General features: G+C 34.4%; 6 protein-coding genes and 6 pseudogenes across 10 annotated transcripts; 8 read left to right on the top strand and 4 right to left on the bottom strand.

The window, feature by feature from the left end:
• Positions 1-267: 267 nt before the first annotated feature.
• On the top strand, positions 268-4,112 carry LOC120131890 (shikimate O-hydroxycinnamoyltransferase-like). Its single transcript, XM_039148762.1, has 3 exons — positions 268-356; positions 918-1,374; positions 2,838-4,112. Exons 2-3 carry the CDS (start codon positions 967-969, stop codon positions 3,723-3,725), a joined length of 1,296 nt encoding a protein of 431 aa, XP_039004693.1. The 5' UTR covers positions 268-356; positions 918-966; the 3' UTR covers positions 3,726-4,112.
• Positions 4,113-11,464: 7,352 nt separating this feature from the next.
• LOC120131657 lies at positions 11,465-12,975 on the top strand (annotated as a pseudogene).
• Positions 12,976-27,533: 14,558 nt separating this feature from the next.
• LOC120131580 lies at positions 27,534-31,775 on the bottom strand (annotated as a pseudogene).
• Positions 31,776-35,165: 3,390 nt separating this feature from the next.
• LOC120131391 lies at positions 35,166-37,256 on the bottom strand (annotated as a pseudogene).
• An 11,419-nt stretch (positions 37,257-48,675) lies between these two features.
• On the top strand, positions 48,676-52,020 carry LOC120131830 (annotated as a pseudogene).
• A 3,240-nt stretch (positions 52,021-55,260) lies between these two features.
• LOC120131316 (histone acetyltransferase HAC1-like) lies at positions 55,261-67,275 on the top strand. Of its 2 annotated transcripts, XM_039148329.1 has the most exons (17): positions 55,261-55,512; positions 55,848-56,215; positions 57,359-57,473; positions 57,891-58,185; positions 58,267-58,743; positions 58,877-60,660; positions 60,848-61,144; positions 61,250-61,528; positions 62,108-62,236; positions 62,374-62,574; positions 62,709-62,851; positions 62,962-63,271; positions 63,452-63,591; positions 65,295-65,373; positions 65,492-65,884; positions 66,344-66,561; positions 66,691-66,805. In XM_039148329.1, exons 2-17 carry the CDS (start codon positions 56,001-56,003, stop codon positions 66,803-66,805), a joined length of 5,190 nt encoding a protein of 1,729 aa, XP_039004260.1. In that variant the 5' UTR covers positions 55,261-55,512; positions 55,848-56,000. The 2 variants fall into 2 exon arrangements, with proteins under 2 accessions (XP_039004260.1, XP_039004259.1); XM_039148328.1 differs by lacking the exon at positions 55,261-55,512 and having other exon boundaries at positions 56,001-56,215; positions 66,691-67,275.
• Positions 67,276-67,867: 592 nt separating this feature from the next.
• On the top strand, positions 67,868-89,652 carry LOC120131318 (annotated as a pseudogene).
• On the top strand, positions 88,306-89,550 carry LOC120131317 (annotated as a pseudogene).
• Positions 89,653-90,152: 500 nt separating the features above from the next.
• LOC120131394 lies at positions 90,153-90,870 on the bottom strand. The gene is made up of 2 exons (XM_039148396.1): positions 90,577-90,870; positions 90,153-90,463 (listed from the first exon to the last, which is right to left on the bottom strand). The coding sequence occupies exons 1-2, from the start codon at positions 90,823-90,825 to the stop codon at positions 90,308-90,310; spliced, it is 405 nt and encodes a 134-aa protein (XP_039004327.1). The 5' UTR covers positions 90,826-90,870; the 3' UTR covers positions 90,153-90,307.
• A 12,162-nt stretch (positions 90,871-103,032) lies between these two features.
• Positions 103,033-107,021, top strand: LOC120131632 (coniferyl alcohol acyltransferase-like). The gene is made up of 2 exons (XM_039148584.1): positions 103,033-103,502; positions 105,955-107,021. The coding sequence occupies exons 1-2, from the start codon at positions 103,092-103,094 to the stop codon at positions 106,909-106,911; spliced, it is 1,368 nt and encodes a 455-aa protein (XP_039004515.1). The 5' UTR covers positions 103,033-103,091; the 3' UTR covers positions 106,912-107,021.
• A 2,113-nt stretch (positions 107,022-109,134) lies between these two features.
• LOC120131437 (coniferyl alcohol acyltransferase-like) lies at positions 109,135-117,405 on the top strand. 2 transcript variants are annotated; one of them, XM_039148427.1, is made up of 2 exons: positions 109,135-109,603; positions 116,348-117,405. In XM_039148427.1, the coding sequence occupies exons 1-2, from the start codon at positions 109,194-109,196 to the stop codon at positions 117,321-117,323; spliced, it is 1,386 nt and encodes a 461-aa protein (XP_039004358.1). In that variant the 5' UTR covers positions 109,135-109,193; the 3' UTR covers positions 117,324-117,405. The 2 variants fall into 2 exon arrangements, with proteins under 2 accessions (XP_039004358.1, XP_039004357.1); XM_039148426.1 differs by having other exon boundaries at positions 109,135-109,610; positions 116,355-117,385.
• A 246-nt stretch (positions 117,406-117,651) lies between these two features.
• Positions 117,652-124,348, bottom strand: LOC120131455. 3 transcript variants are annotated; one of them, XM_039148446.1, is made up of 13 exons: positions 124,134-124,348; positions 123,457-123,599; positions 123,287-123,344; positions 122,707-122,796; positions 122,244-122,357; positions 121,665-121,814; positions 120,825-120,962; positions 119,779-120,287; positions 119,395-119,494; positions 119,210-119,269; positions 118,692-118,784; positions 118,488-118,607; positions 117,652-118,383 (listed from the first exon to the last, which is right to left on the bottom strand). In XM_039148446.1, exons 2-13 carry the CDS (start codon positions 123,492-123,494, stop codon positions 118,063-118,065), a joined length of 1,791 nt encoding a protein of 596 aa, XP_039004377.1. In that variant the 5' UTR covers positions 123,495-123,599; positions 124,134-124,348; the 3' UTR covers positions 117,652-118,062. The 3 variants fall into 3 exon arrangements, with proteins under 3 accessions (XP_039004377.1, XP_039004379.1, XP_039004378.1); XM_039148448.1 differs by having other exon boundaries at positions 123,522-123,599; XM_039148447.1 differs by lacking the exon at positions 124,134-124,348 and having other exon boundaries at positions 123,522-123,799.
• Positions 124,349-144,179: the final 19,831 nt, after the last annotated feature.

The following is a 144,179-nucleotide window of genomic DNA, read 5'->3' as shown; positions in this document are numbered from 1 at the left end:
TATAATTTCAGATATTATTCCGATTGTTTATACAAAATTATTATGCCACTATTACGATGAGTAGCAGTCATATTTATATTTATGACTCAGTTGAAAAATAATTGTCCGATAAGCCCTGATCAGGAAAAAGAAAAGAAAAGTCCGACAAGTCAAAGTCTAAAGAGGGAAGTTGAGGTGGCGAAGGGTCAGCGGTCAAAGTCAGGAGGCGGGAGTAGGTGAGTGACAATGGAAATGCCGCATTTGTTTGCTTATATTATTTCAACCCCTCGCCTTATTGCGCTCACCACCCTTCCACCAACCCCTCACCCATTTCCCTTTTCGTCTTCTTTCTCCTCTGTTTTCGCTTCGATTTGAAGGTTTGTTTATGCCCATTCCCTTGAGTAACCATCTTTTTTGTTAATTTGTTTTCCTTTCTGGGGTTTCCATTGTTTTCTCATATACATCATATATCTTTGAATCGCCATGGTTTTTGAGTTGCAATTCAGAATGCACTGGAATTTTCCTTCTTCTTTTTTCCTTGTTCTGTTTTTGTTTCTGGAATTTTTAAACAACCCAGAGACCAGTTAAATCATTACGTCCTACCGACGAGAGCCGATTGTTCTCTGTTGATTTCAATTTCAATTTTCATGATATCCGTTTGACTTATATGTAACTAAGTATACTACTTAATTGCGTCCTACTCTGGTTTTTATTCAAAACCAGGTATTCAGGAGTTAATGATTTTTGTTGAATGCGAAATTATCTGTTCTCTCATAGATTATGAATTACTACTATCAATCATGGTGGATAACAAATTGAAATGAGTTTGATTGATTCATTTGGCCATTCTAATGGATTTGAGATGGGAACAAGTTTCTTTATGGAGTACTAAACAAAATAATATTTCTTACCTGTATAATCGGCTTGTTTGTTGGCAGGAGCAGACGAATCCTCTTTCCTCCTTTGGACCTCACCAGCACTTCAACCATGATTGTAAACGTGAAAGAATCGACAATGGTACAACCGGCGGGGGAGACTCCACGGCGGACCCTGTGGAACGCCAACGTGGACTTGGTGGTACCCAGGTTCCACACCCCGAGCGTTTACTTCTACAGGCCGACGGGAGGGGCCAATTTCTTTGACCCGCAGGTGATGAAAGAGGCACTGAGCAAAGTTCTAGTCCCGTTTTACCCCATGGCGGGGCGGCTGAAGAGGGACGAGGATGGAAGGATCGAGATCGATTGCAACGCCGAAGGAGTGCTCTTTGTTGATGCTGAAACTACCTCTGTTATCGACGATTTCGGTGATTTTGCACCCACCTTGGAGCTCAGGCAGCTCATCCCAACCGTTGATTATTCCGGTGGCATCTCCGCTTATCCACTCTTGGTTTTGCAGGTAATAATTTTTCACCTTTTATATTTGTTTGTTATTAAAGACTGTTTTTTACGAAGACGAAGGGAAAAAAGTAATTTTATATAAAAGATTAAGAGAATTAGGTAAATATTTAGATCTTTAAAGATATTTTCTTTTTCAGCTCTCTGAAATTAGATAAGTTAGATTTGATATATACAAACAATGATAAAAATGAATAAAATAAAATTTTAATTATAAAATTGAAGCATGTAGTTTTTTATATATAAATATATTAATTATCATTATTATTTTTAAGAATTGAATTTAATTGAAAATATTTAATTATATTAAATTTAACGGAATTTTAAAATAAAAACAATTATTTAAATACTTCATTGTTTATATAGTTAATTTTAAATTAGAGAATAAGATAATTTATTTCAACTATAAATAAATTTATATATTCACAATCTGTTAAAAACAAACCTATTTGTCTACCTGAAAGAAAGCAGGAATTTGAGCCTCTTAAATGGAATCTTCAAATGTCAGAACTCACCAAAACTATTATTTCGGTTTGGTGGATGCTTTTGTCAAGTTTTTTTTTTAATTAATGTATAGAAAGGATTAAAGCAAAAGGCAAATACCATAAGCAACGATTCTCCATTCCCAAATGAAATGATAAACCAGTGTCATATCAAAAGGGGGTGGGGTATTGCAACCAGTGAGTGTTTTTCTTCTTCTTCTCAAATCCAATAAAGTAATGCATTTAATTAAAAAAAAGAATTTTCTAAAATGGTAATTAAAAGAAATTTTTAGCCAGAATACACATCTGTTGCAATGCATGACGTTGCATGCCAACACCAGTTAGTTAAATTAAAAACAAAAACAAAGGTTCTTACACTTGTCTGAACATATATGCCAGTAGTCGTAGAATTCATAATATAAGTTACTGTTTTGGAGGTTACCAAGTAAGGCGGGTAGCCCCAACTCCCCAATTAAGCCAAAATAGGAAAGAGTTTTGTGGGATAAAAGTCATGTTAAGAGAAAGGAAAGCAGTCTATTGCGGTAGTTGTGAAACAGCAGCCTGCCATCCCACTCTATTGATGCATTTTTGTAGTTTCAACATTTACAATTATTTGATTTGACTCACAACTCTACTTGAGTTGAGCCATTATATTTAAGTTGTTTGCTGGCTGCCTTGCATAAGCATCCGATATTTTTTTGGTTCATCCTAATTTTGCGTCTGCTGGTTACCAGCCTACCACCTAATCTATATTTAATTAATATCCACCTACTTAGATTGCTTGTTATTCTTTGAACTTAAGCTATGTATGGCCTATGCCATACTTTTAGATATTATCTTGGAGAAAATATCCTCTAAATTTTTAATCAGTAATAATTTTGAGGTATATGTCACCCGTAGGGTCAAATCTAATTGTATATCTTCTACGCCCTTGATCCTGAGAGTTGTTTTAAACAGGGGTTTGGTTTTTGTTTCTGTTCAGGTCACATATTTCAAATGTGGTGGAGCATCATTAGGTGTTGGCATGCAACACCATGCGGCAGATGGATTTTCTGGTCTCCACTTCATCAATACATGGTCTGATATGGCTCGTGGTCTTGACCTCACGATTCCGCCATTCATTGACCGGACCCTTCTCCGTGCTCGGGATCCTCCAAAACCCGCGTTCCACCACATTGAGTATCAACCTCCTCCAGAATTGAACACTCCACCCCCGTCCACGGGTCTTGACAGCACGGCAGTCTCCATTTTCAAATTGACCCGGGAACAACTCAGTGCACTCAAAGCCAAGTGCAAGGAAGATGGGAACAGTGTCAGCTACAGTTCATACGAGATGTTGTCAGGTCACGTGTGGAGATCGGTCTGCAAGGCTCGTGGACTTACTGATGATCAAGGGACCAAATTGTACATTGCTACCGACGGAAGGTCTAGGTTGCGACCCCCACTTCCACCTGGTTACTTTGGAAATGTGATCTTCACTGCTACCCCAATTGCAGTGGCTGGCGATCTGATGTCGAAGCCAACATGGTATGCTGCGAGTCATATTCATGATGCATTAGTTCGGATGGACGACGACTATCTAAAGTCAGCACTTGATTACCTAGAACTTCAGCCAGATTTATCCGCCCTTGTTCGAGGTGCGCATACTTTCAAGTGTCCAAACCTTGGGATTACTAGCTGGGTTAGGCTACCAATCCATGATGCAGATTTCGGCTGGGGCCGTCCCATATTTATGGGTCCCGGCGGGATTCCTTACGAGGGGTTATCTTTCGTGTTACCAAGCCCCAACAATGATGGGAGCTTATCAGTTGCCATATCCCTGCAAACCGAACACATGAAATTGTTCGAGAAGCTCTTTTATGACATTTAAGCCAAAAAAAAATCCAACAGAAACTATATATTCTGAACGTGGTCCATCCCTTTCCCAATGTTTTCATACATGTTCATGTTTTGCAGCCTCACATTTCTCTTGAAATGTACCTCATATTCAAGCTTTACTGGTTTCAAGCCATATTTTAATGCATAGGGGAAAAAAACTTTGGACATAAGTTGTATTACTGAATACTGATTTTGGTTCAATATCGGTGCTGAATATTATTACAATGTTAGCTCACAAGAAAGAAAGAGGAAAAGGTGGAAATAATTTAACATTTCCTATATTTTGGATCCTTTACACCTGAACTTGTGGATTATTATTTGGTTCTATAAATAAATGTATGACAAGTTAGTTGAATAGGATACAAGGTTTAGTTGTAAAGGTGCATTGCAGACGGGGCTTTTTTAGGTGTATCCTATATACATTAAGAGGACTATAAGTCCTAAAGCTAGATACATGGGACATAATTGAAGGGAACCCATTGATGACTCCAAGAAATTATAGCCCAGGCTGTCATTTTTAGGGTTCTGCTCCTTAGAATTAGCCCCCCCCCCCCCGGTTTTGAAGAGGTAACTAACTACGTACTTGATTTCTTTTTCTTTTTGCCCTGGCATGAAATGATTCTAATTTGAGTAGCTTTGTTTAAATTAAACAAACTTAAATCCTTTCTGCCTCTAAGTCTTGAAACAATGACTGAAGTTCAAACTCCTATGTTTTTTTGGTGGTTGTCTTCGATGTCCTCTTTTAAGTGACTTATCTACAAATCATCTTCCCAATTCTGAATATTTCTTCAGGGAAGGTTCAGATAAATGTTCTAAAATTAAATTTAAAATGGAACTTGAGATTAAATTGTCAGTCTGATTTAAACACATTCGGCCTAACCGATTGAACAATCTGCAACAAAATACAGAGGAAATGAACTGAGTCTGAGTTCTAATAACCATTTCTTGCTAGAATGACTTAAAATCTTTCATAAAAAAAACTAAAAAAAAGACTTAAAATCAACATACTCAATCCTCAACTTGATCGGCAGACGCCGATCTGTTTTAGCTTCACCCAAACAAGAATGAAAAAAAACACCCAGAAACTGGGACAAAGTAGGATCTGTCTGTTGTCCTGTTTCTTTTGTTTTTGTTTGTGGGGATGTATGCGGGTGATCGTTAGAAGGTGTGGAGAATTAAAGCTGGAAATGACAGGATAAGGGTGGCGATTACATATAACGAAACAGTTAACAGAAAGCAAGGTGGGTTGAGGGTTGAGGGAGCTGCGTTTTTTCTGCTGGGATGATGGGGGACATTTGCACCACCGGTCGCACCTTTTCCACCCTTTGATTTCTTCGACTGAAAAAACTTGTGATATTCGTCTTTGTCGTCAACTTTTTCTGAGCTAACCGTCCAGTTGAGATCTGCATGTTTCAACCCTGAAATTCTGGCTGGTTTCAGTGAAAATGATTTCAACAGACAAGAACAAGACAACGAACTAAAACAATTAAATTCTTATTTTTTACCATGGATGTGGTAGTGTTGAACAACGGATCCTGAGAGACTGAAAGCTCGAGATTTCAGTAAAGGAAAGCCTCCAACCCTCCTGCATGAAACGGCAGTTGTACATAACAAAACCATAACCCATTCAAAAAACTTCAACATGATTCCTTCTGGTAATAGTTTTTTTTTGGGAGGGGGGGAATAATCGCTTTTTTGTTTCCCTTATAATTAAAGAGAAGAAGGCAATTTGGTGAAGAAGTGGAAGAGAAGTGTATTTATGCAGGGAATAGTAAGATGTGAAGGTGCTGTTAGAAAAAGAAAGGAGCATCTTGGCAGATAAAAGTAAAAGGCAGACCAATCTGATTTGATCAGTTTAGATGCAGTGTGTGTTCATGTCATTTGTTTTGCTGTAATGCCATTGTCTACTTAAGGTATTTTAGGTAGTATCTCTGAGTTTATGTATTCTTAAATCTGAAAGGGGAAGTCGAAATGAAAAGTTCAGAGATGTGTGGCTCGTTATGAATTGTATGGTTGAAAGAATATATATTGAAGGTTGACTTCATATCATAAGTTCCTTTCACGTAGATGTCAGTTGGTGTTAGCAAGATAAAGAAGAGGTCAGTTTTGTTCTGTTTCCTTTTTCGAACGTGTACAATGTTATTCTTATAATCAAAAATTGGAATCACGACACAGTGGAAGACAACAAGAAGATTCTTGTGAAAAATTTGACCAGCTCTTTTTTAATAATTATTATTAATGGTAGTATTATCTTTTGGATTATTTTACCTAAAAAGAGTATGTAAATATATAAATAAAATATATTTACAATAATATGAAATGTTATTTAAAAATAATTTTTTTAACTGAATTGATCTATTAGAAATTTAATTATTTACATGTGCATCGTAATTTATGTGATCATTTTATTTAAATACAAACGCAATAAGAATAATTACACGCATACAAAGTTTTAAGTATGAAAACATTCAATACTGATCATGTTATTGTTCCATATTGCATTTAAAATTCTGGTTGGTCAAGAATAATTAGGTTCATTTAAGTATAGGGATGGTTAACAATGGTAAAGTAGTTTAGTGGTAGTTATGCAAAGGTAGCAATCGAATCATACGTCCCACCATGAGCCAAAAAGTTGCAGCTTTATCATGCGTTTATGCTACTTGAATCTCGATTCTCCTATACGGTTAAATTATTTTCTTGTAAATTTTAAAAATAATAATAATAAGTTTATTAAATAAAATTGAATTACGATTAAAATTTTGTACTAATACAAATAAATAAACAGCCGACAGTGGTAGGTAATATGCGGAAAGAAATACACCCTCAATATTTGTTGAATACTATTCTTCCTTTCCAATGGAGAACTTTTATTTAATTTCAATAATATCATGTTACCTGTTGTTACTTTAATTTAAACCATAAACTCTATAATGTGAAATTAAAATGAAAAAATATAAATACAATTGATTGAACTGAATAGTTATAAATAATTTAAACTTCTGAAAAAATCAAAGTTACTAATAGATAAAAATAATTTAGAAAATATAAATTAAATTCACTAAAATAATAGGATTTTATTGAAAATTATAATAATGTTGATTTTATTTTAATAAGAAAATAAAAAATTAAACGAAAATAATGAGATACAGAAAATGATAAACTCTCTTAATCTGTTAATATATCATCAATACATATGTTATAACCAACAGGGTTGGTTCAAGCGGTAATTAGCAGCTTGTTATCGCTTAAGCAAGGTATCGAGTTCGAGTTCTTATGTATGGATGTAGAAAATCTCTGTTGGGAGACTCACCTATCAAAACCATGTGTGCGATGTGAATCGATCTGGATTAGTCAAGATAAAACTTTAGAACCGAGAGGGCAACAACAAAAATACACATGTTATAATATGAATAATATAATATATAGGTAGAGAGATTCTAGTAATAGTGTAAAGATATTGTGAAAGTCAACTCGTTCATACATTGTATCACAGTTAAACCGCAAAACGCTAGGGCAGCGGTGAAAGCAGCTTGGGCTTTCATTTACTAGCCGTCGTATAAACTTGTTAGTTCTCTCATGGACTCTTCTCACCGTACCAGTAATTGGATGTTAGCTATATTTCTATATTATAAATAAATTAACTTGTAGTTCCAGATTAATCTTAAGGAAACATTAAGGAAGAAGACGCGCGTATAATTGAATCGAAGATCTAAAAAAATTTAGCCATTTAATATAAATATTGGAGTTGCAGACTACAACAAATAAAAAAAGGGCTGGGAACATCAACAACGCACCAAATACAAGAAAAAATGACTTAAAATCCAGAGGATATGGACTGAGTTCTATCAACCATTTCTTGCAGGAAAAAAAAGGTCGGGGAACATCAAAATCTCTTTTATCATCGACCGTTTGATTCTTGCACATACATAAAAGTTTCAGTATAAAATCATACAATATTGATCATGTTAACGTTTCATATTGCATTTAAAATTCTGGTTGGTGAAGAGTAATTAGGTTCATTTTCCTAAAAGCGTATCTGGATGGTTAACAAAGGTAAAGTAGTTTAGTGGTAGTTATGCAAAAATAACAACGAAGTATTTTAAAATAGTATGAACTAAGCGACCTCAATAGTAGAAAGAATTGTTGTTATTTTTTGAGATCATGGGTTCGAGCACCAGAAATGTCAGAGATGTGAACGTTTAACGTCAAATGGTTAAGAATTACATTTAAACAGATATTGTCAGCTTCTCGGAATCTGTCTGACTTTCACATTGGTAAATAAAATTAGAAGTATTCTATTTGTCACTTGTAACCAGTAATTTAAATTTTTAATTACCGTTGAGTTGGCGTCTATGTAGAGGAAGATATAGGCATAGGACAAGAGGAAACAGCCGAAACTGGTAGGTTAATATGCGGAAAGAAATACACTCTCAATATTTGTTGAATACGTGAGCACTGAGCTGAGAGGATGGACTATTCTTTCTCTCATAAAGTCAACTAAACAATATGATTGTTTTTTTTCCACGGATATAATTGAGTATGTGAGAAATTGAAGACTATTCTTCCTTTCAAACTAACACAAAATTTATTTCAACGGAGAAAATTTTAAGGTCGTGAGATGAGTGCTGTGGTTTTTCAACACGTATCTATTCTACGACCATGTCTTCTCCCCTTGCCCAACATGCATGCAGTTTCATTTATCTATAAGTACCCCATACCATATATCACTCATCTGCAACTCACTCCATTGCTAATCTTAATGCTTTTCCAGCATTCTTCCAAAATGAAGTCTTCTCATGCTCACTACTTTCTTCTTTTTTTGCTTTCTATCCTACTGCTTTCTGCCACTGAATCTCAAGCAAGAGCTTTTCCCGGTAAATTAATATACAAGGAATTTATTCCTTCTATAATTTTTATATGCATCTCATAATGTTTATATATCTTACTGTTTCGGTGCTATATATACAGATATGTCCTTTAACGATGAACTGATGGTTGTGAATGTGGATGAAAGAATTTCAAGCCTACCACCTCCGCCATCACCACAAGTACCATCAATCTTTGAAATGATGTTTGATATTATTAGATGGATTATGAGTAGTGGTGCTCCAGCTCTAAAGACAACATCATCAACTCAACTACAACAGGTGATAGATCACATAAATTGTCACCACAATGGAACTGCAAATTCAGTACAACAAATGTCATCATCACCGTCGTTACAAAGATCTCCCCCATCATACCACCTACACCACATGATGAAGTGCTCCTCTTCCAATAAATTATGACATTAACATCAAAGATGAAAGAACGAATGATCGGATTAATAATATATAACAAGTCCTCAAAGTGATTTTTTTAAGTTTCTTTATCACCCACCTCTATCTTCACCTTCAAGTTAGTTAATAGTGATTCAGATGTCAAATTTTCTATAATTTTGTTGTTTTATTTTTTTCTTTTCTTTTTTTGTTGTGATTTAAATATGTTTATGAAACTTAGTCTCTAACAACGTGGACCAAAAATAAATATCCATATATGTTTTTAGAAAATTTTGGATCTAAATCAAGGGAACTGAAAAATCTTACTAACCATGAACACAATCGTGATGGTCAAGTATCACTCATATTTGTTTGTTGAGTGGGTTTCAAAATTCAAACTGGAACATATTAACTCTTGCATGCATTGAATCCGTAAACACAGCGAATGGTTTTATGTTAAACGATAAATTTATAAAATTTTAGGGAAAACATATTATCTTTTTACATATAATGAGAAAGAACGGGACTATTTCGTACTAAAAATATATTTATAAAAGTTTATTTAATGAAAAATCATACATGGTGTAATAAAATATTTAAATAAAATTATTTTTTTTATTAAGGTAAGGTGATTACAAAATAATATATCTTATAAATACTCTCAATCATTTAACAATGGACGTTCGATCACCTTCCTGCAGTTATTGGTGTTCGAACCCGTGATATTAAGAAACAACAACAATTCCTTTTACATTTGAAGAATGATTTATAATTATTTTACTTAAGAGTATATAAAAAATAAATAAAATATATTTACAATAATATGAAATGTTATTTAAAATAATTTTTTAACTGAATTGATCTAATTATTTATATGTGTATCGTAATTTATGCGATCGTTTTATATAAATATAAACACAATAAAAATAATTACATGCATAAAAAGTTGTAAGTATGAAAACATTTAATATTAATCATGTTATTGTTCCGTATTGCATTTAAAATTCTGGTTGATACTATAGATGTCAGGAATATAAACGTTTAATGTTAAAAGATTGTTAATTATATTTAAACAGATAATACATTGTATTTACCTTAAAAAAAAATTCAGGTATATTAATGGTTAACAAAGGTAAGGTAGTTTTGTGGTACTTATGCAAAAGTAGCAATCGAATCAGACGCCCCACCATGAGCCATGAGCCAAAAAGGTACAGAATTATCTTGTCTTTATGCTACTTAACTTTTCTCCATTCTCATATAGGTTCTGTTTTGAAAATCGGATCGGATCGATCGGTTTAATCGGGAATCGTTATTTAGTTCGGTTTAATCAAAATTGGTTGAACCGTTATTAGTGAATCGGCCAGAACCGCTGAATCGTTCGAACCGGACCGGCTGAAAACCAGAAAAAATCGGGAAAAACCGGGATTTTTGTTTTTGTTTTTTTTTTTAAATTAAACCAAACAACGTCGTTTGTTAAACGAGCCAAGTCGAACTCGAGTATTGCTGAGCTCGACTCGAACTTGAAAACTTTAAAAGTAAGCTCAACTCAACTCAAACTCACAAGCTAAAAATTATAAAGTTCAACTCAAACTCGAAATATAATATTGAAACTTGAACTCAAAAAAAAAAATAGAAGCTCGATTGAAGCCTAAAATTCGAGCTTGATTGAAGTGAAAGAATAATTCACTCGATGCTCACCAAAAGGCTCCATGATTTTGAATGCCAAATTACCTCTATTATTTATAGAAGTTAGTTGTGATGCGCTTCTATGTTTCTTAGCAATGTGAGATTGTTTTGTTTTCATATTTTTACTCTTTAGACTTTTGGGATGCTCTTCTATATTTCTTAGCCACGTGAGATTGTCTTTTAAAAAGAAATTAAACCAAACAATATCATTTTGTTATGATTTTTTTAACCCTAAATTTATTTTTTAATTATAGTTATATAATTATATTTAATATTTAATATGGTTTACCTTAAATATTATGTTGTAGTTAATTTGAATCATTTTGTTTCACTTGATTTTATGGTTTTTAACTTATATATGTTATGACTTGCTTTAAATATGACTTATGATATAAAAAATTATTTTTTATTAAATATTTTTGGTATTTTTATTTAATTTTTTAAATAATTATGACGTCGTCCGGTTCTTTCGACCGTCGTCCGGTTCTTCCGACCGGTCGGACCGGTTCGACCGGTTGAACCAGTGAACCGGTAGCATGACCGACTCGCTAACCGGTCCGGTTCTGAAAACCATGGTGATTATCCAGAAAATTTTAAATTATTATATATTTTAGATTTTTTCTCTAATTTTTATTGATAATATGTTTACATTCCTAAAATTTTATAAATTTGTCGCTCAAAATTTTAGAGCCTTACATAAAATTTTACATCAATTTCTGCCAGTATGTACCATTTTTTTCTCTTGCATATCAACTATTTGCGAATACTTGGTTTTGCTTCATTTTTTACATCGTTTATGCTTTGATCTTTCTTGATGCAAAATTATGTTAGATTAAGGGTAGGCATTATTATATATAGTTTTACCCCTTAATTTTGGATGTTTAGGGAAGGAGAAAGGTGCAACTATATTGGAAATGAAGCACCGAGATTATTGTTATGGAGGAAGGGACAGAGACTGGAACAAGTTGCTTCAAAGACGCTTGATTTTGGATGAGCTGAGAGTTCAGTCATTGCAAGCCCGAATCAAAAACAAGGCATCTGCCAAAGAACAAGATGTTTCTGATGCTCGAATCCCTTAACTTCTGGTATCGGACTTGGGATATTAAACTACATTTTTACGGTTGAAATTGGTGATCGGAAAATGACAGTAATTATCGATACCGAAAGTGATTTGACTTGGGTTCAATGCCAGCCTTGCAGATCATGTTATGACAAAAAAGAACCTCTTTTCAACCCTTTAGCATCTCCTTCTTACAGAACAGTCTCTTGTAATTCATTTGAGTGTCAGCCGCTTGAATTTGCAACTGGGAACACAGGAACCTGTGGGGAAAACCCGCTGATCTGTAATTATGTAGTTAGCTACGGCGACGGGTCCTACACTAACGGTGATCTAGCTCATGATCACCTCAATCTAGGGAAAACTCCGATGGAAAAATTCGGGTGGAGCTTCTGGTCTGTTGGGACTGGGGAGGAGTACTATATCTCTGGTTTCTCAAACTTCTGCAATTTTTAGCGGGGTTTTCTCCTATTGTCTGCCATCAACAGAAACCGGGGCCTCTGGTTCATTAGTTTTGAGGGGCAATTCATCAGTTTACAATACTTCAAGCCCCTTTTCTTACACTAGAATGATCCCAAATCCAAAGCTATCAACTTTCTATTTCCTCAACCTTACTGGAATCAGTGTTGGTGGGGTGGCAGTGCAAGATTCAAGCTTTGGGAAGACCGCAATGCTTATTGATTCCGGGACTGTTATCACAAGGCTTCCACCAGCAATTTACAAGGTCTTCAAAGAAGAGTTTCAGAAACAGTTCTCCAGCTTCCCAACTGCACCGGCTTTCTCGATCTTGGATACTTACTTTAACCTTAGTGCATACCAAGAAGTGGATGTTCCTACACTAAAATTGCAGTTTGAGGGTAATGCAGAGATGAATGTAGATACTACTGGGGTCTTTTACTTTGTAAAGACAGATGCATCTCAGGTGTGTTTGGCTTTTGCAAGCTTCTCATTCGAAGACGAAATCGGTATCATTGGAAAATATCAGCAAAGAAACCAAAGGGTTATATGTGATACAAAAGAATTGGAAAATATCAGCAAAGAAACCAAAGGGTTATATGTGATACAAAAGAGTCAAAGTTGGGATTTGCCCAGGAAAGTTGCAGTTTCACATAAGCACAAACTGCAATGGTTGGCAGCTTTGGATATATATATATATATATATATATATATATATATATATATATATATATCAGTAGTAATTACCATCCCCTACCATCTTTTTTTTAATTCATATTATATACATATTGCTCCTCAGGGAAAATTGAAGGTATAGAAATATCATAGCCGCTCAAGACTTCCCGAGTGTGTTCAGTGAATGGTACAAAATTGGGGTTTCTTTTTTTTGGGGGGGGGGGGGGGTGTTGTTTTTTTGGGGCGCTACAGCCTGAAAAAACACTACCTACACAGTAGATGCAAGAACTTAATTTCATGTAAAATTAAATATCACTGTACTATTTATTTATATGAAGAAATATTCTAAGTGTGTAAAATCAGTTGAGATGTTTCTGACAAAGCATTGACCGGGTAGTTCTGCGGTGCGGCGCTTAAAAAACGGTTAATATACGGTGTGACCGGTTAAATAAGTGACCGGTTAAAATTTAGACCGGTTATGTTATATTATTTAACCGGAAATATTATAAAGTACAATAACATACTAGGTAGCGCTTATATAATGTAATAGGTAGCACTTATATTTACCTATTTTATAAGTAAACCGGTATATTTATACCGATAGCATTGCAAATTTACCTATTACATTATATTATATTGAAAGTGTCCATACTTTTTATAAAAAGGATCGATACTTTAACAGTGTTTCATGTTTTCCACCTACAATATTAATTTAATAATTTCATTTGAAAAAAAATTATTTGATTGTTTTGATATTTTATAAAATAATATTTAGAATTTTTAATTTAATAATAATATATATCGTAACGTAAAAAATAAATCATTAGACGCCTATAATTACTAAATTAATATCTTAAAACTCACTCAAAAGATAACCTTAAATTAATGTTTTCCACAGTGAAAAAAGTATGGACACTTTTATAAAAGGATAGACACTTTACAATATAACCACTACCTATTACATTATATAAACGATACCTATTACATTATATAAGGGCTACCTATTACATCATATGTTTACCTATTATATTGAAAGTGTCCATACTTTTTATAAAAATGATCGATACTTTTTTTAAAAGTTATGTAATTTATGTTTCAATTTTTTTAACAGTGTTTCATGTTTTCCACCTACAATATTAATTTAATAATTTCATTTGCACAAAAAATTATTTGATTGTTTTGATATTTTATAAAATAATATTTAGAATTTTTAATTTAATAATAATATATATCGTAACGTAAAAAATAAATCATTAGACGCCTATAATTACTAAATTAATATCTTAAAACTCACTCAAAAGATAACCTTAAATTAATGTTTTCCACAGTGAAAAAAGTATGGACACTTTTATAAAAAGGATAGACACTTTACAATATAACCACTACCTATTACATTATATAAACGATACCTATTACATTATATAAGGGCTACCTATTACATCATATGTTTACCTATTATATTGAAAGTGTCCATACTTTTTATAAAAAGGATCGATACTTTTTTTAAAAGTTATGTAATTTATGTTTCAATTTTTTTAACAGTGTTTCATATTTTTCACCTACAATATTGATTTAATAATTTCATTTGCACAAAAAATTAGTTGATTGTTTTGATATTTTATAAAATATTATTTAGAATTTTTAATTTAATAATAATATATACCGTAACGTAAAAAATAAATCATTAGACGCCTATAATTACTAAATTAATATCTTAAAACTCACTCAAAAGATGTATATACCTAAATATGTAGTTAACAAACATACCTAAATATGTAGTTATTGTACATACCTAAATTTAATGATAATATACTTGTAGTTATTGTACATACCTAAATATGTACTGCGAATTTAATGTTGTACCCACCCTTTAACTACCACTACCAATGCCACATCCTATTGAAAGCAGCACGACAGAAACATGTTCAAAATGAACCTTTGTTTACATATCCATCAACTCCTGGAGCACTGAACTTGCACAACAAAATTTTTGCCATGGATAATACTGATGTAGACAATGTTAAGCCAACTGAGGAATGCCATGAAGTACATAATGTTGATGAATCTGACAGATTGGTTGGTCAGCTCTTCTGTTCACGTGATCAAGCTTGGCACTTTTACAAGGGATTCGTACGGGAACATGGGTTTAGTGCACGTAAGGGAACAACACGGCTTGACGTGGAAGGGAATGTGAAGACACAAGAATTTTGTTGTTCCAAAGAAGGGTTTCGAGTATCAAAAGTCAATACTGTTGATCGTCAACGTGCTCATACGCCAGTCACAAGAACAGGATGTAAGGCTAGAGTCATAGTTACAGCAACAAATACAAACGATCAGTGGGTTATAAGTAAGTCTGATCAGAAACATAATCATGCATTGTGCACATCTGCTATGACACCATTTATGCGTTCTAATAGAGCTGTAAGTAAGGCTGATATCGATGAGGCAACAACATTGAAAGAGGTCGGTGTTGGCACGTCACAAGTAATGAACTATTTAACGCAGCAGGCAGGGGGCTATCATAATGTTGGATTTACACATAAAGACCTCTAAAATGCACTTCAAAGAGGTAAAGCAAAGGAAATCGTCGATGGGGATGTGAATGCGCTTATTGCCTACTTTGATTATAAGAAACATGATGATCCCGGGTTTTTTATGACATACTCGGTAGACGAATCGGGGGCATTGTATAATCTTATTTGGTCGGATTCTACATCGAGATCGGATTACACATGCTTCGGTGATGTAATTGCGTTCGACACAACGTACAAAGATAATTTGTATGGTCGACCAATTATGCCTATTGTTGGTGTCAATCATCACCATAACACAATTGTGTTTGCCACTGCCATAATCGCTGACGAAACGTCTCAATCTTTCGAGTGGGTGCTACAGAATTTTTTAGAAGCCATGATGAATAAATCACCTATTTCTGTTGTAACCGATGGGGATAGGGCAATGCAGAGGGCTATCAAATCTGTTATCCCTTATGCTAAGCACAGATTATGTTCTTGGCATCTTTCTCGCAATGCACAAGCTAACATTGGTGACCCAAAGTTTACAGCAGCATTCTCAAAATGCATGGCTTCCTGGTGGACAACCAAGGAATTTGATATTCAATGGCGTTCGATTGTTTCAGAATTCAACGTCCAAAAGCATCCATGGGTGATTGAGAAGGGAAATACACGACACTTATGGGCACAAGCATATCTAACCGGTCATTTTTTTGCCAATATTCGCTCAACACAAAGGTGCGAGTCTATGAATGCTTCACTAGCTATTGCACTGAAACACAAGAAGACATATTTAGATGTTGTTCGTGCAATTGAAGATGGAATTAGTAGAATGCGTATGAACGAGTTGAAAGCGGATTACTTAAGTTCCCATACGAAGCCCTTCCAGATCACAAAACTGGTCGACCTTGAAAGCCATGCCGCTGCGATTTTTACCCGCGAATCTTTTCGTGTGTTTTAAGATGAACTTATACGGGAGACATTGTACCGGATTGAGGCAGAGATTAAGTCCTTATCAGATGAATGTCAACATTATATTTTGTCAAAGTACGCAGAAAAAATAGGAAATTTGAAATTAGTTTTGATTCTCGTACGAAAACTCTAATTTGCTCCTGCAAAAAATTCGAGACCGTTGGACTTCCGTGTCGCCATCAACTTCACATTTTGAAGCAATTGGACTACACATATTTGCCCGGGACTTTGATTCAAAGTAGGTGGACTAATGATGCGAAGGCTTCTGCACCCAGCTATGTTGATTTGAATGTGTCTCCAGAAGTGATGCAAATGGCAAGGTTCGCTGCTCTACGTTCAACGTCAAGTAGGTTATGCTACATTGCATCAAAGACAGACGAGTCTTTCAAAACCGCAAGAGATGAGATGAAAAAACTAATAGAAGAATTAGAAAACTCGTTTGGTTTGAATCATTCAGTCAACCAGAGCATTGTAGTAAACAATGTTCGTGACCCTCAACGAAAACAACGCAAGCGAAAAGAAGTGCCGAAGAACAAGGTTGAGAAGAAAATTAGGCGATGTGGGTACTGCAACGGTGAGGGGCATAACAAACTAACATGTCCTCAAGTCAAGCTTAGTTTGAGTACAAGCACACAGCCTACATCAACTGATTTTTTCGAAGACGGAATGGAATGACAACGATCTCCATATAATATATCGTAAGTATCAACATGACTCCTATTGTATGTACATATAAATATTTTGAATGAAGGAAGAAAAACCGCGTTACTTCAAATTACCGACACTTTTGTAAATGGTATCGACACATTTTTATTCCAATCTGGACATAAAGTACCGACACAATATTATAAAGTGTCGATATAGGTTGTAGACCTATTCGCTCATAAAACCGGTATATTTATACCGGTTATATTACAAAATTATCTATTACATTATAATTATGGGTTCCGATGTGCAAAATGTCGACACTTTTTTAAATCGTATCGACACATTTTTCTTCCAATATGGACATAAAGTACCGACACAATATTAAAAAGTGTCGATATAGGTTGTAGACCTATTCGCGCATAAGACCGGTATATTTATACCGGTTATATTGCAAATTTACCTATTTTATTATAATATGTTGAAAGTGTCCATACTTTTTATAAAAAGGATCGATACTTTTTTTAAAGATATGTAATTTATGTTTCAATATTTTTTAAGTATGTTTCATGTTTTCCACCTACAATATTAATTTAATAATTTCATTTGCACAAAAAATTAGTTGATTGTTTTGATATTTTATAAAATAATATTAAGAATTTTTAATTTTAATAATATATACCGTAACGTAAAAAATTAATCATTAGACGCATATAATTACTAAATTAATATCTTAAAACTCACTCAAAAGATAACCTTAAATTAATGTTTTCCACAGTGAAAAAAGTATAGACGCTTTTATAAAAAGGATAGATACTTTACAATATATTAAAAAAGTATAGACACTCAAATGTATATGTACACATAGAAGCAAATATGGAATAATTAATGAAAATATACACACAATATAATCACACCAAAATATAAATACACAAGAATGTTCAAATAATGTATCGACAAACAAAATTAATCCGATGAAAAAGGGTTGTTTCTAACGAAGTCCGGAACATTAGAGGCCTTCAACAATTTTTCCAAATACTCTCGTATGTTTCCGCCTTTTTCTGAGGACATACATAAATAATTTCAATTATCAAACTAATGAGGTGCAATTTTACTAACAATAAATTAAATTCGCATAAGCATGAATAAATTTGTGTCATACCTAGAGCTTTGTCGTTCGAATGGGAAGCAGCGTCAAAGGTATGTGGACATATGTAATTGTATTTCTATATAAACACATAAGTTGTTAAAATAATCAATGTCTGAACACCTGTTCAACTGGAAAAACATATTGCATAAATGCAACTTACCGGATTATAAATCATTTTTTCCGCTGAATCATCGACCAAAAGTGTATTTAGCTCGTTAAAATCTGGACACGCGTTCCAAACATCATTGAGATCTTTACAGTAGGTAACAGAATCGTATGTTTTGCATTTTTTTTGATCCTGTTCACAAACAGTCGAACATAAATATGTAGGAATCATAGACAACGAAAAGTCAGCAAACTGTAATGACATTCATCTTACCCACACGAATAGAAAATGCTCGGAAAATACAGGTAGTTTCTCAAGTACACGGTCGACGTTATGCCTGAGATTGTAATCAAGTTTGAATGTTAACATTCAAATGTATATTAACGATTTTGACTACAGTAATTCAATTGCCTCAAACATGTTCTAACCTCATCTTTGAAGACCAAAGGGCAACAACAAAATTGTCGACACAAAATTGCATAAATTCAAATAATCCTCTTCTGAGGACAACATCTACAACGTGAAGAAAATGAGATTAAAGTTCTACGCTTATATGTTAAAATAATGGATACAAAAGAATAGAATTAAAACCTGCCGGCAGTCTTGGGATGTAGGCAAGGACACCATTGAGATCAAAAATTAAAAGTTTTCTTGAAGGCGGCGTTGCAGACACGATATACTTGTTTGGATCATCATCTTCATCATCATCGTCATCATCTTCATCGCCAGCTTCATCGTCATCATCATCATCATCGTCATCTTCATCGTCAGCTTCATCTTCTGCGACCGCTTGGTTGTCCACATCTGTTAAAAGAAAATAAAATAAAGTTCAGAACGTGTAAATGTTAAGAAACATAGATAATGAATTACCTAACTCGTTTGATGTCGTTGACGTAATTCGTTACGCAACATGGAGACTTCACGTTGCAATGATGAAATATCGGATCGCATTCCACTCACAAGGGAATCAATATGCTCCCGAAAATTGACCATGTATTCCATCACGGTCTTAATTGTGACATCCTCTGCAACTGGAGCTTCTTCCATCATTGCGTCTCCACTTGGTTGCTCTTCTTCATGGCCAACGGGGTCCATTTCCTCCCTCTCTTGATCTAATCCGACCTCCTTGACACGCTTCCAACCGAGTTTTTCAACAAAATCATATCCCGCTTTTTTAATAAATACCATGTCAATCTTGCGGGTTAATCGAACAGGGGCGTCATGCGAAAAATCAACTTCCTTCTTCTTCAACAGATGGGTGATGACACATCCATATGGTAGTGTAGTTGAAATTGTTGCTCCCTTTGTGACCATATATACAATTGTATTAAATATGAGTTTTGCAATGTTTGGAGCCGTTTTGGATTTATACTTTGCTATCCACCAATAATCGATGTCTCGAAGCGTTGAATGTTTTCCCCCACTAGGCCGGATATACCATGTGAGCATTTTGTGAAACACTCTCAACTCTACATCGAGGTGAATTGGGCTATTTCTAGTAACCCGTTTAATTGTAGACCAATCTACACCATTTTCATCTGAATCCCCTGTATTCGCTACACCTAAACCCTCCGCAATAGTTTCTGGAGATATATATATATCCTTCCCCATGACATGTGTATTAATTCCTATTATATTAGTCTTATTAGGCTCGTGCTGTAAGGAAGCATTGTTGTAGAAGACTCTAACTAGGTTGGGATAATATCTTGGTTCTACACCAAGGAATTCAAGCCAACCCCAAGATGTAAATGTGGATTTAAAACTAAATGCATATTTATCATCAAACAAGAAACCCAGGTCAATGACACGTTCGGGACGAATCTTCCTTACTTTAAAACTCGTCTGCCATCTTTGTTTCTCCATGTCGGATCTAAAGTTCAGAGTTTCGAAGGACCTGATTTCCTCAGAAGAATCGTTTGTTACAGAAGGAGGTGGTTGAGAAGAACTGGGTTGAGAAGAGCTTTGAGAAAGACCTCGCTTCTGACGCTGACGTTTTGGAGCCATTTTGGTTGGATGCTACCCCTATTACAATGGAACACAAACACATTCAGGATAAAAACTCCAATATAGAAATCAATCAAACCCATAAAATATCGATAAATTTACCTGAATATCTGATCGTCACTTATGATAACGGTAGAAGAAAGAGGAAGATCTGCCTGCTTGCATTTATGTTTAGGGTTTCTCGATTAAGAGTACTATATATCGTAAACGGTTTCTTGATATTTAAATTAGTATCGACACAAACTATATTAGTGTCGACACATTATTTAGACATATTCTCTCATAAAACCGGTATAATTGTACCGGTTAGATTGAAAAATTACATATTACATTATACTTTTGGGTTCGATGATTTTGGGATCGACACTTTTATATATGGATCGACACTTTATGGGTGCACCTTGTTTTTAATTCATTCTGGAAAAAAAATATCGACACAAACTATATTAGTGTCGACACATTATTTAGACATATTCTCTCATAAAACCGGTATAATTGTACCGGTTAGATTGAAAAATTACTTATTACATTATACTTTTGGGTTCGATGATTTTGGGATCGACACTTTTTATATATGGATCGACACTTTATGGGTGCACCTTGTTTTTAATTCATTCTGGAAAAAAAATATCGACACAAACTATATTAGTGTCGACACATTATTTAGACATATTCTCTCAAAACCGGTATAATTGTACCGGTTAGATTGAAAAATTACTTATTACATTATACTTTTGGGTTCGATGATTTTGGGATCGACACTTTTTATATATGGATCGACACTTTATGGGTGCACCTTGTTTTTAATTCATTCTGGAAAAAAAATATCGACACAAACTATATTAGTGTCGACACATTATTTAGACATATTCTCTTATAAAACCGGTATAATTGTACGGTTAGATTGAAAAATTACTTATTACATTATACTTTTGGGTTCGATGATTTTGGGATCGACACTTTTTATATATGGATCGACACTTTATGGGTGCACCTTGTTTTTAATTCATTCTGGAAAAAAAATATCGACACAAACTATATTAGTGTCGACACATTATTTAGACATATTCTCTCATAAAACCAGTATAATTGTACCGGTTAGATTGAAAAATTACATATTACATTATACTTTTGGGTTCGATGATTTTGGGATCGACACTTTTTATATATAGATCGACACTTTATGGGTGCACCTTGTTTTTAATTCATTCTGGAAAAAAAATATCGACACAAACTATATTAGTGTCGACACATTATTTAGACATATTCTCTCATAAAACCTGTATAATTGTACCGGTTAGATTGAAAAATTACTTATTACATTATACTTTTGGGTTCGATGATTTTGGGATCGACACTTTTTATATATGGATCGACACTTTATGGGTGCACCTTGTTTTTAATTCATTCTGGAAAAAAAATATCGACACAAACTATATTAGTGTCGACACATTATTTAGACATATTCTCTCATAAAACGGTATAATTGTACCGGTTAGATTGAAAAATTACATATTACATTATACTTTTGGGTTCGATGATTTTGGGATCGACACTTTTTATATATGGATCGACACTTTATGGGTGCACCTTGTTTTTAATTCATTCTGGAAAAAAAATATCGACACAAACTATATTAGTGTCGACACATTATTTAGACATATTCTCTCATAAAACCGGTATAATTGTACCGGTTAGATTGAAAAATTACTTATTACATTATACTTTTGGGTTCGATGATTTTGGGATCGACACTTTTTATATATGGATCGACACTTTATGGGTGCACCTTGTTTTTAATTCATTCTGGAAAAAAAATATCGACACAAACTATATTAGTGTCGACACATTATTTAGACAAAATATTGACACTTTTTTATATATGGATCGACACTTTATGGGTGCACCCTGTTGGCCATATTGTAAATTTGCCTTTTACTTCCAAGTATCGACATGACCCTTAATGTGTATAAGAAACATGTACAACAACATACTGCTAACTTTTCTCATCTCATTCATAATTATATTCACATACAAAAATATAAATCGTATACAAAATTATAAATCTTATACAAAATTAACTCGACATTTACATCATTGCATCCTTTTGTTATTCTTATGTAATATTGCAGCTTTTGTTATCTCCTGTCTTCGTTCATTTTGATTGTGGCTTACGAGATCGTTTAATACTCGCGATCGATCCCAGTCTCCAACAACCTATATTCAAATTGTCAGAACGTTAAGTATTGTCAACTACAGCATTCAATCTACGACTTTTAACAATTTTACCACAAACAATTTTTTCTATCCACTTACAAAATCACCAGTTGCCCCTGTAGAACCGATCGATTCCATCCACATCATCACATACATGCCGCAATCATATCTGTTACAAAATTTGAAAACCACACATGTCAATTATGATGAATACTGCATAAATTAAGATTTCTATTTGTGATAACATCTCATACCCATTCAATTGCTTATTCTTCTTATGCTCCACAAATTTGAAATTTTTCAAGGGATACTTTCCTAGAGATCCACATGACTCAACCCAAATGCGTTTCTTATTATAAGAATCTAATATTTTAATCTGCATTAAAATAGAAGAAGTTATGCACCAAAAAAATTATGCATTATAATTTACATAATGTCCTTTCATACATACATACATACCAATCTCTTAGCATCCTTCACTCTCTGTTTAGCTGCTTCAGTTGTAAACATACTATCATATATTGTTACAACATGATCTACCATATCCAACACCAACAGATACCAATGTGAATTATGGTAGTTTATTGTGATCATTATCTGCAACAAATTTCACACCCAATTTGACAAAATTCAACATTCTATATCCGAAAACATCATTTGCAATTGGTATGGTGTCTTACCTTCTCACAGTCGGTGAATTTCACATAGTTATCCAATATGACACCCCAGAAGGTAGAAATATTCTCAACACTTTCTTTGTTGTTGGCTTCCAACGCCTGTTGCTGTAATTACGCAACAACATTATTAATTTACCGTCTATAACACTACTTTTCAATATTTATTAATTTAACTCACCACTAAGAGGTATGGAAGGTAGCCAATCCTCCGGTGTGACTTTTGAGAATCGTAGCATATGGTCCAGGCGAGCAAATCGATAACCTAACAAAATTAATTACACAATCAGAACATATTCAATAAGTTTTATTTATTTTCTACTTTCTACTTACCACACCGCCAACCCATTCCGTAGGCTTCAACGTTGCAACGTCGTATACAGTAGCGAATTGATTTCCCATTGATATTACAGAATATCTGTATGAATCATTAGGATTAATATCTTGTCATGAAATATTTAAATATCACTCACAAAACAATATATTTCACTTACCCCGATTCTAACTCGCTATTCCATAAATAATCACAAATTGCAGCTTCGATGTCATCAATTCCGGTTGGAATATCCGCTTTTTCAACCTACAATTTTGCATACAAATTTTTGTCACAACAACATAGTAAAAATCAAATTAAGTATTCTTTTATTAAACTTACCTTCTGCTTCTTCTTCTGGGGTGCAGGATATTCCGAATCCAAAACTGCTGCTATAACACTCTCCGGTGTATAAATGACATCGACTTCCTTCCTCCTCATTTCTTCCATCTCTTCTTCTTCCTCCCTCTTTTCTTCTTCATATTTTTTCAGTTCATCGTACTTTTTTCTACATAGCTCTTCATATCTTTTATTTCACCCTTCAATTGAGCTCCTTCATCCGAGTATTATCAACCACCCCCTTCACCCCCGTAAGTTCACTCCTCAAATCAACAACCTCCTTCACCACTCCCTCAAATTTTTCTCCCGTCACCATCTTAATATCACCCCTTAACACCCCAACTTCTTTCACCACTTCACCCCTCAACACCTCTACTTCTTTCACCACTCCATCTATTTTTCCTTCCACTACCCCCTTATGCCTCTCGAGTGTATCTTCGACTCTCTCGAGTTTCTCTACGACTTGATCAAGTTCTCTTCGACTCTTGATTGTCTTTGCATGATTTCAAATTGGATTTTTTTGATATCAGCCAATTCAGACATCAAAATGTCGAAGTTACTCTGTTTTGCTTCACCGTCGTCCCACTCACCTTCATCCCCCAATACAACCATCCCTCCTTTCTTCTCCTCTGCCTCCTCTACATCCTTGCCAATAACCTTCAAAAAATTAAATTACAATATTAAGACATTGATTATATTCTTAATATTATTTAATTACATTTATTACCATTTCTTGCTTCTTCCCTCTATCCAACTTCAACTTCACCATCACTCTAACCACCTCTTCCTTCCCCCATGCACGGATGCGTGCCACTCCGGTTCTTTCATAAGCCGGCACTGCCTCACAGCCCGACCAAAAATCGAACAGTGCAACCTGCATTTATAATAAAATTTATATTTTATATAAAAACACAAAAAAGTGATTCAACTCATTTACCTCTAAGATTGCTATGCACCCTTTGAGGTATCTCTGGCTGCCCTTTTTAAAGGTGATTATTGATTCAATCAATCTCGAATGGATATATTCAGCCCAATTGAATTCACCCTTCAAGCCTTCATCGCAAATGAGCTTCATATATTCCATGTTCGTTGACGTATCACCCGTTGGACAAAGAAATATCCCGACAAGGTACAATAGAACTCGGGCCTTCAGCTCATCCCCCAAGTAAGATCCACTTTTGATATCCTCTTCAACTTCAGTATATGTCACCTTATGATTCAAACCATATTTGGAGGCAAGTGCTTTCCAGTTCTTACTCCTACAGACTTCTATAACACTTTTGCCTTTGTTTTGTACCCCCAATACGGCTGCAGCAGTCGATACCCCCAGAGGGAATGAATAATCACCATACTTAGCCATACATTGACTGACGTCAAATTGTGCCATCAAGGATCGACACAATTCCCTCCGAATAGGTCGATCCCTTACTCCGATCAACGATCCAAAACCTATTTCTCCCAGCACATTCAACTGACCCTTCTCCTTAAGGTGTTTAATTAATAAATTCACCCTTTTAATGCTGCATCTTGTCGACACTTCCTACATTTTTTAACAATATATAATGTTATAGTTCTTATATATTTTGTATCAACGTATTTACAAGTTTAATGAATACCTTATTTTCGGGGGCTTTCCTCCGTTCTTTGTATTCTTTACTATCATTCCTTGACTGTGTGATGTAAGGTTCCTTTTCAGCATCACTCATTGAATTCCATTTGGACCTCACATCTTTTTTCACCTAATATTAAACATAAACGTTTCTTAATCAATACATTAACACTAAATACTAATACTACTCAATGTCAATTTCATTTTACATACCGAACCGCTCTGTGTGCCATCTCCCTTCATCCTTTTGCATTCGGCCATACTGTTAACATTTAAAATTTGTAATCAATTTAAAGTTTATCGATACTTTAATCCAATTACCATTTCAACAATAATAACAAAAGACATTGATACTTACTAGAAGTACATATATCCACCCTTTGGTTGCTTTCGAGTCTCGGCCTCAATTTCAAAGTCATCTGCTCCACCAACAATTTTCCAACCCATTGACTCCATTTTTCCTTCATATATCAGTTTACGCAAATCAAATTATTTTGTTACATACACTTTTCAATATACAAATATAGATAACTACTCTTGTGGTAAAACGGTTTTCTTCAAAAGAATTTGAATGGCCACACCAAAATGTGTCGGCACATTTATACAACCTATAATATCATTTTCTACCTATAATATTTAATAAAAGTATCGACATTATATTTTTCCTTGAATATCTATTTCTACCTGCAATCGGTCCCAAATGCTTCCTTACTCCAAAACCCCAAACAACACATAAAAAACCCTATCGCGATTACTGTAATAATAAAAAATTAGGGTTTCGACAACATACTTTTCGATTCGACTGCAGCAACAAACAAACAAACTTCGCTTTAGAAACGCCTTCTGAAATGCAGCAACAATTACTCTTCGATTTCAAAAACTCGTCCGTTCTATCTTTTTCAGAGGATATTTAGCTATGGCCTTTATATTTCATCGGATATGTTATTTATATTTAATCGATACAAATACAAAAGTGTCGATACTTTTATGTCAGGTGTCGATACTTTCGAAAGGATAATTACCTATTCTTTGAAAGTGTCGATAATTTATTACACGTACTTACGAAAGTATCGACACTTTCAATATATCCGGTATCATTTTACCGGTTTTATCATTTGTTACCGGTTTTATCATATTTTTACCTGTTATATCGTTGTGGATCGATATATTTTTTTAAAGTATCGACACATTATAGGCGCTATAACTGCTTCTCTTTTAAATTCACAAAGTGTCGATCCTTATATAACGTATCGACACTTTTAAATTTACCGGTTTTATCATTTTGTTACCGGTTTTATCATATTTTTACATGGTATATCGTTTTGGATCGATATATTTTTAAAAGTATCGACACTTTTTAGGATTTAAAACTGCTTTTAAAGTTATGTAATTTATGTTTCAATTTATTTAATAGTGTTTCATGTTTTCCACCTACAATATTAATTTAATAATTTAATTTACACAAAATTTTATTTGATTGTTTTGATATTTTATAAAATATTATTTAGAATTTAAATTTAACAATATTAACCAAATAATTTAATAAATATGTTTTCAACAGTGAAATAAGTATGGACACTTTTATAAAAATGATATATACTTTTTTGAAAGTTATGTAATTTATGTTTCAATTTTTTAATAGTGTTTCATGTTTTCCACCTACAATATTAATTTAATAATTTAATTTACACAAAAAATTATTTGATTGTTTTGATATTTTATAAAATATTATTTAGATTTTAAATTTAACAATATTAACTAAAGATAATAATAAATATATTTTCACAGTGAAATAAGTATGGACACTTTTATAAAAAGGATAGATAATTTACAATATAACAGGTAAAAATATGACAAAACCAGATTCATTATGACAAAACCGGTAAAATTTACTTGATATGTTAAACGTATGGACACTTTTATAAAAAGGATAGATACTTACCGATAACCAAAGTTTACCGGTTACCAAATTTTTTAATAGTTTTTCATATTTTCTACCTAAAACATTATTAGTTGTCAACATAATAGGTACCGCTAAACCGAATTTATTAAATACATTTTAATGTATCCGGTAATGCTGTATATTAACCGTATATTAACCCGCCTTTCCTGAGACAATCCCAGCATTGACTATGTAAATAATTTCATCTCTTTTAGCCTAAAAGCATATACGATACAACAAGCGCGTAACTAAGTAGAGAATAAGATATAGAGAAAAAGAACATGTTATCTTGAAACTGTCTCAGTGAAATGGATTGTCTTGTATGAAAATCTGTCCGAACGCTGAATTTTCAATACTTTCTCAGTATTAAATGCTTCGGGCAAAGAGGCATTTGAGAAAAGCAAGAAGTTCCTAACAATTTGAAGCCTGAATTTTTGTCATTGAGCATAGGTTTAGATTCTTCAGCAAATGATTCTAAGGCATCTATACCTCACGAAGCACAGTGGTTAGGAACAAAAAAGAGTGTCCTTGAATATCTAAGACATTGTAAATGATAATTGCTACAACATTCCAACACGAAAATAGGATATCTAGTTTTGGAGAGGTCCAACAAGATAATATGATCGCCATTTTCATTATCACTTGTTCTCCTGAAGTTGTCTTAAATACCAGCCCAGGGTCTAGTCAGATGCTAAGATAAGGGTAGCCATTTCAATATTTTCTGGTTCAAGTACGTCATTTACCCGTTTTGTCCTCAACATCTCAGACGGAAGGATGGACAGGTTGGGATCACTTCTAGGTATCAAAAATAGGAACCCAATTGGGATAAGTCTTAACATGCTCCGGATGATAATGGTTATCCAAAGGTTGTCAAATTGTGTTCGTGTAACATTCAGCATATGGAGCACTAGGCCTCCTGACCAGGCTGATGAAAGTAGCCCTATATGATCGATTGACATGATTAGAGCGAAGAAAGTGCCTTCTATACCAGATGGGCTAAGCTTGGAGCTGAGTACAAGAAAAGGCATCCATTTAATATGCCCAATCATACGAGATACAGCTTCATCAATCACCACAAAGAAATAATCTGGCATACCAAGTTTCAAATTTATACGCAACGCCAATACCAAATGAGCAATCCAGATATAACATACAACAGCTGGGCCCAAAACAGTATATCACGAAAAGGATGATTTTTCAAAAAGTTCTAGTATAGAAGCACCCCAAAAAGAGAGCCCACAACACCTACAGAGAATATAGATCCAACAATTTCCTGCAAAAAGCATACAACTAAAAGATTTATCCTAGATAATAAGGGGGAAAGTCAAAATGCTCATACCACACTCTATTAAGTTTTCATGTTGACTATTTGAGGTTATTCCAGTGTTTAGACTACATGAATAACAAAAGTTGAAAACATCACGAACACAGTTTAGCGACTTAAAAATGGAAGAAAACACATGTAGAAAGGTGCAAATAAACACTAATAAACATTATATGTATGACTGTATCGATAAATGTGCCTAGAGAGGTTGCACAAGTAGATCCATCTCCATTAATTAGAATGAATTGGCCAATCAACCCAACCCAAATAACTTTAAAAGTGAAAAATTGACTACTTGAATTTGAATTAGCCTAAAAGCAACCTGAAATCAAAATGACTAAACCAAGACCAACACCTACTAGTATAGGTGGCAAAGAATGACCTGACTTCACCCACAATGAAAGTGAATCATCTTTAAAAGTCAAAATGAAAATGATTTGAACCTAAAATAACATAAAATCCGGCTACCCAATGGCCAAACAACTGAAAGCAGGAGCAACACACATCCACTTGGAACCGGCTCACTGATCCAATTGCCAACCCCAAAGATACAATTTATTACTGAATCAAATGTAATATAAAACATGGAACAAAACATTCTCCTCCTTGTGAGGAAGAAAAAAATGGTTCTACCTGTGAGAAAGATGGGCCGTCTTTTGCATATGTGTACCAGTAGAACATCCCTTCATGGATATGCAAACCTAGTGCAAGAGACAAGTACATGTATAAACACGGTCTCCAAACATCCTAGCATTTCAGAGTTGTCCACATAACCTTGCTAGCTTCTAGAAACTTCTCCTTTACCTAATTTCAATTCAATATTTCAATATATGCAGCGAAGAACCAAGAGATTAATGCAGAGCTTGCAAAGAAATATTATTTACTCTTCCATAAGCAAAGTTGCGCACACGAGATTCTCTCAACAAGATTCCAACCAAAACAACAAGGCTAGCAGGGACAATAAGCAACCCAAATACGCCCTGCAAGAAAAGTAACACCTTCAATTACTCGTGCAACAAAGATGAAACTTAGTGGCCTAATGATGGGAACACTGAGTACATGTAAACCTTGAAATCAAACAAGTGAAAGCATATCCTACGTCCTAATATGATTGATTGAAATTTGTAACTCCATTGGTTACCAAAGGGGGAAAAATGCTTGTATCAAAATTTATATTGTGTAAGATCTTCTATTATGGATATATTGGCAACCAACATGTAATATTTACAAGAGATTCTGCATTCTTGTGTCTAAAGAGACACATAACAACACAGAAAGACAGGTTCTAAATTCTTATCAGGTGAGGAAAATATAGATTTCAATTAGGCTGTGAGATTGTATGCCTTGACTAAAGTAGCTGTCAAATCAGATCAAATAAGCCATGTTAAGGCAGATAGCTGTTGCTTTATACCTGTACAAAGTTTCGAAAATCAAAATTTTACCGATTTATTATTGGATCCATCACAGACCATAACACCACTTAACATTATTCAGAATACCATTCTACAATGCTCTGTTATTTTCTATTATATCAACTAGTATTAAATTTTATAAACGATTTTAGTACTGTAAAGATTAAGATAAATGGAATTCAATGGCAGAAAGAGCTTGGTTTCTTTTTACCAAAGAATTTAATTAAATTTACTTCTTAAATGCTAGGAATGAACCATAGTATTTACTACTTAGAACTAATATTCAATTGAAATTGTTCAATCAAATGATGAGTCGGTTTGAGTTAGCCATACTGAATTTCCAAAAATATCAGAATATCGCAATCGATAGCTACTAAAATACTGGGAGGAAATAGACCTTAGCTCCAGCTAGGTGAGCAAAAAAGCCACTAAGCGAGAATCCTAACAATGCTCCAATAGAAGAGCTCAGCCCACACAAGCTCTGCATATCACCAGCAAGGGAAGGACTTATAGTATGCTGTGTGACACAGGCATCGATAGCCACATCTGCAATTGCAATACCAGCACTTCCTGCCACCAGAGATAACAAGGCGAATCCAAGATGCAGATTCTGGTGTAGTGACAGAATTAGCATGGAGATTACACCAAGAAACCCTGAAATAATTAAAAATAAACATGTCAAAAAATTGCACTGATCATATAAGTAGTGAGCTGTCTATCTTCAGTCATCTTCTTACTTATTACTATTCCTATAATCCTATCTTGTTTTCATATCCAACTTTTCCTCTATCCCGTTCCTTTCCACCACTTTCCCTCCAATCACCGACACATATAATGAAATTATAAACAAACCAGAGAACCAAAGGGAATTCTTTCCTCTCCGTTCTCACAATTGAAACATAGTAAAAAGAAATTTCATTAAAATCTGATATTTCTTGATTGTAATCATCTATAATATCAATTTTTTTTTGCCGAAAACAATGAAGAAAGTAACAAAGACACTCGAACAGACTTAAAAATCATTGACATCCTAAAAGTACTCTTTTTTTTTTGGCAAATAGGGAAAAATCACCAATCAGAATCTAAAATTCAGGTAAAACAAAAAAATGACAATAATATTAAAAACCTCAATAATAAATAACCCAACACACACACACAATGTGTTGGGTAATTAATAATTTACCAGCAAAAACGAAATAAGGGCATCTCCGATAACCAAGAATGGGTACAACATCAGTAAGCAGACTCCAAAGAGGCTTAACAATCCAAGGAAAATGGATTACCCCGATCAAGACCTGTGCTTGAGAGGGTTGCCTTCTGCTCATCTTTCATGTAATACTGTGTGCTAACTCTACTCAATCCCACACCAAAACCCTGACTGATCCCATACACTATCACCACTCCCAACAAAGCTCCAATGCAACTCTTCACTCGACATTTTCAACCATTTTATCGGTTTTAACATCGTTTCCAGAAAACCCTTTTTGGGGTTATTCCTTCTCACATGGCTATCTGATGTATCCTGATGAAGTGGTTTTGTCTCTGTTTTTCTTCTTCTTCTTCCATCATTGCTAAAAAAGGTGATTTTTTTGATCTGGGTATTTGACTAGAGAGTTCAAAACACGGAAATTTTGGGACCCTGGAGTTGGAGATTAAGGGAAGATCCAAAGAGACCCCAGAATTTCGGAAGGTGTGATAAATAGGAATCGAGGATATGTAATGAGAAATTTTAACGGGGAAATTTTGGGACCCTGGAGTTGGAGATTATGGTAAATGGTTGTTCAGCTTTTTTTTTATTATATGAAGTAAATATAATACATTATTTAAATTTTAATACTGAACGTTAATATTTTTTAATATTTTCAGTGCTCAAATTTAAATTTCAAAAAAATTATAATTGCTCTTTTATTTCGGAAATCACTCCATTCGTAGAAGGTTGTCCAACTTTGAAATGTTTCATAACTTGAACAATAAGGCAATGTGTGTTTTCAACGTTATTCGGACGTATACATAATAATCAGCATATTTTCTCCTCATAATTTATTTATAATTTTTGTGTTGGTGAATAAATTTTCTGAAGTTAGGTTTTGTTACACTAGAGGTATATATTTACCCTTCACGACGATAATTGATCCTTTAATAAATATTAGATTTTGTACACTAATGATGTAAATAAAGAAATACTTTAATATAAAATTACATTCTATGAATAATTACAAGTAGGGAGGGCACAGACATTTATATTAGAGGGTGTACGAATTTAAGAAGTTATGTTAAAGGTTTTAAGGGGTGCGAAAATAGATATTTAATAGAAAATATCAAAAAAATTAGAATATAAGATAATTTGAAAATTCTAGAATATGCGACAGGACACTCGGTCCATCCATGATTACAAGTAGATGGATAAATAATCTATATATAGATGTACTGATATTGTATTCAATTATTAGGTTGTGATATTTAATTATTAAAAGTTTGATGTTATCATGTCATATTAATAAAATATTTCTCACCAATTAAATATCTAACAAATATACATTCAAAAAAATATCTAGCGAATGATTATTTAAAAAAATTAAAACTTTAATATTTACACTTCTAACAATTTTTTTTGAAAAAAATAAAAAAAAAATTGATAGAATTATTATTTTTTAAGAGAGGGTAGATAGCAGGATGGAGTTGTTCAATTTTGGAAAAAATGTAAGACTAATCTTTGATGGGGTTAACTGAAAATTCAGGCAAACGCCGCATAGTATGGAGCCATTATCAATAGAAAGGTGTCGTCGGGACCAGTCTCTCTCAATAAAAATGCATAATTTCTTCTGTGAAATAAAAAATTCTGATAATAATAAATTAATACCTTAACATAAAGGTGGTTTCATGTAATTGACTTTCTAAAAACATATTTTATTCATTTTCAATATTGATTGATAGAAAATAGATATACAGTATAATTTATCTTCTTAATCAATTGAATTTTTATTTTAAAATGACTTATGGTTTTATTTTCTATGAGTTATTTTACGAGTTTTTCACTTCAAATCATAATCACTCATAATATTATTATTTTATATATTTAATATTACTATATTATTTTAGTATCATTTTAATAAAAATATTAATTATTAAATTATATTTAGAGACAATTTTAATAATATAAATTTTTATTGCTCTAATTATATTATTATAATATAAAATATCATAATTTTATTTTAATAAAATAATATTATTAGTAATTTCATAAAAATAATATTATTAAATTGTTGAATATTTAAAATATATTCTTTAAAATAAATATAATACTCTAATTTTAATATTGTAATTTTTAATATTTTAAAAATGCTATTATTTTAGTAAATAATTAATATAATTTATAATAATTTTATTTTAATAAAATATAATAATCTTAATATTTTTATTAATAAAATTATAGATATAACATTTTAATAATAATATTGACATAACTAATATTAAATAAATTATTTCAATATGTTAAAAATAATAATATTATTTTGTTAATTAATAATATTATTTATTGTATTTGATGTTTATAAAGAATTTAAAAAAATTACTAACCATTGAAAAATGAATTATACAACATTATACAAATATTGTAAAATAATTTTCAAAAAATAGTTTTAAGGAAATATAATTCATTTTTTAAAATTTGTTTTCTGCGAAACAAATCAACTAAATAAGAACGCATCGATGGCAATCGATAATTTGTAAAATAATCTATATTATCTATAACATACACAAAAACAAACAAGAAAAATGTACAATTTTAATTTGGTTGATCTTGGTGATGACAAATTTGTTTGGAATTAAAGGAACTGATAGGGTAATTTAGGGTATTTAATTAATTATTTTTATGATTGAAAAGATAGAAGATATATAAACATAAATAAATAAATAAATAAATAACCAACAACTAATTGATTTAATGGGGGTGAGCTATTATATTCTTTAAGCAACGTTACAATTTTGACATTTGTGAATGAAGCAAACAGGATTAGAAAATGTGTTATTGCCTTTGGGGGAGTTCAAACGGTTAATTCGGCCACCGACCGAACCAAATTTCCATTAACTGAATTAACTAAACTTCTTTTCTTTAACTATTAATCAAACTTATTTTTTTAAATATTAACCGAATTGAACTTAACAAAGTTCGGTTATTTCGAACGGTTAACTGAATTAACCAAATTCTTTATAATTTTTTTAATTAGATTAAGTTGAATATAAAAGATGTATTTTTTATTTGGATTAAAATTTAATTATGTATTAATAATTTAATGAGTATATTGAAAAATAATTGGGTATTAATTCTTAATAGGTTTGAGATTAAAATATGTATTTAATATATATAATATATTTAATATTCAATAATTTTGGTTAATTAACCGATTTCGAATCAAATTAACTGTTAACCAAATATTGAATAAATTAACCGTTCACGACCGAACTAACCAAACTAATTCGATTTGGTTGGTTAATTGGGTTAAAACAAAAAAGTGAACACCCCTAGTACTCAACCCGGATGAGTCAATTAATAGATTATATACCAATATTTATACCAAAAATAAATAAGTAAAATAAAAAAATATTTTCATGTGATTTTGATGTGATTTTAAAACATTATAAATATGTATATATATTTTTACATTTTAATAATTCATGTTTTTGTGTATAAATATATATTTATTTTCGTATCACGTTTTAATGACTTGTTATGTAATGTCTCAATTATTTATATTTAAAAGATTATGATAAATTTAAATTAAATATATTTATTTAAGAATTAGTATAAGACATCCGTTCATATAAATATCACCATGTTCAAAATTTGATCTAATTTCCCGAAGTTATATTCTAGTATTGAATACTGAAAAGCTGTTAGAAGCAAATGAATAATTTACACGACCGATGCCAATTCATGCTCTAACCCACCAACGTTGCCAATTATTATAAAATTTTTAAAAAATATTTAATGAATGAATGCCTTTATCTACATTTAAATGAACCAATACAAATAAACAAACTCAAACCCTGCAAATTTAATCATGTATCGTCACTAAATTATTATTGAATCTGATCATCAAGCTCGCAATGAAATAACGGTATCGTCAATAGATCTAGGTCGCCAAAAAATATCATCATCCTCAATGTGGCTGCTACAGTCTTGATAATCGAAGTATGTTTGAACATCGTCCGGGAAGCTTCGACGAGGTGCATCGGGTTTGGGTGAAGTTGATGGCTGCAACAAATGCCCTAATGCTGATGAAGTTGAGCTGCCACTGTCATCGCCATTAGAGCCTTGTTGAGAATTTACAGAATCGTTTGATTTGCTTTGATGATTTGAACGTAAACAATCAGCGTAACGACTTAGGTCGAAGTTTGTAACGGCGTTGAGCCCTCTGTGTTCTATGGCAGCCATGTCATATGCCACGGCTGCTTCCTCTTGTGTGGCTGAACATATTATATCATAAAAAATCAAATATTTTATTTGAACGGAAGTATTTTAAATAATACAAGTGAATTAGTGCATATAATAAAGGAGAAGTAAACATGCATGCAGATATGGGTGGAGAGTTGGAGATTTAGTACAATTGACATTTTCAAATATAAAATAGCCGAGCAGGCGAGGCTATTGAAGTTTGGTAAACCATATCTCAACGAACTGGAATTCAATATAATTCATTCCCGTCGTTTTTCTTTTGTTATATAGCTAATTGCGTACCATTTTTTTTTTAATTTTGAAAGATTAAAGTCTCCCACTATAATCGAATTAGAAATTTAGAAGCAATTTGAGTAAACAAAATTACCATATGTTCCAAGGTAGAGATATTTGTTTCCAAATACTCTGCCAATTCGAGCTTCCCATCTTCCATTGTGGTGGTGCCTACAAAGTGAATTAAATTTACGTTTGAGACTGATTCCACGTTTACTGAAGAAGAAAACGCCAAATATAAATATTTCTCACCTGGCTACGCCTCTGTATTTCGAGACCCCCCGAGCAAATCCGCTGCTTTTCCTTTGAATTTAAGTGGACGGGAAATAAAGCAAACCATTTGTTTTCTGAGAAATCGAATTTTGATTTAGATAAGGGTACTTCTACTCGAGTATTACCTGCGCAAAGATCCGATGTATTCTTTCGATTGACCCTCCATCTCCTTGAGCTCATTTCATAAGTCGATAACTACAAACGAACATTTGAAGGTTTCTTTTATAAACAAGAATCGATAAAATGATGGGAGAAAAAAAATCCAGGCGGAATCAACATACTTGGAAATTAAGGATGGTATCACGTCCCCAGTACTTCAATGCGGCCAAGTCATATGCGTGTGCTGCCGCTTCTTCATCTGCATAAGCACCTAACCAAACAGCGGTCCATCAAAAAATAATTAATTCCATCTAGTTATGATAAAAAGAAGATGGAACTTTTATACGGCAACTATATAGTTCTTGACTATGACAGCCGTATTTACGGAGGGTAATGGGGGGAAAAAAGAGAGAGAGGTGATAAAACTCACCTAAATATACTGCATTAATTTCAATTTCCATCTCATCATCGAGTAAAGCAAAACCAACCATGAAATTTAATAGAATTAAATTTGAACTGTTAGTTTGATTGTGGGGGAAAAAGAATTGCCAAAGGAAGGGGGAAATAGTTGAGGAAGAAGGATTACTATTTTTATTACCTTGTCTTCCTTTTTTGTTCTGCGATTCATTCCAGCAATTCTTATCCCACAAATGAGCTTCAAATCTCCCTGTCCATCGGTGCCTGATTAATGGAACCAATGAATTAAGGCGTCAAACAATCAAAACAGAATTGCAACAAAAAAAAAACCTAGAACGAAATCGCCATGAAAGATCACCAGTTTCCAGAAGGGACAATATTTTGTATAAACAAACTACGAAACATGATCGTTAAATATATAAAAACGTATGTATGTACGGTTAATTCACCTTGTAACACCACGGTAACTGGAGCTACGTTGAGGAGGAGAGTGACGGGGAGCAGTTTTGCGAGTCCTTTTCATTTTGGTTGTAGGTTTTGCAGCAATGGGTGCATCACTGTTTTCATTATCGGCGTCGTTCTTGTGGTTTTGATGCGAGTTTTTCGCCATAAAAACGGCTGAGCTCAAGCGTAATGAACACACAGTCTCGCGCTTCATAAACGTTCAGAATGGAAGGAGCGAAAGAATGAGAAACGATTTCAAAGGATTGAGGAAAAGAGGGGGTTAAGGTCTTTGTTTGAGGGGAAGAGAGAGCCTTCAAGGATCTGTTGGTTTTGGCCGTCGTCGAGCGGCTTTTTCTCTACTCCGCTTTGCTTTGATTTGCTTTGGTTTATAAGTAAATGCCCTCTCCAAGATAATATTTTATCATTTCCAAAATATAAAAATAATGGGATACACACCTTTAGATTAGCTGATTAACTTTCTTTGACTATTTGATTTTTGTTGATTAACTACATAAAATATTTCTGACGTGTTAGCACATTGATTCACTATCATCATTTTTATATTAATTTTTAAAGTTATTTATAAATTTTCAAACTTTAAAATAATTAAATCCAAATATATTATATTATTAAATATAGAGTTATTATTTCATATATAAATTTTATAAAATTAATTTTATATAATCTACCTATTTTAACCAAGCATATTAGAATTTAAAATTTAATTTTAAAATTATAAATTTTAAACTCTAAACCTTAAATTATAAATCTAGATTAAAATATTTAAATCTCTTCACACATATCATTTAGATAAATGATTTTATGTAAATTTAAGTTTAAACGATTTATAGATAAAGTAATTTTTTTAAAACCTACAACTATTTTAAATAGACAACAACAACAACAACAACAAAACCCAATTCCCATATGCAATGGGGTAAGGGGGAGGTAGGGTAGTAGGCTGCCCCCAACGCCAGGTTGAGAGTAGCTTCCGTGGAAGACCTCCGACAGTCAGAAAATTAAAAATATAGATAAAATGCAATGCATGTATAAATAAATACATAAATACATAGTTGAACAATATTCATATGCAGACATTAATATCATATGCGCGTTTGTACTTGGGCAGTAATCCCTGCAAATAAATCCATACGAAAAAATCTCTGCATATAGACAGAAACGTAAGACCCGACTAAATTTAAAAGTGAAGAGAATGTTACACAAAAGTCAACGAAAGCAAGCCCAGTTCTAAGCCTTCATAAATACCAATAACAGAAACGTATAAAAAGTAGAAGTTACCCACACTACTCGACTACCCTAGTTTTGAGTCTCTATACTTTCCTATCAGAGGTCATGTCCTCGGTAAGGGCTAAATCCATCAAATCAGATCTCAAGCAGTCTTCCCACTTCCGCCTTGGTCGTCCTCGCCTTCTGGCACCGTCGACTGTAATCGACTCTACCCTCCTGACCGCATCCGACGGTAGTCGCCTAAGGACATGCCCAAACCACCGTAGTCTTCCCTCCCTCAATTTTTAGGAAACAGGCACCACCCCCAAGGACATCCTAAAAGCAGAGTTTGTTGTCATATCCCACAGAGTCCTACCGCATGTCCATCGAAGCATTCTCATTTCTGCGGCCTCTATCCTCCTTACATGATCCTTTTTGGTTTCCCAACATTCTGATCCATACAGCAGTGCTGGTCTTATTGCCATTCTATAAAATTTTCCTTTAAGTTTTAGAGACACCTTCTTGTCACACAAAACTCTAGTAGCGACCCTCCACTTTAGCCATCCCGCCTTTATACGGTGTGTAACGTCATCTTCTACACCCCCATCTTTATGTATCATAGACCCTAGGTACTTGAAACGATCCTTTGAGGGGAGAACGTGTCCTTCTATGCATACTTCTACATCTTCATCGTTTTGGTCCCCACTGAAGTTTAAACATAAATACTCTGTCTTTTCAATATTGATCCTTAGACCTTTTTCTTCCAAAGCAGTCTTCCAGGTAGCCAGTCTACTATTCAACTCAGATTTTGTTTCAGCAAATGTCGTCAGCGAAAAGCATACACCATGGTACACCGTTAGGTGTCGCACAATAGATGTCGTCCATAATCAAGGCGAAGATGTAAGGGCTAAGAGTTGACCCCTGGTGGAGTCCGATTTCCACTGGGAATGCCTCGGTGTCGCCAACTGTAGTCCTGACGTGTGTAGTAGATCTACAATACATATCACGAATCGCCCGGATATAAGCAGTTGGGATCCATATCGTTTCCAAAGTCTTCCAGATCGTATCTCGGGGAACGCTATCATAACCCTTCTCAAGGTCAATGAATGCCATGTGAAGATCTCTAGACTTTTCCCTATATTTCTCCATAAGTCGTCGAAGTAGATGAATCGCCTCCGTGGTATACATGTCTGGCATAAAGCCAAATTGGTTTTCCGAAACCCTAGTAACTTGTCTCAACCTAACCTCTATCACCCTTTCCCATAGCTTCATGGTATGACTGAGTAGTTTAATACCTCTGTAGTTACCACAACGTTGGGGATCTCCTTTATTCTTATAGATTGGTATCACCGTGGACTCTCTCCACTCCTCTGGCATCTTGGCAGTCTCTAAAATAATATTAAAGATGTTGGTCAACCACTTAACTCTCTCTTCTCCTAGGGCCAACCACACAGTGATAGGAATTTGATCAGGACCGACAACTTTGTCCCTTCCCATCTTTCTAAGAGCCATTTTGACTTCCTCAAACCCAATCCTACTTTCAGGGAAGTCATTGGCCGTAGTATGATGGTCGGCTGACCCATCAACGGTATTATATCTACAGGGATAGGCACCGTCATTAAATAAGCCAAAGAAGTAACTACCCCAAACCATCTTAATATCATGATCTTTCGCTAAAAGAACACCATTGTTGTCCTTAATAAACCTAATGCTACCTAAATCCTTTTTCTTATTCTCCCTAGATTTTGCAAGCCTAAATATGCCGTTTTGTCCATCCTTGGTGTCTAATCTCTTGTACATTTCCTCGTATGCCTTATCCTTTGCTTTAGCCACCGTTTTCTTGGCTTCCGCTTTGCCTCCTTGTATCTTTGTTTAGCTCTCGACCTTTCTTCGTCGTCATTGCATTGTAGAAACTCCTTGAAGCAAGTTTGCTTTGTCTTCACCTTAGTTTGGACTTCGTCGTTCCACCACCACGATTCTTTATGTTCCTTGGCCTTCCCTGTCGACAACCCAGGGTGTTTTTGCCCATCTCTCTGATGGAATTTGCCATATTTTTCCATAACAAATCTGCATTATTTGAGTTTGTAGTTCCAAAACCTGTATTAGACAAAACCTTACTCCTAAAGTCATCAGCTGTCGCTCCATGTAACTTCTTCCAAATGATCCTAGGTTTACCCAGTTTAGCCCTCCTATGAGTGCTCCGCCCGTGCGGTACGCGAAACACCAAAACCAATAATTTGTGTTGCGATGCGCATGCCTCTTCAGGGGACACCTTACAGTCAATGCAAGCCCATCGATCCCGATTTTAAACCAGGATGTAGTCGATTTGGGTACAATGTCCCCCGCTATGAAACGTAATCAAGTTCGCATCTCTCTTATTAAATAAGGAGTTAGTGACCACCAAATCGTGTGCAGTAGCAAATTCAAGTAACGTACGTCCCTCATCGTTCCTGCTACCATAACCGAAACCCCCATGAACACCGTCAAACCCGTCGGTTGCACTACCTATATGGCCATTGAAGTCTCCCCCTATGAAAACTCTTTGGTCCTCCGGAATGCTCCTAAGTACATCATCTAACTGATCCTAGAAGGAACATTTCTCCCCCTCCCCTAGGCCAACGTGTGGGGCGTACACTGAAAGGACATTCACCACTTCCTCTTCTATAATAACCTTAATCATCATGATCCTATCCCGATATCTACAAACTTCAACTACATTTTCCTTGAGCCTAGAGGATACCAAGATACCCACCCCATTTCTAGCTTTATCTACGCCTGAATACCACAATTTGTACCCATTACACTCTCTGGCGCGAGCCCCTTTCCACCTAGTCTCCTAAAAACATGCAAAATCTATTTTCCTTTTAGTAAGTACGTCGGTCAGCTCTAGCAGCCTAGCATTTAATGTGCCTACATTCAACGAGCAAACTCTAAGTCTAGTCTCCTTGTCACCACTATATCGAGCCCTCCCCCTATACCCCATGGCTCTAAAAGACGGGCATGACCTCAAGTAATCATCTATAGTCGAAGCTATGAGAAACTATGAAAATGAAACCAAAGAAGACAGAAGATGCACTAGAAAAATGCTAGAGAATTGAGGGGTACTAAAAAGCCTAGTTGGTTACTAAGTACGATTTTAATTTATTGCTAGTAAGTTTATTAACAATTATAAGATAAATTGTGTAATTAGGTTAATAATAATAATAAGTAAGTTTATTAACAATTATAAGGTTCAAATAAAGATCGACTGGAATATAATATACGGGGGAAACAATATTAAAAGTACCTGATTCGTGGGTGATTTGAGCTTAAAAAGAGAGAGCAAGCGAGAGAGAGAGAGAGGTCTAAGAGTTTACTTTTCAAGTATGGGTAATATCTTAAAAATCCAGATACAGTTCTCAAGAGTAATGAACGAATCAAAAACAACTGAATCACCTAATTAACACATAAATATCATTGATCCATTCAAAATATACCAAAATAAAAAGTCTTAAATCTCTACAAAACAAATTTAAACTACGAAGGCAAGCCGATCTAAAAGATTCACATACAACGGACAGATTTAGTAAGAGAAAGCGAGGAAAGAATATACTCAGACAAAAATAAAATAAAAGTAAAGAGTAAACCCCCAAAAAGAGAGATCTTTTAGCTGGAAGCTGAAGAATACAAGTAGATCAACCACTTGTTTAGCAGTGACTGGAATATGGGTGTTAAAGGGGTCGATGGTTCTCGGTCGAGCACAGGGAGATGGGGAGAGATCAGAAAAACTGTAAAAATTGCACAATAACCCAGCAAACAAGTCGAGATTATAAACAAAGAAAACGCAAACGGAAGAACCTGTTGAAGCTGGTTGTGGATCCAAGAAAAGCTGTTTCCACAAAATCAGTTATTCTCTCGATGAAAAAAAATCAAGACAAGAAAAGTTGGTAAATACTAATTAAAATATACATTTATATTAATTTTAATAAATTTGTTCAAAGGAATAATATAAGGAACGACAACCTAATTTAAGGCTAAAGAATTATAGATAATAGACGCAAACGATAATATTATAAAAAAATATAACATTTCTGATAGGGTGCAACCTAAAATGTTAATATCCTTTGTGTCACCTGCTTTCACAACTCAGTCCCATAGTTATGTTTTTTTTAGAAGAATGAACATGTTGTTGAGCATTGAGTTTGTAATACCCCAAATTTTGACTAGTGACTAAAATATAAGTTTTAAAAATTTGAAGGCTAAACTATAAACTTGTAAAAGTTTAGAGAACAATAATATAATTTTGAAAAGTTATAGATTTTAACAAGGATTTTTGTGGGAATCATATTTTCGGTACGGGATTTGTGTTAAAAGCTATAAAGCGATAAAGTCAGGTATTGAAATCGAATAATTGTATCGAATCAGAATTTATAAAAATTTGAAAGATGTTAAAAATGGTTGTAAATATTATTTCCATATATAGATTTGGCTTAGAACAATGTAATTTTTCAGATTTGGTCGAATAGTGGAATTTTAGTGACTAAAGTGCAATTTTCTAAAATTGCATGGTCAAAGTGAAAATTCAAAGTCAAGTTGATTCATCTTTGACTAAGGAATATTTTAATGGAGGAAATGGCAATGGCAATTGGTTATGTTTAAGATTCATTAATGGTATTTTTGAAATTTCTCATAATTGAATAAAAAAATCAATTACAATAATTTAAAGACAATTGTAAAGGCTAATTTAATGTTAGCATAATCAAGAAATTAGTCATTTTCAGCATGTTATTCTTCTCTTGGCCGAACCACCTAGCTTGAGGTAAGAAAAAATTTTGTTTTGATTTTTTAAGTTATACATTTGATTTTTTTATTAAACTATTAGATAGAGAATTAATATACATGAAATTCTCTATCATTTGGTACCAATATTTCATAGTGAAGATGCTTATATGTTGAGATTGAAGGTTAGAGTTTGTGTAGGTTTTTTGGAGTTTGAAGAATTAATGAAAGATTATTATATTTTTGATGTTTGAGATTAATTTTTCAAGCATGTATGATGTTTAAAATCAAGTGTAGAATGATTTAAAGCATTTGGCCTAATTAGGGTTTTGGTGATTGATTAGATTTTGGTTCAATTTGATGTTGTGTTGATTAGAATAACATGAATTTGAAGTAAGGAAGTTGAATTCATGCTTGCAATTGAATGAAAAGCTAGTCTTATGATCATAGTAAAATTGAACCATTGGGGAAAAAAATTAGGGAAAAATATTGAAAAATTTCTTATGGTCTAGATTGATATTAGAAGTGTTATATGTGACTTGGAGATCAATTTGGATCAATTTGGAGCCTTGAGTTAGTAAAAGGGTTAATATACAAGTTTTGGGAATTGTGGGATATTATTGCAAGAATATAATATTTGAAGGGTTAATGCTGATTTTCGATAGTTGAAAATGCTGGAAATTTAAGTTGGAAAGTGTAACATCCCAAACTATGGGTTAGTGACTAAATGGTAAAGTTTGAGAATTTGGTGATTAAAGTAGAAGAATGGATTAGTTCAATGATTTTTCTGGAAATAAATCCTAAAAGTTGTTAGTAATTATCAAATGAAGTAGAGGAAAAAATGGTCATTTAACTAATAAATGAATTAAAAATAAATATGATAAGGATATATATATTAGAGGGGATAAGGATGAAGAGATATTCTCTTCATCATCTTCTTCTTCTTATTCTTCTTCTTCTTCTTCATGTACGAGAGAAAGAAAGAGCCAAGCTTGCAAAGGTAAGATTCCTTGTTAGCTGATTATTTGTTAATTTTAAGAGTGGGTTTTGATCATTAGGTAATACTTAAGCTTATGGAAAGCTTAAGTTGTCTTAAAATCAAAAGATGAAGAAGTTATAAGAGATTTAATAAAACAAGCTTTTATATGAAATCATGATATAGAGTTGATAAGTTGAATTTTAAGTTGAATTTGATTTGTCATCTATGAGAATAAGAAGATAGAAGTGTTAGAATTGTATTTATAACATATTGAAATTTGAGTAAGATTCTTGAATTACATATGAAGGATAGGATTTTGAAGTCATAGAGGATTTTCATGGATATAAGTTAGTTTAAGTAATGGTAATTGGGTTTAATGACATGGTAGGGGTTTAAAATAGAAGAATTGAAGGAAAATTTGATGATTTTCGAGCTTAAAATACAATCTCTGGGTAGAGGGAGCCGATATGAATGGGAATCGATTCCCCCTCTTGAACGAAAAATTCCAGTATGTTCAGGGGGTATCGATTCCCCTGGGGGGGTATCGATTCCCCCCTAAATGAAAATATAGAATTTGATTCATTAAACCGGTTTAAGTTATTAACATCAAGTTTAAAGTTTAGGCTTCTGATAGTTGTTTTGAAATGATATATTTATGTAGATATAGAACGTGATCCCGTTCTGAATCAACTGAAGGATTAGAATCGAATCAAAGCAAAGCTAAGGTGAGTGCAATTTAATTTGTACTTATATTATGAATAAAAATTTGGCTTGCGATGAGCCAGTGATGGAGTTACTATGGTAAAAGTAACTCTAAAATGTTATTTGATTGGTGATCAATGTTATGATTTGTGTGGTTATGAGATATATAGTTATATGGAAAGTATATGAATATATGAGCTTATAATATGTGATATGAATAAGCTATAAAATGATTTATGTGAATATATGCAATTGTGATGCGTGTTATATGATATTAGATATATGTTTACACATACATATGGTATGTGACCGAAGAGAATGAACATGTGATTATAAGATCAATGATTACACGTACATTGGTACGTGACTGAAAGAAAAGATATATGTTCATAAGAGAAGGATATGAATAAGTAAAGTGAATGTTATGTGTTAATGCCCAGTTATGTGATAGAGAGCTAGTGGTATAGTTGGCATGCCAAGGGTCGAGGGTTTACCTATGTTCTTCGGACATAGGACTGTTTACCTATGTTCTTCGGGACATATGGATGTTTACCTATGTTCTTCGGGAATATGGACTGTTTACCTAGGTTCTTCGGACATATGGACTGTTTACCTAGGTTATTCGGAATCTATGGACTGGTCCTTCGGGATGAATACTGAACTAAGGTTCGGTGCCCCATGAGGGAATTGATACGAGCTGTGGTACAGCATTAGTGCACAACCTCAATGTACTCACATACCTTAAGTTCTCAATAGTGTACATGGGCTAATAAAGATCAAACAAACATTGAATGTGATATGTATACGATGGGTTTATAAATGGTTATCAAAGGTAAGTGGTTTGAAATGTTACATGAACCATATGATGTTATGTGTGTTTCTTAATGATACGATGGTATATGTTTATGTATGATTTATGTTATATGAAATATATATGTTTTATATGCCTCACTAAGTCAACGACTTAGCGTGTGATTGTTTCGCAAGTAGGTTTCGAGAAGAGTAAAGAGTAATGCGGAGCAAGACAGGTCAGTTCTCCTTACCAAATGTCAGATCAGAAAATATGTATGTATATAGAGTGTAGTTGGGATGTAGTCTAAAGATATAAATTGTATGAACTCTGATATTTTTAAACGTTTGAAAAAGTTAAATGTTATAAAAGTTTTTAAATTACTCACTATTTTATACGAATAAATGTTTGAAAAGTCAATGACACTTCAGACTCGTATCCGGGTCGGATACGGGTTGGGGGTGTTACAGAAAGATATTTGGAACCAAATTTCAAATGTGGTAAAATTTGAGCGTGGAACTCAAAAGTGTCAATATTATGGGGGCTTGATTTAATTTGGTCTTAATTTGAATCATTTCAATAAATTTAACCCTCTGTATTTAAAAATTCTATCATTTTCTGCACGAATCAACTTACCTCAGTGGTTAAAGGAATCATTGTTGTTCTAAAGGTCACGGGTTCGAGCACCAACGACTGTAGCAGTATGATTGAGCGTTTATTGTCAAATGATTAAGAATATTTAGAATATATATTACTTTGTAATCACCTTAGTTTAATAAAAAAAAATCATTTTAGTCTTTATTATTCTTTTGTTTTGTTATTCTCTCAAAAATGTTTTATTCCTTTCTTGTATAATAATATTTTAAATGTAACTTCTGTTGCTTGATGGTAGAATGTAGTTATCCAACAACCTTTTTTTATTCTATATGTTTATTTGATTTGATAATATTGTAAAAAATGAAATTGATGAAATTTTTAAATATAAAGGTTAAATTCATTAAATTATTTCAAATTATGACACAATTAATATAATTTATAAGTTTTGAGGACTAAAGATAGTATTATACCATGACATATTAGACTTTGGTTTCAATTTTAATACCGAATGATCCTTTTGTAACAATACTTCTAATTGAGTACCTGTTTGTTACAAAATCCATAACAGTATGACTTTGGTTGTGGTTTACCCATTTTGTTGTACAAAATGCGATGCATGCATTCGTGGTGAATACATTTTCATAGACAAAAAGACGCGTGGAAGCTGCCCAATAAATCATTTTTTTTTGTTGGAGGTTGAAAGTTGAAAGTGCCAACATGCATGGTTAATTAATGGTATGGACATTCTTAGTTAAGGTGGTGGCTTATATCTACTTTTCCATTAAATTAAATGCATTCAAAACTTTGATCCATTGTATTAGATATGTGTTTAAAATTTTTTATTTATATAAATTCTAGTGTATTAATATAATATAAGTTCGAGACACTCATATTTGTATTATATTATTTTTTTTAATATCATTTTATATCGCAATTTGATTATTTTCCATGGGGTCAAAATTCAATCCAGTTGGACCCAGACAACGGCTCTTTTAAATTAACATTGGTCTGAAAATTTTTAACATGTACTGATATACCTTCTACTTTCCTTTTTATGTCGAGAACTTAAAAATATATATCGACAAATTAAGGGTAAATACATTCAAATTAATCCTAAAAGAATGTATAAAAATCAAGATTAAATACAATTATATACTAAAGGTAACAAGAAAAATGGTAGAGAATAACCCAAAAAGATACATTAGCCTTGTGATTTGGTAGCTGTTACGAAGCCGTGTGTTTTCAGCGTATGGGTATGGGTTGGTTATCCGTGAGTTGGGATTTCATCAATTAATGATTTGATTGTCAGTTTTTTTTTAATTTGGACTAATATAATAAACAATAGATGAGTTTACGGTGCACGTCACACACCGATATGTACTAATATAAATATATAAATAGTTATTAAACTATGAGAAGATGTTCTTTTTGGTTATTTAACTTTTAAAAAATTATAAAATGAATATTAAATTTTAGATTTCGTTAAAAAGAAGTATCGATGTTTGACTATCGTTAAAGACTAATGTGACATATTAAATTAATAAAAAAAATCTCATTTGCTTTTAAAAAAAATTGTTTTTTTTTTCAATAATTTTAAGTAATAATTCCAAAAAAATAGAAACTTTTTTAAATATATGGATTTTCAAAGTTTACTTTTGAAATTATAAATGTATTTTTAAAATCATATTTAAAACTATTAAAAAATTAAAGAATTGAATCACTGTTTAATAAAAAATAATTTCATTTCTATAACTGAAATTATTGTATCTCAAAAATTATAAATTATAAAATTTCAAATATAATCACAATTAAATAAAAATAATTATAATTTTTTTGTGAATTAACAAATTCATTTTTTTAAAATAATTATAATTTTATGAATGAAAAGATTAATTATAAAGTTATAATTTTAAAAATAAATTGTGAATATATATATATATATATATGATTGAATTTTTAGAATTATTATTTTAAAATATTTAGAAAATATCAAAATAAAATTTAGTTTACAACTGAGAGTTGAATGAGATATTTCTTTTATTAATTTAACATGTTAAGTTATCCTTTTAGTGATAATTAAAGATGTAATATTCATTTTATAATACAATTGAGAGATTGATTGAATGAGGTATTATGTAACTTTTAAAAGTTTAATATTCAAAGGAGTAATTTAGTATAGTTTAATGACCAGTTACAAATTTTACCTTCAAGATCAGTAGTATACTTCAATACATGCATGTAGTATAATTTTCATAAACAATAAAAAAAATTACCCATTAATAATTAAGGTTATTGGTTGGGGTTGTCGGTACCTATATTTGGGCGGTTTTAAGTTGTTCGTCTTCATCTAACTTCTCGGCGACAAATTATTCTGTTATTCGAGGCGTTACTACCTGGAAATCTGGCATAGGCGTCTACATCATCAAGTCTTATGAACTAATCAAAATAAATAAATAATTATTTTTATATTAAATTAATATCATAAATTTCGAATTAAAAATAATTTTATCTAAGATATAGTCTGATTTGAAATAATAAAGTATTTATCAAGAAGATGCAGTATTTGCATTCGAGCTATGATCCTTAAATGTGAAGCATCAGCAAAGCTGGTCACTTTCTTACAAGAAGTGGTAACTTCCTTAAGCTTAGTAAAGATTGGGAATGATGACCTACTGATAAAAGAATATTGTTATTTAGCGAGGCTTTGGATTCGAGTATTTAAATATCGAAAGTGTGAACTTTAATGTCAAATTGTTTAAAGTTATTTAAACGTATATTATCTTTTATTCGTCCCATTATAAAAAAAAGGAAAAACTTGGGAATAGAAAAAGAAACTTGGATTAGAGGCTGAACTATGTACAAAACGCAGGGGTTTCTTCAATTAAATTGTGCAACAAACTTTGAATCAATCGAAGCCAAGCAATACAAAATGTTTGGTATACTGTTAATCGAATTTTATTTACAGGAGCGTGACTAAGAAGCACATATTGCGCGATGGTGCAGGGCCTCAAAAATAAGGGCTTCGAAAAGAGTATATCTATTATTTGATGTCATTAAGAAGTAAAAAATAGATATAGAGTAGTGGTTAGATCATTGGACCCATAACTTTGTTGATCTTAAGTTCGAATCATTAACAAGTAAATTTTTTTTGGGAAAACAAGTTCAAATTTATACAGGGGCCAAAATAGAGTATATCTATCAATTTTTAAGTTAATAAAATTAGTCTTTTATTATTTCAGAAAAATAAGTTCGAGATCTAAGGGTCCCTTTACAAGAATTTGCACAGGCCTCCAACAACCTAACCACGGCCTCCAATAACCTAGTCACGACTCTGTTTATTTACTCATACTTTTTTTTATAATAGTAATAATAAGTAAAGGCAAAATGGTAACTTTTATCTCGTAGTATACTAATTTATCACTTTCACCCCTATCATTTTCTCATTAATTTAACCTCCGAGTTGCTCAATCACATCATTTTATACACTACTCTTAACTTAAAACCTTAAATTATAAACTCTAACCCTAAACCCTAACCTCACTACCTCTAAACCATAATCCTAAATACTTAACATTAATTAAGGTTTATAATTTAAGGTTTAAGTTAAGAGAATGTTATAGAATGATACAATTAAAAAAATTGAGGCCAAATTGATGCAAAATAAAATAGATGTAAAAATGATAAATTGAATCTACTCTAAGAATAAATGTGATCCTTAAACTATAATTAAATATATGTTGGATGCTCGAATAAATTGGGCTGGCCTGACTTCAAAATGTCTTTGTCCGATATCAGTTTTTCTGGGCCAGACAGATAGCCCGACTGGTGTAGCTCCAACATACATGGAGTTAGGAGGCTTTTTGTTTTGTCTGGCCACAAACACTAGAACCGGGATTCTTTCTTCAAATTTCCTCCGTGATATCACATCTGGATAGAATTCACAAACCGATAAGGCCACCAAAGGATTGAGTGGCTGGTGTCGCTTACCACTCGATAAACAAAAAACACACGAAGCAACCATGACTCCAACGCCCACCACCAAACTAGCCCACCGTCATGGCCATACTCTCTAGCTCTTCTCCCCTTTGGACCCATTCGGCCAAATCCGTCTCTCCAAAACTCACTCCTTACACCGCTACACGCTTTTCTAGACCAAGCAAGCCGAGTTCCATTGTCATGGCTGCTCCTCCTCGGCTACTGCTGCAAAAGTGGCGCCGGCAGTTATTGTCGGCGGTGGGAGAGTGGGAAAGGCGTTGCAAGATATGGGAAAGGGAGATGATTTGTTGGTGAAGAGAGGTGAACTGTGCCGCTTGATTTTGAAGGTCCCATCTTGGTTTGTACTAGGAATGATGATCTCGAGGCTGTGCTCGAGGCCACTCCTAAATCTCGTTGGAACGGTACCTTTACCTGATCATACTCTCTCTTTGCTTTTGTTTAATTAAACAAAAAGGGTTGGTCTTTTATTATGTTTTTGGTTTAATTGTCTATGGATGTTTATAAATAAACCTCTTTTTATTCCTTATAAAACAGTTGAATGATTCAATTGAGTATAATTACATAGCTGAATTACATTTTGATTCCTACTTTATTGATGAATATGATGCATTATTTGGGGAAGTTCTTTTATTATTTCCTCCCTAGTTTGTGCGTCAATGCAATGTGCTTCAGTGCTTCAGTCTATATAGATTTATTATTTATCTGCAACTTTGTTGATTCAATTCAAAATGATTTGATCATCCATTGGGTGTTGATGATGTAGCAGATTTGGTTTTTTTCCAGAATGGCATGCTGGAGCCATGGCTTCAAAGCAAAGGTCTTAATGATGCAGACCAGGTGCTGGCATATTTTGCAGTTTCAAAGCTTGGAGAACCTCCAACGGATGGCAAGACTGACACAAATCCTGAAGGTCTAACTGCAGCTTATGGGAAATGGGCATCTGCCATAGCTACCAGATTGCTTGCTGGTGGCCTCTCTTGCAAGGTACAACATACATTTTTACTATTGTCTTATGTTACTTGGACATGGAGTTCCTGGTGATTTAGATTGTTCATGGTGCCTTCATTTAAGCATGTTTAATGAGTCCCGGTGGATGGTTTTAATAATTAGTCGATTGAAGTGGTATAAATTTGTAGGTTTGGTGACCACATTGGACATCTAAATTTTATCTGTAATTTTCTTCTGTTGTTTATTGAAACAAATATTGTTCTGATCAGGTTCTAGACAAAGAAGCATTTCAGAAGCAGATGTTGGAGAAACTCATATGGATTTGCGCATTCATGCTTGTTGGCGCTCGTCATCCCGGGGCAACGGTAGGCGTTGTCGAGAAGGAATACCGCTCTGAGGTGCAACTTCCTTGTCAATAGTATATGGCTTGGACCATTATTTTTGTTATGCATCTCTAAGTGGATCGTATGAACTGAAAATCCAAGTTTTCAGGTATCAGCCTCATCACAGAGCTTGCATCAGCTGCTGCTGCAGAGAAAGTTATAACGTTTGAAGAGGCTATGGAGGACAGATTATGTGCTTATGCTCGAGCCGTTGCCCATTTCCCAACAGCAGTTAAAGAGGTAAAGGATTGCAGTTTATGATATCGAAAATGCTTTGAAGATCATAATTTTCTTTCTTTCTTTCTAAGTCTGTTGTATTCATATTGATGCAGTTCAAGTGGAGGAATGGATGGTTCTACTCAATCTCGAGAAGGCAATTGCTGACGGAAAAACCGGATCCATGCCCCCTGCATACAGCATGGCTTAAAGAGCTAAAAGTTGTGTAGGATGATGAACTTTAGACTTGTAAGTGTAATCGACGACCGGGTTTATGCTTGTTCGAGTGTGATGTAATCGGAGCTTGTTTTGCTTGCCGTGAAAACTTTCATGTGTATTACATGCAAATCTATAGAATTTTCTACCAAATTTTCTTCAGTCGCTTCGACTCTTCACTATCTTCATGTTTGGTTGGTAACGTATAGATCTTACGTGACAATGACCACATGCTTATGTGATAATATGATGATGAACATAAGATTTTATGTTAGGGAAACAAACTTTTAAAATTTTAAGGAGGGCGAACCCATAAAATTATAGAGGCCGAAAACATATTATCGATAAAAAATACAAAAAAAATCTAACATATGATAATTTAAAATGTTTAAGAACAACCGTTGAATGTTCTCATGCGGTCTCCTCTCTATCCATCCTTCAACATGATTATTATCATGTTGATTCTCCTGAAAAATAAAATATTTACAAGTAGTATCAGGATGCAAAACAACTGTTAAATCAAATTTTTTTTTAAATCTACTAATAATCAGTCAATCTTCTTAAATTTAAATCTAAACGTGGAGTGTCATTCTCAATGTTAACTCCAATACCTTTTAATGTCAAATATCGTAACATACATGTCGCAACCGTCTTTCGGGTGACCCAGAATTAGGCTTCGACTTGAAAAAAATATTAGAGTCGCCACGATCATTTAAAAACAATATTTAGGTTGACCGAACACCATCTTACTGATATGCGTTTTACATAAATATGTCGGATTCGGAAGTCGGTTACAGTCAAAAAGGATTAGCATTCATGAACATCCCTTTCGGTACCATTTAATTGTCGGTTGTCTTAATTGCAAAAATTTAAATTTAAAAATTCAATTTGAATTGCTTACCTTTAATCGATTGAAATTACTAATGAAAAAGTCAAAAAAAGAATGTTAAATTGTAAAATAAAAATAAACAAATAAATATTAAATGAAAGGAGGAAAAAAGGTTTCAAAAATAAATAAATAAATAAAATTATATTAACAGTAAGCATAATTAAAAAAATAAAATAAAATAAAATAATTATTAAAATGGCTAATAAACAAATAATGAAAATGAAATAAAATAAAATTAAAAGAAAAAAATTAAAAGAAAATTCGAATTAAATGATAAATTGAAAGGAAATAAACATTAAAGGCTTAATTGACATTAATTACGGGATGCAAGAAAAAAAAAGTTAGACGGGTTCATTTGTAAAAAAGATAAATTATAAATAGGGATCAAATCGAAACAATTCCAAATTCAGGGGTAAAATTACAACATGTGATCAAAACGAATTACATATCAAAATATGAGGGATTGCAGAAATAATTTAACTATTGGCTAACTATACAGCAGTCCCTCTGTTATAAATAGCCCTAAAACAAAAAATATATCATTTTTACCCATTCACACAAAAAAAAACCTCTCAAACATTCTCAACCCAAGTCCCATCCGATCAAGTGGTCGCCCACGTCCGATGGCACCGCCATCCTATCCACCGCTCTCTCGCCACCCCAAAGCCTAAATCGAAACCCAAATCACCTAAAAAAACCTTGAACGACGTAGATCTAACTCGAAATATTCGGGTTTACCTTTCTAGACGTGTCTTCTCAGCTTCCCGACGATCTCTGCCTCGACGATGCTCCTATGTGTTTTTCGCTTTTATTTTCAATTCTTGGCTGGTGTTTTTTTGTATGTACGTATTGTATATGGCTCGGGCTTTTCTGTGTTAGTTGTGTGGCTTTATTTTTGCTGATATTCTGATGTTTTCATTGTGTTGTTTCGTGTTTTTGGTTCGATCTTCCTGTTTCTTCGTTTGGCTCTGGTGTGGTATTTATATAGCCCCCGATGGGGTTGTTTCCGGCTTTGGCGGGGGTGGTTCCCCTCGACCCCGATTTGCTTAGGTTTGTTGCACGTTTGAATAACCAAAACGGGATGGGTCAGTCCCAGACTGTTCGGCCGGTCTTCAAAACTTTGATTGGCTCACGCGACCGTCGAGCCTTTCCTATGTGGCGCCTTTGCTAATAACGTAACTCTAATTCCTTTGGAATGAATCGGGTCTGCTGGGTCATGCTACTCGGTTGGGCCCTATTTCTGGACCTGGACCAAAAATTAAAATAAAATAAGATCAATAAAATAAATAATAATAATAATATATTATATGTTTTTCAAAAATATTTCCCAAAAACATATAATATATATATTTTCAAAAATATTTTAAAACTATATATATATATATTTTTCAAAATATTTCAAAACTGTTTCAAAAATGTTTTCAAACTATATATATATATGTTTTCAAAAGTATATAATATACATTTTCAAAAATGTTTTTAAAAACTATATATTATATATATGTTTTCAAAATCTTTTCAAAACTGTAATATATATATTTTCGAAATGTTTTCAAAACTATATAATATATATATGTTTTCAAAACTATAATATATATGTATATATATATTTTCAAAAATGTTTTTCAAAACTATATATATATTTTCAAGAATCGTTTAAAAAGTAAGTATTATATGTTTTCAAAACCATTTTCTAAAAGCTATATATATTTTTTTCTTCAAAAACTCTCCTATATACTAAATAAGCCATGGATAGAAATGGGTGTCTACAATACATAATTAATTTTTTTTTTATTTTTTCAATTGAATCAAATTAAATAAAGTTGTTTTTTTAAAAAATGACAATTGAATTTCACTAATAAAATTGGAAGAACGCATAAGTATGCAAAAAACTTACCGAAATCACAAGGAAAATGTCAAAAAATAGAGAAAAACGTGTCACAAGGACAGATTCTTTATTGAAAAGTGGAAAAAACTTAAAAAAAATGCAAATACATAATAAGAAAAATAACAAGAAAAATAATGAATATCGATGGTCAACGACCAATATTAAAATTAATATCGTTGTTAGTTAAATAAAAAACAAAAAAAAGAGAAGAAGACGACACAAAAATATTAATTAAATAAAATTATTAATTAATTAAAAAAGGCATTAAAGTAAATTCCATGTTGCAGCCCCAGCTCCTAATTTTGTGGGAGTGAAAAGCTCTAGTGTCTTATTGTCAGCTCTCTTTTGAGCCGCGCCTCTCATTTATTTGCAGATATCATTATTAACCTTCGTTATCGAATTTAAAAAATTACTATTGCTATTGTAAAAAAAAAAAAAAAACAATACCATTGCTATTGCCCAAAAAGAATTAAAAAAATAGTAGCATCATCAACGTAAATAAATTATAAATACATAAACCTACTTAAATTTTATATTTACGCAGCTTGAAAGAGGGAAAAAAAGATAATTAATTCTCAATGTAAACTTTTTTTTTATAAAAAATTTCAGACCTAATCCCAGAAAAATTAAATCCACTCGCTCCGTACTTTCTCTTTTCGATCTTTTGTTAGTTTGTTGTTTTTTCTCATCGGTCACTCGCGGTATTCAACGCTGCGGGTGAATTTCTCTTCGTACGTGCGATTCAGGCGGTGTTCTGTCACCTTTTTATTTTCCGATCGACGTCATCATCCTTGCGATTCTGGTTATTGCCATCGGAATTCTCGAATCTCCGATCGCATCTGTTCTTGCTTCTGCTTTCAATTTGCACTCCTCTCAGGTTTGTTTTTTAGGGTTTGCATCTTCTACTTGATTGCTTTAGGAAATTAATGTTCTTTTTCATTTATTAACCTAGGGCCAGTTATTTCGTTGTGCTTAATTGTCTAATTAGTATCATTTTTATCTAGGAATTCCCAAATTGGGGATTTTCTTGCTTCATTGATCGATGTTTCCCTAATTTCCATTATTAGCGAATTTCAGTTTCAATGTTGTTAAACAATTGTAAATTTTTTGAATTCAGATTGAATCAGTGAAATTTGGGTTAACTTATTCTATTTTCTTTTATATTTACAGGCAGGGTACATAAGGTACTGATATGCTGTAAAACTTTTGTAGGTGAAATGATAAATAGAGAAGGGGAAAATGAAGGAAGCATGAGTGGTGGTCACTGGCGCGATTTTACAGTGAGATTGTGGAATAAGTTATGCGGTTTTTTCTAGGAGTGGTAGATACTAAGACAAGGTGAAAACGAACAAGGAATATATAGAAATGAATGTGCAGGCGCATATGTCAGGACAGGTACCTAATCAAGGGAGATTACCCCAGCAAAATGGAAGCATGCTCCAGCCGTCCCAGATGCAGAATTTAGGGGTTGCTGGAGGTGCAAGTGCTGGTGGCGTTCTTGGCACTGGGGGTCCTCCTCATAATATGACGAATATGGATCCTGATCTCATGAAAACACGTGATTATATTCGGGGAGAAATGTAAGATCTTGTATAACAATAGTTATGTTTTCTCTGTTATATTAACCGCTTGTATCTGCTAGCTGGTTCATTTTAAATTAAGGAGAAATTTCAAATAAAATATGCCTTAGGCTTTAAGCTGGTGCTGTCTGAGTGCTGTTTAGTACCGATAATTATAATATAAGTGTTTCATTGTTTTCCTTTTGTCTTTGCACATGTACATGTTTGCGGTGTGCATTTGCTGCTGGATTCTCGGTTGCTTGTTAATAATATTCTTTTATAGATGGTGGCTATTTTTGGTTAGTTCTATACCAGTGTAAATTACACTATTAGGTTGGGATATTTGTTTGAATTTGTTTTTCTAGAGCTACTACTAAATATGCATAAAAGTTAGCTTACAAAAGATGTTTTCTTTGAATAATTGTTTGAAATAATTGTCTATTTGTTTGTGTAGGATTTAGATGTCATAATTTAATGAGACTCATAGGGAGGCTTCGCGTGAAGAAAGACTGAAAAGATCTTTTCATTGAAATAGTTGTCTATTTGTTTGTGTAGGATTTAGTTGTATTTACTTAAACTCGTAGGGAGGCTTCTTGTGTGAAGAAAGTCAGAAAAGATCTTTTCTTTGAAATAGTTGTCTATTTGTTTGTGTAGGATTTTTGAGCTTGTAGATAATGTTCGATTTTTTCTAGGTTATACATTGATGTATGCAGCATTCATTTGTTGTTTCAACATACTTAAGGTGCTACTGTCTAGTTCAACACGGAATCCTTCTAGTTCGATTTGAAGTTGTAGAGCTCTCTCTCTATCTATATGCACATGCACGCGTGTAGACATGTAGGAATATGTACTCAAAGAAAATAACAGAAGTGAAAAGAAACCTTGTTTTCCATGCTTCTTAAGGCTTCAGTTAGGTGGGAGAATATGTATGTTATGATCCCATCTTTTGTAATGTACATTGATCCATGTGAATAATTAAATCTTACGCAATGGTATATTATTTTCTGTCATTAATTTAACATAATCATCATTGCTGTTTGGCTTCTATGTCTGATCAATCTATATACCAAGATAGGCTTTCCATCTTATAATTTTTTGTTATTGTATTCATTTGTAGTGCTTGTTTTGGTAAACTAATGCAATTCATAATCTCTTGTTTGCCAGCATTAAGTTTTTAAAATCACGTCAACAACATCCCATTACTGAGGCATCAATGATCAAGTTTCAGGATTTTGCAAGACGTTTGGAAGAAGGTTTATTTAAGATTGCTCGTACGAAGGTTAATGTCCCCCCTTCAAATTACTATGTTTTAAGTAAATATGTTTCTTGACTGATGTTTTTACCCATTCCACTTGTGTGCTTGATGGATTATTATTTGGTACACTGCTAGTGGAAAAAAATCCCCTTCTACAAGTAAGGTTAGAATGATGACACTTGTCACTTGAGGTATATTTAAAAATCTAAAATGTAAACAAATGGGTCACTTGTCAATGGTCTACCACTTCTTGTGGAATTTTTACTTCCTATTCATAGTGTACCTGATAATATTCCGTATATATACACATTTTTATTTCTTGGTTTCTTCCACACTGTAGAAGCACGTCACTTTGCATTCGCCTGTTCACATTTATTTCTATGTGCTACAACTTTCTTAACCCCCAACCTTGAGTTTTAACACTTGAAGCTTGTTTTCTAGGAGGACTATACAAATTTGAGTACTTTAGAGCAACGTTTACAGATTCTAATTAGGGGTAGTAGAAATGTGCACAACCAAAGACACGCACAGATTGTCAATTCAGCATCAGCATCAGTTGGTACAATGATACCAACCCCTGGTATGTCAAGCAGTAGCAATCCTAGCGTCATGGTTACATCTTCTATTGATACATCTATGAGTGCTGCCAATGCAAGCATATCTCCTACGAATGTCAATACAGGAAGTCTCTTGCCTACTGCTAGCATGAATAGTGGTTCTTTTGGTAGATCTGAAGGTACCTTTGCACCTTAGTTTGTTGTACAATTATATTTTAATAGCATTTTCTACCAAGGGTAACAGGCTGGTAATTTTGTAGGAAATATATCTAATGGGTATCAACAGTCAGCTGCAAATTTTCTTATTGCTTCTGGTGGAATGTCATCAAGTGGTGTGCAAAGAATGGCAAGTCAAATGATCCCCACTCCTGGATTTAACAGTAATAACAATGGTAACTGCAACAATAATCAGTCAAATAGTGTTGGTGGGCTATCAACTGTTGAATCAACGATGGCATCTCAGCCACAGCAGCAAAAGAAATATGGTGGTCAAAATAGTCGTATTTTGCACACCCTTGGCAGCCAAATGGGTGGTGGAATCAGGTCTGGTTTGCAGCAAAAAACTTTTGGGTTTTCAAATGGGTCCCTAAATGGTGCATTGGGGATGATGGGCAACAATATGCTAATTGTTAATGAACCAGGAACTTCTGGAGGATATCAGACTACCCCTCGTTTTACTAATTCACCCAAACCTTTGCAGCAAAACTTTGATCAACATCAGCGAACCTTGATGCAAGGTGATCTCATGAACCTTTTCTATGTCTATTTCCTTTTGATTTAGTAACAATGAATCTGAAAATGCAATTTATGTTATTATTGAAACATATGTATTCCTCAAAGAAAGCAAATCTTTTTTTTTGGTGTGGTCAGGTGATGGATATGGAATGAACAGTACTGATTCTTTTGGGTCTGGAAACTTCTATGGCTCTACAACATCTGTTGGATCTATGACAAACTCTCAGAACTCAGATCCTGTTAATTTGCAGTCTATGTCCAGAACAAATTCTTCTCTGATAAGTAATCCATCGAATTTACATGGTGTTCAATTGACTGCCCATATGAAGCCCCAGTCCATGGATCAGTTTGAAAAGATGAATTTCCAACCTTCAGTTTCTTCGAGAGACAATATCGTTCAAGCTAATCAGCTGCAACAGTTTCAGCAGCAACCCCTTCAGTTCCAACAACAGCAGTTTCAGCAACAGCAGCCCCACCATCAGCAAAATCTGCAGCATCAAAATTTGCCGAGTAATAGTGGTTGTAGTCAGTCCCAGATGGCATCTGATATAGGTAGTCAAATGAAGCATGAACCTGGAGTGGAACACCATGATGAGGTTCTACATCAACAAGCCCCTGAACAATATCAGCTACCTGAATTGCAGAGTCAATTCCAGGGGAACCATGCTGAAGAGATCTCTAGTTTGCAGAATATGCATTCATCGCTACCACAAAATTCTCAACAAATGCAACAGATGTTGCACCAACAGCAATTGGTTCCAGAATCTCAAAATGATTATAAACTTTCAGCTGGTGCACCGCCAGAATCAGCCGTGCAGACACAATTGGACCATCACTCACAAGAGCATGTTCAAATGCCAGTGAACATGTCATTTGAGCAGCATGCCCAAGAGGATTTCCAGCAGAGAATATCGGGGCAAGATGAAGCTCAATGTAACAATTTATCTGTGGATGCATCTACTAACAGTCCAGTGGTTGTTCCTAAAAGCTCATCGGATCTTTCAAGTTCAAAGGGTGCTGTCTCCAAATTTGGAAATGGGAGCCATGAAAGGCAATTCCGAAATCAAGTGAGGTGGCTTTTGTTACTTCGCCATGCTCGTAGATGTAATGCCTCTGAGGATAAGTGTGATGGCTATTGCTTTACTGTACGAAAGTTGTTGTCTCATATGGATATGTGCATATCCTCTCCATGTTCATACCCTCGTTGTCATCACTCCAAGATACTGATTCGTCATCACAAGACTTGTAGATATCCTGCATGCCCTGTTTGTGTTCCTGTTAACAATTATGTACAGGCTCAAAAGGCACGTGCCTCGCTTAACTCTACTTCCGTTTTGCCTTCTTCGGATGGTATATCTACTAAAACATATAATGCTGGGGACATTTCAAGTAGATCGACTACTATATCTGCAGCAATTAATACTTCTGTAGACATACAGCCTTCAATAAAACGCATGAAGAGAGAGCAATCTTCACAATATGTTATTACTAAAAGTGAAGGTCCTTTAGTATCAAGTTCTGTTGCTGAAACTCACATATCTCAGGATATCCACCGCCAAGATCACATACATGTTGACAGGCGAATGCCAGTTAAATCTGAGCCTATGGAAGTGAAGACTGAAGTTCCCAAAATTTCTGCTAAAGGTAATCCTGTTATTACTGAGATGAATGATGTCTTAGAAGACATTAGCAAGAAGAAGACTGACTGTGAGCCTACTACACGTGATGAATTTGGTGGTCTTCATAAGCAAGAAAATGCTAAGATTGAGAAGGAACCTGGCTCAGTTAAACAGTCTTCTGAAGGTGCAGCTGGAATTAAGTCTGGGAAACCAAATATAAAGGGGGTATCACTGACTGAACTTTTCACCCCCGAGAAAGTTCGGGAGCATATTAAAGGTCTCAGACAATGGGTTGGCCAGGTATACTTTATTGTAATGCTGTGATTTGTTTCAGACACGGTTCATAGCATTATTTAGATCATTGGTAAGCTGTAGGAACTAGGAGGTGAACACAGATTTTAGCTTACTACTTGTTAGACCAGATATGGACTTGGTGACTGAACATGGTATATTGATGATGGTCAATTGTCTTTAATTTCTTTTACAGAGTAAGGCAAAGGCTGAAAAGCATCAAGCAATGGAGCACTCAATGAGTGAGAACTCCTGTCAGTTATGTGCAGTTGAAAGACTCACTTTTGAACCACCGCCTATTTATTGTAGTCATTGTGGTGGTCGCATTAAGCGAAATGCAACATATTATACAGTGGGTGCCGGTGATACACGGCATTTCTTTTGTATTCCTTGCCATAATGATGCTCGTGGAGATAGCATTGTGGTTGATGGAACTGCCATTCCTAAGGCAAGGCTTGAGAAGAAGAAAAATGATGAAGAGACTGAAGAATGGGTATGTACATAGTAACAATCCAATACATACTTTGTGGTTATTATTACGTTTCAAGGTCATCCTTAACAATCACTCTTATATTTTGTTTTCAATAAAATTTTGCAGTGGGTTCAATGTGACAAGTGTGAGGCTTGGCAACATCAAATTTGTGCTCTATTTAATGGTAGAAGGAATGATGGCGGGCAAGCTGAATATACATGTCCCAATTGCTATATTGCTGAGGTTGAAAGAGGAGAGCGGGAGCCCTTACCTCAGAGTGCTGTTCTGGGGGCCAAAGATTTGCCAAGAACAATCCTCAGCGACCACATAGAGCAGCGATTATTTAAGCGACTGAAACAGGAAAGACAAGAGAGGGCAAAGGTTCAAGGAAAAAGTTATGATGAGGTGATTAATATTCTCACGATGACTGTTGATTCTGTGTTGTATATGCCGATCCTTTTGCTACTTTAACGTAGTTGAAAGATGTTCCGTGTTGCTGAAATTCACGTACATTAAAAAATGGGGAAAAACTAAAATACACGAGAAAGATGCCATGATCAAAAAAGATGCTTGTTCGTAATTATATGCTGAAGAAACAAAGTTGTAGAAGCAATATAAGTTGAATCATATTTTTTGTTGGTGATTGAGCTTTTGGCATGGTGTTTGTTTGTTTGTTTGTGTTCTTTTTGGCATGATTTGGTGAATTTTGAAAACTGGGTTATTGGATCTTTTCAGCTTTTGCCATCTATAGCCAGTTATAGGTCCGATAGCCACAAAGCTTTTCATCTATAGGGGAGAATTTAAACTTACTGATTCCTTCAACGTAGACCCATTAACTTTCTTCTATATATGGGATTTGTCATTTATTATTGTTATTATTGTTGATTTCATTTCTGGTGTTTAAAAGTTTCTTCCGGTGACTTCTCATATACTTTTAGTGCCTGAGGAAATAAGCTTATATCTTTTTATATTGATTGTTTACAGGTTTCTGGTGCTGAGGCACTTGTAGTTAGAGTTGTTTCATCGGTTGACAAAAAGCTGGAAGTAAAGCCACGGTTTCTTGAAATCTTTCAAGAAGAGAATTATCCACTAGAATTTCCATATAAATCAAAGGTATGGGATATTTAGATTAACTAGTTATACAACCTTTTTTTCCATTTTTTGATAGATTGTGTAATATGCTTGTATGCTGAAAATGGCTGTTCAGTTGTAATTATCAAATGCTTATAAGTTATGTTTTTCTCTTTTAGGTAGTTTTATTGTTTCAGAAGATAGAAGGGGTAGAAGTATGCTTGTTTGGCATGTATGTTCAAGAATTTGGGTCAGAATGTGCATTTCCAAATCAGCGCCGTGTTTATCTGTCATATCTAGACTCAGTGAAGTATTTCCGGCCTGAGGTTAAAGCAGTTACTGGAGAGGCTCTCCGTACATTTGTTTACCATGAAATTCTTGTAAGTCCAATTCCAAACTTTTACTGGAAGTTTACTGATAATTATTGTCACAATTTTCATTTTACACATTGTATCAATATCTATTTAGTGGAGATCATTGTCGAAAATATTGGATCTAAACCTTAATTTTTCAGATCGGATACCTTGAATATTGCAAGAAACGTGGTTTTACAAGTTGCTATATATGGGCCTGCCCTCCACTGAAGGGTGAAGATTATATCATATATTGTCATCCAGAAATTCAGAAAACACCAAAATCAGATAAACTGCGAGAATGGTGAGGCAAATAGTCGAGATATATATATTTTTAAACAATTTGCATCACATGCTATATTTATTTTATGAATTCATTATTCTAATGTGCTGGTATGTCTGATGTTGTTTCAGGTATTTAGCAATGTTAAGGAAAGCTTCCAAGGAAAACATTGTAGTTGATCTTACTAATTTATATGATCATTTCTTTGTAACTGTGGGTGAACGTAAGGCAAAGGTAACGGCAGCTAGGCTTCCATATTTTGATGGTGATTACTGGCCTGGGGCCGCTGAAGATCTTATAAATCAACTTTGTCAAGAAGATGGCAGAAAGATGAATAAAAAAGGAACAATAAAAAAGACCATAACTAAAAGGGCTTTGAAAGCATCTGGTCAGTCTGACCTCTCTTCTAACGCATCAAAGGATCTGCTACTGATGCACAAAGTACTTTCTTTTCTTTCAAATGTTTCTGCATTTATTCATTTTTTTTTTCCTATGTAAAGCACTAGGCCAGTAGATGTGGAAGTTACAATCTTGCTATCTTACTGTTGACATTTTTCATATCATGACCCAAGAGATGCTAACTGGTTATGTTACTTTTCCGCTTATTTTTCTCCACTTCAGCTTAGTGAGACCATTTCTCCAATGAAGGAGGATTTTATCATGGTTCATTTGCAGCATTGCTGCACTCATTGCTGTGTTCTTATGGTAGCCGGAAACCGCTGGGTCTGCAATCAGTGCAAGAACTTTCAGATTTGTGATAAGTATGGCTGCTACTTTATTAGCTGTGTATTATTATCTTGTATGGTTGACTTGTCTGTCTGTTTGGTGACCGTGGTATAATATTTATGTAATATTCTAGCAGGCAATGATTTTAGCAGTTAGTTTTGATGAATAGTATATAATTCTGTAGCATGAACAGAACAACTCATTTTTCAATCAGATTTATGTACGAGGAAGGAGTATACTCTCTTTTATTAACATGGTTAAACGTCTCTGTTATAGTGTTTCTATTTTTTATTTTGCAAGTTTGAATCTATGCTAGGGTTCAATCTTTTCTGTATTCTAAAAATGTGTTATATCTGATTCTGTCAGTTATAAGCCCAACTCAGTCATATGCAAATCATATATTATTACTAATTCCATTTGTATGCTAGATATATAGCTATTGGCATTATTTTGACTCAGAATTGGGCTTTACATTCTATATATAATCATTAATTACATTGCTCAGTTTATAAGCATTAGAAATCATGCAAAGCTTTCAATTCTTGGTGCCATGGTGCCACTATTTTAGTGTGGAAAGAAGTCACTGTTGGTTGCTCATGTTGTATGATGGGCTCTCTTGTTTTTTTTTGATAGAAATAGGGTTGGCCTCATTAAAACCCCCCTTCATAACCTCCATGTTACAACAGTAACATGAATGTCATTGGAAGGAGGAAAAGAGTGCCTAATAATTTATTAATATAAGAATAATACAAAGCCAGATCCTAACAAGCTTCTGTTACAACATAACACTTAAAAACCAAACAACCAACAGAAATAAAACCAACTCAGAAACATAACAACCTGAACAATACCCTAATAATCAACCAATTTCTTCTTTAGCTAATATATCCGATTCCTAATTAGCAGCTCTCAAGATATGCCTAATAATTACATCTTTACTCTCCACTAGGGCAGCAATGTCTTTCACCAATGACTGAAACATAGGTGTACTTAAAGCCGGATTTTTTATCCATTTCAGAGCAGTAAGGGAATCCGATTCAAGGATGACCCTTGGACATGAAACCAAAACTATCTCCTGTTAAGTTATTACTAGGAATTTATTGTTGAATTAACCTGGTGTAAGTCTTTAGTAACGGTGCTAGACCGGGTACTGGCCAGCCAGAGTAGAGGTCATTGTAGAGTTGTACAGGGCTGTGTGGGTGGTTATTTCGTTTTTGGTTATTTTGGGATAGTCCCTTGGATGTATCTTATATAATTTTTTATGGTTAATATAATATAAAGGCACTCTTTTCCCTCTTCCGCTGATTGAGGAGCTTCTTTACAAGCTCCTTCAATCAAGAAGGGGGGTTTTAACGAGGCCATCAATTCCTATCAAATTTTTTTTTGTTGAATTAGCCTCTGGTGGGGCTGATGATTTTGGCAGAAGAGTATTCATAACATTGACATGTAGATGTATAAAATTTTCTACCTGGTAGGTAGTTTCTATCACCTGTCTGTCTTTTTTCCCGGACGAAATGTTTTAGAGTGGGTTTATTCTCCACATTTTGAGGAAAAGAAAAATGATCCTTGTGCTCTTAGAAAACTGGTTATATTTCAAATTTCAAGACTCGAGGCCCCTAAATATTAGAAGCCTAATGATGCAATGCATTTTTCTGTTTTTATTTCATTCTGCTTCTGTCTACTATGAGAAAATGTCCTAGATAAATGGATCTGATGTTTGCTTCTTTATCCCTTACAGGTGCTATGAAACAGAGCAGAGGCGTGATGAAAGAGAGAGGCATCCCATCAACCAGAGGGAGAAACATGTTCTCCATCCAGTAAGTTTGTAAGATTATGACAGTAATTTACTTCCAGTATTCATGCCCAATGCTGCATCTGTATGCGGACTTTCTTTTCTTTCCTAATTGAATTTTGCGGAAAATTGTTCTGGTGCAGGTTGAAATTACCAGTGTACCTAAGGATACAAAGGATAAAGATGATATTCTTGAGAGTGAATTCTTTGATACTAGGCAAGCATTTTTGAGTCTTTGTCAAGGGAATCATTATCAGTATGATACCCTAAGGCGGGCTAAACATTCCTCAATGATGGTTCTTTACCATCTACACAATCCCACTGCCCCTGCATTCGTCACAACCTGTAACATATGCCATCTGGACATTGAAACTGGTCAAGGTTGGCGCTGTGAAGTTTGTCCTGATTATGATGTGTGCAACTCCTGTTATCACAAGGATGGGGGCATTAATCATCCTCATAAGTTAACAAATCATCCATCCATCGCTGAACGCGATGCACAGAATAAGGAGGCTAGGCAACTACGGGTTCTGCAGGTAATTTGTTAATAAATTTATTGAACCTTTTTATAATAAAAATATTAACTCTTTGATTAGTTTTGTTTAGAAGTAACTCTTTGATTAGTTGTGTGGATAATCGGGGAAACCCCATCACAACATATATGCATCTATGTTTCTCTGTTTTTCTTGCTGCTCAAGTGTATATATTTAGATATATAAACATCAAATCAAAAAACACCAATGGTGTTCATCTGAAAGTGGCTTTATAACATAGGAACGTTCGACTAAAGAACTCTGTCTAAGTGGATGTCCCAAAGATGCTATTGCACTTTGTGCTTGACTATTGAAATGCTTAACGTAAAGTATTTATGCTTCACAAATATATTATTTTCCTCCTGATTTAGCAACTAGATGCTTGGAAAAATGAGTTTGTGACCATAACGTGGCATATTTTAGATGCATTCTTCTAACAGGTTTGGTTCTTGAAATTTGTAGCTGAGGAAAATGCTTGACCTTTTGGTGCATGCATCACAATGTCGTTCTGCACATTGCCAATACCCGAACTGTCGGAAAGTGAAGGGGCTTTTTCGCCATGGAATACAATGTAAAAAACGTGCTTCTGGTGGCTGTGTACTTTGTAAGAAAATGTGGTATATACTGCAACTTCATTCTCGAGCATGCAAAGAATCTGAGTGCCATGTACCACGTTGCAGGTATCATGTGCCTCTTGCCCCCCTGAGCTGCCATATGTTATGTTTCTTTCTCTGTTTGTGCTAATTGATTTAATCTATAGCTAACATTTTATTTTTTTAAATTTTATTTTTTAAAAAATATTAATGCAGAGATCTTAAGGAGCATTTGAGAAGGCTTCAACAGCAGTCTGATTCACGGCGAAGAGCTGCTGTGATGGAGATGATGAGGCAGAGAGCTGCAGAGGTTGCCGGTAATTCTGGGTAAATATAAATTTGGAGGTTTTGATGGAAAATGCTCCCCCCAAGAAAGGCATGTAGAAAATAGCTTGTGTTGCTCTACTGGTTCGCTTGGCACCGATGGGGAAAACCAGTGGATTTGTTGTAGGCCAGAAGGGTATAGGCATACAAATTGATTATTGATGGCTTGTTAGGGCACAATTATTTCATTCATAGAACACGTGATCTCCTAAAATGAAGTTTTATAAGACCCGATCAGCCTGCAACAGTTGCCTTGGAGGAATGTTGGAGTACAGATGTGTGTCATTGCCCTGATTAGGTTATTGTATTAGTGTGTTTTTGTGTATTCATTGTCATCCTTTTGGTGGCTAATGTGTTAAAATTCTTCTAAATCTGTAGAAATTTCTTTTCTTACATAGGAATGTTGAAGAGAGGGAGCTTAGTTTCAATTTTATTTTTTCGGTTATTGTCTAAGTTTTCCCCTTCGAACATTGACACCCCTTTTCTGTAGAACGGCTTCTTCATGTTTCCAGATGGAAAAATAAGAACCGCATCAATTCTGTGAAATTATGTTATATTAGTTCAATGAACCTGTACTGAAATGGTTAATGCTGTTGGCTTTCCACCAAGAGATTTCGAAAACTTTGTTCAATTAGATGGAGAAATATCAATAATTTAAAGGTAAGGTATATACTCATTCTGGATAAATGAGTCGAAATTTTCAGCCCAAATTAACTTGTGATCCATCTCGTTTGACATAATTTGAAGGCTCTCCTATCCATGGATAGAAATGAGAGGAAGCAAGTGGCTCAACTTGGCGCGCTTATTTGTTCTTACATATTATTGTTATGTGGTTTTCATATATTCTCTTAGTTTTTTTTTCAAATGAATTACTGACATCTGATTTATTGATTAATTAATACAGATTATAAACTGCAGAGGAAAATACACCCTCCCGTCCCTCTCTCCTCTTTTTCATTCATTTTCGATTATAGGAAATTAAGGGAAATTTCATCTTTTCATAATTATCCACTCCGCAATAATCCATAAAATTTATAGATCAAAGCTTTTTTTAAGGTAAAACTCAGCAATGAACGCTGCAACTGCAATGAATTTTTCAACCAGTTTCAGCAACAGTCTTAACGGCTGGATCAAATGGCAATCTTCACCTTCTCAACGTACCACTTTCTTTATCCCTCGTGCTGCTGCCTCCCCCGACAATGGAAAAGGCAACAACAAGAGGAAAACCAAAGCTAAAAAGTCTTCTTCTCCAACTCTCGTTACTACAACAACTGAGTCTGTGTCACAAGAGCAACAGACACCGCAGCAGCAGCAGCAAGTTTCATTGAGTTTGGACGACGTGAATCCGGTGGGGTTGGGACGTAAATCCAGACAGATATTTGACGATGTCTGGAGGAAGTTTTCTGGGTTGGGGCAGATATCAAGGACAACTCATGCAGATGAAAGGGAAGCTTTGGATGCTTTGCTTATTAGAGAAGGACCCATGTGTGAGTTTGCAATTCCTGGTGCTCAAAACACCACTGTCATTGTTGTTGGTGTCACCAGCCGCATTGGACGCATTATTGTCCGTAAGCTCATGCTCAGAGGATATACTGTCAAGGTTCCTTTGCTTTTTACCACTTTCTGCTCTTTCCTTCCTTTGATCTCTCTTTTCTACATGTTTTATTTTCGTTTTCGAATATTAGTTTTCCAAGTAAAATGTATCAACTTCTGACTTATAACTGACGTTTGTTTCTCTGTTTGACCGTTTTGGGTAGTGCAAAAGCATTTTCAATGCCTAAAAGAGGTCGAAAACTATAATGTGATAGATTATATAGTCGGGGTTTCTTTAAATTTTGTAACTTTATTTTGATTACCGTGTTTTGTTTACTTCTGTGATTGAAGGCTTTGGTGAGGAAGGCAGACCAAGTGGTGTTGGACATGCTTCCTAGGTCAGTTGAGATAGTGATTGGGGATGTGGGTGACCCTTCCTCCCTTCAAGCTGCAGTGGAAGGTTGCAGCAAGATTATCTACTGTGCCGCTGCTCGGTTCACTATTACTGGCAATCTCCTTAGAGTTGACCATCAAGGGGTTTCAAACCTTACCAAAGCACTTTAGGTTTTCTTCCCCTCTTTTCTTGTCCATCTTTAATATTATATGCACATTTGAGTGCAAGGGATTCTTCTAAGGCTTTTTGTTTGTGCGTGACGTTTGTGGATGTTCCATTCCTGATAATGCTCAAAACTGATCATCACTACTCTAGAGACAGTAAATTACCCTTTTTTATTTTCATTAAATTTTATTTCTCTGCTGGTCCAACATTGCATTTCTCGAGTGAACTTGTTGTAACATTATCTGTCTATATGAATTACCATGTTTTATGCTAGCATTCTGTTAAAACTTTCAATTCTGGTGGATTAATTCATGGAAAATCTATGTTTATTCCTAAAATACAGCTTTGGTGAACTGACATCTAACATTATCTGCAGGACTACAATAATAAACTGGCGCAACTTCGTGCAGGGAAAAGCAGCAAAAGCAAGCTTCTGATTGCAAAGTTCAAATCTGAAGATTCATTGAATGGATGGGAAGTACGTCAAGGAACTTACTTCCAGGATGTGATTGCTTCGAAGTATGTTGGTGGAATGGATGCTAAATTTGAGTTCACTGAGACTGAACAAGCTGTTTTCTAAGGTCATTTTCAGTTTCATATCATTATGCCTACCTTGAAGCAATTAAGATTTACACCCTTCATGTGTGGCTATTACCTTTGATAAATACAGGTTATTGTATCTTTAACTCTGTGTTTCTTTATTATTACCATTCTCAACTTGTAGGCTATGTTTTCACCAGAGGTGGATATGTTGAGATCTCCAAAAAGCTTTCGCTTCCTTTAGGTAGCACTCTTGATAGGTATGTGATACTTCCATTATCTATGTACCTGCTTTCTTAGCAGAAGCTGGATGTTATTTGATATGTTATTGACAGATACATAGACTCCACCTTTAAAGTGCATCTTAGTGAAGTCTTTGGTGTGCAGGTATGAAGGTCTTGTCCTCTCTCTTGGTGGTAACGGAAGATCATATGTCGTAATTCTTGAAGCCGGTCCTTCTGCAGATACAACTCAAAGCAAATTATATTTTACCCGAATAAATACAAAAGTAGGATTTTGTCTTGTAATGATCTCCTATCCTTAGAAAGCTATGGGTTTTCTATTATTACCATTGTATGCACCAATTCTTCTAATTCTCATGAATTTTGGTGAGGCTTGTCAATTAAATTACATATTTTCCTCTTTACTTTAATTGACAGGTCAGAGTGCCATTTTCATCTTTCCGTCCTGTGAAACCAGATGATCCACCATTAGATCCTTTCCTTGTACATACATTAACCATCCGGTTTGAGCCACGAAGGCAGGTTTGTGTATTTTGAAACTTGCACCAACTCACCTAGTTTATAAACTTATTGAAGAATCAGGAATCCTTGCCTGCATTTATTCTTAAAGGTTTTTGGTTTGACTCTTTGAATGGAAAAGGATTTGTGTTTTTAGATCTTCAGGTTTTCAAGGTTGTCTTTTGTTACTATTATCAAGTGCGTTGATAGTTCATTATTGGCATATTAAACTCCACAATCTGCCTAAGAAAATGTTGTTACTTAAGGTCTTGTTGTGTGCATTCTCATTTTTTCCCTTCTGTTTTTGGCTGAGCACGAGGGTTAAAACTGTAAAAGTTATTAACTAATAGTAATAATGCTTTGTATTATGTTTTGTAAATGATTTTTGAACCAAGGAGACTCATGGCATCTTAATCATCTATCTAGCCTCGCTGTTTTTGGTTACTTCTTGAAAAATTATATGGCCATCCATTGTGAAGCCAAATGAATATTTTCAGCAGGGCTGTTTGATATAAATACAAATCTATCAAAAATGGGTTTCTTTTCCTATGTTCTTATGATTTCCCACTACTATGGAGTAAAGGTGGTGTATACTGAATGTTGCCTTTCCTGGGACAGTTATTTTCATCACCACGAAGCTTGCTTGTTCATTTATTATATTGAAACTTGTGGATGGTGATTAAGAGATTTCATCTGTTTGCATAGGAGAGTTTATCGCATATATGAGCCTTTGATGTAGGCATTTGAGTTTCTAATACACTTAAATGATGGTTTCTGCTTGCATATCACCATGTGAATGAGCTACTAGTATTTAGATAATATATCATAGACTTGAATGTCTGAACTTTGGTCACAAACGCACTCAAAAGGTGATACTCAGAAATCTGTCTTATGCATGTTACAGTTGTATGCAGAAATTCTGCTTTCTGCTACAAGGGGAAAATTCTGTAGGTTTTTGGTACATTATCATTTTTAACTATTCTTGTTTTAGCATTTGTAATACATATTTTTTTAATGATACCTTCTAGAGTCTATTCTGAATTTCATTATCTCAGGTTTTATGATCTCTAGGAAAAGTGATACATTTTTAATGACTCATGCCGTCACTTTCTTTTTGCTGATGAGACCTTAAAAGTTTTTTGCGTTAACTACAAAAATGAGTGAGAAAGGTAGAGAGAGAAATAGAGCGAGTGTGACAGGGCGTTCTTCCTCCCTTGAGGAATGGACTGTCTTTGTTGATAATCTTAGCAGGAGAGTTATTAGAAGTGAGTTACGGGAAATTTTCAATTACTATGGCAGAGTAGTCAGTCTTTATTCCAAATTTTATGGTTAAACCGAAGTATAAAGCATCCATGTTTGCCTTTGTGCAATTTACGTCGGAGGCTGGTTGTAAAAGAGCTATCCAGAGTGTTAATGGAACGTTGATCGATGGTTTGAGAGTCACAGTGGGGGTCGCGAAGTACAAGAAGGATAGGAATAGACAAGCAGGTGTTAACGTACTTCAGCTGGAAGGTAGTAAGTTAGATACAGTGGATAGAGGTAGGCAGCAGGAGAAACTGGAAACTTTGAGAAGCCTGAGGGATGGCAGAACGTATAAAGAGGTGTTGAAGATGGATAGTAGAAGGAGATCGGAGTTTGTAATAGCGGATAAGAAGGAAGGTCAGAGTAAGATTTCAAATGGATTTAGGAAAGTTTGGGATATGTACATTCCTATAGAAGATTCAAGCTGGGTGAAAAACTCCTTAACAGGGATTCTTAATTATCCCTTTAAGCCTGATATGGTGATGAAGGCTTTGGAAAAAGAAGGATTTAAGGTTAAAGTTATAAGTTGGGGTTACGTTGAGAATGCATGTATTATTATTTTCAATTCTAACGATGATTTCTTAGATGTGTGGTCGAATCTCCGAGAGAAGCTGTCTTCATGGTTTCTTTGGTTATCCCCGGTGCTGAATGAAAGGGGTGTTCCATTAGCGTATTATTTCATTGAGCTGACAGGGTTACCACTCTTTACTTGGAATGAGCCGTTTCTGGTGAAACTAGCAGGAATGTGGGGTGAGTTTGTCTGTATACTGGAGGAGACAAGAAGTAAAGAGGACCTCTCTTCAGCGAAATTATTGTTAAGGGCAGCAAGCCCTTTTGACGTACCAGAAGTTTTTACAGTGGGGTATTATGGAAGATCCTTTAAAGTTAAAACTTCTTTGGGAGGGAGCTGTTTCAATTCTTCAGTCACACTCGGTGATGAGTTGCAGAAGCGCTTTGAGGATGGTAACAATGCTGATTTTTCGGAGGAGAATGATGGATGTAATTCAGACGAGAAAGAAGACAACCTGGAATGGTCTGCGGAGGTGGTTAGGTCAAAGGTGGACACGTGGTTACAGAATAATCATTATAGTGGAAGGAATGTAGGACGTGGGGTGCAGGTTCTGAAAAAGCATTCTCACACGAACTCCAATAGTCATGGGGTGTCAGAAAACTTGGAAGTGGAAGCTGAGTCAATTCCCAATAGAGATTATGCTGGTCTTGGGCTGAGAGGGGTTGTGGAACAGTTTTCTTCAGCCCATTCAGATGAAAACTGGGATTCTTACTCCCCAGTTACGAATTTAATCCCTGCTGGGCCAACAGTCAAATTAAAGTGGGATGGGCTAGGAAAGAGTTTTGAATATCAGTCTATGTATGATTCTAAAGAGGAAGATAAATGCTTTTCAACGGATATAGTTTCTGTGGGAGTCCAGGAGGCTGAAGGAAGCAATATCGGAAAGGAGGTTGAAGGTCAAGTGTTGCAGGAGGGAATCAAGGAAGTCATTGTGAAGAGTTCTGGAAGGTGGAAATTGGGGTTTCCTGTTTCTACATGTTTATCCATCCGAAGTGCTCCTGATGGAAGAAGGGGAAGAGGTAGGTTTGCGCGTGTGTATAGAAGGACAAGAGACAGACGAATCTGGCATTGTTCAAATAGTGAAGCAAACTTAATTTGTTCAGAGGATACTTCGATTAAAGTTCACAATGTTTTAGTCTGCATGAATATTCATTAGCTTGCTTCAAGAAAATTGGGAAGTGTAAAGGAGATGGTGATCAATTGCTCTGCTATTGCTCAGAATCTTCCTAGGGCCTTTTTATTTGGCAATTTCTTCCCAGAAAGTGAGGCAGCAATTCATGTTATCGCTCCAGGAGCAGGAAGAGAGAATAGAAGGATGAGAAAGTTTCTAATCAATGAAGCTTTGGAGCTTGTTGATATTTGTACGGCTTCCTCACCTCCTTTTAAGGAATGTTTGGAGGAAGGAATGACCACTTGGAAAGTGTGCCGGATGATAGGGATTTCATTCAAGAAAGGGAAGAAGACATTTATTGAAAAAATTATTGACCTTGAGGTTGGTTCGGAGGTAGAAAGGCAAGTATGATATGCAGGTCAGCTTCTGCTGCTTGTAGGGTCTGTTTTTGGTGTTTGGGAATCAATATTTTATTATGCAAAATTTAAGTATCCTTTCGTGGAATATTAAGGTTTAGGGAGAAGAGAAAAGCGTGTTGCTGTCGCAAGGCAAGTTAAGAAGGTTAAACCAGTCATGATTTTTATTCAAGAATCTAAGCTTGAACATTGTCATGTGTCGATTATTAGGAGGATAGGAGGAAGTCATTTAAAGGGAGTGTTGGTGTCTCCAGCCCAGGGATCAAAGGGTGGGTTGATCAACATGTGAAATGAATGTGTTCAAAGTCATTAATCAGCAAGTTCACAGTAGGTTCTTGGCACTGGTGGGGAATTTCATGAACGATCAAAAGGAGTTCGTTTTTATTAATGACTATGGCCCAGCTACTGAATCGGAGAAAGAGGAGTTTTATGGGGAGTTGCTGAATTTTGTATTATCAGTGAATAGACCGGTCTGTATTGGGGGTGATTTTAATGCGTATCTTGATCCTGAAGAAAAAATAGGAAATCACAAAATTTGTACACAATTGATATTTTCATATCATTTGTCCATCGTGCTAATCTTATCGATTTGCCCTTGTTGGGAGGAGCTTTCACGTGTAGCAATAGGGAAGAGTCAACGTGGGTTCGTCTTGATCGTTTCCTTATTTGTGATAGTGTCCTCAACAATTTTCCAAATCTTTCACAATGTCTTTTACCGAATTCAATCTCAGATCACAATTCGGTGTTGTTAGAAGTTAGTAGTCTCAATTGGGGCCTCAAACCTTTTAGATTTTTCAATTATCTATGACAACTGTCGTTTTAGATGTCAAAATAAATTCCTTATTCTCAATCAATAAATAAAGAAAATACGTAGTAAAGAGAATGGTCGATTCCACAAAGACTTAGAAAATTATAAATTTTTGTCTGATTTATTTATGCAGGCGTGAAACAATAAAAATAGGGGAAATTTTGATAATAAAATATTAAAATAATAAAAGCGATTAAATAAGTAAAAGCAATTATAGTAAAAATAAGAAGATGAAGATTGTGAATAAATACGGTAAAAGTAGCCTCAAGCTTCGCTTTGACTCAATTTCCTTATGATCATCGAATAAGGTTTTCTCTTCGGGATTCACGTCGGTTACTTTGTCTACAAGGGTTATCCCCGTGACTCTATCTTGTATACCGAATACCCAAGGTAATCTTTGATTCCGCTTCAGTAATTGATTCTAACAACATCAATTGTCGTAAATCAATTACCGTTTAAGTTCATGGCGTCCGACTCGAATTGTTGCTTCGATAACCGTCAATTCCGATCTCAATTCCCTCTTGGCGAAGCTATCTCGCCAAGTGTGTTCCCAGGAAGTCGAATTGCTTTCTATAAGCCGAATCTTCCTCCCATACATTTAATCGCAACAACCTCTTGACTAAAGTCAATCTTTGATTTTGAAAACTGTTTTGATTTTGAAAAATAAGCGCAGAGATTGAGAGAGATATTCCGAAGATATTAAGGGTCTGTTTCAATTCTCCCGATGGAATTGAGTCATCGTGACAACTCTCGGCTTATGAAAAGTTTAGCTAAGCATGACAAAAGTCATACTTAGCATTTTGAAAACAAAGCTCGAAAAATAAAAGAAAAATCAAAAGAACTTGAAAAATAAAAAGAGAAAACTTTTATAAAAACTAAAGAGAAAAGAAGAATATAATCTGAATGATGAGTTTAGGCTTACCCCAAGTGGGTATTTATAGCCTCTCAAAGCCTAAAGGATAAAAAAAGAAAATAAATAAAATAATCCTAAAGATAATTGTTTTTTAATTTAAATTCAAACTTAAACTAGTCTCCTAACGCAACTCTGCTCGTCCATCTTCCAGAAGGTGTGCGGAGAAAGTTTTCTAGAAATCGTCATTGACTAAACCTTCTAGAAACTGCCACGTCAGATCACGTCGTGCCCAGAGTCGTGCCCATGTCTCCAGCCGTGACCAAATAATAAAAAAAATGTAGAATGCGCCTGTTTTGTCACTAATTCTGGAAAGTAAGGACCTGAACGAAAACAAACATAACACGACCAATTTAACAATAATAATTCCTCAAAACCGAAGAAATAACGAGAAAAGATTAACGATTCTAAACACTCATCAAATTCCCCCTCACTTATCTCATGCTTGTCCTCAAGTATGATTAATCAAACTAGTCAAAAATTTCATTTACCGTTCTTTGTCAAGTTTCACATTCAAGGAAGCAAGGTAGAGACCCCAATAACTATTCAAGTCAAGTGCAATTGTAATATCCATTCATTCATTAATTTCAATGATCATAACTCAACACCTTACCGGGATTCACTCAAATCACTCAATGTGTTTGGGGTAAAGAAACGCTCAATGTCAGAATCGACACGATATTACCATAAGCCTGCAAGTAAATCAAATCTTCACTACTAATAAGAACACGACGCATAAATCAAATGATCTTTTATTGGTTGTAACGGAGCTTAGGTAAAGGTGAGGAAAATACTAAATATATGGCTAAATATTCAAGGCAAGGAACTAACAAATGATAATCTCAACTCCATTAAAACATTAAGCACACCAAGAATAAAAGACTAATTGTCAAACAACAAAATGCATTTGATTTTTTTTCACACTTTTGTTGTTTTGTTTTTTATTTTTTTTCATGTCTTTTTTGTTTCTCTCTTTTGTTTTCGAACAACATTTTTTTCGCATTCAACATTTTTTTTCAATGGAGCATACAATGATAAAATTATTCACTTGTCCCGAAAAAGGTAGAAAAGAGGGATAAAACATAAAGGCTCGGGTTTATAAATGTGGTGAAAACAAAGAAGCGAGAATAGGCTCAAAAGTGTTTAACTAAGGGGAAAAATGCATGGGTAGGCTATTTAGTGGGAAAACGGGATGGTTAATCCTAAGGTGCCCAAATCATTTTTAAACATCATGTTCATGTGTAATCTCGACAGTATTCAACATGCAGGTTTTAGAATATCAATGTCAAATTCGACACACTCAATCAAACAAAATGCGAGTGAACATGATATGCTCGTAAAGGCTCAAATCTCACCAGATTGTTTCATGCATTGAGCTAATCACATTTCAACCAACAAAGGCATGTAATATCACAAAAGCACCAATTTGATCACAATTTATGCTATTCGCTATCAAGAACATCCTAACCTAAACAATCATGTGTTCCCAAACAAAGCATAGCATTCCAAAGAATTTCAACAAGACAAAGACAATCAATGAAATTTCCGACAAATCCAACCAACACATACTAGCATTGAAACATAAAGACAAGCAAAGGGAAATTCAATCATACACTCTACTCCCTTTCACTTAAAGCGTTTTGCCCCAAAACGAAAAAAAATTAAAGTGCAAAAGAAGGAATAGAATACTCCCCGGATTTACTGTCGACCACGGCCACGGTGGAAGGCGAAGAAGTGGGCGACTCGATTTTGATGCCGTGAGTTGAAGCATGGTCAGGTTGTGTCAACGGTGAAAAATCTGCTTTGAAATCCTCTGTAAAACCATAAACCGGATGATACATTAGTAATAGTTGAATGAAAATAGGATCAGAATTTACCTCCGGAGTATTTTCCGATGTCGCCCAATGCATCGAACAAATGGCAAAATCGACTGTTGTCGACGATAGAAAAAGGAGCAGGTGGCGGCGGAAAGGAGTCTAAATCGCTCGGGTTGGTAACAAAAGTCGGAACGTTGAGGTGGCGACGTCCACCAAGGACAACGGGCGAATGAGCTGTGGCGTTGCCCGACTGATTCCTTGTGTGCACCATCGTGGAGAGGAGTGGACGGGTTGAAGCACGTTAGCACGAACGGAATAGTTCAGGAAGGCCGACGACGATGAAGAAGAGACTATGGATGTGTGTTTTTTTTAAAGGTGATCGGTTTAGAGAAATGAAAGAAAGTTGGGGTTTAATTTGGTTCTGCTGTGCTTAGGGGGTGTTTGGGTTTGAATAGAATTTGGTTTTGATTAGAATAAAGGGGAGTTTAAAATTAAATAGTGAAGTGGTAGAGAAAGGGGTGGGGTTCACGGTCAAAGAGAAAAGAAAGGAAAGAGATAGGGCGGCAGAATGTATCACAAAAAGGGGAGAAAATTTGTTTTTGGTTTTGCTATCGTGCGCCAAGCCTCCCTTAGGTTTTGCTAACGTGCGCCGTTAATGAGACGGTGTGCACAGCTGGGCTTCTTTTTTTCTGCTTTGTTCGACTATTTACTGCTCAACATATTCCAAAATTAACATTGTTCGAATCATAATTTCGTAAATCCTCGTCGTTTAAGATTGAATAAAAATATTCAGTTTCTGCAAAATAAAAATAAAAATTAAATTAAACATGTTTGAATGAATAAAAATAAAATTAAAAAAAGTAAAAATAAAAAAATGTAACAGAATTGAAAACAATGAGTTGCCTCCCATGAAGCGCTTTTGTTTAACGTCGTTAGCTCGACGACCTGATTCAGACTACAGGTTCCGTGACAGACACTTCCACTTCCACTTCATTCGTTTTTTCCAACTAAGAAATTCCCTATGAGAAATTTGAAAATTCTCACAAAGATTTCTTCGGATATTTCCCAATTTTAAAATCTTGTCCAAAAGAATGGCTTTTAAAACATCTTTTTTTACCAAAAATTGATTTCTTCAAACGATTCCTCGATGGTTTCGACTTAATTTTTGGTGTCTGCAAAAGGGAAGATAAATCTTTAGTTTTTAAAGGAGTTAAGATCAAATTTGAATTAACAACTGAAATATTTTTCAACTTCCTTATGTCATCTTTTTTATCATCCGGTTCCTTGCATAAATCATCAACGAAGTTAGATTCATCATCAACAAGCTCAGTAATGCCAACAAAATTAATACTATGCACGTTGTCCGAATATCTCATTTTTGTTTTATAAACATCAAATTTTAAGATCTCACCGTCGAACTCCATAGTAAGAATACCGCTTCGAACGTTAATTTTTGCATTTGCCGTGCTTAGAAAGGGACAATCGAGGAGGATTTCAGAACCAATATTGCTATGATCATTTTCCATAATAATCACATAAAAATCAACAGGGAAAATTAAATCTTCTACCTCTACTAGAACATTTTCTATGAGTCATTCAGGATAAATAATTGATTTGTCGGCTAGCTGAAGTGTAACTCTTGTCTCCTTCAAAGGCTTGGTGGAAATTAAATTATAGACGGAGAAAGGCATTACATTAATAGAGGCACCTAGATCGCACATAGCTCGCTTGATTTTAACCTCACCGATTTTACAAGGTATTGAAAACATACCTTGGTCTTTATACTTCGGTGGAAGCGGTCGTTGGAAAACTGCTGAGACGTTCGCACCTAAATCCACCTTCTCGTTTCCGGAAAGTCACCTTTTATTAGTGCAGAGATCCTTCAAGAACCGGGCATATCTTGGAACTTTCCGGATAACCTCAAGGAGATGTATGTTAACTTCTACCTTCCGAAGTACGTCTAATTTTTCTTTTTCCTCAGTTTTTTTTTATCTTTTTTAACTAACCTCGACGGAAAAGGCGGTGACACGTAGGGATGGCAAACGGGTACAGTTTCGTGGATTTCGCACCGCATCCGCTCCAATTGGGGCGGGGATGGGTATAATTTTAGCGGGTAGTAGGCGGGTGTGGATTTAGAAAGTGGTACCTGTCGCAGGTGGTGGGCGGGTAATGGGTTTAAGACATTACCCTCCCCGCATCCGCCCGCCCCACATCTGCCCGCCCCACATCCTCCCACCCAGCTAAATATCCATTAAATTTTGGACCATTATGAATTTAGGTGTAATTTTAGATACTAATTTATAAATTCTAATATTGTATAAGATATAACATGTAATTTATCCAACTCTCCAACAAATAGCAAAGGATATTTTGGGCATTCCTGTCTCCACTGTCCATCAAAATCTACATTCAGTATAGGTGGAAGAGTAATTGGTCCTTATCGTAGTCGACTACTTCCGGAGACGATTGAAACATTAATGTATGCTCAAAATTGGCTTTGGGCCGATATTAAAGGTAATATTATTATTTAGTTTATATTAGTTGTCAAATTGTGCTTAATTATCTTATTAAAGTTTAGTTACTAACTTATTTTAGTTTTACTTTCTATTATATATGTAGGTAGTAGTGAATTTAAATTAGAGCGCTCTCAGTTGGAGGAAATAGAGAATGATGATTGTAATACTGGAGTATTATATGTCATAAATATTGCCTGAAATTTTAGAATGTTGTGCCAAAGAACAAAAACATTATGTGTTTGTCATTTATGTTTCTAGACTTTAATTATGTCCTTTATTATAGTGTTTTATGTATTTTAAGATCTATATTAACACTTAACTTAGATAATCCTTGGATTATTTTATTATGTTTCTTAATGGACATGTTTTTTTTATGTTTGTTGCTTATGTATAACTTAAGTTTGCTGTCAAACGGGTCTAGACGGGTACGTCGCTAGTGGGTGTGGGGATGAATTTGAGAATGTACCCGCGTGGGCGGGTGTGGATTTGAAAATTTGTACCCATCATGGGTGGTGGGCGGGTGGTTGATTGAAAAATATTAGTTGGGTATGGGGATAAGGGAGGGGGTATCCGCACCCGACCCGCCCGTTTGCCATTCCTAGTGACACGTCATAGGGAGATGGGGTTGGGTTGTCTATTTGTTCTTCGTTATTCTCCTCCTGGGATCTTAAATCATCAGTCTTCTTCTCTTTTTGGACTGTTTCATCTGATGGAACAGGTGGCGCCACTACTGTACCACTCTGAAGAGTAATGGCGCTGACGTTCTCCCTAGGGTTTACTTCAGTTTGAGATGAAAGCTTACCTTGTGATTTCAAGCGACCTACGGTTTGAGCCAGTTGGCTTATCTGCTTGTCTATCTCTTGTAGGTGGGCTTCAGTATGATTCTGGAATTTTTCCTGGGAAAGTGCTATCCTCTCGACAATTGATTCTAATGATGACTTCTGCGGTTGTTGCGGTGGGGGAGGTCTCGCTTGATAGCCTTGATTCGGTCTCGGGTTCTGAGCATAACTGAAGTTCGGATGATCTCTCCATCCTGGGTTGTATGTATTACCGTAAGGATTATAAGCTCTTTGGGGAGGTCCCAAAAAATTTCCGACTACATTGACTTGAGTTGCTGCGTCATCTTAAATCAGTGGACAACCGTCTGTCGGATGATCAAGTAATGCACATATTCCACATAATTGGTTTGGTCCTGTCTTTCCTGCAACAAGAGAGTTTACGACTTCAGTTAGCTTATCTATTTTATTTTTTAAGGAAGATGAACTTATCTCATTAACCCTTCGAGAATGTTCATTATTTATGTGAATTTGTTGGGAATTTGCAGCCATCGTCGATATTAAGTCCCTAGCCTCAGTAGGAGTCATATTCATCAAGGCTTCACCGCTGGCAGCATCGATCATCTTCATTTCCAGGGGAGATAATCCTTCATTAAAGTATTGAAGGAGTGTTTGTTCAGTTAAATCATGTTGTGGGCAACTAGAACATAACTTCTTAAACCGTTCACAGTAGTCGTAAAGTGACTCTCCATCAAGCTATTTGATTCCAAGTATTCTCCTTCGTAGTTCACTTACTTTTGCTGCAGGGAAAAACCTGTCAAGAAAAAGGCGAGCCATTCGAGCCTATGTAGTAACAAAATTAGGAGGAAGATAAAATAATCACTCCTTAGCCGAATCAATGCACATATGCCCTTGCTCAGTAGGAGCCGCAGCTAACTCCCAGATAGTAAGATCGGCCATCGGATTTATATTACCTGAATTCGATTCTTCTTCTGGATTTGTTTGTTGTCTTCTTCTTTCCCGAAGTGTCTGTGCATGGAGTCTCCTAGCTTTGGCTTCAATCTCCGGGTCGTACTCCACTAATGCTCTCGGATTAGATCTGGTCATAAATAAAAAACAAACAAAAATTAGTAACTTTGGCGAAGTCCCCGGCAACGGCGCCAATTTGACAACTGTCGTTTTGGATGTCAAAATAAATTCATTATTCTCAATCAATAAATAAAGGAAATACGTAGTAAAGAGAAGTAAGGGTCGATTCCACAGGGAGTTAGAAAATTATAAATTTCTGTCTGATTTATTTATACAGGTGTGAAACAGTAAAAATGGGGGGAATTTTGATAATAAAATATTAAAATAATAAAAGTGATTAAATAAGTAAAAGCAATTAAAGTAAAAATAAGAAGATGAAGATTGTGAATAAATACGGTAAAAGTAGCCTCAAGCTTAGCTTTGACTCAATTTCCTTATGATTATCGAATAAGGTTTTTTCTTCGGGATTCATGTCGGTTACTTTGTCTACAATGGCTATCCCCGTGATACTATCTTGTATACAGAATACCCTAGGCAATATTTGATTCCGGCTTCGGTAATTGATTCTAACAACATCAATTGTCGTAGATCAATTACCGTTTACGTTCATGGCGTCCGACTCAGATTGTTGCTTCGATAACAGTCAATTCCGATCTCAATTCCCTCTTGGCGAAGCTATCTCGCCAAGTGTGTTCCCAGGAAGTCAAATTGCTTTCTATAAGCCGAATCTTCCTCCCACACATTTAATCGCAATAACCTCTTGACCAAAGTTAATATTTGATTTTGAAAACTGTTTTGATTTGAAAAATAAGCGCAGAGATTGAGAGAGATATTCCAAAGATATGAAGGGTCTGTTTCAATTCTCCCGATAGAATTGAGTCATCGCGACAACTCTCGATTTATGAAAAGTTTAGCTAAGCATGACAAAAGTCATACATACCATTTTGAAAACAAAGCTTGAAAAATAAAAGAAAAATGAAAAGAACTTGAAAAGTAAAAAGAGAACTTTTATAAAAACTAAAGAGAAAAGAAGAATGTAATCTGAATGATGAGTTTAGGCTTACCCCGAGTGGGTATTTATAGCCTCTCAAAGACTAAAGGATAAACAAAGAAAATAAATAAAATAATCCTAAAGATAATTGTTTTTTAATTTAAATTCAAACTTAAACTAGTCTCCTAATGCAACTCTGCTCGTCCATATTCTAGAAGGCGTGCGGAGAAAGTCTTCTAGAAATCGTCGTTGACTGGACCTTCTAGAAACCGCCACGTCAGACCGCGTCGTACCCAGAGTCGTGACCATATCTCCAGCCATGACCAAATAATAAAAAAATGCAGAATGCGCCCGTTTTGTCACTAATTTTGGAAAGTAAGGATTTGCATGAAAACAAACATAACACGACCAATTTAGCAGTAATAATTCCATAAAACCGAAGAAATAACGAGCAAAGATTAACGATTCTGAACACTCATCAATCTGTTAGAGGAACAAGGTTTTGATGAGCTGGTTGAAGATTTGCTGGTAGAGGAGAAGAACAAGAAGAAGGGATGGGGCATTTTCAGGACGTTACAATCTGCAAAAAAACATATTTGAAAATGGCCTTGTAGTAGTCACTTAGGGCTGCCGGACTCCATTTCCTCGCTCGAAGAGGAGATATTTGACCTGGAAAGAAAGTCTCAAGATAGATTATTATCCAAGGGAGGAGTGGGATCAGTTGGCAGATTGCAAGCGTGAGTTATGGAGACTGCTTCGGATTGAGGAGAGCATTTGGTGTCAGAAATCCAGAACTAGATGGATAAAAGATGGTGACAAAAACACAAGGTTTTTCCACCTTAGTGCTATGAAAAGGAATAGAGTCAATTCAATCCATTCTTTGAAAGTGGATGGGGAATGTAGGTCGGATCTAAAATCGATAGAGGCAGTGTGCTAAATTTCTACAAGACTGCTTACAATACCAAATCAGCCTTGGAGGTAGAGGGCTTAATTTTTGATTTTGCTCAGTTAACAGCTACTCAAAGTGCATTTTTGGAGGTGGAATTTTCTGAACAAGAAGTGTGGCAAGCAATCTCTTCATCTGATAGTGCAAAAAGCTCCGTGCTCGGATGGTTTTACCATGAGTTTTTATAAAAAAATATTGGATTTACCTTAAGGAGCAGATTATGGAGTTTTTTTCCAGATTTTTATAAAGGAAAGTTGTGGGAGCATGGGGTCAATCATGCATTTTTAACCTTGATCCCTAAGAACGGTAATCCCCAGAGTATTGAAGATTATAGGCCTATTAGTCTTGTCGGCAACCTCTATAAAATACTTTCAAAAGTTCTTTCTAAGAGACTACTATCTTGCGGCATGGATATTATTAGTCCTACTCAGTTTGCTTTTATACCGAGAAGGCAATTGTTGGACTACTCTTGCTTAGCTAATAAAGGAATTGATTTTTGGAGGAAACAAGGGCTTAAAGGGGTGGCTTTTAAGGTAGATTTTCGTAGAGCTTATGACACAGTGGAATGGCAAATTCTTTTAAGGATTATGAAAGAGATGAATTTTGGCGGAAGTGGTATTCTTGGATCGCACAATGTATTTCCACAACTTCAATTTCGGTGCTTGTGAATGGCTCACCCATAGAAGAGTTTGGTATTGCTAAAGGCCTGAGGCAAGGTTGCAGTCTTTCTCCTTTTCTGTTTAATGTGGTGGGGGAATTACTCCATATGATGCTGTCTAAAGCAGTGGATTTGGGTATGTTTCAAGGTTTCTCTTTTGGCAAGTATCAAAATTCCTTTATCTTGTCCCATCTTCAGTTTGCAGATGATTTAATTATATTTTTTCGAGCATCAATTTCTCAGATTAAGAATGTTAGAAGAGTTCTGAGAATTTTTAGCTTAATGACGGGACTTCAAATCAATTTAGCCAAAAGCAAACTATATAGTATTAATGTGGAGAATGACATCCTTGACGATTGGGCTAGGAATATTGGTTGTTCTATTGGTTCATTTCCCACGGTATACCTAGGCCTTCCATTAGGGGCGTCAAAGAATTCAGAGAAGTTGTGGGAGTCGGTAATTGATAATTTCAACAGGAATTTGGCAGGTTGGAAAGCTTCTTCTTTATCTATGGCTGGAAGATTGGTGCTTATTAAGTCGGTGTTGTCATCCTTACCAATCTTCCACTTATCGATTTTTAAGATGTCTTCTACTATTTGTCAGCGGTTAAATTCTTTGATGTCGAATTTTTTATGGGGTGGAGGGGTTGAGAAGAAGAAAATGCATTGGGTGAGATGGGAAAAGGTATGCAAACCGTTGAGTGGTGGAGGTATGGGAGTTATTCACTTGAATATTACGAACCGCGATGTTGGGAAAGTGGGTTTGGAAATTTGCTAATGAAAAAGATTCCATTTGGAAGAAATTTTTGTGTAGCAAACATAACGTGAGTTGTCATTCAATGGATATAAGTAAGGTTCTATCCAAAAAAGATTCTTGGATGTGGAGGGGTATTGTAAATAATTTTATCAAGGAAGATGCTATTGGAGCTTGTCTTAGATCCCATGCAAAGCTACAAATTGGGAATGGTAATTCTATCTTCTTTTGGAGTGATACTTGGCTTGGGGATTTTCCTTTGAAACAAGTTTTCCCTAGGATTTTTGCATTATCTTCAAACAAATGTGGTAAGGTGGCTGACTTTGGGAGTTTTGATTTGAATGGATGGGAGTGGAATATTAAGACTAGGAGGAATCTTTGTGATTGAGAAGTGGAGCAGTTGGTAGAGCTGTTGGACAGGCTGAAAGACATCAAACTTATAGAGTCATTGGAGGATTGTCTGTTGTGGGATGGCCCGGGGGAGGGGCTGTTTTCTGTTAAAGCATGCAGAAATTCGCTTTCTCCGATTTATAATAATTCTTTTTGGTGGAATGAATGTGTTTGGTTGGGTTTAGTTCCTCCTAGAGTTGAGACTTTCCTTTGGAAATTGTCCCATCAAAAAGTACCTGTGAGAGTGGAATTGTTGAAAAGGGGGGTTCATCTAGGGGATAACATTCTTTGTCCTTTATGTAATTAAAGGGAAGAATCAATTCAGTATCTATTTATTTCCTGTAGTGTTTCATGGGAACTGTGGAATAAAATTATAGCCTATTGGGGTGTTCGGTTAGCCCTTCCATCTGATTTGCCATCCTTACTCAGTTCTTGGTCTGTTTTACAGCCTATTTCTGCTATGTGGAAGTTTATTCCGGGGGTAGTTTTCTGGTCAGTATGGAAGATTAGAAATGAAATCATTTTTGAAAAAGGAAAGCTGGACAGAGTTTCATTATGCTTCTATGTTCGTTTTAGACTAGCTAAATGGTTTTTAGCAAAGTTTCCCCTTCTATCTATTCAGATGGAATCTTTAATTGGTGATCCTTCTTTGGCGGACAAGCTTTCTACTTATAAGGAGTCGAAAAGGAAAGTGCACTGCTGGAGTCCTCCTCCAGTGGACTTTTTTAAGTTGAATGTGGATGGGGCTGTTAGTAGTGTTGGGGGAGGGCTGGTATAGGGGGCATTCTCAGATATTGGAACTGGGTTACACTCATTTCTTTTTCAGAAAATATCGGTCCTACTACTCCTATTATTGCAGAATTGAAAGCTATCAGTAAAGGTATTGACATCTTTGTTTCTTCAGAGTGGGGTTCGAAGGGCAGGCTAATCATTGAGAGTGATTCCAAGCAAGCAGTGGACTGGATTAATGATTAGGTTTTAGTTCCTGTTTTTCTCAATAATTTTGTTAAGAAATTGTGTCTATTGTTTCTGTTAAACAGTTTATTGTCAGGTGGACTCCAAGGTGTTGTAATATTGAGGTGGACAAATTAGCAAAGGAGGGGATTGGGTGATGGTGTAATCTGTTTAAGTTAGTTGGTTTGTTTTACTGTTAAGGTGATAGAGGCGTGTGTTATGTATTATGTATTTTGTAGAAGTTTTTTGAAGTCTTATGTAATCGGTTTTTTATTAATGAATTGAGGTACTCTTTTCCTCCTACTGCTAGTATGTTCTTGCCTTACGGTAAAGGACTACTAAGTGGGAGGTTTTTAATGAGCCCTCCCATTCCTATAAAAAAAAAGACCTTAAAAGTTTTTTGTTTCCTGTATTTTTCAACCACTCTTCTAAAATGGGAGCTAGCAATTGTTTCCATTTATTCCATAAGCATCTCCTAATTGAGCAAGATGTGGTGTGATAAAGTCCATAAGTTGATTAATGATACAATGTCTAAACATCTCTTAATTGATTGGGTGGTGGCTTTCGTCTTTGCGTGTGCTGTGTTTTTCTTTGTAATGTTGATATTGCAGTTTTTCTGTTGTACCAAAGATCCCTGTACATGGTTCTGTCAGGGGACCTTATGTTTCCTTGCCATCATTTGGAGCAATAAAATTCTATTTTTTTTAAAAAAAATGTATTGAACTTTTCTTGTTCTAGTCTAACATCAGCACTGCCACTGAAATTAGAATTCATACTGTTGTGACACTGATTTCCGAGGATTTACCAACTTTATGTTCCTCTTGATCAAATAATCACTATTCTGTTTTTAAAGCTTCTGAATTCTTATTGTATTGATTCTTGCTGCAGAGGCCCGTCGAAGGATCAGCAGGAATGAAGCAAGACCCCCGGAGTTTCAAGCTTATATTAGAATATATAAAAGCTTTGCCTGTTAGTGTTTTGCATATATATTCGTTCTTTCTTGGCAGAAGGACCTTCAGTGATACTTTATATTTTATACTATCACTTTATGCTATAACATAAATTTAACCTGATTGGTTATGCAAAATTTTGAAGATCAGTCGTTTTCCCCAATTCTAAATAAATTTAACCTGATATTCTGCAGGCGGAACAGGAAACAGATTTTATTTTACTCTCATGCACAGGATTGGGAGTTGAGCCAAACCGAAGAGAGCAAGTTTTGAAAGCCAAGAGGGTCAGTCTTATCTTCTTCTTTTCTTACAGGAAGAACCCGGCGGCCAACGTGCACTTATATTCGATCAAGGAAACAGGATTTCTCAGATGAGAATGAACCACTGACATAGACTGCAATAAGGGAGTACTGAGTTTGCATCTCGTCCTACAACTCTCTTCGTTCAATCAGGGAATTAGTTGTGCTGATGTGGCTGATATCTGCATGAAAGCGTTGCATAATTCAACAGCAAGAAATAAGAGCTTCGATGTGGGCAACATTGTAACACAATTTCATTTCAAGTATGGCAGCACTAACAGAAACTTGATTGATTGTGTGCAGGTCTGTCATGAATATGTTCCTGAGCAAGGGAGGGAACTTTATGACCTGGTGAGGACAATACTAAACCATAATAACTTTGAATTGATTGTTAACCGAGAATGAGTTGAAGTAGCATACACATTGTCTTTCTACAGGTCGCTCATCTGCCTGACAAAGCGAACAATTATTTAACTCCGGCATTGTCTGTATTGGAAAAGAACACATGATTATCATGCAACGCTAACATTTCATCATCACCCTCTGAGAAACATCGTTGGAACTGCATATACTGGAAGATGGGAGTCCCATGATTTGATCTCTATGGAAGTCTGCAACAAAACATTTATGTTCTCTTTTGCCCGTATCATGTTTGTCCTATAGGTTCTGCATAGTTTTTCTTTCCTGCAAATCCATATGTTGTCTGATATAGAAAATGTGTGTGTATGTATGGTGGATAGCATACAGAAAATGTTGTCAAATTTTCGAATTTATGGTTCACTGTGATGTAAAACATCATGAAATGGCAAATAATTAAAACTGAACAGCGTTGACATGTTTTGGGAATGAGATGTGCATATAATAGCCAGTGAGTTCATTCAGATGTGATGTTTCAAAGAACATGATAAGTGGATTACAATGACAAGACCTCATCAAACCAAATTGATAGAGGAAATATATTTATTTTTATTTTTCATAGGCTACTTAATGAACAAGATGCTTGAAGAATGATGCCGTTGTTTTGCCTTGAGGTCATGCTCACGTGCAATTCATGTGACCTGGTGCAAATTTTAAACTGTAATGGATGGATTGTGAGGTAATTGCGATTTCATGTGCTGATTACAGGCCAGCCACAAAAATGAAGAGGTCAACACGTGGTTAAGAAAGTGACGCAGGATAACTCTCCCAGCAAGGACCACCAAAAAAAACATGAATAGTATAGCTCAAGAGTTAAGGTAAACGTGACATCTCTTTGTTTTCTTTAACCCTGCTAAAATGAAGAAACAAAATTGATAAACAAGAGCTACATATTGTAAACCATAATGCTAGTTTATGGCCCTGCGGCAGGTTTTTGTGTCAGCAGCAACATTTCCAGCAAAAGTAGTAGCAACCTCACCAGATTCAGCCGCCGATGCATTCTTGCAAGTAGCTTCCTCGCAGCAGCCGCTGTTTTAGTCCCCGCAGCTGTGCCTGCTGAGGTACCCCAAGATTTGGAAACACTGTCCAACATACCCCAAACACTTTCAGGAGAGTGTTCATCCGCCAAAGATTGCAAGAAGCCGAGAATCGAGCGACCAAAGTCCAGGAAAGCAGAGTCATGCACTACCAACCGTCTCACCAACTTGCATTAGAGGTGCTGATGGTTCTCCTGTAGATCGTCCTTTCAACATAAGAGGGTACTTGAATTCTTTCCAATGATCCATCTCATTTTGCTTAAACTGCTTGTATTCTGGAATCGGGATTAAAAGTATTACTTTCGAGAGAATTTGATTGTCTGTTTCCTTCTCTGCAGACCTTCAGTGGTTTTTAAGGAAGGGTTTTGGAATCGAAATTACTGGTACAATTTCTTTTTTCCTCATATTGGAATTGCATATATACTATCATCAGAATCAGCGTTCAGTTTTTTCAATAAATTATACCAGTTATAAGAATGAATAGTTTGAAAATCAATGTCGATGAAAGCTTAGCAGGCGAGCTGCCTATACTCAACAACTGTTGGCAGAGTATAATTGCATCATAGTTCAATTGACCTTTGGATGTTCATTTTCTAAAAGCTCTGCTCCAATGAATTCACTCTACTTACGAAGACTATTTTTTTCATGTGCAGCTTGGTGGAGTGTTCAGATATTTGTAATTTGATTGGCGGAACAGATGATGGACCTTGAATTGTATATGAATCTTACAGCAACGTGAGAGGATTTTCCATTCATTCATTCCTTCTCGATTCGATTTTATGTTAATTGCCATTGCTGACTAAAATAATCATCGGTCAGAGGGTACATGGAACTGAATCTACATTCATGTACTGATACATGTTAGAAAACTTGAAATTGATGCAATATAAGAGGATGGTTTTGAAATTGGTTAATTCTCACTCTGCGTTATTGTATCAACAATCTGCAATCATATTAACCCAAAGACGGTTTGACACCGTTTCGAGCTTGGAGAAACCGGCCGATAAGAGGATGGGAAGGGTGAAGACTGGCTTTTTTTATCATCAAACTTTGCCTAGCCGCTATCTTTGGACCATTATTAGCTTATGCAAGAAGTGCTTATTGATTCCCAAATGATTGAGATGCTAGAGGGAAGCCTTTGCCAGTTGTGTTGGAGCCTTGCTTCTCCAGTTGATATGAGCTTTACTTGCCTGAACATGATAATATCTCATATCACAATCAAATTCTACATCTGAATCCTTAATATCCGATAACTCGACTGGTATTCCATTTTAGCATCGATCATCTTTACCTAATATGCAAATCAAAAGAACATTCCACGACAGCAGTTGTTAAAGAAACTATAGAATCTTCTTCTTTCTTCACATCAAGTGATTTTCCATTATTATTCAACTAGAGATTTGACTGCATATGCTCTCTAAACTTTATTTTATCCGAAGCAAAATGTAGACAAAAACAAGTATGTTCGGAGTTTCCTATATAATCTTCAAAGCCTGGATAATGGTTTGATCAAAGCAAACAGAGAAGAGGCAGGCGAAGCAAATGTGGACTTCCCGCTGAGTTGATGGTCATCATGCCTTGGCTCTTCTCCTTCTTTGCTTTCGCGTTCTTCATTAGCTTCCTTCTCGGCATCATCCACCATCTGCTCGAGTTACCGAATATAAGCAGAGGCTAAAACTAACCAATCTCAAAGGAAAGAAAAGGAGAAGTAATCTTATATGCATCATGAAGGACTGAGAACAATATTAATGTTACCTTGGTAGTAATCGCAGGGGAAAGAGAAGGAAGAATATCGACAAGACGAGTCTTGATACGGTACAAAGCATCCTTGGTAAGACCATGAGCAGCAACCGTAACATCCCTCACCACGCTCTCCAAAACATGCCTAGCATTCTCCAAAGCATCGGCCGGGACCGCAGCCGCAGCCAGTTTCTCCAACACCCTTTCCTTAACCACCCCGAGATTTCGCTTTATATCGGCTGCCAAGGCCGCTCCCTTCATCATCACCACTCACTCGCTCTCCCTTCGAATGATTCTCTATTCTTTTCTTTTATGGAGTTGTCTAGTGATAACTTGTGGTCTCTTGTTGTTGGCAACAAGAGTAGTTTTTGGAAGCAAGCGTCTATGGCTTCATTTTGTTTGGTTTTGACAATGATTTGTTTGTTTGTATCCTTAATTAACAGTGAAGAATCAATGTGAAGACGTGGTTTTGGGAGGAGGGGAGCTTGTAGCTTTGCTCCTCCCACCATCAATTTTTTAGTGTCGTTATTCTCACAATTTCAGATATGTGTGTGATTCTTAATGCCTTTGGAATTTCATACATAACACCCACAATTATCTTTTAAGCTAATATTTTTTGCAAATCTAAGTTCGTTATAAATAATTATTAAAAATATACAAATTAATTAAGATTTACTATAGCTATATATTTAATAGATAAAAATATGGATTCAAAAATAAAAAAAAAATTAAAGAAATTTTGAATCCAACATTAAATAAGATATCTAATATAATGACTACGTACGATTAAAGAATTTTTTTATATATCTTCTGAAATACTATTAATTTAACAATTCAACAATTTCTTTCAAATAAAGTTATTGAACTTTTAAAATTGGCCCTAATGATAAATTAAAAAATAAAGTGAGAATTCAAATTATATAATTAATGATGATATGTGAATGTATATGAAAATTTTCTACAAATTTATTTAAATATGATATTTTTTGGCCACTTTATTTTCAACTTCTTTAGTCCAATTGAGGCTTTTTAAAAGATCTTTTAAATATTTTTATCAAGAAAATTATCTTTTAAATAATATATTAACTTGAAAATTGTGTCGTATGTTAATGATAAATTACGAATGTTTTTCTGAAAAACAGTACTCTAAGATGTTCGGATTTGAATATATGTTTATTTAAAAGCAGATTTTATAAAATTATATAGATGATCATAATAAATTAATAATGAGAAGTATTATTTTTACCTTAAAATTTTAGATTTTTTAATTTTAAAATTCAATCCAAATACGAATAATAGAAAAATAATATAACTAAACCATATACCTAAAATAGTCATAGTAGAGAATATGAACGAAATTTATAATTTACCCATAGCGTATCGTTTGGAATCTAACTAAAAGTTAAAAAAAAATATAGAAATGGAAAATGAAAAAAATTAAATAAAAAGATCAAATCATTACTTACATGTATAAAAAATAATAGAAGAATTTGACTCTATTTGAATGACGTACCTCCTCAACAACTGTTATTTTTTGGATATTTTTTTTTGAATGAGATATCAATAATTATCCGAAAAGTATTATAATTCTTTGGATTTTTTTTAAAGGATCTTGTATTATATAATTGGTGCATATAAAACAGGACAAGAGAATGGACCTCGCTAAAAAAATTTCTTTAAACTAAGTGGAGAAAAAAGAGTACTATGCTCAAGTCGGAAAAGGTTAAATGCAAAAACAACAACAGCTGGACGAAAGTAAAACAGACTTATTTCAAACCCTTCTCACATTCGAATTCTAACCAATTTGTTTGCTCATTACACTAACTTTCTAGGGTCCATCTGTAATAATGGTTTGAGGATTTCATGTTGGCCACAACGTTTCTCATTTCCTGTTTCAACTTATAACCAATATAACCCGCCTGGAAACTGTCCACTAGCCTCTTTGTACAATCATAACCCAGGCAAGGACAATAAGCACATTTACACACGCAGCAACTTAATCTTAAAGCAGCCAAAGCAGAGGACTTGGTTTTCTCGCAGAAGGGGCACTGAAACATTGTCATAGCCACACACCAACCAAAACAATCTAGAAACAATCCACTTCCCCCACTAGCTAACTTTCACATCATCCAAATTCACAAAGTTACGACACCATACCTTCAACCCTTGGTTTGAGCTATTCAAGGCGAATCATAGCAGCTACCCTCAAGCCTTCATCCATAAGAACGGATGGACTCCCCGAACTCCTTCTTGAGCCAACTCATGGGCCTCAAAGTTTCTTTCCCTGTGCATAAAACTTACCTTCCTGTGATGCCTACCACAAATATTGTTGCACTTATCTACTACTACTTCAAAAGGCAAGGGCAAGTTATTTAGCTTCTCAATCCATTCCACAGAAATCAAGCAATCCGATTCTATCGTCAGAACGTTGACCTCCACCCATTTAGAGGATGAAAATATTTGACAGGCTTCTAAAATGGTAACAAGCTTCGCCCCAATAGGATCCGACAGTCCAATATTTCTCGAGAATTGGACAAGAGTCTCACCTTTGTGGTCGCGTAGGATACCTCCGATTCGAGCCTTGCACTGCCGTGTCCATATTCAGCTTTAGTTTTCCTTGAATAGGAGCAGACCATGAACCTGCAATTGGCCTAGTGTGTTGTTTCAGTTGTAGAGATATTACCGAGGGACACCATGTAAAATCATTAGTGGAGAACACCACCTCTGGCCATTTGCTTTTTACCCAAAATCCAATCCGCATAACGCTAGATTATAGATACTCATCACATCACAAGTTTTGTTATTAAAAATTACCTCATTACGCACCAACCATATGGTCCAAACGATACAAAAAAAAAAAGAAGCAAAGATGCCACAAAGGTTTAAGCGGTGGTTTTAACGAAAAATGTTCACACAACATTAATAGGCTTCTCAAAGATCCCCGAATAGCGAAACTAATGCTCCAAGAAGAGCACCGCTCCTGCCATTTCCAAGACACCTCACAGTGGCAAAGAAATGATCTACTACTGTTTCTTTTTTTTTAAAACACAGTGCACATCTACCCGAGTCTTGAGTAATCACTCCTCTTTTTAAAAGTTCAAATTTAACCGGAATGTGATGTTGAATAGCTTTCCACACAAAGGCCTCCACGTTCGGAAAACCAAACCCGCCGAAACAGACTTCCACAATCGATCAACAGTATCACTCTCACAAGCAGTTTTCTCATAGTACTCTTTCGGCCTGTATGAGCCCAAAGAGTTTCCCGTCCACTTTAGACAGTCAATACTTGCAGAATTATTGGCACCGTAGTTAACAATAGCTATGAAATTACGCCATTGATCCATTTCCCAGTCAAATAGATTTCTTCGAAGTTTAATTGACCATTCCCATAAACCGTTTATTTTGAAACCAAAATCGCATACCTTACCATCCTTCTTCAACGCTAACGCAAACACATATCTTTGAGAGGCAATTCCCCCGCTCATGGCTCCTTCAAGAAGCCAATTCTTTGGCCATCGCCTAGTATAAAGCGCAAGTTGTCGGTAAAAACGTCAATTGGGTTGGAGAGAGACCGAGAGATATTTCTCCAGATCCAAGACGCTTTCCTGCATTGGGTATAACTCGAAAGGAGGTTTCCCGAATCAATATTCATTCTAGCATCAATTGTCTTTCTCCGCGTACTGTTTAGTTCATTACCGTACCTCCACAACCATTTGTTAAGGAGCGACCTATTTCTGACGTTTATATCAAAGAAGCCCAGACCACCAAAGTCTCTTGGTTTTACAATGTTTTTCCCATCTAACCCAGTGAATGGTTCGATTCGACATTGATCCCCAACTGAAGTTGGCGGCCAATTTATTAAGCTTGGCCAAAATCCCCTTCGACGCTTGAAACAGGGAAATATAATAAACTGGTAAATTAGTGAGAACAACCTTTACCAGTGTCAATCGGACTCCAAAGGATAGCATTTTACCTTTCCATCCATTAATTCTAGCTTGGAATTTGTCAATGATTGTTTGCCACATTGACTTATTGTTGCAACGTTGACCCAATGGGAGCCCAAGATATCTTGTTGGAAATATGTCAGTGCTACATTTCAAAGCTCTAGCCCACAAATCTAACTTGCTTCTTTCCACGTTAACCCTAATGAGCTTGGTCTTCCGCAAATTCAATTTCAATCCGGATGCTATCTCAAAAACTTGCAAGATTCTCTTGATGTTAGAAACACTAGATCCAGTTGCTTCTGAGAAAAGGAGGAGATGGTCGGCAACTGTAGATGGGATACTTCAAAACCATTGTGGCCCATTGACACTCCTCTAATCAAGAAAGGCCCAATCTACTGTCTCATACGTCTTTTTAAAATCGGCCTTGAACACCACCGCTTTCATGTTACTTTTCCTGATAACAAGTATAAATGCATTTAGGAATGACAAATACTGTACGTGAGAGGCTTCTCTCCCATAACTTTTTTTTTATTTATCAAAATGACAGTTTAAGTTCTATAAATTTGTAAATTTAAATGTTTGAAATTAAATAATTTAACTTTCCCATGTTTGATTTAAATTGTATCATTGATGGCTTAAGGTTTGATTTTAAACTGATTATATGAATGAATGAAAATTCAATTAGGTTATTAATGGAACAGCCGAGCATTTTGAAGTGTAACAAATCATTGACTGTTTGGTGGAGAAGTTACATAGGGGAGAAATCAGTGTGCACCAAAATCAACACAACAACTAATCACAATACGGCCATTAATTCTTTTGCTTGCGCATCATTTTTCAGTTGACTCTTTCTATTTGCAAAAACTCTTCGTTTTTAAAAATAAAATAAGGAATATATTCATAGTCATGCTGGAATTGTTTAAAATATATCCAAAAATCATTATATATATATATATATATTGTGGTGAGGTAAATCATATATATTGTTGAAAATGGCAAATACATTGGGAATTGAAGAGGTCCATCCAATTATTTTATCCCAACTTAATTGAACCGGAACCCATGGAACAGTCGAAATTGACCGACAAGAGATGGTGAATGTTTGGCGTACAATTTTGTCAATCAAATGTCCACTTTTACCATCTTCAAATTCCATGGAAAAGAGAGGATTATTTCCATATTCACACCCCTGCACTATTTATTTAAACTAATTAAAAGCACGATTGCTGATCGACGCCGTTTACTTTTAGCTTCATGAATTTCCACTGAGCCCTCGTATTCTTGAAAATGGCCAGTGCACTTGATATTGCTTCACCAAGCCATTCCCCTTATGCAGGCAGTCAACTTAAAAAATTGATAAATGAGACCTAAAACTTGCTTGTCTAGTGTTGTCGCTTTATGCTCATTATTGTTAACGGCTTGCTTATTCAGTTCATTAGAATCAATTATCATTTTTTTTTATTAATTTGAGATAAGTACAAGCCTGTAAGATAATACATGTTTAAAAATAACTCTCAACCATTTGATATTGAACGCTCACCCTTGACATTCCTGGTGCTCAAACCCGGGACCTCAAAGAACAACAACAATTCATTTATCACTGAAGTCGCTCGGTTCGTCAATTAGTTTAATCAAATGAGATCTTAAATATTTTAAATGATATTTACAATTTAATTTTTATTTGAAAGAAATAAATTAAATTGAAAGGATTATTATTGTAACACCCTAACCCGTACCCGACCCGGATACGAGTCCGAGATGTCACATTAACTTTTAAAAACGATATTCTTACAAAATATCAAAACATTTGAACTCATTTTAAGAAAATACGATGATATATTATTGAATTGTGTTTGTTATAAAATTTTGAGGCAAAATCGTATTTATGAACAATACCGTATGAACAGTACCGTAAACATTATCCGAATGTTAAAATTTTCCAGATTGTAATAGGGGAACCGATTCCCCTGCTACAGAGAACCGATACCCTGCTATAGTACTGCTATAGTACTTTCGAAAAATACGTATAAATTCATAAAATCTAAGGTTTCATCCGTATAAAATTACCATTTACATATACACATTTAAAACATTACAAAATTCAATCATATGATTTTACAAAATCGATTAAAACATATCGGATTCAAATCTTTGTTTACATGCCAACCACTATAAGTACTACAAAATACATAATATTAACTTCTTTTCTGATATGATCTTTGGAAAGGAGAAACTGACCTGTCTTGCATAACTTTTATCAATTTTCCTATTCTCGGAACCTACGTGTGAAACAATCACACGTTAAGTCGTTGACTTAGTGAGAAATATAAAAATATATCGTAAACTTTAACTAGTAATCATGTATAAACAATTACTACTATCATTTCATACAACTCATATACTTTTTTACATATAACAAATACATACATACATGTATGTCATTATCATTCATATCTCTTATCTCTTATTCATATGATCTCTTACATTCATATCATATATCTTATAAACTTGTTCTTATATCATCATGTCAATCAGTTACACTCATTCACATATACCTTAACATGTACTCATGTATATCATATAGCATATACAATAACCAATAACACATATATATCATGTCATGTAAAAACAAATATCATATCATATAACAAAAGCAATTATATCATCATCTTCATTCTTATCACTGTCATTGATTCCTTTTTATCATATTATCTTATAATTATCATTTGTACAATCATATATCACACATATCATTTCACAAGGAAACAAACATATCATTATATCAAGCTTATTTATATTATCTCTTATTTAGTCCATGGTACACATGTGAGAACTTAAGGTATGCGAGTACATTGAGGTTGTGCACTATTGCTGTCACCACAGCTCGTATAAGTCCCACTGAGTGGCATATGAAATTTGTCCCGAAGGACCACTGTATTGTCCCGAAGGACCACTGTATTGTCTCGAAGGACCATTGTAACCCTCGACTCTTGGCATGCCAACTATACCACTAGCTCTCATATCACATAACATGGGTATTATTATTTATTATTGTTCCCATAACTTGTATCATTATTGTATGATCTCATAGATCCTTTTTCATATAACCCATATCACATAAACACATATATCACATATGCATGTAATCATATAATTTATATCATTTCCCATGTGTTCATATAAACACGTAAGTCATATCTTGCTCACATATGAATGTATTCACATACATTAGATTCACATAACATGGATCAAATATACATATAATCACATAGATCACTTTTACATAGCTTATATCAACTTTTCATGTCATTTTACACTTATTATTACATTGCTCATATCTTATTCTCATATATATATATATATTCACATATACATGTCATTTCATTAACCTTATCATTTTTCTTATCATCACCATTAATCCCTTTTACTTACCATATTCATATCAAATAACACATATATTCATGCATACATATAAATCATAGCAAACACATACTTCTATGAATTCATACATTTTACTATTGGAAATAGACTTATCGCAAGTCTTAATTTCCATTGAACATATTATACTAAATAATGTGCACTCACCTTAACCTTGCTTTGATTCGATCCTAATTCTTTGATTGTTCCAGAACTTGTTTAGGCTCAATATCTACATAAATATAACATTTCAAAACAATTATCAGAGGCCTAAACCTTAAACTTGATGTTAATAACTTAATCTAGTTTAATAACCAAAATTTCATTTTTTTTCTTTAGGGGGAATCGATACCCCCAGGGGGTATCTGTACCCCCTACATAATCTGGAATTTTTGCCTAGAAATCACTGTTCATGCACGAAAATTCACTATATTAACTTAAATTCTTCATGTTTCATTCTTTTTATATTCTTAACTCAAATATACATACTTAAACTAATTTCTACTCATTTATCTCATCTTAAACCTCAAAATCTTCTCCTTTTTATGAACTTCAATAATCATACCAAATATTCAACATGTTTCAAATCCAATTCTAACACTTAATATTTTTTAATTAAACTGATGGCAAGTCAAATTTAACTTCAAATTCAACTTATCAACTATATTTTAAGATTTCATTCAAGAACTCGAAATCTTTAATCTCTCCTGTACCTTTCATCTTGTTGTTTTAGAACAAATTAAGCTTTCCTTAAACTTAATTAACACCCAAAGAATCAAAACCCTTTTTGAAATTCCAGAAATTAACCATACAAATCTAACTTACCTTTGTAGCCAAAGCCACCGTAAAGAAGAGGAAAACAAGAAGAAAAAGAGAAAGAGAACTCTGGAACAAATTTTTGCCTTCCTTTCATCTTCCACGTGGGTTAATATAAACCCATCCAAATTTTTAATTAATTTTCCTTTGCAAATGACTATTTTGCCCTTTTAATTCTTTGGATAATTACTAACAACTTTAAGGAAATATCCCCAAATAAATCATTTAACTATTCAACTATTCAACTTTTATCCCCAAATTCCAAAATTTTACAATTTAATCATTAACCCATAATTTGGGATGTTACAATTATTGCCATAAATTTTTATAATACCTAATCTAATTAACCCATCAATGAATGACGAATACTAACACTTAATAAAAAAATATTTTATGGAATTAACAAGATTTTAACTTTTCTATTAATCAAAGAGAGAAATCTAAGCTAAGACCCTTAGGGAAAAAAATGAAACCAACACTTAACCACTTAGTTAAGTTAAAAATTTTGTTATGATTATACCAAAATTTATATTTAAATTTAATAAAAAATATTTAAATTGTTTCAATAAAACTAAAATAAATAAATTGTTGGAGCTAAAAAAATAATATTATATTATAATATTTTTTAAGGTAGAATGTAAATTTTGAATTATTTAAATTTAATCATCCAACTAACTTCTTACTCCTATTTTGGTCATTTAAATATTTTCACTAAACTTTTGCTCTTATTTTGTTCACTCCACCATTCAGGAATGAATATAAAGTTTTATGTTAGGAGTGATGAATTTATAAAATTTTAAGGAGAGACAAACTTGGACGACTGTCTCCCAATGAGGAACACTGTTAGGACTAGAGAGGGCATACTCCCCACCTCACCCAAAAAAAATATTTGTTAATAAATTATTAAATTTAATTACTCTAAATATTTTAAGGATTTATAAAATTTTCTTTATCAGTATAATTTTTTGATATAAAAATATATAATCTATATTGATAAAATTATTAAAATATTTAGGTTAATATATACAATTATTTAAAATGGCCCCCTCATAAGATAATGTTGAGTTTCGCTGCTGCCGTTCCCACCCACCTCTGCCAAGGTCTATTCCCACCACCGTTTAAATTCAAAAATTTATGATGACATAGATTAATTTATTATTTTTTATGATATTTTTAATTAATATTTAATTTAAAATAATTTAAAATAAAAATAAAATTACTAAACCCTACTTACAATATCAGACCCTTGCTGACCACTCAGATTATCCCAGTCCTAAACCTTCCCTGGCCACCGCCACACTATCCTGACCCTAAACCATCATCAAGTACCTCAAATCCTCACTGACCTCACCCTTATTATTTCAATCCTAAAATCCTCTCAAGTAATTTCAAATCTTAAATCTTAAACCTTAAACCCTCGTCAACTTTACCATCATAAATCCTAAAATCTTTATTGAAAAATCTTAAACCCTTAATTCTTAATTTCTAGTATATCCAAGTCCACAATCATAAATCCAAACAATCAAAGCATGACACATATAGTGGAGAGTAACATATCCAAACTAGATAACAATCAGATACAAATAGAGATTATTTGATTTGAGTTTTAATTTAATTTTTGTGACTTTTAAGTTGATTTCATGGATGTTTAAACCGAATGATTGAAACAGGAGATGGAAAACTTTCATTTGATACCGATATTGTTGCAAGTGGTGATTGGAGCATGATGACACACGACTTTGATGGTATCAATACTAGATTTGTGGAGTTTGGGTTATTGTTTTACTAAACGAACATTAGATTTGTGTTCATAAGAATGGGTGAATTTGATGGGATATTTTGAGGCTCATCGGTCTCTAACGACCATAGTTGATGGTGGCATGATCGGCTACCAACGCGATGGCGGATTTTCGGTTGATTTAGGTCGAGATAGAAAATGTGAGTAGGTAGAAAAAGAAAAACGATATTATTTTAGACCAAATTCATTTTTATGTAGGGATCCAAAACAACATGTTTAATGCAGATTATCATATCATAACACCATTAATCATTTTAAGATAGAGTAACCAAAATAAGAACCATTCAAAAAGTTAGCAGTTTAATTGAAAATTTCAAAATTTCAATAACCAAATTAAAATACTTGAATCTCTGAATCAACGACTTTTTTTGTGTGTGTGTCGATTCAATATTTGGTAGAGTATATATTGTCTTCTTTTTGAAATGAATTTTTAATGATAAATTAACTTATGAAGAGGACCCAAAAAAAAACGTATAACACCAACCTCATGAAAATTAAACAATGGAATAAGTTTTCGTACATTGACTTGTCTTCACACACACACAAGTTGAGCGTCTAAAGCTAAAACTTAAAATAATAAAAATTGGCAAATATTTTGAGAAAAATATTAAGTTGAATTCAACGCATGGATATTATTTTAATTAATATAACATTACTAGTTTATTTTCAATTACAAGTTGTCAGGCAACAACGTAGATTTAATAATTAATAATGTACAAAATGAATATAAAAATAAAAACAAAATTTTCATTAATAAAAATTAAGAAAACACAATAATATCGTTTGCAATGTATGGTAAATACACCTAATCGATGGATATTGTAACATTCTCTCTCAAATAACTTTATGTTTTGTTAGAGAGTTAAAAAAATGTATTTATTAGGTTGGTGTTGGATTCAATTAGATTTTGTGTTTTATGTATCGAACTTTATTTAATTTTTATTTTTCGTATTAATTTTAAATTTATTTTCTTCAAGTGAATAAAAACAATTAGTAATTTTAATACATTACTCTTAATTTTTATGTAACAGCTTAATTTTATTACTCAAATAACTTTATGTTTTGTTTTAAAAAAAAATATTTCCTCTACCCTATTCGTAGTAATTTAAAATATTATAAATTAGCCCTCAAACTATCAATATCATTCTATTTTGATCTTTTAATAATTTTATTGATTAAAAACTAATTTATTTTTAAAGATTTGAAAATTGATTTTTTTTTACTAATGTGCGTTAATGAATATATCAAAATAAAATGATACTAACAATTTAAGAACCGACATACAAGTTAATTATTTAGAAAGTTATTGATGTAACTCTTAAGACTTTAAAATGTAAATTAACTTTTTTACTAATAGAATTAATGATATATTGATAGAAAGATTTAAAGACAAATAATTTAAGGATTTTTTTATTAATAAAACTAGCGCTGTACTGTTAAGAAAACTTGTATAATGGGTACGGTTTTCTTTGGCTTGAGTACATTAAGAAACCAAGGTACTTACCTGCCATTAATTTTTATGGTTAAAGTACACAAATGATCCATCGATTATAGAGTATTATTTTATTGAGTCATTTGACTATTAAAAGTTATAAAATGGTTCACTAACTACAAAATGTTATTTTTGAGTTCCCTGACTATTACAAGTTACAAAATGGTCACTCGACTATTTTATTGTATTCCAAACTCGTCCTTTTTTCGTTAAAAATTGATGGTAGTTTGAGTTGAATGTTAACATGCTGACTTGGACATAATAGTCTTTTGAGACTTTAGGATCATATTATATCATGTATGAGTCAGTAGGTTAACGTCCAACTCAAACTACCACCAATTTTATAATGGAAAATGACAAGTTTGGAATATAATGAATAGTCAGTCGGGTGATCATTTTATAACTTTAAATAGTCAAAAGACTTAAAAAAAGCAACGCCTTATAGTGAATGGACTATTTTATAACTATTAATAGTTAGAGGATTCAATAAAACAAATCCTATAGTCAAGGAACCATTTATGTACTTTACCCTAATTTTATTTTATCCGCATAAAGTAATCAATGTGTTTTTGGTTTTCACACAGGTGAAGTAAGTCAATACATGGACTTGTTCTTCTCCCTTTCTATTTTATTTTGCCATTAAACTTTTGGCCTTATTAATTAAAACAATCATGCCGTGTTTAGACTTTAGAGGAGTGGAATTCCGAATCTGCATATTCTTTTATGTTTTTAAATAACTCCCGATACTTAATTAAAGTCGTGAATGAAAAATAAATATATTGTTATTAGATCTTATACTAATTATTTGGGTTTCGATTCATGAATAATTATATTAAATCTTATTGAAATAAAAATAGTTAAATGGATTAAAATTAAAAACGAAGGTCAGAGGACCAATTTATGCTGAATAATTCATATCTTGCATGGATGTAACATTCTGACAGGAATTGTTTTTAATATTTACCCACTATAATACTTTGATCGTTTCCATTTCATTGAAAAATAAAATCATCTGCTTCCCCTTTTCCCTACAAATTCTCTCTCCAATTACAGTGGTCAAAAAATGGAATCAACGGAGGGAGAATTCACGGTGACGGTGACAAAAAACGAAGTGGTGGCGGCACTGCTGCCGTTCCAAGAGCATTGGCTGCCACTCACCAACCTAGACCTGCTTCTGCCGCCGCTGGACTTCGGCGTTTTCTTCTGCTACAAGAAACCAGTCTCCGCCGGCTGCTGCATGGTTAGTGCTCTGAAGAAGGCGTTGGCGGAAGCTCTTCTCCCTTACTACGCGTTGGCCGGCGAGGTGGTCCTAAACGCCATGGGGGAGCCCGAGCTTCTGTGTAACAACCGAGGCGTGGATTTCGTGGAGGCTTATGCAGATATTGAGCTTCGAAATCTCAACTTTCATAAACCTGACCAGACCGTTCAAGGTAAACTGGTACCCAAGAAGAGACGTGGTGTGCTGTCAGTTCAGGTACGTACGCTTTTATGGAGAAATCGTTGCCCTCGTCATAAAAACACAGGCAGCGTTACTAATAGAATACCAGTATAATTACAGGACACAAACGTTAAAAATTAAATAAGATAGTAACAAATATCATATCGAGAGGATCTTGATATTAATCTATCGGAAAACAAAATCAGTATAATTCTGTGCATGAGAAATATATATTAAATTCAAGGGGAGTCAATCATGGATGTAAAGTTCTTAAAATAATACATTATGTCTGCATAAACATGAGTCATCCTTTAAATAACGTCACTTGAAATTTAGATTAATTTAAGTATAAACTACACAAAATACCTTCAAACTCTAGACATTATATGGTTTATATCACTGAACGTCTAATTTTATCAATAATAGCCGTGGATTTTTTTAATTATACTATTAGAATGTTAAATTGTTAACAGTCGGATCCAAACGATGACATTCTAGTGAGGTGTCTACGTCGACAAGTCATCAGTCACATCATCATGTCAATAATGATTTAATGGTTCAATGGTATAATTGAAACGAAAATCAAAGTTCAATGCTATAATTGATAAAATTGAAAGTTTAGAGGTATAAAAGATACAACACCTAAAGTTCAGTGATATACGATGTAGTTTATCCTTAATTTAATTGGTTTAAATCTTTTAATGATACTCGGTATCTAATTCACAATTTATATCTATAAAATTATATATTATTATTGTATCAAAGATTAATATTTGTTTAAGCAAGTCGTTAAAAACTTTCGGTTGATATTTTTCTTCTCTCCTGATTCATGAGTTTAATGTCTATTAAGAGCAAATTACCCTTCCCCTAAGTAATAATTATTCAGAAAAAAAAAATTATTCAAATATAAGAATGATTGTGAAAAATAAAAACAATTTCTAATCACGTAAGTGATAACCAAATTAAACATGTTATGTACTTATATAAATTCAATATGTTAACAATTTAAAATACTTTGATAAGTTTATCTATTCATGTTATATTCATTTTTAGTTATATTTTACTTATTTTTTACTATTTTGTGTTTAAAAATTATCACGAGTCGAATTCGTATAAGTTTATGTGTGATATTAACATCATGTATAATTGATTAATTGTCTAAGTCAAGTCTACTTAAAATATGATTCACAAACTTTACTTAAATTTATTCGTTACGCTAATATTGTAAACATTTTTATACACTATTATCTATGGATTAGGTGACATGTCCGATCCAATTAATCCATGCATAGATAAGGTTTTTTTTAAAAAAAAAATCTAAATTGGCTTAAATTTAATTTACATATGAATTTTTATTTGGTCTATATAATAGTTATAGTAATATTTAGAATATATTAAAAAATTATTATAGTTATAATATTATTTTATTACAAAATTATGTTATCAAACAAATATTGAATATAATAATAAAACATATTTCACTACAATAATATAATTTTATATATTACTAATATAAAAGTTCATATTTTATCTGTGTATAAAATATTAACAATATTACAACCCAAAGTACTTGATCTTATAGTTATTATCTAAAATTTAAATAATTTTCCCATGCCTCTGGTTGAAAATACAATATACCAAAACATCTATTAAGAAAAACAAATGCTGTAATCAGAAAAAAGAAAAACAAATATCAAAGATTAGGTAGCAAGTAGCAATAGTCTAGCCCAAGATTATTTTAACTTATTGCCCTACCATTTTACCCACGCGGACCAATTATTTTTATGTCACAACTCACAACCATCCAAACTATAAATTATAATGTCATTATTTTTAATATTTGAAGTCCCAATCAATCTAATCCAATTAAAATTACGTTACTTGTTAGAGATTCATTCATGTGAATTTTTAGTAATATAATCAAGTTCTAACTTTCGTGTCTAAGAAGGAATATCGGTTTACTCAATGATTAACACCACACGAATCAATTTACTTCGATAATTAATTTCACATAAATCAATTTATCTTAGTAGTTAAAAAAATCATTGTTATTCTTAAAGATCACGGCTTCAAGCACTGGCCGTTACAGTAGGATGATTGAGCGTTCATTATCAGATGATTGAGAGTATTTAGAGCAAATACTATTTTGTAATTATCTTAGCTTGATAAAAAAAATAATTAATAGGGTAAATTACGCATTAGTATCTAAACGATCAGTTTTGGTCCGTTTTAGTATTAAACTTTCAAAACTAAACTTTAGGTATGGTTTTGAAAAAATTGAAAGTTTAGGTACTAAAACTGATCAAAACTGATAGTTGAGATACTAGATACGTAATTTACCCTAATTAATATATAGTTTACTCTGTACCTAATTTATTGGTTGATAGTATCAAATGTTTATCCAATACTGAAGCTTGATAATTTTTTTACTTTTTTATAATAAAAAAGTATGCATGTATAAAAATTGATTTACTTTTGATGTTTGCAGGCAACAGAACTTAGATGTGGTGATGTAGTGGTTGGATGCTCATTTGATCATCGAGTATGTGATGCATACACAGCCAACATGTTCCTTGTGTCATGGGCTGAACTGGCTCGGTCGAGACCGGTTTCAATGGTGCCAAGCTTTCGTCGATCGTCGTTGAATCCGAGACGACCAGGGTGCATCGACCCTTCCTTGGACGACATGTATGTGTTGATACCCTCCTTGCCTCCTCCTGAAGAAAACAATGAACCTACTGATCATCTCGTAAGTCGAATCTATTATATCAATGCCGAACAACTTAATGAGCTTCAGTCACTTGCCTCCTCCGATGGCGACAAAAGGACTAAACTCGAGTCATTTAGTGCATTTTTGTGGAAGATGTTGGCAACTTACACTGCCGATGAAGATCGAAACAAGATATCAAAAATGGGGATCGTGGTGGATGGGAGGGCAAGGTTAGGCGAAGGAGATCAAGACAAGGCCACGGCCATGGGATGTCACTTTGGAAATGTGCTATCCATTCCGTACGGATCCCAAACGATCGGTGAACTAAGTGAAAAGCCTTTATGTTGGGCGGCAAAACAAGTTCACGAGTTTCTAAAACCCGCAACGACCAAGGAGCATTTCCTGGGACTAATCGATTGGGTCGAAGCTCACCGTCCTGAGCCTGCAATGACAAGGGTGTACAACGTTGTGAAGGATGATGGGCCGGCATTGGTGGTGTCGTCGGGGCTTCGGTTCCCGGTTTCGAAGGTGGATTTCGGATGGGGGTGTCCTGCTTTCGGGTCATACCATTTCCCGTGGGGTGGTGTTTGTGGATACGTTATGCCGATGCCTAGTAGAGTGAGAGAGGGTGATTGGGTGGTCTACATGTTGCTATTGGAAGGGCAGTTGGAGCAAATAGAAAAAGAGGCTGCCAATGTGTTTAGGCCCTTCACCTTTGATTACGTCGATCTCTAAGTTTCATGTTTTTCCAGTCTGGGTAAGAAAGAAAGAAAACATTAATTTTAATGGTGTTGCGTATACTATGTATACAAGCATAACCTCATGTGCTTGTTGTATTTTGTTATAATTTTAAGTTGGTTGATAGTTTCCTGTAAACAAGCATAATCTATTCGAATTACGGACGCTGCCATGGTTGAATGCAATGCAAACAAAGAGGATGCTGCCTTGCTTGTTGCTTCAAACTTCAAAGTGGGTAACACAAGTTTAATAACCTCACCATTGAATCCCATTGTCGCTGTGCCTCACCCTCGATAAGTGGCGCGTGCACGTTTTGTTCAAGGTGCTTAAAATCTTTTTTTTATTAATTTTTTTATTCTATTAATGATTTTTATTTTAAAATTTGAATTTTATAAACTCGACTCATGTCATATAATATTTTTTCAACCTATGTTATAAAAGAACTTAAAATGATGGCACTGGTAATGTTTTTCTTTTTGCTCGACGAGAAGATTTTATTAAAAATCGACTAAAGTCTATTCAAATTGTATGTCTCGTTAAAAACTTTTCTAGTCCCAAGGATGGATCGAGGGGCGGGGACGAGTGGGGGCAGTCGCCCTCTAAAATTTTAAAATTACTATATATTTTAGATTTTTTTTCTTTGTTTTTTTTATTGAAAATCTGTTTTCGCTCTCTGAAATTTTATAAGTTCAAGTTCGTACCTTGAAATCTTAAAAGTTCAAATTCGCCCCCTAATATAAAATCATGTATCCGTCCCTCTGGCAAGTCCTAAGATGAAGAAAAGAATACATACAACTCGGACGCAATAATACTTGCTACAAACTATAAGCTCGAAATCCAAAAAATAAAAACAACCAAACTAAACTGGTGGAAATTAGCTACCAACAATTGCAGCAAAGCTCAACTACACTGTCTAACCCACATAACAAAGACACAAAACTACACGCTTCTATTGCCATCCAACATAACATACAACAAGTTAACCTCAGCACTTGCCTACTTAATTTAGCAAGACAAACCATTGCGAAGACAGCAGTTAAGAACACCAGAAAGCTTTGAATAAGTTTATCCTTTCAGGGACAAAGAAGCAAAATTAGGATCACCTACCAGTCTGTTATATCACTACCACGCCTTAAATAAGTCATGTCTTTGTAGTCAGGTTTTAGTAAGGTGATCCACTATGACATTAAATGCTCTTGGTACATAAACAAACTACTCTCTTATAATCTTGTTTATCAATCGACCAATTTCATCAAAAAAGATTCCACCACTTCTAAGGACGTAGGGTGGATGATGAAAACAAATTTAAATATTTAATTGAGAAAAGAAATATAATTTGGTAATTTTTTATAATTTAGTAATTTTGTTCATAATCTTGTTTAACATTAGTAATGTTAAATATTTATGTGGAACAAAATCAAATTTAGACACCTAGTTGAGAAAAGAAATATAATTCAGACAATATTTTTATGTTAAACCTTTAATCCATAACGATTGGCATTCTCCATCGAAGTAGTTAGACCGCCATGATGAACATGGCGCTAAACCGACAAGGGTTCCATTGAAGAGTAAACCAGTCATAACCGGTAGAGATGGAGGCACAGCCATAGATCGAGCGTCCGTCGAAGGGAAATGTATGGTCCACTACCATCCAAAGAAACAAAAAACCAACGACATAGGTTGATTAGAGATGGAGTAGTAAACCAGGCCACCACCATAATCGTTGTCGTCGATCCTAAGAAAAGGAGGCCACACAAACACTAGAAATAAACAGTAAAAAGATGACAAGAAAAGTAAAAAATGAAAGCGACTCCACCAGCAAATAGTACATAGATTCTTCAAAATCCTCGCAAAAGAATAAGAAACATGGGATTTCTCTGAATTTGTGCCATAAAAACTCTTCATCCAGTCGACAAATCGTTTTCCACTGGCCAATAATTTATGGCTTCATCTACACCAGTCACTAATTAGTGATGTTAGAGGACTCTACCATCGAGTTATGTCAGTTCGTATGTCTACTCAAACGCATTTATCATCTTTTAAAGGTCGAAATTTAAGGTTGCACGCAAAACTTTACAATAGAAGCTGACGTGAAAAACGCCTGGATTTTATATTTAAATTTTTATTATTTTTTGGTTAATATTGATTAGGGGAAACATTACTAATGCTTTCATTATAAAATCAAGCTCCGCTTCTCATGCAAACCCTTAATTAATCATTTTGTCATATTCTCTCTCACCAAGAAACAAAAAACACCCAGAGAGAACAGGTAGGTAGACATGGATGCAAAAGCAGATTTCAAGGTGACAGTGAGCAAGGAGGAAACTGTGGCGGCGATGTTACCATTGCAAGAACACTGGCTACCATTCTCTAATCTTGACTTGCTTCTCCCTTCCGTCGATGTGGGAGTCTTCTTTTGTTACAGGAAACCAGAAGGGTACATCAGGAGCTTCAGTTCCATGGTCAATGTCCTCAAAACTGCCTTGGTTCAGGCTCTGGTCTCCTACTACGCATTTGCGGGTGAGGTGGTGGCTAACGCTGCTGGTGAACCAGAGCTCCTTTGCAACAATCGCGGGGTGGATTTCGTCGAAGCTTATGCTGATGTTGAGCTTCCACAACTGGATTTGCATAACCCTGATCAAACCATCCAAGGCAAACTCGTGCCTAACAAGAAACATGGAGTGCTCTCTGCCCAGGTACACTAAAATCGTGAATAATAATAAATCAATTCATATTCATTTTTTCAAAGCCTTAATTAGGGACAATTTAAAAAATAAATAGATAAATAAAATTAAAAGAAATGAAATAATTCAAAAATTATTTAAAAATTATGACAACTTATAAAGAACACTCTCAACCATTTGATATTGAAAACTCACACTCATGATATTATTGGTGCTCAAACAATTCTTTTACCACAGAGGTCGTTTCATTCCTACTAAAATCTTTGGGAGGAATTATTTTTAGGTATGTTGTAATAAGTTTTTTAAATGAGTCATAGCTATAAGTTAATGATACTATTGAGTCAACGAAAGTTATAGTTGTCTTTGGTTTGGTTCTTATTTAAGATGATGACTTTATGTTATACAAATCAGAAGGGGAAAATATTACAAGTAATAAAATAAAAAATATTTAAAAATTATCTAAAAATAAATATGTGTATTTATTGTTGCGGAATACAACAATCGGATAGAGCAAAATCGCAACTAATAATTTAAGAAAATAAAAATGAAGATAAAGAAGACACAAATTTTACGTGAAAACCCCCTAAATAATATAGGATAAAACCCACGGGCAACGGTAGAAGAATTTCACTATGAGAAAATAGGAATTACGACTTCTCTCGATCTAACAAGGAGAAAACAATAACAATTATCTCTTGATAAAAAGGATAAAACAACTCTCAATAAAAATCTCTAAATTCTCTAGTATTGGGAGAAAGCTAGAATGATTTAGGATGGTTTTGAAGCTAAATGAGTTAGGGTATTTATAGTTGAAGCTTAAGGTTTAATCTTGTAAATATCCTAAAGTGTAGGGACTAATTTAGTAATTTTACCATGCCATAAAATTCAACAATTTTTTGCCAACTTGCTACCAATTGCACCGAAAGTTTGGCACATCCACCGAAAGTTTTGTTTGACTTTTCAACAATCTCCCACTTGAAGATTTGATTGGAACAATCATATCTTCACATCATTCTTTCTACCTTGTACCTTCATGTTGCTTACGTTTCTGACGGGCCACAAGAGGATTGACACCGAGTAAATGTATCAACATTTACCGCATTCGTCATGAAATCTGTTATGTTATCTTTGGTATGAATTTTCTGCATATCTATTGTCCCTTCTTCCACCTTTTCACGAATGAAATGGTACTAAACTCGTATGTGCTTTGTCCTTGAATGAAATGTTGTATTCCTTACTAGATGCAAGACGCTTTAATTATCACAAAACAGAGAGACATACTCTTGATTGTGCCCAAGCTCCTCCAATAGCATCTTCAACCAAATTGCTTCTTTACTGGATTGTGTAACTGCTACATATTCTGCTTCTGTTGTTAACATAGCCACAACTGACTGCAATTTTTAAACCCAACTTACAGCTCCACCAGCAACTTTGAACACATATCCTGTTGTAGATTTGCTTTTAACCAAATCCCCTGCATAGTCAGAATCGACATACCCATTGATAAGTAAGTTTGATCCTCCATAATATAATGCAACATTTGAGGTCCATTTGATGTATCTCAGGATCCTCTTTACTGTATTCCAATGCTCTTTGCCTGGATTTGTCATGTACCGACTAACCACTCCCACTGCTTGTGCAATGTCTGGTCTTGTGCATATCATAACGAATATTAAACTTCCCAATGTCGATGCATACAGTACTCGATACATCTCCATCCTCTATTTTTCACTGTTAGGACTCATACTGGAGGATGATTTGAAGTTAATAGGAAGAGGGGTAAAAATTGGCTTACAATCTTGCATGTTGAATCGTGACAAGATCTTCTTCAAGTAATTCTTTTGTGAAAGCCAAATCTTCCTATTACTTCTGTCTCGGTGAATTTGCATCCCTAGAATTTTGTTTGTTGATCCCAAGTCATTCATTTCAAATTCCCTAGCCAGTTGTGCCTTCAATTCTTCAATATGATCATTGTTGGGTCCTGCAACCAACATGTCATCCACATATAACAGTAATATAACAAAATCGTTATCACCAAACCTCTTGAAATAAGCATAAGGGTCTGCATTAAGTCTGTTGTATCTAAGACACATAATGAAGGAATCAAATCTCTTATACAAACACCTCGGCGCCTGCTTTAGACAGTACAGAGATTTGTTCAACCTGCAAACCAAGTTCTTGTTTTCTTTTTTTCAAAGCCTTCAAACTGTAGCATATAAATATCTTCTTCAAGATCTCCATGAAGAAAAGTTGTTTTAACATCTAGTTGCTCTAGATGTAAGTTCAATGTAGCACACATTGCCAAGACTACTTGAACTGTTATTAGTAGAACCACAGGAGAAAAGATTTCATTGAAATTAATACATTCTTTTTGAGCATATCCTTTGACCACCAGTCTTGCACGATACCTCTCCCCTTGATCTTCACAATTTCGCTTGATTTTGAAGATCCATTTGTTACCAATTGGCTTATTTCCTTGTGGTAGTAACACAAGGTCTCATGTATTATTTTTATGAAGGGTTTCAATTTCTTCTTGCATAACCACCATCCATAGTGAAACATCTGAGTTGTTTATTGCCTCCTGGTATGTTTATGGCTCACTGTCCTCTGTTAAAAGGTAGTATGCAATATTTCCTTCTATAACATAATCTGAGTGCCAATTGGGACGTCTTCTCACATGATCTGATTGACTAGTTGTTGGAGATTCAAAACTCTCTGGTTCTTGTTCATCATGTGCTGGTTCTGCTTCAGAAGAATCTCCTTGTTCAAGCTCCTTTTCCACATGTATCTATGTAGTTTCTGACTTTTCAGCGCTATCATCGTATTCTTTTCTTTGTAGTTTATCTTCTACAAATATAACGTCCCTGCTGATGATCACTTTGCAAGCTGTAGGATCCCACAAGTGATACCCCTTTACACCATCAGCATACCCCAAGAATTTGCATTTCCTGGATTTTGGATCCAACTTTGAAATTTCTTGGGAGTTGTACATCATGTACACAATACTTCCAAATACATGGAGGTTTTAATAATCAGCTAGTTTACCAGTCCATATCTCTATTGGTGTCTTAAGCTCTATTGCAGTTGATGGAGCTTAATTCACCAAATAAGAGGCGATATTGACTGCTTCTACCCAAAATGATTTTTCTAGGCCTGCAGCCCTTAACATTGCTCTTGTTCTTTCTAACAAGGTTCTGTTCATCGCTCTGCCACTCCATTTTGTTGAGGAGTGTTCGCCACTATGAACTATTTTTTGATGTCTTCTTTCTTGAAAAAGTAATCAAATTCTTCACTTGTGTATTCTCCTCCATTATCTATTCTGAAACATTTGATCTTATTTACAGAATCAAGTTCCACCCGCGCTTTGAAGTTTTGAAAGTTGAAAACACGTATGACTTATTCTTAATAGGTTACACCTAACATCTCTCGGAGTAGTCATCAATAAATGAGACAAATTATTTTGCTCCGCCTAGGGATGTAACTGGTGCTTGACATACGTCAAAATGATCCAATTCTAGAACACTTTTGCCTCTAGAATTTGACGTGTTAAATTTCAATCGGTGATGCTTATTTGTTATGCAATGCTCACACAAAGTAAGTGATCCCTTTGTTAAGTCTGGAAGTAACTTTTGCTCCACAAGGACTTTCATTCCTTGTTCTGACATGTGTCCAAGTTTCTGATGCCATAGCATTGCAGAATCTGAACTACATGAGGCGACAAAGGCTTTTGCTTCTAGCAAAGTCTCTCCCTTCAGCATGTACAAGTTTGTTGTTATCTTTTCGCCTTTCATCACCACAAGCACTCCACAAAACACCTTCATGATTCCTTTTCGTGTTTCAATCTTGCTTGTATTATTATCCAACAATTCATACGCACATCCCGAACAACTTTAATTGTTCCATAATACATCTTCAATTTGATTGTTCCCGCGCGAACGATCTCTAAGGCATGATCATTACAACTATACATAGATCCTTCTAAGATAGGTTCATAATGATGGAACCATTCTCTTCTTGAGGTCATGTGATATGTTGCTCCCGAATCAATGAGCAAAATATCTACAAATCTTTTTCTACCTTCCACTGTGGTTGACGCTTCACAACATAGAGCATCTCCATCATCTGAAGTGTTTGCGGTATTGTCTTGTGGATTAGAGTTTTTACCTAGACTCCAATAATCATTCTTCAAGTGACTATTCTTTCTACAGTTGTAGCATTTTAAATTCTTTTTGCGTCTCGACTTTGATCTACCATGTTTGTGACTGTTGTTTTGGCCACGTTCTGTTGATCTTCCTCTCATCGTTGTCAACGCTTTTACTTGTTGCAGATTTACTTGTCTGTCTTCCTTGTTCTTGTGCCGATTTTCTTCTTGTAGAACAACAGCTGCAACGTCATCGAAGACTAGACTGGTGACATTATTGTTTGTCAAGTTGATGATGAGTTTATCATACGAATCATGCAGATTTTGAAGTAGAAGTTCATCATGTTCTTGTTCTCCTATTGTACAGCTTAAGGATGTAAGCTAAGAAAATAAAGTGTTCAGTGTGTTTAAGTGCCCCGTCACTGAAGTGGATTCTGGCATCCGTAAAGTGTACAATTTTCTCTTAAGAAAAATTTTATTGTGCAACGATGTGTTCTCGTACAATTTGGTGAGATGATCATATATCTCCTTAGCTGTCTTCTTCTCCTCAACTGTCTTTTTCTCCTCAATACTTGACAATACTTTATCTTCTAATGTTAATGCTAGATGAAAGTTTGCCATAGCATTCCCATCTATCTCGTTCCATTTGTTGTCATCTGTGAAATCTACTGCCCTTTCACTGATAGCTGCTAGACAACCGTCTTTCCTTAGGATGACCTTCATCTTCAATTTTCACAATGAGAAATTTCTCCCTTTGAACTTTTCAATATCAAATTTCGTTGTCATAGCTTCTATTACGGATAGCTCCCACTATTTCACTACCGTGAATAGTTCTCTAGAACCTTCAAAGAATGGGTAATACCTTCTTACTTTCTTATGTTGGAGGATTCACCTTTTGGTGGCAACCACAAAGAAAATAAGTAGATATTACACACTCAAATCTGGCTTTGATACCAATTGTTGCGGAATACGACTATCAGATAGAGCAAAATCGCAACTCATAATTTGAGAAAATAAATTTGAAGATAAAGAATACACAAATTTTACGTGAAAACCCCCATAAATAATATAGGGTAAAAACCACAGGCAACAATAGAAGAATCTCACTATGATAAAATAAGAATTACAACTTCTCTAAATCTAACAAGGATAAAACAATAACAATTATCTCTTGATAAAAAGGAGAAAACTCTCTAAATTCTCTAGTATTGGGAGAAAGCTAGAATGATTTGGGATGATTTTGAAGCTAAATGAGTTAGGGTACTTATAGTTGAAGCTTAAAGACTAATATTATAAATACCTTAAAGTGAAGGGACTAATTTAACAATTTTATCATGTCATAAAATTCAACAATTTGTTGCCAACTTGCTGCCAATTGCACCGAAAGTTTGGCACCTCCACCGAAAGTTTTGTTTTACTTTTCAACATTTATATGTCATAGGCAAAAGTTAACACGAATTATGTTGAAGACGACGATAATGTGCATCAGTGCATGTGTAGACCTCAATCACAAAATATAAAGATCATATTTACACTCATAAAAATAATATTCAAATTAACAAGGTAGAATTTGATAAATTCCTCTATTATTATCCTTTATCATATGTCCAACCTATATTCAATTACTATATGTAAATTTTCACACGTAATTAATTTATTTATATTCTAATAATAACAATAATGCAACTTCTCAAAAAAATTATTATAGTAAATGACGGTTTTATACGCTTAAAAATAATGCAATCACTTTGACTCATTCAAAATAAAATTATTATAGTAAATGACGACTTTATAAGAATTATTTATTTAACAATTATATATCTTCTTAAATAAATTTTAAATACACTTGATTTCCTAAAAAAATATTGTTTTACATTATATCCCTAATTAAACCTTTTTCAAATTCAAACGCTGAATTATAACCAAAAGATCCAGAAAGTTCCATGAATATCTTTTTCCGAACAAAATTCTTCTGCCTATATTGTGTCTCTTTAGGTACTCCGCCTCTAATTGTATTGAAGCGTGGAATAATGAATTAAAAATAAATTAACAATAATTTGACTTTTATCTACGTTCTCCCCTTCCATTTGCATTCATATTCCAACATCCTCACTCTCACTGTGTTAAGAGAAATTTTCTCTCTCTTATGCGTCCTCGTTTCTTCTTTCCCATCTCTTTGCTCCATCATCAATTCACAATCATCTCGTGACAATTTTTCATGCTTTAGTATTTTCAGTTTCACAAATCATAGTACCAAAATTTCTCAAATAATTTATTCATTAATATTTACTTCGCCCATCACTTTCTCGTCCTTCCTCATCTCCAAATCCTCCATTTTTCTACTCTTAAACCAACCAAATATATATGTATGTATGTATATATATATATATATATATTCCTTTATCAACCTATGGAGTGAGTGGTTGACAAATATGATACGAGGTTGACATATTCCTTTGCAGCCTGCCTTTGACAACACGAAGTGAAGGATTTTAAACCAAGAAAACAAATCTATTAACACTACATACATACAAACGTACATGTCCTCACGTCATACTTAGTACGATGAACAAAAGGAATGTAGCTTTTAACTGTTAAACTGAAATATATTACAGGCAACAGAGCTTAGATGCGGTGGAATAGTGGTGGCCTGCACATTTGACCACCGTATAGCTGATGCCTACTCAGCCAACATGTTTCTTGTATCATGGGCTCAATTGGCTCGATCCAACTCCATCTCTTTGGTACCGTCCTTTCGCAGGTCTCTGATGAACCCAAGGCGTCCAGGGTGCATCGACTCCTCTCTGGATCAAATGTATGTTCCCATATCCTCATTACAACCCCCTAAACATCACCTTCATCAACCCACTGATCATCTCATCAGTCGTATATATTATATTCCTTCCGAGCAACTCAATGAGCTTCAATCACTAGCCTGCTCTAATGGTTACAAAAGGACCAAGCTCGAGTCTTTCAGTGCGTTTCTATGGAAAATGGTAGCACTGCGTGCTGCCAAAGATGGGTTCAAGTTTACCAAGATGGGGATTGTTGTGGATGGAAGGGTCAGATTAGGTGAAGGAGACGAACAGAAAGCGAGTCTAATGTGTTCTTATTTCGGAAATGTTATTTCCATTCCTTTTGGGAGCCAAGGAGTAAACGAACTGATCGAAAAACCGTTGTGGTGGGTGGCTAGTCAGGTTCATGATTTCCTGGAACAAGCATTGACAAAGGAACACTTCCTAGGCATGATTGACTGGGTTGAAGCTCACCGTCCAGAGCCAGCGCTGGCTAAGATGTACATAAATGGCAGCGAAGAGGGACCGGCTTTTGTAGTATCATCGGGGCAACGTTTCCCGGTTTTGAAAGTGGATTTCGGATGGGATCGTCCTGTTTTCGGGTCATACCATTTCCCATGGGGAGGGGATTCCGGATATGTAATGCCGATGCCAAGTCCTTGTAGAGAAGGAGATTGGGTGGTTTATATGCACCTTTCCAAAAGGCAATTGGAGCTGATAGAAGCCGAAGCTGGCAATGCGTTGAGGCCCCTCACTTTTGATCATCTTCAAGCGGTTGCTTCTGTTTAGCGTTTCGATTGCTCGTAACAAAATTGCCCTAACTTTGTATCAGAAAATGTTGTGTTTGAAGCTAGACTTGCAGTCCTACAGATTTGCAATTACGGCCAGCTAGTTTCGAAATTCTCTTGTGTGGTACCATTACAGTTTGTAACTTTCAAGTATATTTGAAAAATGCAAATTACGTGCCCATGTACCGATGGTCAATTCCAATAAATTTAGAATTTATGTCTACACAACATTTATATTACCTTATTGAATATAGGAGATGCAAATACAATTTTCAAAAAATAATATAATTGTTAATAAGAACAAAATACGAAAAAATAGAATAAGATTACATAAATAAGACCAACAGGAAGGGATGTTATTGGACCCAAGAATACAATCTAGATAAAAGTTAGACCCAAGATGCAACATCGAATTGTTAAAACAAAGTAAATACATCATAATTGTACAAACCAGACAGGCTACTCAAATTACTGGACCTCATCTTCGTCATCGAGCTCTGATCTTTTATCTAAAAATAGCCCCCGAAGACGGTATTTATTCTAACCTTGTTGGATAAAGAAAATACAATGGCCACGCAAGACGAAAATGTACACTACACAAAGGGCAAAACACCAAAACTGTAAATGAACCTCGTCTTTCTCAAGGATCTGCTAAAGATTCACTTCAACATAATTTCTGTAGCTTAGTCTGTAAGATTCGGGTTAACAAGCCAAGAGGAGATGCATAGCTAATATAGACATCATTGGATCGAAAATTTGTCGGGCAAGAATAAGTAACGGAAGCGTGAATCGAAGGGGAGAATGCCACAGTTCCGGGAACCAAGGAGGCTATGCCTCCTTTGCGATATGCATTGCTCCACAAAGGCAGCTTGATCTGGTGGCAGGTAATGAGATATCCATACTGCCAAATTGGAATCATCCACAAAACCCTTGGCAAAGCAGTGCAGTAATTTCGGAACTAATAGCTTCCCTTTGCTGCTAACCCCGACCGAAGCTCGTATGAAATCGCGTTGAGCTTCTTCAAGCTCCTCCCTAACATTATTAGCAGTGTAGATTCTTACCTGGCATTTGCGCTTTACTCGTTACAAACTCTTTAACTCACAAGAACCAAAACAAATGTGTGTGCACGCACGTGCATAAAGGGGGAACTTAAGATGGAGATTACCGCAGGTGATGAGTACATCCCGGAACTGAGTGCAAAAGTTACAAGTGGTTCATATGCATCAACTGCGGACTTGCGTTGCTCATCCGACACCTTCAGTTTGTGAAGGGCAAGAAGCAAAGCCTAAGAAGTTTAAACATTTGTTGGTTAGTGAAGTTGGAGAAGCAAGTAAAGAAAACGTGCGCAACATCACCAAAAAATCCATACGATTTGTGGTCTGTGCAACGGTGGTTTCATCTTCAGAATGGCGTATTCAATTGCAGCTGCGCTGAAGGAGTAGCCTCCAACTGTATATGCTGCCTGGCAGAGTGAAAACCTTTCATCAGAAATAACTGCATCAACCTAAAACTTAATTAAACTGATAATTATCTTGCATTTCTCCATTTTTAAGTCATCCTCTGACGTTACACCAGATACCGAGATATAGAGAATAGATATATAGAAGCTCGGAAAATCTAGATGAAATGAGATCTCTAATGAAGTTCTACGAAGGACAAGATTTGAACACCAGAGAACCGACATATATAAAGGGCTTAATCTTTATTCTTCATTTTACTTATTATAGCTTCTTTTAGGAGAAAAACTTTCTTTAATGATGATCATGCTAGCTGCAATCTGTATACTAAGAATACTTAATACAAAAAGAAATGGTACAGGAAATAATTGAAACACAGAGTGACACCAAAAAAATAGGAAAATAAGAGTCGGATTGTTCATTCAACAACCTTTTGCATCAAGGAGAAGAGCTTCAAGTCGCTTCTTGGAACTCCATATGCCAAGTAAGCCTGTTATAATGCAGATAACACAGAAAAATATTGTCAAAAACTGAACTTGTCATTCATAATTAAATCCGCAACTCTTGGGATGTAATCGTAAAAATTGAGCTTGCAAAAGAAATAAAGAAACCCACATGCATGATAAGAGCGTTATACAAGTTGATCCAGAAGGCAAGCTTCTCGTTGCAACTCAAGTGAATAGGATTCACTTTTGCCAGTTGCTCCACAAGTGTTCTGTTCTCAAAACAATTAAAAGCAAAACAGCCATACATTAGTTATACTCCATGAATGTTATTAAGATTTTCATTTTTTTTTATTTATTCATTTTTGAAAAAGAAAACATGTAGACAATCTACTCGTGCTCTAATCAATATATTCACAACTCTACCAGGTTATTACTCTATTTGGATGAATCTAGCCCCCATGAAAGTAAAACCTCTTGATTTTCAAAATCCTCATTTGATAATCATTAGCCAAGTGGGAAAAAAACAATACAAAATGTTTGACAAGTTTAATACCTGAACTTCCTTAAGGCCCCAGATGCATATTCCAGCTGCCGCTTCCCAACTGACATCCAAGATACTTTGGTTAATAAGCCATAGTTTCCAATTTCAACCCAGCTTAACTTTCCTCGTACTCTATAGGGATCAAAGGAATTCTCTGAAGCCAAAACTTCAGAGTTGCTTTGGATATCGACTTGAGGGCTTTGCACCCAAGAAGGAATCATGGAACGTTCAGATGATGACCACCATGATGAATTTGATAGATGTCCCCGAGGTGATAGGGATGAGCTGTGGCTTTTAGATGCGGATGATTTGGAAGGAACAACTGAATCCGCAAGAGATATGAATATATCTCTCATGCATCTAACCATCTCTTCTGATAGCCGGTTAGGATGATCCCATAGGCCTTTAGGTGTTATCTCTCGTGATATCTCCTCAAACTGCAGACGTTGAAGAGATTTTTCATCTTTCTTTGGAGATGTTTTCTTCCCAACATGATGCAAAAGCATGCCAACTGCATTCTTCTGTGAATCATAATCATTAAAATTTCAGTAAAAACCTTTGGCGGTTTTCAGTAGTAATCATTACTAAAAATAATATCCATATCTATTATGCTTTGTAATAGAGACAGATTATAAAAAAAAAAGATGTGAAATGGCCTTGAGCTTTTGAAGTAGGTGTGTAGGCAAATCACCAGAACTATAGCCAAATCCAATATATAGACAAAAACAAGAACACAAACAAGCAGCATATAGATTGTATGTCTACTAATAAGAAATATTGCAAAACAAATTTGCAGTGAACACCATGATATTTACGAAGTAGTTTTCAAACGTTCTCTTCAATCCTGAACTCAGAATTTGGTTAAAAATGTATATAGATGAAACACCTGAACTCAGAATTTGGTTATGAAAATGTAGATAGACAAAACACTATTGAAGTTTCCAGTTGTTGAATTTCAAATAATCTTCTTTAAATATGGAACCATTTTCTATTAAGTATGATCCACTATAGCTGTTGAAATAGTCATGAAGTTGGTATGGCCGAAGCTAGACACTTACCTCTCTTACCGACTCTGCAGAAGATGATTCACCAGTAGATTCTGACGGTTGGTCAGTAGGCTCTTGGTATGAATTATATTCTGAGGAATGATGCAATACAGCATTTGAAAGCTGCAAACACCTTGATGACGGTGAAATCTGGATAATAAAAGAAATTTTCATATGTACAACCAATGTACAAAGTAACTACACATGCAATAATTTTTGTGGTGTCACTTTCATAACATCCATTGTTATATTTATATTTAAACATAATATCGACCATTATAGAATAGAAACTGTAGGCAAAGTTCAACTAAATGAGCTATGACATTCAGCTCGTCTTCACACCATTAGAGGAAGATTCTTAAAGGAAAATATATCTTTATCATTTGAAGTACAATTAAGGATTCATAAACTACATGAATTTATTTCCATGCTTATCTCTTGATTCATATCGGATTTATTTTCCTGTATGTTTATTTGTTATCATAATGACTTACTCCTTTTTTTTTATAAGAATTGGAGGTCCCATTAAAAATAAACCCTTCATTATTGCCAGAAACCGATTCGGTTTCACGACAAAAAGCGGAAGGGGGAAAGAGTACCTCAAGTTTTATTGATAGATAGGGTAAAAGAGATGACTTACTCCTGTCGGTTTATTATAAGTACTATAAGATTAAATTCATCACAATTCACAACTAACCTTAACAAAGATATTTTAACAGGCTACAAACAACTACAACCTTAATCATTGGTTTCAACAATGTTATCAAACATTGTAGTTATAATGAAGGATTTTTTAAGTTTTTCATAGTATGACACTAGTCAGCAGCAATTCGGTAATAGAGGGAGATATACCGATGGAGAAACTGAATGCCTCAATCGATATTCAGCAAGCCTCCGTTCATTTCTTTCTTGACTAAGTTGGAAATGCAAAGAGAACATCTCTTGTTCAAGTTTTGAGATGGTACCCTCTAATACCGCGATATGGAACAGAAGCTCCTGAGCCTGTAAGAGAATACGAACAATGACTCAGCTTGAGCTTGCAATGTGTGAAATGGGATATTGGCTTTAACAATAACTTCAACACCAATAAAATCATCCACACAAATGCTACATGCTATATGTGTGGATAAGGATATGAACAACTGGGTAAGGTAATCTTAACTAATAAGAACAAGAGGTTGAAACACCTATTTGTTTATCAAGGAAGTAGAGAACAAAAGTTTGTCGTTGATGGCAAAAAACAACGCTTAAGATGTTTTCCAACCTCGTATAAAATATTGCTTTGAACTTCCACAAAATTTTTGGCTGACAAACAATCACCATGAAGTATGAAAAAGATGGCAGCGATGTACAGCTAGAAGTAGAACATCTAGACAAGACCAAAAGGTCAGATAACCAACACTAAGCAAAGATTAAATATAACTGACATACATTGTGCGGAAGGCACGAAGGACTTGACAATTCTGAAGCATTTTTCTCTATAGCACTTTCCAGAACAGAATGCAAGTCCATCTCTTCTTGCAGCTTTTGTTGCAATTTATGTACCTGTCAAAATTTTAAGAAGATAGTGACCAGAATCGAATATACATTTAAGGAGCCATTAAGGAACTAAAGTAAATACATTTTCCCTAACAATCAGCATATTTATAATCAAAAGCAACTGAAAATATAAGACTACTCTTAGAAGAAGGCCATCAAAAACCAGAAATACACCTTAGGGGCACTGCGAGTAACTTTCCATGCTCAGTATCAAAGTTAACACAGATTAATTCATTTCCTACTAAAAGTAACAAATTTCTTCAAAGACAATTGTAAATGCAACCACACAACAACTTTAAGCTGTCTTAAATAACTGGTATAATGCAAAATGTTACCACAGTTAAGAGAGGCTTACATCCTGCTCAAGCTGGAACCTATAAGGATAAAAATCGCTGCTTTTAGAACATGATTCAGCACTTCCAGTCTCTTCATTATAACTCGTTTCCTGAACAAATAACCAATTTCACTGTGAATATCTTTTTCTTTTTAAATCAATTTCCCTGTGAATATCAAATATAAGCCAAATGGCCATTTTTTCCTAAAATTTAAGCCAAATTCACTATGAATATCAAATCTAAATTAATAGAAACATTTACAAAGAAACAGGTACTGCAGTAAAAGTCTTATTATAGCCCTTGGAAAAGAACAAAGGAAAATTCATAGGACTTCTAATTCGAGTCAACCAACTAACAACATGAAAGGAACTGCTTGTTTGCCTCTTCTGCAAGGGGTATAATATTTGATATTTCATCAAAACAGAAAACTTGAACAATAGGCTAAAATCGTGAAAAATCACATGAAGGGTGACTTCAAGGCTTCAACAGCATTCACATAGTCGAAATGAGGGAAAACAGAAAATTGTTATGGCCAATTTCATGGATATTTCATTCAGTCTTAATCAACAATCATTACAAGCACATACCACCATCACTTACCTCTAACCATGAGTTATTATCTTGAAGTTCACTAACAGTGTCTAGCTGACATTCATTTCTGCAGACAATGCCATTCAAAGGAAAAAAAATAAAGAAAAAAAAATCAGAAGAAAGAAACAAAAAACGCTATTTGTAAGCCAGTAAGAGCATAAGCAGATTGCAGTCCTTACTGGCTTAAAGCAGATTGCACGAGCGGTGAGTCACACATCTTGTAATCATGCGGTTTGGCTTTTACCAAATAAAGAAGACACTGGAAGTCCCAAAGTAGCTTAGCTTCTATATCACCCCCATATGCAAACAAGCTTCATAAATTCTGCAGATCCAATTCAAACATCAAAAGCCTGTTTTTTTTCAATGATTTCAAATTTGGGTAACTTAAGATAGATTTTGTCATCAATAATCTGATGGAAGAATGAGCTGTTTTTGGACAGAGTACTGTGTGGCTTGTGAAGAAGTAAAGGACAGATGAAGTCGATGAATGCACAGCTACCAATCATTTTCAACACAACCATACATATCTAAATAAACTCACCCTGATACATTTGTTATAAAATCACATACAACCAACAAATACACGAGTTGAAATTATTTCAGAAAGGGAATTTGTAGAAAACAAAATATCTTTGAAACCACTAGAGAAAAATGAAACACTTTTCCATGTCATGGAAATCAGAGCTAAAGTATGAGGGTATAATTAACAAAAAGGAGAGGGAATGAGCAGATGAAAAGAATATGCAATTATAATAACAAAAGAATAAAGAAAGTGGGGTTATCCCCCTGCTAATTACGGAACACAAAAGTCGCTTCCATGATGACAAAAAAAAACAATGGGGGAAACTTGACATACCCTTCAAAAGTTAATCAACGTTGATTTAAAAGCAGAGAAGATGGTTGCTTTTCTTCCCCTTTCATACCCATTGAAAATGAAGAAAAAGTGTAATGGTGAAAGTGGATTGATTGATGGAATTAAAAGTGAGATCAAAGTTGAGATTTCAAAAGTAGTGGGGCAAACAGAAAATCAAAAAGGAAAAAGGAAATCAAGGGTTTTCCAGTTTCCACTGGGTAAAAACATTCCAAGCCACAATAAAACGATGAAACAAATTGAGTCAAAGAAAATTAAAATGTAAAAGAAGAACAATCCAAGGGACAGATCTTAATGGTCCCCTTTTAAAATGCCACACCAATACAACTCACAGGCTGACCCCATTAACCATAATGAGTTCCCTTTTACTGCATGCATCTTTCTCAACCTCACAAAATAAAAACAGATGAAAAAGAACAACATCAACCCAATTTCACACTTTCAAATAAAAAAAAGAATGAGAAAAAAAATCACTAAAAAAGAGAACTTTGACAAAGAACCTGAACGATCCCTGCTTTATTGAATCTTGACACTTCAACAAAAAGAAATAGCACCCAAATCCGACTTGAAAATGGTTCTCGGTTTCCTCTACTTCTTCAGTTCTGTATCTCAAACAAAGAAAAATGCATTTGTTTGTTAACTGGGTGCTTATCTTCCCTCAATTTTAAGTTCTTAACTTGAAATTCAAATGAATGGGAAGTGGGGGTGGACAAATGAAATGACAAAGATACGGTTCAGCTTCAGCTAACCCAAAGACTTGGTTAAGAGGGATTCCAAACAGAGTAAAAACAAAAGTAAAACGAATCTTGGAACAGCTTCCAAAACTTTTTTTTTTTTTTTGAAAATCCAAAACATTATAATGCAGAGAATATGTTATTATTTGTCTTCTGAGTTTTGACCAACTCAATACGTATTATATTTGAAATAAAATTTAGGGTAAACTATAGCAGTTACCATCCAACTATAACTACTTTTTATTTTGACTACTATTTTTGAATTGTTTTCAATCAAATCACCAAACTATTTAACTTCATTCAATCAGGCTACTTGACGTTAACATTTAATGGAAATATCGATTTAAATTCATTCAATCAGACCACTTTCTGTTAACATTTAACCGAAGTGTTGATGTTTGCAATTAACAAAATTGGTATAATTACACATTTAGTCATCATTACTTACATATTCTATCAAATTAATCATAATTTTAAATTTATTCAATATATTTAATTTTCTAATCAAATAGTGACACATGTCAACATCTTATTAAAGGTTATTTATATCATTTTGGATGGAAAATAAATAATAGAGAAATATTATTCTCTTGCGCTTTGGGTGGGACTCAACACAAGTTGCCTGTTATGCCATGGGCGACTTACCACTTCGCCAAGATCATCATTTGTGCTCTATGATATTATATATATTTTATAATTTTATCAATACCAGGAAAAAAGAGAAAGAAAATGGCTTTACATTGGATATTATATTTGGATCAGCTCAAGTACTGATTATTGGCATGTTGTCTGAATATAGGTTCCTCCTGAATTAGATATATTGAACATAGAAGATGTTGGCAGTGTTGCGTATGCCAAGAAGGTTGCAGTAGAGGATAGTTAGCACTCAGGTTGGTTAGCAGGCTGATATAGTTGGTTGTAACAACGTCAGGCAGTTAGTTGGTTGCAGCTTGAGTGTGATGTATATAAAGCAAGAACTACATCTTGTAAACTCAGATTTATCAATTTCATTCAAGTATTTTTTACAGCAGTTTACAATCTTTAGTAATAGTTCAACATGGTATCATTCGCCAGAGATCTTGGCTTCTAAGTTCCAACTGCGGTAATGGCGCTTGACAGTCTGAATGTCTCCTCAATGTCCGGAGGAGGTTCATTGGTGTGCTCGCTTGTGTTCACTAACAAGAAAGTGAACGTTGTCTTGGATGAGATGAACTTCTTGCTGTGGAAACAACAAGTGTTGCTCACAGTTCGAAGCCATCGCTTGGAAATGATGTTGACTGGCTCGATGGTAGCACCACCAGAGACTGTGGTCGACCAGAATGGTGAGGTCATTCTCAATGAAGCATTTGAAGACTTCATGGCCCAAGACAGTGCTCTCGCGTCTTGGTTATTGTCCATCATTAGTCCACAATTGCTGCCTCAATTCATTAGTGCTGAGACAACAGCTGCCGTATGGAATAAAGTCACGCAATTCTTCGCTAATCGCTCCACCACAGCAATAATGAATCTGCTATACAAGCTTCAATCTCTCAAGAAAGGAGATGATAGCATGTGTGTATGTCTCACATGTGTTAAAGAAGTGTGCGATGCGCTGGAATCTTATGGAAGCCCTGTTGCACCAGTCGAGCAGATTGTAAGTGTACTAAAAGGACTACCTCGTGAATATCAGTCCATTATGGCGGTTATAACCATCATGCATGAGAAACCTACTTTCATTGTTGTTAGTAACATGTTAATTGATGCTGAAACTCAGTTGGCTGGATTTGAGTTTTCAGCAGACAGCCTTCCGATGAGTGCACATGTGGCACAGGCTGCAAATCGGTTTGTTCCAAGAACCAACCAAGAGGGTATTCACAAACCTAACTCGGGTGATCGATCAGGTGGTCGCGGTCGAGGTCGTCCCCGAGTGCAGTGTCAACTATGTGGTAAGACTGGGCACTTAGTTCAATAGTGTTGGTACCGATTTGATTGCGATTTTCTTGGTGATGGCAGTGATGCACAACGATATAAAGCCAACCTAGCAGTGTTAATTTTGTTGACAGCACGCAATATGACTCCTACAGTGAAGGAAGAGCCACTGAGCCCCCTCAAGCTAATGCAACATCTTCCTCTCGTGAGCATTGGGTAGTCGATTCAGGTGCCACGCACCATGTGACACCAGATGTTACCAAACTAGCTCAACCATCTGACTATAGGGGACCAGGTAATCTTCTTGTTGGTAATGGTGTCTCCTTTCATGTTGAAACCGTTGGTAACACTTTACTCTTTTCCCGGTCTCAAGCACTAAAGTTAACTAATATCTTACATGTGCCTGATATAACTAAAAATCTACTTTCGGTGTCCAAGCTTGCTAGGGACAACCAAGTCTTTCTTGAATTTCATGCCAACGATTGTTGTGTTCGGGATGAAGTCACTGGCAGTGTTCTACTTTGAGGAAAACAGAACAGGGGCCTTTACACATTTGAGCTCGCTGATGGAAGGCATCCGATTAATAACCAAGCTAGTGCTAGCTTAGCTACTACCTCTGAGACGTTTGATTTGTGGCACAAACGCTTGGGGCATCCCTCTCTTCAAACACTAAAAGATGTTTGTAATAAGCTACATGTAAAAATTTCAACTAATACTAATAAAGTTTGCTCGGCTTGTTGTATTGGAAAAAGTCATAAACTGCCGTTTGAACACTCGCAGACTGTATATTCTGAACCCTTTCAACTTGTATTTTCTGATTTGTGGGGTTCTGCACCTACTCTTCAAATGGCTTTCGATATTACGTTGCCTTTGTAGATGCATGCACTCATCATTCTTGGCTCTACTTGCTAAAAGATAAATCTCAACTTCTAACTTCGTTCCAGCTGTTTAGGAGTATGGTGGCTACGCAGTTTAACCTCTATGTTAAAGCCATACAAAGCGACTGGGGTGGTGAGTACAGACCCCTGAACACTCTTCTGGCCAAAGAGGGGATTATGCATCGAGTAACATGCCCATATACCTCTGAGCAGAATAGGGTTGTGGAGCAGAAACATCAATATTTGATCGAGCTCGCCCTTGTTCTCCTTGCTCAGGCTGCTTTGCCGTTGAAGTTTTGGTTTTATGCTGTGACCACGGCAGTCTATCACATTAATAGACTCCCCACTTGAGAATTGCAAGGTGTTTCACCGTTTGAAAGATTGTTTAACATGCAACCTGATTATAGTTTTATGAAGGTATTTGGATGCAAGTGTTTTCCACATCTCAGGTTTTTTCAAAAGCACAAGTTCATGTTTCGTTCCCAGTAGTGTACCTTCCTAGGGTACAGTCCTCAGCATAAAGGATACCAATGCCTGGCAGCAGATGGGCGAGTTTACATATATCGCCATGTTAAGTTTGATGAACTAACATTTCCTTTTGCAGAGTTGCAGTGCTCTCGTGATTTAGCCAAGAAGAATTTGCCTGCTTTAGATATATTTATGCAACCACGACAGTTACATGTTCCTATGGCTTCCTCACATACAAATACCTATCATGGGCTTACATTGACCCTCCCTGCCTCTCGTACTCTCATCGTACCTACTGGATCAAATCTACAATCGGTTGAAAACCAGCATGCTTCTCCTTTGCAAGCATCGACGTTTCCTTCTACAACCTTGACTCCTGATGAAGAAATGTGTCATGAGTCTCATACACTTGAACAATTTATAGCTGAGCCGACCGTACCTGAACAACATGTAGCTGAGCCGACTGTGGTGTCACAATCGAAAGCAACAGCCAATACGCATCCGATGTGCACACGCAGTAAGAATGGTATTTTCAAGACCAAAGCTCTCCTCAGTAATCTTGATGAGAACATCCCAGCAACTGTTTATGAAGCTCTTCGATCTGAGAAATGGTCTGCAGCTGTCCATGATGAGTTTAAAGCTCTACCGCAAAATGGTACCTGGACTCTGGTTTAACTCCCAGCAGAAAGGTCGGCTGTGGGGTGTAAATGGCTCTTCAAAGTCAAACAGAATGATGATGGTACTGTACAAAAACACAAAGCACATTTAGTTACGAAGGGGTATTCACAGGTACCAGGATAAGATTTTCAAGAGACGTTTAGCCCTGTGGTTTGATACTCTACGATCAATATCATCCTTTCACTGGATGTCTCGAAGAATTGGCCACTTCGCCAATTCGATGTTAACAATGCTTTCCTCAATGGTGGGCTGATTGAGGACGTGTTTATGACGCAACCACCTGGATTTGAGGTGTACAATCCTGATGGCACGCCCCTTGTCTGCAAGCTACAGAAGGCGCTCTATGGTTTACGACAAGCACTGGCACAACAAGCTTCGAGACAGTCTGTTTGCTCTGGGATTTCGAGGGTCTAAAGCTGACAGCTCTTTGTTTGTTTCCGATCAGGCTGACACTCGTACGTTTATCCTTGTATATGTTGATGATATCATACTGACTGGAGAATCACTCAATCATATTGAATATGTGATTCGTGAGCTCAATAAGCAGTTTTCACTCAAAGACCTTGGAGATTTGTCCTATTTTTCTGGGCATTGAAGTCAAGCGTGATGCTAACTCTATTGTGTTAAGTCAGAAAAAATTTCTGCTCGATCTGTTGGCCAAAGCGAAGATAACACGTGCTAATCCGAATGCCTCGCCTATGGTTGCAGCTAATAAACTCTCTAAGGATAAAGGTAACCTGTTAGTTGATGCCTATGAATTTCGCAGTATTGTTGGATCCTTGCTATATATTTTCCATACTCGACCTGATGTGGCTCTTAGTGTGAGCAAGGTTGCTCAGTACATGCAAGCCCCTTGTGAATTCCATTTTATGGCAGTTAAAAGAATCCTTCGATACTTGGAAGGCATAGTGGACTATGGATTATTGTTCTTGACTACTGGTTCTACTCTATTTATTACTGCGTTCGCAGATGCAGACTGGGGAGGTGATCTTGATGACAGACGGTTGATGTCTGGTCATTGTGTATTCCTTGGCAAATGTTTGGTGTCATGGCAGTCAAGGAAGCAAAAGACAGTCTCTCGGTCGACCATGGAAGCCGAGTATAAAAGCCTTGTTGATGCTGCTGCAAAATTCACTTGGGTGAATGATGTTATTGCTGACTTAGGTGAAGACTCGGTTTCGACACCAACAATATGGTGTGATAACTCAAGAGCCGTTGCAATGAGTGCTAATCCGATTTACCATGCTCAATCCAAGCATGTTGACCTCGATTTTCATTTTGTGATGGAAAAGGTGGCAGCCAAGCATCTACAAGTTCAATATGTCCCAGCCTCGCATCAGATTACTGATGGGTTTACCAAGCCGTTAGTTAAAGGTACCTTTGAATGTTTTCGTGATCAGGTTAAGGTGTGTTTAGCAGAAAAACAAGGGAAAAATAGGGGGAATATTGAACATAGAAGATGTTGGCAGTGTTGCGTATGCCAAGAAGGTTGCAGCAGAGGATAGTTAGCACTCAGGTTGGTTAGCAGGTTGTTATAGTTTGTTGTAACAACGTCAAGCATTTAGTTGGTTGCAGCTTGAGTGTAATGTATATAAAGCAAGAACTACATCTTGTAAACTCAGATTTATCAATTTCATTCAAGTATTTTTTTATAGCAGTTTACAATCTTTAGTAATAGTTCAACAAGATATGATAATTGGCAACACTCTTTCAGCAGTCTCTGCATCGATGGACACTCTTGAACCAGTTAATGAACCCAGGGAGAAAAAGTTATCAAGGATGCCATCAAAAAAGATCGTAGCGAAAAGTTTGCTTGTCGCTGGGGGTGTGATCTGCCTGTCTTGCGGTCACGTCGGACTGGGTGCTAAAGTTGCAATGGCGTTCATCTTAACAAAGCTGAGAAAGGACTGTGATTCATCAAGCCAAAGCAGGAAAACTCGAGGCACCTGACCTTGCTTCATCTCTGCCACTGATTTTGACGGTTTAATGAGGCTTATTGTTATACATAGGTCCATCGAACTTAGTTATCAAAATGAATTTTACGCTATAATTATTTATATATTTATATAGTGTAAATTTTCTATAAAAAACCCAGATGTAAATGCCGTTTTCAATCTAAGGCTAATCTCTGCAGTTCAAGAACTTGAAGTTGCAACATACCAATTATAGCTTTGTTTTGCATCAATACACATACCCTTCCATCAACCAATTGGCCTAATCATTCTTGGAACAAAAGGAAGCTGATTCTGCTCTTCTCAGAGAAGGCAGGGTGGCTTCTTTTGACAAAAATCTTATCATTAAATGATAATTCCATACCTAAGATTTAGTGCTCACATGAATCATTTTCATTTTACATTATAGCTTATAATTTTAACATTGGTTAGATTTATTAGGGCAGTGTTCGTACAAAATTTTAGTGTGATCTTAAATCATGAAAAAGTAGAGGAGAGACATGTTGGATATATAAACTGCAAAACTACACTGTTAGCACTGACTGGAAATATAAATAGTAATTAAAAGGAACAATTTCGTAAACCGTGTCATGGTATAACCACTGTCTTAGAAATAAATTCTCCCCAATGTGTGTAATCGCTGCAGTAGGCGGACCGTCCCCCGAGGTTAACACGGTCACTCCAAATTCCGTACACCCAAAATCGGAGTGGACTGACGGTGGTATTGCTCTTCTTATCGGAAAGCACAGAAAGAATAATTGCAGAAAACACTTTGAGAGTGAATTGTGAATGTTGAGAGTGAGTTGAGAAGCTGAATATAGCCCTCTATTTATAGGCTAGAAATAGGGTTAAAATCGTCCATAAAATTTCATGATTAAATCTCTTCTTTTGTAACAGCTGAAACGTCTAGATGAACCTGACTCAAAAATAGTCCAGGTTCATTGCATCATTGTTCAGCTATTATAACTCCCGAAATGATATCATGTAATCCATGGAATTAAATCAAATAACTCTTGTAACTCCTGATATTAACAGCTTGTCTCCTCTGTACAAAGATGGAAATCAGTCCAGATACATCTTAACTTAGGAAAAGCTATTATCATAAACCAGCTATTATCATTTGAAATTAAACAGTCTTCATCATCCTATAAATATCAGTTGAAATCTTTCACATTTTTCTATTTGTTTCTTTCAAAGAGAAATTCCTCAAGAATTTTCTCTAAAAAGATAGTATTCGTGCGGACGTGTCGAAGACACGTATTACCACGACTACGACCATGAGTCGAGCTGAGTCGAGCCGAGACGAGACGAACGGCGGCGGCGGCGGTGCGCGTGAGTCCCCCTTGTTCTCTTTCACTCAACAAGGAAGTGGGAATTCCATACTATAAATACCCATTCCCAATAGTGTTTCCAATACTATGTGGGATTGAGCATTACCAACATTCCCCCACTAATGCAAAATAATTCTTCTGAAACTCGAAAACAAACTTTCCAGAAGAGCAATAGCGAGATTAGTTGCTTAAGCACTAGTGAGCATATTTGGAACTAGTACATAGTGATGATGAGCAATCCTTCTCTTAGATAAGTGAAACTAGTCTGGAACTTTCTAAGATGGGGGTAAACTCATAACACACAACTAACCCCTTCATCCACCTGAGTCCTCGATGTGTAAGATATATATATACAAAAGTATATATTTGGCCATCTTACCTCAGGATTCTAGTAAGTGTGCTAGAAAAATGGCCCAACATTTTTCATAGAAGGCGGCTAACCCTTCTCACTTACATAGGTTATTTCATCAAGTTTATCTCAACATAAACCACCCTTAAAAGGTATATGAAATAATTAAGAGCTTTTATAATAGCTCAACCTCACAAAGGGTATGGTGACTTTCTTCAAGTTCATTATAAATGAACCACCCAAACTCTGGGCTAAGAAGTCATTAAGAATAAATATTCAACCTCATTTATCGGTAAATTCAATAAGTCCTTCTCACTAGAACCATCCAAATACTTGGATTTGAATTTATTAAGAGTTTAACAAACTCAACATTTCTGTCAGTAAGTTCATCATTTCATACCCACTCACTCTGGGTTATGAACTTATTAAGAATATATATTCAGCCAAAATCGATAAATTCATCAAGTCTTTCTCACTAAGACCACTCAAAGCCTGGGTTATGAATTTATTAAGAGCACTTAAGGTCATCCTGGGCATGCACATTATTCTTCATAGGGATAGGCAGTAGGAATGTGCACTATGAGTATTTCCATGGTTTCGTTTGACCACATGGAACTTAGATAACTAAGTTGGGTATCCACCATGAATTCCTCAACCAATGGGCTTTAGACCCATCTCCCTCGACGAATCTAGGACCAGCTTCCGACTTAACCCTTTGGTAAGTGGATCTGCTAGGTTCCTTTCTGACTTCACATACTCTAAAGAGAGCACCCTATTCTTTATTAAGTGTCTAACAGATTCATGTCTTATGCGAATGTGTCTTTTCTTACCATTGTAAGCTTGGTTCTTAGCCATACATATCGCAGCTTGTGAATCACACAATAATGAAACCGGATGAGTTGGTCTTCCCCACAACGGAATATCTGCTAACAAGCTTCTGAGCCACTCGGCTTCTTGCCCAGCTAGGTCAAGAGCTATAAAATCTGACTCCATGGTAGAACGAGAAATACAAGTATGTTTTGATGATTTCCACGAGATTGCTGCTCCACCCAAAGTAAAAACATACCTGCTCGTAGAGATTACCTCATCATTATCAAAAACTCAGTTGGCATCACAATATCCTTCCATTACCGCAGGAAAGCCAACGAACTCAAGTTTCCAATCCAAAGTACCCTTAAGATACTTCAGTAAGCGTTTAAGAGCAATCCAGTGTTCACCACTCGGATTATGAGTATATCTACTCAGTCTACTCACAGCATAAGCAATATCAGGCTGAGTATAGTTCATTAAAAACATTAAGCTTCCGATTAATTTAGCATATTCAGTTTGGGAAATTCTACTTCCTTTATTCTTAACAAGATGTATGCTATGGTCATAAGGAGTTCGAACAGGAACGACATCAAAACTGTCAAATTTCTTTAGCACTTTCTCTATATAATGTGCTTAACTTAAAGAAAATCCCTTTTCAGTTTTGGTAACTCTGACTCCTAAGATTACATCAACTTCTCCCAAATCTGTCATCTCAAACTTAGTGGACAAGAAACTCTGAACTTTGTTAATGGACTCGATGTTAGAGCTGAAAATCAATATGTCATCAACATACAGGCTTATGATGACACATTCAGTGTCAAACATCTTCGAATATACACAAGCATCCGAACCATTCACAACAAACCCAAAACTAAGAATAGTTTTATGGAATTTCTCATACCACTGTTTAGGAGCCTGCTTAAGTCCATAAAGTGACTTTTTAAGTCTACAGACTTTCCCTTCCATACCAGGTGCTTCAAAACCTAGCGGCTGCTCCATGTAAATCTCCTCATCTAGATCCCCATTCAAGAAAGCAGTCTTAACATCCATTTGATGTACCTGTAACTTATAAATAGAGGCTAGCGCAAATAATGCACGAATCGTTAAGATTTTCGTAACGGGAGAGTATGTATCAAAGTAGTCTAAACCAAACCTTTGAGTAAACCATTTGATGACTAACCTTGCCTTGTACCACTGAATCGAACCATCTGACCTTAGCTTCTTCTGGAAGACCCATTTGTTGGAGATTAGTTTGAATCCCTTAGGCAAGTAAACTAATTCCCAAGTATGATTAGACATTATCGATTCTAGTTCATCATTAATAGCGCTTTTCCAAAAACTAGCATCGATAGATCTTATAGCTTCTTCAAAAGTTTTAGGATCCTCATCTAACAGAAAAATTTGAGCTATAGGATTTGAAATGGAGTCTAAATCATTTATCTCAGAAATAAAGGAAGTAATAAAGTCTGGTCCAAAAGAGGTTTCAACTCTTTGCCTTTTACTTCTTCTAGGCTCAAAATCAATTTGTTTAGAAGACCTAGCAGGATTACTAGAAGAAGTTGATAGAATATATTCTATTTGTGTTTCGATATTTAATCTTGGTTCCTTTAAATGAAAGGTATTTTCAAAGAAAACAACATCTCTTGACTCACAAATAGAATAATCTTGTAAAAGCATGAATCTGTATGCATCACTATTCGTAACATACCCTATAAACACTGCATCAATGATTTTAGGTCCAATGGTGGACTTCTTAAAGTCTGGCAAACCCATTTTAGCCAGACACCCCCACACTTTTAGATATTGTAAATTAGGAGCGTATCTTTTCCATAATTCATATGGGGTAGAATCTAATTTCTTATGAGGAACTCGGTTCAAGATATGAGTTGACGATAGAATGGTTTCCCACCATATGTTATCAGATAACCCTAAACTTATTAGTAAAGAATCAATCATCTCTTTTAAAGTTCTATTTTTCCTTTCGGATATACCATTCTGTTGAGGAAAATAGGGGGCTGAAGTTTTATGAATTATGTCATTCTTTTCACAAATATCTTTTAAGAAATTAGATACATATTCACCACCTCTATCAGATCTAACCCGTTTGATTCTCCTATCTAACTGATTTTCAACTTCTGCCTTATAAATAAGAAAGAAGTTTTCAGCTTCATCTTTAGTCGTTAGGAGATAAACTTTTGTATATCTTGAATAATCATCTACAAAAGTTATGTAATAGTGTTTTCCTCCTTTACTTTCAGTGTTTCTAAAATCTGCTAGATCAGTATGAATAAGTTCTAACAGCTCAGTCTTTCTATTAGAAACAATCTTAAAATGAGGTCTAGTATGCTTAGTTTCTACACAAATTTCATATTTGTTGAAGCTAGTTGTGTCTAGTTTAGGTAGAACATTCGTATTTATCAATTTCTTTAAAGCATGAATATTCACGTGTCGTGGTATAACCACTGCCTTAGAAACGAATTCGCCCTGATGTGTGTAATCGCTGTAGTAGGCGGACCGTCCCCCGAGGTTAACACGGTCGCTCCGAATTCCGTACACCTGAAATCGGAGTGGACTACCGGTGGTATTGCTCTTCTTATCGGAAAGCACAGAAAGAATAATTGCAAAAAACACTTTGAGAGTGAATTGTGAATGTTGAGAGTGAGTTGAGAAGCTGAATATAACCCTCTATTTATAGGCTAGAAATAGGGTTAAAATCGTCCATAAAATTTCAGGATTAAATCTTTTCTTTTGTAACAGCTGAAACGTCTAGATGAACCTGACTCAAAAATAGTCCAGGTTCATTGCATCATTGTTCAGCTGTTATAACTCCCGAAATTATATCATGTAATCCATGAAATTAAATCAAATAACTCATGTAACTCCTGATATTAACAGCTTGTCTCCTCTGTACAAAGCTGGAAATCAGTCCAGATACATCTTAACGTTTTTTATTTAATTTAGGAAAAGATGTTTAATTTCTGATAACTCTCACATTTTTCCATTTGTTTCTTTCAAAGAGAAATTCCTCTAAAAAGATAGTATCCGCGCGGACGTGTCGAAGACACGTATTACCATTACCATTACAATTACCACGACCACGACCACAACCACGAGACGAGATGGATGGCAGCGGCGGCAGTGCGCGAGAGTCCCCCTTGTTCTCTTTTACTCAACAAGGAAGTGGGAATTCCATACTATAAATACTCATTCCCAATAGTGTTTCCAATACTATGTGAGATTGAGCATTACCAACAAGACAGGCTGCAAGTATTAATCAAAGTTGAGAGTTAGAGAAGCTACAAAAAGAAGTGTTACAAATTACCAGAAAACATTGAAAGGTTCTTATGACTTATTTCTCCTCAGCTTTTGCTATTTGCAATCACTTGGTACTTTTTTCTCCACCAAATTTAGCAACCCTTTTTGAAGTGTTTTAAAAAGATAAATTGGAAGAAAAAAAACTTAATCAGCCTAGAGCCCTTCAATATGAACCAGAGAAGGTTAAAACCACCCTGCATTTGATGTTAGCTCAAGTGTTTCCAAGGATTATAACCCTATTTCCCTCTTCTTTTCCTTGAGGATTCGACGTAGGAACATGGCATTGTTTTCTCACGTGCTTCTATCTTCTGGGACCTTCATTTCATTGGTTCATGCAGAGACCCAAAACAAGATAGCATGTGTATCATTTCTGTACACTATCTTATGCTGCAATCTTAGATTTGCATACGTTGTGGGAATATTAAAAAAATAACTCATGTTTGAATTCTAACGTTTGCGAATGGAATATATTGAGTTAAAAGTGTTACCCTAGCTTCTTCATTATTTAACCCGTATTAGTCGATTAATAAATCGGATACCGATGATTATATAAAAAATGATTAATTTAATACTTTAATTGATTTATTCAAACACTCGCCTATTATTTTAGACAATCATGTAAAAAGGAAGTCCAACCTCAATCTTCCATTTGTATTTATTAGTTAAAGTTTCGGAAGTCATGAAATTAGGTTCTGTGTTTAGTGTGTTTTCCATTAATTTGGTTTTCATATTTTAAAAGTCAGTAATTATTTGTTGAAATATTTATTTACTGTGTTGGATATGTTCATGAAGTGTTTGGTAATGAGATCACTTTGAGTGGAGAATGTCGGGTTTGTGCGATCAATTGCTGGGTTGAAATCAACAACCTCCAATATTAGGCAAGTTCAATAAAGCATCATTCGAAATGAACTTTGGTGAGTGCTGGACACTGTGACTTTGGCCCTCCAAAAATTATATATTTTCTATTTAGTCCCTATAAATATTGTGTAATTAGATTCCAGGATTATGATCTGAACTAGAATTCAGAAGTGTATCTTTGCATGACGAAAGTGTTAATATATTGACAGTCAGTAAATTGGAAAAATGATACCACATGTATTAATTTGTATTACGAGTAAATTTATAAATAAATTATTATATTTTAAAAAGTTAAAATTGAGCCATACTACTTATCGGTTAGTAATTATCTTGTCATTTCATCATTAATAGTATATAGTTAATAACTTTTTTTTTATTAAAGTTACATTTTGATCACTAAATTACGAGTAATTTAATATTCTAGTCACTCAACTTTTAATTGTGTCATTTTTTTAAAGATTTTATTTTTTAATTTCTTACATGTTAATAAAAGATCAATTCCTCATTCTTTTGGTATTATTATAGGATAAAATTTCTTCATAGCTTTTATGCTTCATGAGTCTAGAAAGATAAACGAAAATGACATTTTATGTTTAAATTATTGCATTACAAAGCACTGAGGGCATATGATAATGCAACAAATCATGCATAGAATGTTCTTAATTTTCGTTGTAGATGAATCAAGTATAAAAGCATCAAAAAATTTGTCTAAAAGAAAATTGATCTTCCACGAACCAATAAAAAATTCAGAAAGTTACTCACGGGTGAAAGTTAAATGATTAAAATGTGAATTTCGTTATATTTATGTTACCAAAATGTGTCATGATTGTTAGCATCTATTACATAATAATAAAGTGATTTGATTGTTACTAATCAATAAATAGAAAGACCCAGATTTATGTTTTTAAAATACAATGATCAAATTATAAACTTACAAATGATACAATTACCCAAATTGTAATTTACCCTAGCAATTTTCACCAAAAGATAAAGGTAATTCTCAAAATATTTCGATTCATTTGATCCCATTTTTTGCCAATCACATATATTAATGTTGCTAAAAAATTTACCATGCAATTTAATTATTAAATGGATATAGTTACGAAATATTAAAAAATATTTTTTTAAGGGTTAATATATTTCTTAGTTCGCCTCCAGTTTCAAGGCGAAAGTGAGTCTCCCAATAAGAATTTTTTGCATACACAATGACTCAAACCTGAGACCTTGCTTAAGCGATATCAAGCTACTTACCAACTAACATGTTGGTACTAAGGGTTAACATTTAGGGTAAACTACACGGGTGACCATTAAAATATTGGTCATTTTCATTTTGACCACTGAAGTTTCGTTTGATCAATCTGACCACCCAACTATTTAAATGCTTTAATCAAGCCATTGACAGTTAATTTTTAATGGAGGTGGTGACATGTCAGTTAATAAAATTGACATAATTATATATTTGATCATTAATATTTACACGTGTTACCACTGGTGTAAGGGAAAACAATTAAAATGGATGAGTTGCTGCTTGGTAGATTTGAATTCATGGTCCCTGTGCTTATCTTTGCCATTGGGCCAAGCTATAGATTTGGTATCTAACTGCACAATTTTTTTTATATATTGTTTTGAAGATTATTTCATATATATATATATAAATATATATATATGTATATATATTTAAATTATAGTCGATCCAAGATTTAAAAATAAAAATGAGTTTAATGTTTTTATAAATTATTTTTAAATAGTAATCTATAAATTATATTAAAAAAAATAAAAGTATATTGAAAATTATTTATAGAATCCAATTTACAAAATAAAAAAAATTAATTTAAAAAATAAAATTTTAAACTCATTTTTTTAAAAATCTTGAATTAATTATAATTTAAATATATAAAAAATATAATTTATTTATTAGATTTGCTTTAATAATTTAATATAAATATAAATGTATGTGTGAAATAATTTCAAACACAATATATAAAAAATTGGGCAACTTAAAATCAAATGGTTTACTTGGCTTAGTGGTAGAGGTGTGCCTAAAAATCAATTTGGTCCCTGGTTCAAATCCCCAAGCAACTATTCTTTCATTCTATTATTGTCTCCTCTTTACATAAGCGGTACCACGTCTCAATGTTTATTTAATTAAAATATTAAAATTTATTAATTTAAACTAATTAAATTAATTCTTCAATTATATAGTGACATGTGGCATATTGATTGGAGGGTTAAATTTATTTAATTGAATTAAAATAGTGACTAAATTGATAGAATTTATAAATATTAAAAATTAAATTATATAATTAAATATATAATTATGAGAATTTCATTAACATACATGTCATACATGTTATCATCTACGTTAAAAATATGTCATACATGTTATCATCTACGTTAAAAATTAACAGCAGTAGGGATTGAAGGGTTAATAAAATGTGTAAATATTAAAAACTAAATATATAATTATATCAATTTTATCAACGTGACTAACTACATTAAAAATTAATAATTAATGGTTTGAATGAAACATTTAAATAGTTAGATGATCTGATTGATCAAATTGAAATGTCAATGGTCAAAATGAAAATGACCAATTGTTTAGTGGTTACCCGTGTAGTTTACCCTAAAATTTAATAAATCGTCAATAAAATGTTTAAATATTATTAAGTGTTCTAGACTTTTAGATCCTAAAACTATGGTCAAAATTTATTTTGACCATCGATGTTTTAATTTGATCAAAAAGACTAACCAATTTTTTAAATGGTTCAATCAAACTACTCTCTGTTAATTTTTAACAGAGATGGTGATATGCCCGTTAATAAAAATTGCATAATTATATATTTAGTTATAAAAATTAATTTAGTTATAGTTATAGTAATAAAAAATTTTATAGTTACATTTGGTCCTCAATCAAACTACTCTCTGTTAATTTTTAACAGAGATGGTGATGTGCCCGTTAATAAAAATTACATAATTATACATTTGGTCCTCAATACTTACGCATTCTATAAATTTAGTTATAGTTATAGTTAACGTAAGAAATTAATTTTCCACACTTATAGTTAACATAAGAAATTAATTTAATTTAAAAATATAAAAATATAAAACTAATATTTTATATTAATAAAAATATAAAAATAAAATTATTTAAAAATAATTGCAAAGAAATTAATTTAATTTAAAAATATAAAAATATTAAGCTATTTTTTATTTATATTAATAAAAAAATAAAAAAAATAAATATTGTGTTAACTATAATTATATATATGTGTGTGAGAAAAATATAATTTATTTATTAGATTTGTTTCAATAATTTGTTATATATATGCATATGTGTGAAATATTCTGAAACCAAATATATGAAAAGTTTGCAAATAAATATCAAAGGGAGCCTACACAAGTGGTCCCTGTTGAAACCCCCTAGCAGTATTCATATGCTTTGTTTTTCTTTACAGTGGTCGTGTCATCATCTAATTAGTGAATAAATTTATTCAATTAAAAATTAAAATTAATTAAAAATAATTCTTCAATTGTGTGGTGACACCTGCCACTTAAAAATGTGTTATAGTAATATGTTGATAGCGGCACTTTCGGAAAGGTTAACATTTTAAATTAAATTAAAATTAGGACAAAATTTATAGAATGAATAAGTATTGAGGACCAAATGTATAATTATGTCATTTTTATTAACGGAAACGTCATCATCTCTGATAAAAATTAACGAAAAATGACTTAATTGAATCATTTAAAAAGTTATATGGTCTTTTTAATCAAATTGAAATATCGATGGTCAAAATAATTTTTGACCACAAAAAATTATAAAGTCTGAACTTTAACCGTTTAATGTTATATATCATCGACTGATTTTTTACAATAATGCAATCGGAAAAAATTGTTCGAATAGGGTACTCTCGAAATTATTTCTTCAAATAAGGTGCCCCAAAAACGCATTATAGTCCATGCGACTTTAATATAATTTGGGAGGAGACGCGTGGAGTGCAATTCATCTCTAATTTTTTTCGTATTCCAATTTTTATTTAAGTTTTAATCATTATATAAAAAATAGGGAAGACTCAAATTGGGGTTGGGGGTGGGGGTGGGGGAGCATTGTGGTCGGGGGTGGGGAGTTGCATGGTGTTCCATGAGATCTTAGGGAGATGTGGAGAGTCCAGTGCGACTTCGAGTATTCATCCCATTCGAAAAAATAATATCTCGGGTATTCTATTCGAACAAATTTATTTTAGACTGCGTTATTGTAAAAAATCACCCATATATCATCCATTCAACATACTTTTAGAGTTTTTAAAAATTTCACATGCAGTGTATAAAATAATTCTTCTTAAATTAAATAAAAACAAATAATGTATAACAGACGGTCATAATTAATGATTTTTTTTTCAAAAAAAGAAAGCTTGCATTAAACGAATTAAGTAACACATTTTTATTTAAAGAAAAGCGATTGGCAAATTATACATAAATCGACTTTGAAAAGCTGAGTAGTTTTTTAAATTTTATATTAAAATTAACATGTTCAAAGTTTGTTGGTAAAGTGCCAAAACCTTTGCATTGGCAATTAAGTAAAGAGGAAAGAGTTGGTCAAAACAAAACAGTGTGAATAATGGGAACGAACCAAATTAGTCATTATTCAGCTTCTCAAAGCAATTTCTTTTCTTTTTCTAATGTAACGTAAAAAAAATTAAACATAAATTGAATTTCACAAGAAACATACAGACTTAAATAATTAAGTTGATGTGATTTATTTATGTTTTCTTCTGGGTTTAGGCCATTTGCTTTTTCCTTTACTATTAATATATATATATATATATATACTAATAATGTTGATTCAATTGATAAATAATTTTATATTACTTAATCAGTGTATCGAGTTCTAGTCCTTGTATATAGAGAAAATTCTTACTTAGAGATTCACTCACCAAAATCAGATATACGACGAGAGTCGGTTTAAATTAGTCGAGACAAAACATTGAAATTGAAAGGACAATAAAACATATATTAGGGATGAACATGGGTCGGGTTTGGCTCAGCTTTCAGCTAACCCGACCTGATCCAAAAAATATACACCCTTCACCCGACTCGAATCCCACCCGAAAGACTAAAAAAATATTATTTTTATTTAATAAAACAAAGATTTAATTTAAAAATAATATATAGATGTGTGTAATTGTAATTATCTCTAACTATATTAGGTAAAATTATATTTTTTGAGGCATAATATTTTTACCCTAAATTCGAACCCGATTTTTTTAAAAACTATCCTGATCGATCGGAATCAGTCGAATTCATATCCTATCCCCATCCCTCTATATATATATATATATATATATCACCACATCACGTAAGGTTTGCTTTGATAATTTATCGAATTTAATTAATCCTTTCCCACAATTTCACCTCACTCTATCAACGATGCTTACAGTTTGTCTTGATATACAATTTCAATTCACTGAATCGCAGTGATATTCTTTTCTTTGTAGGGTCATGGGTTTATTCTTTTATATTAACATTTCTCTCTGTTATTATTATAGTATTTTAAGGATTTTTTATAAAGAGATTCTAAATTTTAGATTATTTATCCATCAATTCTATAATATAATGATAAAATAATATATAAATAGTCCATGAGTATACGATATTATTTTATTAAATCTCTAAATTATTAAAAGATATAAAATAGTCTTCTGACTATAAAATATTTTTTATTGAGTCTCTCGATAATTAAAAATTATAAAATGATCACTTAAATATTCATTATGTTCCAAACCCATCTTTTTTTTGTTAAAAATTATTGAACCTTTAAACTGAACGTTAACATGATAATTGAAATATGATCCCAAAATAATTCTAAAACACCATTATTTTTTTCAAAAAAAATTCCCACGCAATTATTCCCAAAATTACTTCCCTTATTTACCTTTATAAAAAAATTATATTATTTCAAACAAATAATACTATTTTTTTGGGGGCCATGGAACGTGGGCCCATTTCTTACTAATTACATTAGGTCATTAGCCTACCATGTTAGACTTAAACTAAGGAGTTGTTTGTTTATTTCAGAATGATTAAGCGCTGAATGATTCAATGACCTGAATGATTAAGAGACTATGTATAAATTAGCTTCAAATGTGACATGTTGTTTGATAATGGCTCTGAATCATTCAGAATGTACTTTGATGTTGAATCATTCAACACTGTTTTACTGAATCATTCAGCACAATCTTCATTCAGAGGTTAGAAACAAACAGGCTAAATACTGAACGGTTCAACATTCAGCACTGAATGATTTCATTCAGAGCCAAACAAACATCCTCTAAGTTAGACTAAGGTTTCGTTGGGTAATGTTCTCAAAAACCACTTTTAGTTAAAAGATTTATTTGGATTGTAAAATTAATGTCAAATGGGTAAAAAAAATTACGATGGAAATGGTGATTTTAAATCAACCTTAAAAACTAAGATTTTTAGTTTTTTCATTTTCAACTTTGCGTTTGAAAATAAATTATAATTATACCCTTACTACTGTATGGGTTCTACTAAATTATGTATTTATTTTTTTAACAATTTAATAATAACATCCTTAAAAAATAATTTATTACTTCTAATAATTTATTTTAATTATTTAAAAATAAATAAAATTCATGATTTATATATTAAAATGTTAATATTGGGTTATATAAAATATATTTTTATTATAATATATATATTTTTATTGTAGTTTAAATTGATATAATTCCT

Source organism: Hibiscus syriacus, unplaced genomic scaffold, assembly GCF_006381635.1.
Source record: "Hibiscus syriacus cultivar Baekdansim isolate YM2019G1 unplaced genomic scaffold, ASM638163v2 tig00110556_pilon, whole genome shotgun sequence".
Taxonomy (NCBI): domain Eukaryota; kingdom Viridiplantae; phylum Streptophyta; class Magnoliopsida; order Malvales; family Malvaceae; genus Hibiscus; species Hibiscus syriacus.
The sequence above is the reverse complement of the archived record's forward strand: the minus strand, read 5'-3'. Positions and strand labels throughout refer to the sequence as shown.

Excerpts from the sequence above, each read along its gene's own strand:
- LOC120131890 (XM_039148762.1), top strand. The coding sequence starts at position 967 with ATGATTGTAAACGTGAAAGAATCGACAATGGTACAACCGGCGGGGGAG. Across the intron at positions 1,375-2,837 it reads ATCCACTCTTGGTTTTGCAG|GTCACATATTTCAAATGTGG; the intron begins GTAATAATTTTT and ends GTTTCTGTTCAG.
- LOC120131316 (XM_039148328.1), top strand. The coding sequence starts at position 56,001 with ATGAATGTGCAGGCGCATATGTCAGGACAGGTACCTAATCAAGGGAGA. Across the intron at positions 57,474-57,890 it reads TTAAGATTGCTCGTACGAAG|GAGGACTATACAAATTTGAG; the intron begins GTTAATGTCCCC and ends CTTGTTTTCTAG. Across the intron at positions 63,272-63,451 it reads ATCTGCTACTGATGCACAAA|CTTAGTGAGACCATTTCTCC; the intron begins GTACTTTCTTTT and ends TCTCCACTTCAG.
- LOC120131394 (XM_039148396.1), bottom strand. The coding sequence starts at position 90,825 with ATGATGAAGGGAGCGGCCTTGGCAGCCGATATAAAGCGAAATCTCGGG. Across the intron at positions 90,464-90,576 it reads CCCCTGCGATTACTACCAAG|ATGGTGGATGATGCCGAGAA; the intron begins GTAACATTAATA and ends TAACTCGAGCAG.
- LOC120131632 (XM_039148584.1), top strand. The coding sequence starts at position 103,092 with ATGGAATCAACGGAGGGAGAATTCACGGTGACGGTGACAAAAAACGAA. Across the intron at positions 103,503-105,954 it reads GTGGTGTGCTGTCAGTTCAG|GCAACAGAACTTAGATGTGG; the intron begins GTACGTACGCTT and ends TGATGTTTGCAG.
- LOC120131437 (XM_039148427.1), top strand. The coding sequence starts at position 109,194 with ATGGATGCAAAAGCAGATTTCAAGGTGACAGTGAGCAAGGAGGAAACT. Across the intron at positions 109,604-116,347 it reads AAGAAACATGGAGTGCTCTC|ATTACAGGCAACAGAGCTTA; the intron begins TGCCCAGGTACA and ends AAACTGAAATAT.
- LOC120131455 (XM_039148446.1), bottom strand. The coding sequence starts at position 123,494 with ATGTGTGACTCACCGCTCGTGCAATCTGCTTTAAGCCA. Across the intron at positions 120,963-121,664 it reads GGCATTCAGTTTCTCCATCG|ATTTCACCGTCATCAAGGTG; the intron begins GTATATCTCCCT and ends TTTATTATCCAG. Across the intron at positions 118,608-118,691 it reads CGTTGCACAGACCACAAATC|GCTTTGCTTCTTGCCCTTCA; the intron begins GTATGGATTTTT and ends TAAACTTCTTAG.